Here is a 130,223-nt window from a genome sequence, read left to right as displayed (position 1 = left end):
GTCTAGCGAGACAAAACTTAAAGATTTCTCAAAACAAAATGAAGTGTTGGTTTGATAACAGGGCTTGCGAAAAAAAATACCAGGTGGGAGATAACGTGCTTGTCTTATGTTGACGAATCCACTTCAGGTGAAATTCGTATGACATAGTCTCCCAAATTAATGATGTGAATTATGTTATTAAAACACCCAACTGACTTGAACTAACACAGGTGGTACACATAAATATGATAAAGCCTGCTTTGACAAGCAGGTACCATCTGTGTGTGTTGTTGTCAAAACAAATGAAACTGGCAACCCTGAGAATGAAACAATTGACTCGTCTGAGACTTTTCACAAGCCAAACATGGTCCCAGTTAGGCTAAAGAACTCGGTTGTTCCAGAAAACATTGCTAACAAGTTGTCTCATCTGTAGCCAAAGCAACATCCACAGCTGAAGGAATTAATTCTGAAGTTTAAAGATTTATTTCCCGATGTCCCCAAGCAAACCACGGTCGCAGTACATGATGTAGATGTTGGTGAAGCCAAACTGATTAAGCAACACCCACTTCGCATGAACGTAGAAAAGTGTAAATTGGCTGACCAGGGAATTGAGTATATGCTGGAGAATGGTATTATTTGGCCTTCAAAATGAGATTGGAGTCACCCTGCATTATTGTGCCCAAACCTGATGGTAGTGTTAGATTTTGCACTGAATATAGAAAGGTAAATGCAGTAACAAAAACAGATGCCTATGCTATCCCTAGAGTGGATGATTGCATCGATGAGGCTGGAAAACCCAATTTCTTACAAAGATTGATTTGTTGAAAGGGTATTGGTGTGTTCCATTGACGGACAGAGGTAGAGAAATTTCTGCATTTGTGACACCATCTGGGTTGTATGAATACAATGTTTTGCCTTTTGGAAGGAAAAATGCTCCAGTAACATCCCAGAGAATGATTGATTTTGTAATTCGAGGGTTAGAACACACAGAAACCTATATTGATGACTTAGTTACAGGGAGTGGCACTTGGGAAGAGCATATCTCTGCAGTAGAAAAGCTATTTGACAGGCTTTCCTAAGACAACCTTACAGTTAACTTGGCTAAGAGTGAATTTGGCCATGCCAGTGTGACCTGTCTTGGCTATGTTGTAGGTCAAAGCAAGTTGGCTCCTGTTCAGGCAAAAGCCCAGGCAATTTCTCAAGTTCTTATTCTGACTGCTAAGAAGGCTCTTAGAAGGTTTCTGGGAATGGATGGATGTTACCGTAAGTTCTGTAAGAACTTTGCTGCTATCGCTCTGCCTCTGACTAATCTCCTGAAGAAGGGTGAAAAGTTTATTTGGACTGAGCCTTGTCAGAAGGCATATGATTGATTGTTATCAGCATTTCAGATTAGGCCAATCAATGTAGTGCTGTCAGCAAAATTTAATTAGCAGATTGGAGCTGTGGGTGGCAACACAAGTCATGGGTGCACAGAGAGTAAAGGAGGGGGCCAAAGTGACATCCCTGTGGGTTATGTGTCCTGAGGGTCAGCGAGACAGAGGAGATGGAGCCCACTGTTACCACCTGCCGGTGATCTGACAGGAAGTCCAGGATCCAGCTACACAAGGCAGGGTGAAGGCCGAGGTCTCTGAGCTCCTTGTGGATACTTCATGCCTTTGTATGGCTACTGCTCTGCCCATGACTGCAAGGAACTGCAGAGAACTTTGGAGAGCAGAGAACATCAGAGAAACAAGCCTCCACTCCATGGACTCTTCCTACACTTCCCCTCCCTTGGAAAAGCAGGCCATGTACTCAAAGAACCTCATTACCTGGACATTCTTGCTGCAAACCCGCTCCCCCATCGGGGAAGAGATACAAAAGCCTTAAAGCGCGTAACACCAGGCTAAAGGATGGCTTCCTGTCTGCAGTTACAAGCCAAATGAATGATAAAATGGACTCAACCTCACAATGTAACTCGACGTGACCCTGCACCATATGTCAATCTGCACTGCACTTTCTCTGCAGCCATAATGCTTTGTTACAGTGAGTGTTTTGTCGTATATCAGCTCAATGTACTGTTGTAATGTATCTGTCTGTGTGGATGGTACGTCAGGCAAGATTTTCACTGTAGCTCAGTACATGATGAGAATAAACAAATTCCCCACTTTAATTGTGTGGAAATATTAGACAGACTGAGCTTCTGCTCTGGAACCACAGAAGGAAACTGAACTGTTGTCATTCCTGTGGAAAGCAAATATATGGAAAATGCTTCAATCTCACATTACGATCTGCGGTAACTGGGATCAGGTGACCGGTGGTGGGTCTCCCATATCAATATCAGAATCAGGTTTAATAGCACCGGCATATGTCATGAAATTCGTTGTCCCTGCGGTAGCAGTAGAACCTAATTCATAACAATAGTTTTTAACAATTGTGATTTAAAATAAGAATATACATATATAGTACAAAAATAGAAAAAAAAATTAAAGATATAATAAACTATCTTAATTGCGTGGAACTATTTGACTGACTGGGTTGTTGCTTTGGAAATTCTAAGGTGAAGCTGAATTAAACTTTTCACATTTATGAGAAGCTCAGATAAATAGAAAAGGCTAAATTCTCACATAAATGGGTCAGATACCCAGAAACATTGGCTGCACTTCAGCGCCTCAAAACAGTGGAGTGAAACATGCAGAAAGTATTGCAGAGAAAAAGACATTGTCCACCCACAACGAGAGGACGTGACAGATCCGGATCTCACTGACTTGTCTGAACGGGGAAAGATGAAGCTACACGTACACGTAGAGCAGTGACCCACAGATACTGCAGATCTGCAGAAAAACGAACAGGAAACGGGATCAGGTGACGGGTGGAGGGTCTCCCACCTGAACCGGTGACTCTGCTCCTCGCCCCTCACACGCTGCCCGACCCATCTAATTAGTTTTAATTAGTTTTGCTACAACAAGTGTATGGGACATTGGAAAAAAAGTTGAATTTCCCCATGGGGATGAATAAAGTATCTATCTATCTATCTATCATCCGCCGCATTCCCCACATTATTCCATATTTACACCAGATACATGTCTACTTTTCCACACCATATCTTCCCCGATCCCTTTCCCTCCAACTCCAGGTCACAGAGTCACCGGCTCAATTCCCATCCAGGTCCAAAACATGATTCAGACCCAAACAGGAAATGTTCACGTTTCATTTAAATCAGCTCTGTGTTTATAAACACTAATTTCTGTTCACATTCCTCCAGACTCAGTGGACAGGAACACAGAAACATCAAATGAGAAACAGCAGGAGGCCATTCAGCCCCTCTAACCATCAGCAAGGTGGCGGCTGCTCTCCCATCTCAGCCACATGTTTCTGTCCGATCCTCATTTCCTCGATCCCTTCGGTCTCCACACATCTGCCGGCCTCACTTTTACGTGAGGATGATCACCGAGTCTTCACTGCCCTCTGTGGTGTGAATTTACAGATATTCACCACCCTCGGAATGGAGACATTTCCCCTCATCTCAGTCCCGGACAGTCCACCCCCTTTTTCAGAGACTGGGATCCCTGGTTCAACCGGTGTTTGCCCCCAATGTGGTGAATCCCTCTGCTCGGCACCACTGTGGGCTCAGACATTTCCACAGATGAGCCCCTCCTGTCCCCACCGGGACAAACATCCTGTCCGCCCCCTCTCTCACCATCTTCATCCTTTCAATAAAATCCCCCCTCCCCGGGGAACCGGCATCAAACCGACGGGCCGAGCGGTCTCCTCCTACCTCTCAGCGATACATCAGACTCCGGCCGCGGGAGACGCTTCACAAACGCCCCAACTTCCCTCGGAGGGAAATGGAAATAAATCAGAAAGCGGACATTTACTTTGAGGTTTTCTCCGCTCTGAGGAGGCGGTCGGCGCTCGAGCGGGAGACGAACTGAGCGGGGTAACGCCCACTCGGCTTGTCCGCCTCCGCGACTGGTTGTAACCCGTGATTGACATCGCTTCGCACCAATGAGAATAGCGCAGCCCCTGAATCCTCTGTTGACAGCGGTGGGGGAGGGGCTGGTCATGTGATTATTATCTCAGCTGTTAAACCGATAAAGCTCGAGCACAGCAGCGCGTGGGTGACGTAAGACACCGCGCACGTGAGGGCAGATCCCGGTGGGGGAGCCCGTGTGTGACGTCAGGCGCGTGGAGGGAGGAGCTGTGTGACGTCACCTGTGGGATTGCGCTGGCATTTAAAAGCACCTTAATGGACTTTTCAGTGGGACAACAACATTAATCACGGGTTTCATCACTGAATCCAGTGTTGTGGGATGTAAAGTCCCCTGTTATGTGTCCGGCTGTGCCGTGTTGTTGGTGGAGTGGGCAGCGTGGTGTTTGTCTCGATTCGGGTCACAACACCAGAATTGCCAGCGGGGTCCACACACAGTGTATTAGTCAACAGAAAACCTCTCGTCCCTGCAGTCTTTGTCTCCTGGTAAACTCCTTCCTCTCAGAGTCAGGGGATCATTCAGACAGCTGATCGCTGAGAGGATTATATTTATTAGTCATTAAAGTTCGCCCAGATTCGTTTGGACGGATTTGATGTAGAGTTCGGGGTGTCACAGTGAAAGGGCCGGACGGCCGAACTCTCTCCGTTGTCCAAACATCCTTCCAGGTGAGGCGACGCTTCACCTGTGAATCTTCCAGGGTCGCCCATTGTGTCCGCTGCTCCCGATGCGGCCGCCTCCACACTAGTGACACCGGATCCTAAGCAGTTGTGCGGGGTAGAGTTGTTTTCTTTTTATCGGGGGTCGATGTTATTGTTCCCTTTTGTGCGGGAGGGTTGGGTTTTGGGGGTTGATGATCGGGATGACGTTCTTTTTTATGCGGGGGTGAGGTGGGAGTTTGATTTTTCTGTCTGATAGATGCTGCCCGGCCTGCTGAGTCCCGCCAGCATTTTGTTTGTGTTGCTCTGAATTTCCAGCATCTGCAGACTTTGTCGTGTTTGTGATTTACCTCTCCATGGTCACTCCCGCCTCCGGTCACTGGTCCCTCTGTAGGGACCTCCGGCCACGGCTGGTGCAGCCCAGAACCTCCTGCTAAACGCAGGCGCAGTGCCGACCGTAGCTATTATTCTGTTAATAGTCTGTGAATAGTTAGGCGTCCGTGAAGAAGGGTCTGATCTCGGGTTTGTGGAAATCGGGGGCCGGCTGCCGTGGAAGCACAACTTTGTGGGCCGAAGGGCCTGTATCGTGCTATAGGTTTTCTATGTTTCTATGAAAAGTGTCGGGAACGAGCTCTGCCGGACGGCTGGAGGCTCCGGGCTCTCCGGTCCCGCAGCACCGGTTTTAGCTTTGCGCCCGAGCCCGGGCTGTGGGATCAGTTAGTTGTGGTTCCCAGGCTGGGAGGGGTTTGGGGTGAGGGGGATCTGTCTGTGTGTGTGTGGGTAGAGGTTATGGGTGGACTATGGGTGTGGGGTGAAGGGAAGGAAGGTGTGGAACCGTAGTCGGGGGGGGGGGGGAATGGGGGGGGGGGGTTGCTGTTGTGAGAAAGTGGGATGATCGGACGTTCTGTGACCCGGGTCAAATAAAGTTGTAAACAGGGGAGGATCTGCTCCGTTGTATCGGACGCTCGCGTGTCCTTTCAGGAAACAGCAATTCTCTCTTCAAATGAATTGCTGTTTAATCTTGCTGCTAACATTGTGTTTGTTACAAAGCCCCAGTGTCTGGAAGAGCTGTCAGCGTCATGGGCTGTTGGTGCAGACTGGGATGGCGGTGGGGTGTCAGTGACCTCTGTATCAGAGAACAACACGGGTTTCTACATCCTCCATTGAGATATAAATGTCCTCACAGTGGATTCGGATCAGTTGGCATATCTGGAGTTCGCAAAGGGAAAGGGGATAGGGAAGGGGCTGAGGAGAGAGAGTTTTAATCAGCAAACCATCGTCCGGGGTGGAGGGGTACAGGAGCTGTCTGATAGATCGTTTTACAGTAATTGTGTTTTTATATCATCTCACAGACGGTGACTGAGGAAGGAGCTTGTACCCAGGGAGTGTACCCAGAGGTGAGCAGGTCAGACACGGTATCAGGAGAGTGACAGTGATGTGATTTCCTGTGTCACGGGTACAGACAGTCGTCGCAAGTGAGGAGTTTGTGTGGAGATGCAGCTTCCCTGGAGGTGGAGGAAAGAGGACACACCAACAGGTGGAACCAGCTGTGGGAAGACACGGTTTGTCAGGTCTGACGACGAGCTGAATGTACCATAACCTTCAGAATGAATCAGAAAACCATTCTGAGGGTATTTGAAATGTCAGAAGCAGGGGAGATGTGATCCCATGTCTCCATCAGACCCTCAGTGAGATGGTTCCAGTTATAACGTGCAGGGATGAAAGCACAGTGTTCGGGGTCTGATTTAATCACTGATTCTGACACGGTGAGAGGGTTAGTTTTGCTGTAAGGCAGCAACATTAATGGAAGAAGACACAGGAACTTCATCAATTGCCAATTGTTTAGAAGAAGTGACCAATTTGTATATTACCTTGACAGAAACAGATATTTCCAGTGGTGACAAAGGGGTTCAGTCTGGTTTACTTCAGGTTGGAGAGGGGCGTGGATCACACAGCACGGAAACAGGCCTTTGGCCGGCCATACCTGTTCTGACCATCCACTCACTGTCTACACTGGTCCCATTTATCAGCACTTGGTTCATAGCTGACTGTACCTCGGCAGTTTCAATGCTCATCCTCTTCGTAAATGCTGTGAAGGGACCTGCCTCCACCACCACCTCGGGCAGTGAGTTCCAGATTTCAGCTACCCTCTGAGTGAGAAATCTCCTCCTCAGATCCCTCTAAACCTCTTCATCCTCTGCTTAAATCCATGCCCTCTGATTGGTGACACCTCTGTCCCAGGATCGGGGCCGATATGGGCATCAGTGAGGCCTTTGATAAGGTTGACATGGTAAGTTTCTGTGGAAAGTCAGATCACACGGGATCCAGGGAGAGCTGGCTCACTGGATGCACAGTTGTCTTGATGATAGGAAGCAGAGAGTGATGGTGGGAGGCTGCTTATTGGACTCGAGGCCCGGGTCTAGTGAGGTTTCCCAGAGTTACACCCCATTGCTCTCATTATTCATTGATATTTAATTATATTTGCATTTGCACTGTTTGTTGAATTCTTTGAACATCAACCATTGCTACTTGTCATCTAGATCAATAATTTGGTTAATAATGTGTAGGATATGGAGAGTAGGTTTGCAGCAAGTACAAACAATTAGTTTTCTGAAAGATATTAAGTATTATCTCTCCGCACTGTTTCCCTCTGCGCACTCGACCACCCCCTCCCCTTACTGTCTTCCCTCTCTGCCCCGTCCTCCCTCTCACCCTGACATTGGACATACGTTCAGGGTGAAAGTGAATTATTTTAGGGGAATCTGAAAGGTGTTTCTTCACTCAGAATTTGGTGAGAGTGTGGAATGAGCTGCCAGTGGAAGTAGACACTAAAGAGGAATTTGGGTGAGGACGTGGATGGGAGGTGTATGGAGGCTCTGGTGCAGGTAGCTGGAACTAGGCAGTAACAACAAAAACAGGTCGGCATTGACTGGAAGGGCCGAAGGGCTGCTGCTCTCTGTGACTCTAATAATATAGTAATCTGTAATTTCCACAGTCAGTACTTTGCTGTTTATGACTGAACCCAGACATTTACCCAAACAAGAATTGTAAGACACTTGGCTGGCTACAAAGAGCATTTACAAGCTGTGTTTCTTGCCAAATGGGTTGTTACTAAGTACCGACCATACAGGGAGCCCAAACTTTTGCTTCGGGCCCTTTTCCTTTTTTGTTATTTTGAAACTGTAAAAGATGGAAATTAAAATGTAATCTTGCTTAAAATATTAAAGAAATGTGTCATCTTTAACTTTATGCCTTTTGGAAATCAGGTCATCTTTTACTCGCTGAGCTATTCACAGGAACAGAAATTTTGACCAGGGGTGCCCAAACCTTTGCAAGCCACTGCTGGACTAACGGGACCACGTTGAAAAATAAATGTGCTAGGTTTTCCAAAATTGACTCCTTCCACCTGAGGCCACGAATATATCAATCGCCACTCGTATATATTTTCATCAAAAATGAAGAGGATTCAGCACTCCATGTGCGTATATGCAATCGTGATGAGAAATACAGACCAGAACACATACATGAGAGGCCAACTCAGAAAAATGAATCATCACTCTGGAAGAAAACATGAACCAGTGGAATGACTATGACCCTCCATGGGAGACATCCCAACGATCTGAGCAGACGAGATGGTGACAAATGAGCCCTGAATAAGGACGTTCACTCCCAATGTCATTCTTCCTCAGCCGGAGATTTGAGGGGCGAAGAACATCTCAGACTGAACTGCGGTCAGCTCGACTTCTTCAGTCTGCAGGAAATTCAAGGGAAAACTCTTCTTCCAGAGTGATAACAATTTGGATCCCATCACCACAGGGAGAGTGAGAGGTGAACAACAGGGGAGGATTTGAAAGATCTGTTGTGGAACAGAATCAGGTCCAGCCGGCCTGAGTTTACTCTCTACTGTACACTAGGTGTGTTATAAATTCACTAAGTACCAGAGACAGTGTTTAAAATAGGACTGATTTATTTGTCACAGATCTAGTCCCATTAAAGGAGAATATGCAGCAGAAGAAACTCCGCCCATGCCCAGTGACCAGGGTGCAGAACTGGGTGTGGTGAGCAGCACCAATAATTGCAGAGTTCAGCACCGACAGTCACTCTCAAAATAGCATTCAGCAACGGTGATGGACAAATATCCAGCATGCAGCTTATTGAAACTTTCTCCCCAGTGTGAACCCGGTAGTGTGTCACAAGTGTAACGCACTGTAAGGTTTCACTGCTGATGCAGTGGACTCTCTGCAATGTTTCACTGCTGAGTTAATGGCTTCTCTGCAGCAGCAATGTTTAGGGTAAGACTAGAGATAACAGGGTTTTGGAGTGTGGGACTATCCAATGACAGAAATGTTCTTTCTTGTAAGTCTGGATGAGAGATTTTCATGGTCTTTTGCTGGGGAGAGATGAGAAGAAGAGAGAGTGGGCCCTTTTTCTTTCTTTTTGATTACTTCACTAACCATATAGTCAAGGTAAGAATTATACATCTCAGTCGTTTAATCACATATTGTGTACTGTTTGTTATTTCAGGGTACTGATTTGTAACAAGGGACACATCACGCAGCATCCACCCAAACAAGATTTCTTAAGTTTGGCCGGGCTGGGGGGTTATCACCCCCTATATTAAGCTGCTAGCCGAAGCAAGAGTTGCATATGGTTAGATTACTGAGTGAATCACTTCCGAAATACACAGCAGGTGAACGGTCTCTCCCCAGTGTGAACTCAGTCATGCACATTAGGTTGATTTCACAGAGAGAATCTCTTCCCAAAGTCTGAGCATCAGATCGGCCTCTCCCCAGTGTGAACTCGCTGGTGTCTCTGTAGTTGAGATGTCCGAGTGAATCCCTTCCCACACACTGAAGCCTGAATTATGCTTCACCGTACGGTCCGCATAGCTGCGTATCTGATGTGGCACCCTAGGCCATACCGTACGCCGTAGCCTAAAGAACACCTTACGAAAATGTAACTGTGCGTCACAGACCGTGAGAACTGTGATCGGTCTGCTTGGTAGCAGCACATTTCCTCCGAGGTATTTCCTGTTGCTTCAAAGTTGGAAGATGGACCAAATCGAGGAGAGGTCACGTTAGGAAGTCAGAAAATATCTACATTTGTACGACTCTCCATTGGTATACTATAAAGACTTGCAAATGGCATGAAACTCGTGTAAAGAAATTTCCACAAACATCAGTTTGGACGTCGCGGACTGCACAAAGAAATAGAAAAGCTTCTCTCTTTTCTGCGCTGCAGTAATTTCAATAAAAGTAACTCTTGTTCAACATCAATTAGCTTCAACTCCAACAAGATTAACTCAGCAGTCACCATCGTTCCCAACTCCACGAGTCAATTCAACACAGTGCCATAGAACCCCAACACCAACTGGTGTTTTGCCAGAGCAACGCAGACACACGAACTCACAAGTAAAAATGCACACAACGGTGTAGGCCACTTGCGTGGGCTACTGTGTATGCTACACTGCAGCATCTACGCAGAGGGATAATTCAGGCTTGAGTCTGTGAACGGCCTCTCCCCGGTGTGAACTGACCAGTGTGCTTGCAGGTGGTATGACTGAGTGAATCCCTTCCCACAGTCTGAGCAGGTAAATGGCCTCTCCCCGGTGTGAACTCGCTGATGTACCTTCAGTTTAGATGACAAAGTGAATCCCTTCCCACAATCTAAGCAGGTGAACGGTCATTCACCAGTGTGAACTCTCTGATGTACCTTCACTTGAGATGACTGAGTGAATCTTTTCCCACAGTCTGAACAGCTGAATGGCCTCTCTCCAGTGTGAATTCGCTGATGTACCTTCAGTTGAGATGACCGAGTGAATCCCTTACCACAGTCTGAACAGGTGAATGGCCGCTCCCCTGTGTGAGCTCGCTGATGAACCATTAGGTGAGATGACCAAGTGAATCCCTTCCCACAGTCTGAGCATCTGAACGGCCATTCCCCAGTGTGAACTCTCTGATGTACCTTCAGGTCAGGTGAACAAGTGAATCCCTTCCCACAGATGGAGCAGATGAACGGCCTCTCTCCAGTGTGTACTCTCTGATGTACCTTCAGTTTAGATGAGCAAGTGAATCCCTTCCCACAGTCTGAGCAGGTGAACGGCCTCTCCCCAGTGTGAACTCGCTGATGTACCTTCAGTTCAGATGAACGAGTGAATCCCTTCCCACAGTCTGAGCAAGTGAACGGCCTCTCTCCAGTGTGAATTCTTTGATGTACTTTCAGTTGGTATGAGCAAGTGAATCCTTTTCCACAGTATGAGCAGGGAAACGGTCTCTCCCCAGTGTGAACTCTCTGATGTAGCTTCAGTTTAGATGACTTAGTGAATCCCTTCCCACAGTCCAAACAAGTGAACAGCCACTCCTCAGTGTGGACTTGCTGGTGAATCATTTGGTCAGATGACCGAGTGAAACCTTCCCTACAAATTCAGCAAATGACCAGCCTCTGCCCCAGTGTGAACTAACTGGTGTGTCCACAGGTGGGAAGACCAACTGAATCCCTTCTCACACACAGAACAGGTGGATGGCCTTGTCCCAGTGTGAACTTATTGATGTCCCTTCAGTTGAAATGTCCATCTGAATCCATTCCCACTGTCTGAGCAGATGAATGGGCACCCCCTACCCGTTTAAAATGACAGGTGTGCCAGTCGGTCAGATGATTGAGTGAATCCCTCTCCACAGTCTGAGCAGGAATGCTGATCGAGTGAATCGCTTGCTCCACTTCTTAAATATCTGGACAGAGACAGCAAAACTGGTGTGTTGTGTTTTAGATTTCCGGAGAGAAATTCCTTGTGATTTGTAACCTGTAAAAATATTTACAAAATCCATCAGTGGGTGTAGGACAAAATTTCAGATGATATCACTTGAGTTGTCAAGCTGTGAACTGACATCACACAGTTACAGTGAGGTTCAACACAAGTTGGAGAGAGAAATCATCATCTAACTGGGCACAGTGCTGGTATCTGGAATGACGATCAAACTCTCTGATGCTCTTCCTGTCTCTATAAGAATGGAGCATTTCTGCCATCTCCAATCTGTGACCTGGCTCAGTTTGACTCTCTCCATTGGTATTATTCCCTGTTCCTGCTGAGCTGCATGGGTTCCTGGCCCCACAGTAACTGAAACACTCTCACCGAAAAAGCCAGCAGTGCATTCCACACACCCACCACTCTCTGTGTAAAAAACTTACCCCTGACATCTCCTCGGTATCTATTTCCAAGCACCTTAAAACTCTGCTCCCTCGTGTTAGACATTTCAGCCCTGGGAAAACAAACCTCTGGCTGTGCACACGATCAATGCCCCTCATCATCTTATACACATAAAAAAGGCTCTAAACATAAACAAGGAAATTACACATTGCTTTGAGGATTTGTTGGAAGTATACAAGATGATGAGGGAGAACATTGGGTAAATAAATGCAAGCAGCTTTTTCCGCTGAGGTTGGCTGGGATGACAAGCAGAGGTCAGGGGTAAGTGGGGAAGGTGAATATTTAATGGGAACATGTGGAAAAGCTCTTTACTGAAATGGTTGTGAGAGTGTGGATTGTGATGCCAGCACAAGTGGTGAATATGAGCTCGGTTTCACCATTTAAAAGAAGTTTGGATTGGAGCCTGGATGGTAGGCGTATGGATTTGTGTAAAAATGGCCCAAAGGATATCGGGGACCAAATTCACCACAACCACAAACTGTTCCTGCTGCTACCATCCAGGAAATGGTACCACAGCAAAAGGAACAACAGGCTCCGTGACATCATCTTCCACCAGGCCATCAGACTGAATAATTGATTTCTGTTCTCTTGACTGTCCTATATACAAACTAAATATCATAAGTTAATTTAAATTACACATTGCACATTTAAACAGTAACATAAATATTTCTACTCCTCATCTATATGAAGGATATTTGTAATAAAGTCAATTCAATTCACCCTCTCCACTATCTGTTCTGTCAATCTAGCTCCCATTCCCCCTACAACTTATTTAAACCAGATCAACCCCCCCCCACACTACCTCTAGCAAGCCTTATCACTAGGATATTAGATAGATAGATAGATAGATAGATAGATAGATAGATAGATAGATAGATAGATAGATAGATAGATACTTTATTCATCCCCATGGGGAAATTCAACTTTTTTCCAATGTCCCATACACTTGTTGTAGCAAAACTAATTACATACAATACTTAACTCAGTAAAAAATATGATATACATCTAAATCACTATCTCAAAAAGCATTAATAATAGCTTTTAAAAAGTTCTTAAGTCCTGGCGGTAGAATTGTAAAGCCTAATGGCATTGGGGAGTATTGACCTCTTCATCCTGTCTGAGGAGCATTGCATCGATAGTAACCTGTCGCTGAAACTGCTTCTCTGTCTCTGGATGGTGCTATGTAGAGGATGTTCAGAGTTATCCATAATTGACCGTAGCCTACTCAGCGCCCTTCGCTCAGCTACTGATGATAAACCCTCCAGTACTTTGCCCACGACAGAGCCCGCCTTCCTTACCAGCTTATTAAGACGTGAGGCGTCCCTCTTCTTAATGCTTCCTCCCCAACACGCCACCACAAAGAAGAGGGCGCTCTTCACAACTGACCTATAGAACATCTTCAGCATCTCACTACAGACATTGAATGACGCCAACCTTCTTAGGAAGTACAGTCGACTCTGTGCCTTCCTGCACAAGGCATCTGTGTTGGCAGTCCAGTCTAGCTTCTCGTCTAACTGTACTCCCAGATACTTGTAGGTCTTAACCTGCTCCACACATTCTCCATTAATGATCACTGGCTCCATATGAGGCCTAGATCTCCTAAAGTCCACCACCATCTCCTTGGTCTTGGTGATATTGAGACGCAGGTAGTTTGAGTTGCACCATATCACAAAGTCCTGTATCAGTTTCCTATACTCCTCCTCCTGTCCATTCCTGACACACCCCACTATGGCCGTGTCATCAGCGAACTTCTGCACATGGCAGGACTCCGAGTTATATTGGAAGTCTGATGTGTACAGGGTGAACAGGACCGGAGAGAGTACGGTTCCCTGCGGCGCCCCTGTGCTGCTGACCACAGTGTCAGACCTACAGTCTCCCAACCGCACATACTGAGGTCTATCTGTCAAGTAGTCCACTATCCAATCCTCTTGGATTGCCTCTTGGTCTGTTCCCCTAACTAACAAATCTCCTATCACCCCTTTGACTTCCCTCTGTCAGGCAATTACCCCCAACAGTGTCTAAAGTGGTCCACCTGCTGTTGTGCGGGATAGCAACAAAGTACTCTGCGATGGCTATTTAACCTCATTCACCTGCCTGACTCTCACACAGTTTCCTGTGTCCTGCACCTTGGGTGTAACTCACCTCTCTTCATGTCATATCTATCACCCCCTCCAACTGCAGGATGATCTGCAATTCACCCATTTCAAGATCCAACTCCATAAAGTGCAGGATTACAAGCTGCAGCTGGATGTACATCTTGTAGGTGAGGACATCAGGGACACTTGAGCTCTCCCCTCCTTCCCTCCAATATCCCCTCTAATTTGTAATAACTGATGTGCAGATAAATCTTGTACTGTGCATTTTTTACCCAGTGACAACATGTGCACAGTGAATTTTATACAGAGAGGTATTCATTTTCACAGCTAGCAAATCACTGTCAATAGAAACTTTGATCTCCTCTGGGTTTGATCCAGTTCATCTGCACTCTCACACAACCTATGTAGCAGGCCTGGAACGGGTAATGAAGGATTTTCTCACCAAAGCTTTTGCACATTGTCCATATGTGATTTGCTTGCTAAATTATGCTTTAAACAGTCAGATTTCCAAATAGCACTCCATTTCTTCCCACTTGCAAATTCTCCATCAACTTTAGCATCACCACAATGCACACAGGTAACACCAGTTTCTGTATTGTACATAAATATTTCCCCTGAAGTCTCCCCCAAGTGACAAACGGTGGTGAACTCAGTGATGGCAATGTCAATGAATATGAAGGGAAGGGCAGTAGTCTGTCTCATTGGAGTCTGGCACATTTGTGATGTGAAAGCTACTTGTTCCTCAGGACAAAGGTGTTTGATATCATTATGTACCCAGAGAGAATGGGACAAAACATGTCCTCACCGGTAGAAAAGTCCAGAGCAAGAACACACACAAAATGCTGGAGGAACTCAGCAGGCCAGACAGCATCTATGGAAAACTGTACTAAAGCTGAGTTCATCCAGCAATTTGTGTTGCTTGGATTTCCAGCATCTGCAGATGTTCTCTTGTTTGTGATTGGAAATAGAACAAAGGTGATTTTCTCAAATGGTGATATAAAAGATTTTGTTCCCTTTTTCCGAGTTCCTAATACTTGCATTTAGATAGCTGGACTCAGCTCTGTCTGAGAGATCCATCGGTTCCCATTCCCTCATCGGCCGGAAGCTCCCCGGGACCCATGTACGGATCCTGGGGCTGAGAGAGAAGGGAGAGAGCAGGAGTGTCCCGGGATTGCGGGTCACGGTGTTCGGATTTGATAGGAATAGTCCCTCAGTCGGTGTTTAAGATAAAAACACAGAGAATCGATCTTACCCGCAGACGGTATTTCCAAGGCCTTCTGTGTGCCGTGCGCATGCGTGATACTTGGTGACGTCATCAGCCCTGACGCCTGCGCATCTGTTCGGTGCTTCAGCGCCAGCGAAATTTTAAACGCAACGCCTTATGGGTAATCACGGTGCCATTAAATATTTCTGCAGGCTCTGGTTCAATATTCATACCTCATTTTTTTCGTGTGTGTATAGAAAAATCTGCAGCTGTTTTAACGCAGAAAGCTCCCATAAACAATATACTCAATATCAACGTGTATCCAATGCCAAAGTAAAATGCAGATATAAAACACAGGAGATTCTGCAGTTGCTGGGAATACAGAGACGCACACACACAAAATGCTACATTTTCGAGTGGATTTACAAACCTCTCCTCTCACTCACTTATTCCGTGGATTACTGAACTTTTCCACTTTACCATCTTACGACTTTAAGCATTGTTTCCCAAGCTTGATAGTTTGGGAGCTATATATACGCACAACACTTTGAACTTCTGTTTATTTCGTTTAATCTTTTATATTTGGAGTAGATACAGATAAAGACAGTGGTTTTCACATCGAAACCAGACTCCATTAATGATCTATTGCTGCTGGTACGTAACAATTGCAACAACCCAGCTGTCTGAGGCACAATCCTTTAAAATTGGTGAAAATGACCCAAAACGTTGAAAAGAGCGGGGAAGAAGGAGTTTAACCAACTTCGTCCAGAGCCCTGAAGAACGTCACAACCACAGTGAGCTCATCGTCTTATTCAGCCCGGAGAAAATCATGCAGGGAATTCATGCAGATGTATAAGATGATGAGAGGCATTGGTCGTGTGGATAGCCAGAGGCTTTTTACCAGGGCTGAAACGGCTAACACGAGGGGGAATAGGTTTAAGCTGCTTGGAAGTAGGTACAGAGGAGATGTCAGAGCTAATTTTTTTTAAGCAAAGAGTGGTGTTTGTGTGGAATGCACTGCCAGCGACGGTGGTAGAGGCGGATACAATAGAGTCTTTTAAGAGACTCTTAGATAGGTACATGGAGCTTAGGAAAATAGAGGGCGATGCGGTAGGGTAATTCTAGGCAGTATAGAGACTAAGTTACATGGTCGGCGCAACATTGTAGGCCAAAGCGTCTGTAATGTGTTGTAGATTTCTATGATTCTATGAAATTCAAGGGAAATCTCCTATCCCACGGAGTGGTGACTAGTTGCAACCTGTCATCTCAGGGAGAGTGATAGGGGAATGGCAGGGATAGATTTTGATATTTGATTATGGAACAGAAACATGGGCCAGGACCAGATGGGCCGAGTGGCCTCTCTAGTGTACACAGTGAGTGTGGTAGAGACTGAAAGTACCTGACACACGGGATTTCATACAGACTGCTTTATCTTTCACAGATACACAATATTAAACACCAGTCCAGTTTAAGGCTAACATCAGCAGAACAGACTCCTCCAATGCTCAGTGACCAGGGTTCAGTCCTGGGTGCGATGAGCAGCCGCAAGAACTGCAGAATCTGACAGTAACAGTCCCTCATGAACCTGCAGCTGCCTTCAGTCACCGTGATGGTTAAACATTTAACAGGGAGCTAATTTGAACTTCCTCCCTGATGTGAAGTTGCCGGTGTTGCAGCAGCTGGGATGATTGAGTAAAACTCTCTGCTCACTCCGGACAGAAATGTGGCCTCTATTTTTTGTGAACTCACCGGAGCATCACAAGGTGGGTTAACTGAATGAGTCTCTTCGCACACACGGAGCAGGTGAACGGCCGCTTCCCAGTGCGAAGCTTTTAGTGTATCTGCGATGGCCGACTGAATCCCTTCCAAAATCAGAGCCAGTGAATGACGTCACACTACTATCAACGTCATGGCAGTGTATCCAATCAGATCACGGGCATGGACACATGTTCGTGCTCTCCTTGTCGCAAGAGAGACCGTTGTCTTCTCCGCCATCTCCGCCTCCACATTCAAGGATTGGCGGCATTCAAGCCCTGGAGAACTAACAGATACAGCGGAACTAACGTGCTGTTGTGTTTGTGATTCCCATTGACAAATCCTTTGAATTTTCTAAACTGTTAAAAGTTTACAAACCACGTCAGTGGGTGAAGGACAACATTTCCACTCAGATTACTTAGTTTCCATGGTGCCTTCTGAGAAAAACACTGTCACAACTCAAAACAATTTGGGGGGACAAGACTTCATCTTCTAACTGGCCACAGTTCCGCCATCAGGCACAATATCAAACTCTCTGCTTCCCTCTCTGTATCAAAATGGATCATTCCTCCCCTTCATCAGTCTGTGACTTGGCTCAGTTTGTCTGTCTCCTTCGCATTCTGAGCATGCGCCACACACCTACTGAGATCACATTTTATTTACACAGCTGTGACTAGAGACTTTCTGATTATTATGTCCCTCCTGGCATTAGACGGTGGTAAACTCAGAGTCAGCAATAGTATTGATCCTCAGGAGTAGGTGATTAGGCTTTTTCGTTGTAGGTCGATAAACTGCGGGTAGTGTGTGGCTGGATGAGTGGGTCGTTTTCAGACTGGAAGGAGGTAGCGTTTGGAGTACCCCAGAGATCAGTCCCTGACCACAGTTGTTCACAGTTTAATGTCCTGGCGGAGGCAGCGAGATGTGAGATGCCCCAGTCTGCTGGTGAAGCAGAAAGAGTGGAGTTGGGGGAGGGGAGGCTATTCACATGCAATTTCGTAGCTTTGCAATCAGTACATAGTGCACTGTGGGGCTGCAGTGGCGGGTTCCAATCTGCTAATTAGATTTGCTGACGGCACTACATTGATCCACCGGATCCCAAATAATAACGAGGCAGCGTATAGAGAAGAAGTCATCACCCGAGACAGCGGAGTCAAGAAAACAACCTCTCCCTCATTCCGTCAAAAACAAAGGAGCTGGTTGTGGATTACAGGAGGAATGGAGACAGGGAGCAAATTCAACATTTCCAAGACTGTTATTGACACAAAATGCACATTTTAATATTGATCATGACACAATGTATTTTTCATACCGTTAATGACATAAAACATATTTATGGATTGTTACTGACAGAGAATAGTATAATTTGTGTTCCGTGTGTTATCTGAATGTACTTGCCTGTGATGCTGCCACAAGTCAGTGTTTCTCTGTTCCTGTACCTTCCCGTACTTGTGCACTTGGCAATAAATTCAACAGGACCTGAGAAATCTCAGTGAGATTTGATTAATGATGATCATCTTGGTAGCTCGGTAGGTCGAATGTATGCGACAGTACACTGTTAAATGCAAAACCTTGAACAGTGTTGATGATCAGAGGGATCGTAGACTCCAAGTTCATCGCTCCCTGAAAGAGACTGCACAGATTGATCGGGTGGTTAAGAAGGCAGGTGGCATGGTTGTCTTTATTAGTTGAAGCATTGAGTTCAAAAGTCGGGAAGTTGTGCTGCGGCTGTTACGAGCCTGCGGTCGTACTGTGACTATTTCTTTTAGAGCGCCGGCGTGAGGAGGCGGGGCTATGACGTCAGTCACAGGCTGACCCCGCTGACTGTGGACTGAATCATGAGAGAGAGCCCAAGATCTTAAAGCACAAACTAACGGAGATGGGAGTAGACTCTCACATGGTGGATTGGATAGTGGACTACTTGACAGATAGACCTCAGTATGTGCGGTTGGGAGACTGTAGGTCTGACACGGTGGTCAGCAGCACAGGAGCGCCACAGGGAACCGTACTCTCTCCGGTCCTGTTCACCCTGTACACATCAGACTTCCAATATAACTCGGAGTCCTGCCATGTGCAGAAGTTCGCTGATGACACGGCCATAGTGGGGTGTGTCAGGAATGGACAGGAGGAGGAGTATAGGAAACTGTTACAGGACTTTGTGATATGGTGCAACTAAAACTACCTGCGTCTCAATATCACCAAGACCAAGGAGATGGTGGTGGACTTTAGGAGATCTAGGCCTCATATGGAGCCAGTGATCATTAATGGAGAATGTGTGGAGCAGGTTAAGACCTACAAGTATCTGGGAGTACAGTTAGACGAGAAGCTAGACTGGACTGCCAACACAGATGCCTTGTGCAGGAAGGCACAGAGTCGACTGTACTTCCTTAGAAGGTTGGCGTCATTCAATGTCTGCAGTGAGATGCTGAAGATGTTCTATAGGTCAGTTGTGGAGAGCGCCCTATTCTTTGTGGTGGCGTGTTGGGGAGGAAGCATTAAGAAGAAGGACGCCTCACGTCTTAATAAGCTGGTAAGGAAGGTGGGCTCTGTCGTGGGCAAAGTACTGGAGAGTTTAACATCGGTAGCTGAGCGAAGGGCGCTGAGTAGGCTACGGTCAATTATGGAAAACCCTGAACATCCTCTACATAGCACCATCCAGAGACAGAGAAGCAGTTTCAGCGACAGGTTACTATCGATGCAATGCTCCTCAGACAGGATGAAGAGGTCAATACTCCCCAATGCCATTAGGCTTTACAATTCAACTGCCAGGACTTAAGAACTTTTTTTAAAGCTATTATTAATGCTTTTTGAGTTAGTGATTTAGATGCATATCATATTATTACTGAGTTAAGTATGTATGTAATTAGTTTTTGCTACAACAAGTGTATGGGACATTGGAAAAAATGTTGAATTTCCCCATGGGGATGAATAAAGTATCTATCTATCTATCTATCTATCTATCTATCTGTCTATCTATCTATCTATCTATCTATCTATCTATCTATCTATCTATCTATCTATCTATCTATCTATCTATCTATCTATCTGCAGACAGGCAGTCGGCCAGTTTAAAGAGAGAGAGAGAGTCTGGAAAAGCTGATAGCTTCAGTTAGTCTCAACAAGAGTGGGTTGATCATCGGTACACGGAACCACAACGAATGTGTGTGGCTGTCACTTCGTATAATCCATAGGAGTGGATTTTGGAATATCTTGTGTTAACCCTTGTCTGGTTGTGTTGTGTGGTAACCCCTGGAAGACGGTATTCCTGTGACAGGTCACTTTTGCTGATAACTCGTATGTGGACGGATTCAACGGATAAGAACTTCGTCGACGGTTATTTTGAAGAAACGGCCTTTTCACCCTGTCTAACAAATATCTCTCTCCCATCATTTATTCCGTGTGTTACTGAACTTTCCTACTTTACCATCTCAAGACTCTAAGCTTTGATCCCTCATGCTCGATAGTCTGGGAATTATATTTACAGACATACACACATAACACTGCTAACTTTCATTATTTCGGTAAGTTACTATATTATAAATAGATACTAATAAAGAGAGTGATTTTAACATCAAAATCAGACTCCAGTGCGAACTCTATTGCTGCTGGTTCGTTTCTAAAACGTTTCAGTTCGTAACACAGTTTTATAAAACTAGTTAGACCACATCTGGTGTGTTTCATACAGTTCTGGTCGCCCCCATTCTCGGAAGGATGCCGGGTTTTCGATAGTGTTCAGAAGAGGTTTACCAGGACACTGTCTGGATTAGAGGGCATGAGCTATAACCAGAGGCTGAACAAACTTGTGTTGATTTCTCCAGAGCGGCGCAGGCTGGGTTGAGACTGGATGGACGTTTTACAGATTACGAGAGGAATAGATAGAGTGGACAGACGATATATTTTTCCTGGGGGTTGAAATGTCTAATACATTTAAGGCGAGAGGAGATGTGAGCGGCAATTTTGCTTCTTTCCACAGAGTGGTGGGTAGCCGGTTCTCTGTCTGGGGATGCGAGACCAAAGCGGTCACCTGATCCCGTTTCCTGTTCACGTTTTTCAGCAGATCTGCAGTATCTGCGGGTCACTGCTCTACGTGTCCGTGTAGCTTCATCTTTCCCCGTTCAGACAAGGCAGTGAGATCCGGATCTGTCACGTCCTCTCGTTGTGGGTGGACAATATGCTTTTTTCTGCAATATTTTCAGCATGTTTCATTTCGCTGTTTTTACCTGCTGAAGTACAGCCAATGTTTCTGCTTGTCTGACCCATTTATGTCAGAATTTAGCCTTTTCTATTGATCTGAGCTTCTCATAATTTAACTATTTAATATGTATGTATATTTTTATCTGAAATCACAATTGTTAAAATATTTTGTTAAGAATTAGGTTCTACTGCTACCGCAGAGACAACGAATTTCATGACATATGCCGGTGCTATTAAACCTGATTCTGATATTGATATCGGAGACCCACCACCGGTCACCTGATCCCAGTTACCGCAGATCGTAATGTGAGATTGAAGCCTTTTCTATTTATTTGCATTCCACAGAAATGACAACAGTTCAGTTTCCTTCTGTGGTTCCAGCGCAGAAGCTCAGTCTGTCTAATATCTCCACACAATTAAAATGGGGAATTTGTTTATTCTTATCACGTACTGAGCTACAGTGAAAATCTTGCCTGACGTACCATCCACACAGATCGATATATTACAACAGTACATTGAGCTGATATACGACAGAACAATCACTGTAACAAAGCATTATGGCTGCAGAGAAGGTGCAGTGCAGACAGACATATGGTGCAGGGTCACGGTGAGTTACATTGTGAGGCCGAATCCATTTTATCATTCATTTGGCTTATAACCACAGACAGAAAGCCTTTGAGCTTGTCATTACTAATAACTGCAGCTCTGTAAATAAAGATCTCTGCAAAGCGAATATAGTTCCTTTAATGGACCATGAAACAACAATTTTCTAGATGAAATCCACTTATTTTTTCTTTAATAGGTCGTATTCCTCCTGTGAAAATAATGATAGATAGATAGATAGATAGATAGATAGATAGATAGATAGATAGATAGATAGATAGATAGATAGATAGATAGATAGATAGATAGATAGATAGAGAGATAGATAGATAGATAGATAGAGAGATAGATAGATAGATAGATACTTTATTCATCCCCATGGGGAAATTCAACCTATTTTTTCAATGTCCCATACACTTGTTGTAGCAAAACTTATTACATACAATACTTAACTCAGTAAAAATATGATATGCATCTAAATCACTAACTCAAAAAACATTAATAATAGCTTAAAAAAAAAAAGTTCTTAAGTCCTGGCGGTTGAATTGTAAAGCCTAATGGCATTGGGGAGTATTGACCTCTTCATCCTGTCTGAGGAGCATTGCATCGATAGTAACCTGTCGCTGAAACTGCTTCTCTGTCTCTGGATGGTGCTATGTAGAGGATGATCAGGGTTTTCCATAATTGACCGTAGCCTACTCAGCGCCCTTCGCTCAGCTACCGATGTTAAACTCTCCAGTACTTTGCCCACGACAGAGCCCGCCTTCCTTACCAGCTTATTAAGACGTGAGGCGTCCCTCTTCTTAATGCTTCCTCCCCAACACGCCACCACAAAGAAGAAGGCGCTCTCCACAACTGACCTATAGAACATCTTCAGCATCTCACTACAGACATTGAATGACGCCAACCTTCTAAGGAAGTACAGTCGACTCTGTGCCTTCCTGCACAAGGCATCTGTGTTGGCAGTCCAGTCTAGCTTCTCGTCTAACTGTACTCCCAGATACTTGTAGGTCTTAACCTGCTCCACACATTCTCCATTAATGATCACTGGCTCCATATGAGGCCTAGATCTCCTAAGGCCACCACCATCTCCTTGGTCTTGGTGATATTGAGACGCAGGTAGTTTGAGTTGCACCATATCACAAAGTCCTGTATCAGTTTCCTATACTCCTCCTCCTGTCCATTCCTGACACACCCCACTATGGCCGTGTCATCAGCGAACTTCTGCACATGGCAGGACTCCGAGTTATATTGGAAGTCTGATGTGTACGTAGATTTTAATAGATTTTCCAAAATATACCTCTTTTTAACTAATAAAATTTCGATCAAATTGACTCTGTTATTTCTTCCTTTATTTGGAACAGTAAGAGACCAAGAATTAATGTATTATTTACAGAAATCTAAAAAAGATGGTGGACTTGCACTTCATAATTTAAGACTGTATTATTGGGCTGTGAATATTAGACAATTACGTTTTTGGTTATACTGGCATGAGAAGAACCAAAAAACATTATGAGTTGATTTGGAATTAAAAGCTGTTAAACAATTTTATTTAACTTCAATTTTAGGAGCTCCATTACCCTTACAGCTCTCTAAAATTCCAAATTTAAATTATTACCCGGTTATTAAACAAATCCCTGCGGATTTGGGTTAAGTTTCGTTTATTTTTGCTTTAAACAATTGAAGTTGTCTAGTTTTTTATATCGAAACTTTTCATTTAAACCTTCAACAACTGACCCCATTTTTCTCCTATGGAAAAATAAAGGGATCCATTCTTTTACAGATTTATTTTGTGATGGTCGATGGATGAACTTTGAAGAGTTAATTAACAAATTTTCACTCGCTCATGCACATTTTTTGCAATATGTTCAGGTGAAACATTTTTTACAACAATGTTTACCTAAGTTTCTATATTTACAAGAATCTGATTTGTTGGATTCAATTTTGAAATTGAATCCCTTAGTGAAAGGTTCCATTAGCAGAATTTATAATTTATTTTTGTTACAAAAAGATAACCTATCACTAAAGATTAAACAAGATTTGGAGAGAGAGCTTAAAATGACCCTTGTTAATGAAGATTAGCTTCGACTTTTGAAAAACGTAAATTCTTCTTCTTTATGTGCCAACCATTGTTTAATTCAATTTAAAATTGTTCCCCGTTATTATTTAACAAAGGAGAGGCTATCTAAAATATTTCCTACTATAGACAAATGCAGTGATAGATGTGAAACTGAAGTAGCTACTTTGTCACATATGTTCTGGTTATATTATTCATTAAAATCGATTTGAAAATCTTTATTTTCTACAATTTCTAAAGCTCTGAAAATTAATTTACAACCTAATAGATTGACTGTTCTATTTGGAATAGCTCCACATCATATTCAGGGTATTTCATCTTCAGATCAACATGTAATTGCATTTGTTACGCTACTGACAAGAAGGGCTATTTTATTAAAATGGAAAGATATTTCTTCCCCAACATTAATTGAATGGTTTTCTCATGGAATGTTATGCCTTAGTTTCGAAAAAATAGAAGTAGAACTTTGGATCCTCGATTCGATTTTGAGAAAAGATGGGGTTCTTTTGCCAAATATTATCATTTAAATTGGATTACGCTATATGGTTTCCTTCCAATTTTATTTTTTTATAAATATGAAATGGCGGTTGATGATTCTTATTTTCATATTTAGATGATGGTCAAATGTGTGTTTCTTATGTAGTTAGTGGGTTTTTTTTCCAAGTTAAATGGGTTTTTTCCCTTCTATATATAGATATTTCCAATTTTATATTTTACGATCAGTTTTTTCAGCTTTATTAATTGCATACATATTAATCTATTGAAGTTTTGTATCATTTTGTAGCTGTAGAAGATTCTATACCAATAAAAAAAAATTCTAAAAATGAAAAAAAAATGAAAACGACAAAACAGTAACTGCGACAAAGCATTATGGCTGCAGAGAAAGTGCAGTGCAGATAGACATATGGTGCAGGGTCACGTCGAGTTACATTGCGAGGCCGAGTCCATTTTATCATTCATTTGGTTTATAAACACAGACAGGGAGCCGTCCTTGAGCCGGGTGGTTCGCGCTTTAAGGCTTTTGTATCTCTTCCCCGATGGGGGAGCGGGTTTGCAGCGAGAATGTCCAGGTTGTGAGGGTCTTTGAGTACATGGCCTGCTTTTCCGGGGGAAGGGAAGTGTAGGAAGAGTCCATGGAGGGAAGGCTTGTTTCTCTGATGTTCTCTGCAGTTCCTTGCAGTCATTGACAGAGCAGTGGCCGTACGAAGCCGTGAAGTATCGACAAGAAGCTCAGAGTCCTCGGCCTTCACCCTGCTTTGTGTAGCTGGATCCTGGACTTCCTGTCAGATCGCCGGCAGGTGGTAAGAGTGGGCTCCATCTCCTCTGTCTCTCTGACCCTCAGCACACATACCCCACAGGGGTGTCTCTTTGCCGCCTCCTTTACTCTCTGTATACCCATGTCTTGTGTCGCCACCCACAGCTCCAATCTGTTAGTTAAATTTGCTGACTACACTGCACTGACTGGCCTAATCTCAAATAATAACGAGGCAGCCGACAGAGAAGAAGTCATCACCCCGACACAGTGGTGTCAAGAAAACAACCTCTCCCTCATTGTGACAAAAACAAAGGAGCTGGTTGTGGATTACAGGAGGAATGGAGACAGGGTCCAAATTCAACATTTCCAAGTCTGTTATTGACACAAAATGCACATTTTAATATTGATCATGACACAATGTATTTTATATATCGTTAATGACATAAAACATATTTACAGACTGTTACTGACAGAGAATCGTATATTTTGTGTTCCATGTGTTAACGGAATGTACTTGCCTGTGATGCTGCCACAAGTCAGTGTTTCTCTGTACCTGTACCTTCCCGTACTTGTACACTTGGCAATAAATTCAACAGGACCTGAGAAATCTCACTGAGATTTGATTAGTGATGATCATCTTGGCAGCTCGGTAGGTCGAATGTATGAGACAGTACACTGTTAAATGCAAAACCCTGAACAGTGTTGATGATCAGAGAGATCTTAGACTCCAAGTGCATCGCTCCCTGAAAGAGACTGCACAGATTGATCGGGTGGTTAAGAAGGCAAATGGCATGGTTTTCTTTATTAGTTGAAGCACTGAGTTCAAAAGTCGGGAAGTTGTGTTGCGGCTGTTACGAGCCTGCGGTCGTACTGTGACTGTTTCTTTAAGAGCGCCGGCGTGAGGAGGCGGGACTATGACGTCAGTCACAGGCTGACAGCGCTGACTGTGGACTGAACCATAAGAGAGAGAGAGCGATCTGCAGACAGGCAGGCGGCCAGTCTAAAGAGAGAGAGAGAGAGACTGGAAAAGCTGATCGCTTCAGTTAGTCGCAGCTGAGGCTTGGAACTCTCCTATGCCCACAAGAGTGGGTTGATCATCGGTACACGGAACCACAACGAATGTGTGTGGCTGTCACTTCGTATAATCCATAACAGTGGATTTTGGAATATCTTGTATTAACCCTTGCCTGGGTATGTTGTGTGGTAACCCCTGGAAGACGGTATTCCTGTGACAGGTTACTTTCGCTGATAACTCGTATGTGGACGGATTCAACGGATAAGAAGTTCGTCGGCGGTTATTTTGATGTAACGGCCTTTTCTCTACGTTTCACCTTGGATTACAAATATCTCTCTCCCATCATTTATTCCATGGATTTCTGAACTTTCCTACTTTACCATCTCAAGACTCTGAGCTTTGTTCCCTCACGATCGATAGTCTGGGAGTTATATTTATACATATATACACTTAACTCTGTCAACTTCCCTTTATTTTGTTAAGTTACTATTTTATAAGTATATACTAATAAAGAGAGTGGTTTTAACATCAAAACCAGACTCCAGTGTGAACTCTGTTGCTGCTGGTTCGTTTCTAAAAAGTTACAGTTCGTAACACAGTTTTATAAAACTAGTTAGACCACATCTGGAGTGTTTCATACAGTTCTGGTCGCCCCCATTCTCGGAAGGATGTCGGGGCTTTGGAGAGGGCGCAGAAGAGGTTTACCAGGACACTGTCTGGATTAGAGAGCATGAGCTATAACGAGAGGCTGGGCAAACTTGTGTTGATTTCTCCAGAGCGGCGCAGGCTGGGGCGAGACTGGATGGACGTTTATAAGATTACGAGAGGAATAGATAGAGTGGACAGCCGATATATTTTTCCTGGGGGTTGAAATGTCTAATACATTTAAGGTGAGAGGAGATGTGAGCGGCAAGTTTGCTTCTGTCCACAGACTAATGAGTAGCTGGAGTCTCTGCCTGGGGCGGGGGTGGGGGGTGGGGTGGTGGTCCCCAATCCTGACACGTGATCCCGTTTGCCCCTCCCATATAACCGCAGATGGGCAGCATCTGCGCGTCTGTTTCGGAGGCCCCGCCTCCCGATGATGTAACAATCTCTTCGCGCATGTTCACAGTCTCCGGGTGGACGGTGTAATCCTCTCGCTCAGAGCTGAAGTGGGTCGGCTGTGTGTTCGTGAAAGACTTTCGTCTCTTCCGTCAGGATCACTGTCTGTGGGCCGAAGATATCTCTTTCCCATCGGTGAGTATTGAGACCGATCCCGAGCGGGGAGATCCGATGTTGGCCGTGAGCCCCGAACTGAGGGCCAGGAATTCATTTGTTTCCAAACTATCTGGGCTCGTCAGAAATGTGTTGACTTCACTTAATCTGCATTGAACGATCCAAACCAGGAGCCCAGGCTGTCTGTTTCCGCAGAGTTGAAATGGTAGTCCCGCCGACAGGTCACGTGAGGCTGTGTGCCGCAGATTCGCCCCGCCCTCCGCTTTGTGACGCCAGATCACGTGGTGTGATTTTGGCCGCTGAGTCTCATTAACTTCCCCGAACTCTCCTCGTTTCCTGAGGCTCCTCACATTTGTCCTGGAGCTTTATGGCTGTTGTGTCTTCTCCCGGAGTGGGGTGGGTGAGAAAGGAGAACGTCCCAGGTTTGATTTCACTGCCTGCTTTACCGAGGGACTGGGAAGTCTAGGGGCGAGAGTGGTTTCTGTGATGTGCTGCTCTGTATCCGAAGGTCTGTGCCGTTCCTCACAGTCTCGGGCGGAGCAGTTACCATGCAGAACGTGAAGTGTCCGGATGGGAAACTTTCTATGCTGTGTTGTTAAAAATTTGGTGAGGGTCAAAGTATATATGACAAAGTTCTTTTTGTTTCTTCTAACTTTGTCATTTTTGAATCTTTTATACAGTAGTATGTATCATTAATTCAGTAGCTATGGTGTGTTCTGACGTCTCCGGATCGGCTTTTTCGAGTTTACAACAGTAGGAATAGACCCGTGAGTCTGGTGTTCAAACTGTGTTTGGAAATTCCCCCACCCCTCACTGTCACCAGTCTGTCATTCGGTGGAAATCAAGCAGAATCTCAAGTTGCTGGAGATCTGCACTAAAAACTGTAAATGTTTGAAGTTATTCTGACAAAACGTCATTAACCTGATATGTAAAGTTTGTTCCCCTCCCCGCAGCTCTTCCTTACCTGCTGACCGTTTCTGGTAATTCCAGCTTCCTTTTATTACATTCGCCCTGGACTGGTTTATATTTCCTGAAATGGACCTGATTTAACGTGGAAATGGAAATGACTCATTCTGTGATAGTACATCAGTAAATGAAGCACAACTTTTCCCTGTCAATTATCCTGGTACCAGTTTGTCTGTTATTGCTGGAAATGTGTTCAGTGCAGTTGTTGCTAATGAGGTTCACATGAATAATCTCAGGAATGATCGGCTTTATGTATGAGGAGCATTTGATGGTTCTGGACCTGGAGTTCAAAGGGATGGTGGGGGTGGAGTTCAGAGGGACGGTGGGGGTGGTGGAGGGATGTATGGTTAAGTAAACCTACCGAATGCTGAAAAGCCTGGATACAGTGGACATGGAGAGGATGTTTCCATTAGACTGTGATCTGACAGCACAGTCTCGGAATAAAGAAGCTTCCCTTTAAAACTGAGTGGAGAAAAAAATTTGGCCAGAAGATGTCTGATCTGTGGAATTTGTTGCCACAGAGGTTGGTTGAGGCTGCCATTTGGGTATATTTATGGCAGAGATTAACATATTCCTGATTGCTGAGTAGCTCAGGGTTACAGGAGGAAGGCAGGAATATGGTGTTGGAATGAAAATCAGCTGTGGTTGAGTGGTGGAGCAGATCAGATGGATCAAATCACCTAGTTCTGTTCCTTATGTCTTACCATGACTGAATATTGGCTCCTTCTGATCCCATATCGTCTTGTGTCATGTGAGGGACAATAACCGATTGTTCACTGAGATCATTACTGTATTGCCTTCAATGTTTAAGTTTCAGTGAGATTTGTTCAGAGTAACATTAAGCAGAAATGTTTGGTTCTCCTTTTTATTGTTAATGTGCTCCATTATCTCTCTGGTTAAAGTTAGACCTGCGATGAGAGATTTATTGGAAGAAAAACCCAACTGGAAGCAAACCACGACTGAAGACGAGGGAACAGCAACAAGTGAACCAGCCCGAGGACTGAGAGCTTCAACTGGAGAGAACCCATCTGACTCGGAGATTCCAGTGATTCAGTCAAGAGAAAGTTTGGTGAGTCTCATTCACTCAAACACTGGTCCTTTAGACATTACATACCTGTACAAGGAAAGGTAGGAAACAGCTGGAGTGAGACTGAATGTGCCCAGAAGAACCAGTTATGCCTCTGCCAGACCCAGTTGCAATCAGTCCAGGTCTGATACTGTGCTTCCAGCAGCCCAGCCCTTTAAAACCACTCCCATTCTGTGGAAATCGAATCCGGAGAAAGTCTCTCAGAGACCGTATAAGTACAAACTCTTTATTCCAAGTACCCGGGGCTTACTCAGTTAGTCGCTCAAACAGGAACAGTCAATGACTGTTCCCACCGAATCCAGTAACTGACCAACAATTCCTCTTACACCGCAGATATATCCATCCAGATACTACCCACACAAGACAGGCTGGAGCCAAAGCTACTTACTACAAGACATCCCTAAAGACAAGTTACAAAATAGTCCTAATGGCTTACACACACAGAGCAGACTGACACTGTCCTATCTCTACACATGAGTGCACAAGGAGAGAAGCATCCTGAAACCCTAGCTAGCTACCCACAAGAAGAAATATGGCTCAGCATGGCTTAGCACAGGCATGGGCAAACTACGGCCCGGGGGCCATATGCGGCCCGTTAAGCTTTTTAATCCGGCCCGTAGAACTTGATGAAATTATATTAATAAACCTTGTTAACGTTTTTTCCCCCGCAACTCTGGCGTTTTCACCACAACAAAACTAAATCCAGACTTTGATGCGCTGGCTAAAAAGGGAGACCAACAACACTGTTCCCACTGAAATTAAAAATAAGTTTCTTCGTTGTGTTATGTAAAAAAAATGCATTTGAAAATATTTTTTTCAATAAGCCTTACATGTTACATGTCATTTCTGTTAAGTGATGGACATGAGTAGTGCGCAGGTGCACGTACGTTCTCAAAATAAAAAATGCGCTCCAGATCAAATAACGCGCTCCGCATACTGGGGCACTGTCACTGTTCTGACCTTGTGCTGGTCGTTGTTGAGTTTTGGCACAGGGGACAATTGAATAAGAAGGAGCAGGACAAGTCGACCTGCATCTCCTACCGATTTTGAAATAAAGACAGTCAGGAGGAGAGTGATGATGATAATATCTTGAAGGATAACAGAATTTTCAGTGCTTTAAAATAATAACTGTTACTATTAAAAAAGCTGTACTTTATTCATTTAATTTTCAGTGTTTTAAAAGTCATTTCAATAAATAGCTAAATACCATGGCACTTCAAAGACAGATATTTTGTTGCAATGCATTTGTTCATTTTCAATTGAAATTAAAGCACATGTTTTCTACATATCCCATGATATTTTATTTTCTCTTATGAGGTGTATTACCAAAGCACTCCGTCCATCTGCTCCTGGTCCGGCCCCCCTGTCAAATTTTAGAACACTTTGTGGCCCACAAGTCAAAAAGTTTGCCCACCCCTGGCTTAGTACATTGGTTGATCATCAGCAGTTTCTTTCAGAAAAACAGGCTGCTATTTTTTTAATGAAGTGTTAACCCTTTTACCTTTTTTGATGTTAAAACCACTGTCTTTATTTGTATCTACTTATAATATAACAAATTAAGCAAAATAATCAAAAGTTAAAAGTGTTATGAGTACACATATGTGTAAATATAACTCCCAAACCACTGAGCTCAGGGAATACCAAGCTCAAAGTCTTGAGATGGTGAAGTATGAAAGTTCAGTTCATCGAGAGAGAGATATTTGTAATCCAAGGTGAATGTCGAGAGAAGGCAATTACATTGAATTCCACAAATTCCACAGTGGTAAAACAGGATAACAGTCGCTGTAGGTCTTATCCGTCGTTGTTCTAAATCCACATACGACACAGAGTGTCCTTTCTCACAAGTGGTTACCCAATAACACACATAGACATTACATACCTGTACAAAGGAAGGTAGGAAATAGTTGGAGTGAGACTGAATGTGCCCAGAAGTACCAGTTATGCCTCTGTCAGACCCATATGCAATCAGTCCAGGTCTGGTAATGTGCTTCCAGCAGCCCAGCCCTTTGAAACCACTCCCATTCCCTCGCAGTGGTTACTCTTGCACCTTCTGAAGTAGCTTTTGGTCAGTTCTGAGTGGGGAGAGGGAAAGAGAGGGGAGTGTTCATACTGACTGTCTTTCAAAAAAAGTAATTGTTTGAACTTGCTGCAAACTCTCTACCCATACCCTGTACTTTCTCAACTAAATTATTGACATAGATGGCAAGTAGCAATGGGTGTAACCCCAGGAAACGTCACTAAGCATGGGACTCGAGTCCAAGAGACTCTCAGGGTCGGTGAGTGGCAGGTTCAGCTGTGCGACTCTGTGAGGTTGGGTCCTGGGATATCAGTTTTTGATCCAAGTAAAATTGGTGGAAATCAAGCAGAATTTCAAGTTGCTGGAGATCTGCACTAAAATCTGAAATGTTTGAAGTCATTCGGATGAAACGTTATTAACCTGAATTATAGATCCCAAAGCTGTTCCTTACCTGCTGAGTGTTTCTGGTAATTCCAATTTCTTTTTATTACATTCACCTTGGACTGATTTGTGTTTCCTGAAATGGACCTGATTTAACCTGGAAATGGAAATGACTCGTTCTGTGATAGTACATCAGTAAAGAAAGCACAACTTTTCCCTGTCAATTATCTGGTACCATTTTGTCTGTTATTGCTGGAAATGTGTTCAGTACAGTTGTTGCTAACGAAGTTTACATGAATAATCTCAGGAATGATCGGTTTTATGTTTGAGGAGCATTTGATGGGTCTGGGCCTATGCTCAATGGAGTTCAGAGGGACGGTGGGGGTGGTGGGGGGATGTATGGTTAAGTAAGCCTACCGAATGCTCAAAAGCCTGGATACACTGGAAAGGGAGGGGATGTTTCCATTAGACGGAGAGTCTGTGATCTGACCGCACAGTCTCAGAGTAAAGATACTTCTCTTTAAAACTGAGATGAGAAAAATTTTTTGGCTAAAAGATGTCTGATCTGTGGAATTTGTTGCCGCAGAGGTTGGTTGAGGCTGCCATTTGGGTATATTTATGACAGAGATTAATATATTCCAGATTGCTAAGTAGCTGCAGGGTTACAGGAGGAAGACAGGAATATGGTGTTGGAACAAAAATCAGCCATGGTTGAATGGTGGGGCAGACTAGATGGATCGAATCATCTAATTCTGTTCCTGTGTCTTGTATCATACCATGACTGAATGATGGCTCCTTCTTATCCCATATTGTTTTGTGACATGTGAGGGACAATAAAAGATTGTTCACAGAGATCATTAAATCTGCTTTCAATGTTTAACTGTCAGTGAGTTTTGTTCAGAGTAACATTAAGCAGAAATGTTTGGTTCTCCTTTTTATTGTTAATGTGCTTCATTATCTCTCTGGTTAAAGTTAGACCTGTGGTGAGAAATTTATTGGAAGAAAAACCGCAACTGGAAGCAAACCACAACTGAATACATGGGAACAGCAACAAGTGAACCAGCCCAAGGACTGAGAGCATCAACTGGAGAGAACCCATCTGACTCAGGGTTTCCATTGATTCAGTCAGGAGAAAGTTTGGTGAGTCTCATTTACTCAAACACTGGTCCTTTAGACATTACATACCTGTACAAAGGAAGCTAGGAAATGGTTGGGAGTGAGACTGAATGTGCCCAGAAGAACCAGTTGTAAAGAAGCCCTCCCAATGTTCCCTTTAAACTTTTCGCCCTGCACCCTTAACCCAAATACTCTGGGTTTTCTTCTCCCCTAGCCTCAGTGGATAAAGCCTCCTTGCATTCACTCTATCTGTACCCATCATAATGTTATATACCTCTATCAAGTCTCCACTCATTCTTCTACGCTCCAAGGAATAAAGTCCTAACCTATTCAACCTTTCTCTGTAACTCAGTTTCTCAAGTCCCGGCAACATCCTTGTAAACCTTCTCTGCACTCTTTCAACCTTATTAATATCCTTCCTGTAATTCGGTGACTAAAACTGCACACAGTACTCCAAATTCGGTCTCACCAATGCCTTATACAATCTCACCATAACATTCCAAGTCTTATACTCAATACTTTGATTCATAAAGGCAATGTACTAAAAGCTCTCTTTGCCACCCTATCTACCTGTGACACCACTTTTAGGGAATTTGGAATCAGTATTCCTAGATCCTTCTGTTCTAGTGCACTCCTCAGTGCCCTACCATTTACCCTGTATGTTCTACCTTGTTTTTTCCTTCCAAAGTGAAATACCTCACACATGTCTGTATTAAACTGCATCTGCCGTTTTTCAGCCCATTTTTCTAGCTGGTCCAGATCCCTCTGCAAGCGTTGAAAACCTTCTTCACTGTCCACTATTCCTCCAATCCTTGTATCATCAGCAAATTTGCTGATCCAATTTACCAAATTATCATCCAGATCATTGATATAAATAGTAAATAACAATGGACCCAGCACTGATCCCTGTGGCACACCACTAGTCACAGGCCTCCACTCAGAGAAGCAATCTTCCACTACCACTCTCTGACTTCTTCCATTGAGCCAATGTCTAATCAAATTTACTACCTTACCATGTACCTGAATCTTCCTAAGTAACCTCCGGTGCGGGACTTTGTCAAAGACCTTACTGAAGTCCATACAGACAACATCCACTGTCTTGCTTTCATCCACTTTCCTTGTAACCTCCTCGAAAACCTCTAATAGATTTGTTGAACATGACCTACCACACACAAAGCCATGTTGACTTGCCCTAATAGGTCCCTGTCTATCTAAATGCTTGTAGATCCTATCTCTTGGTACTCCTTCCAATAATTTACCCACTACCAACGTCAAACTTACCGGCCTATAATTTCCTGGATTACTTTTAGAGCCTTTTTTATACAACAGAACAACATCAGCTATCCTCAAATCCTCTGGCACCTCACCCGTAGGTAACGACATTTTAAGTATATCTGCCAGGGCCCCTGCAATTTCAACACTAGTCTTCTTCAAAGTCCGAGGGAACACACTGTCAGGTCCTGGAGATTTATCTACTCTGACTTGCCTCAAGATAGTAAGCTCCTCCTCCTCTTCTATCTGAAAAGGTTCCATGACCTCACGAATTGTTTGCCTTATTTCCATTAACTCCATACCAGTTTCCTTAGTAAATACAGGCGCAAAAAAAACAACATTTAAGATCTCCCCCATTTCTTTTGGTTCCATAAATAGCCGACCACTCTGATCTTCAATAGGACCAATTTATCCCATATCTGTAGAAGCTCTTAGGATTATCCTTCACCCCGACTGCCAAAGCAACCTCATGTCTTCTTTTAGCCCTCCTGATTTCTTTCTTAAGTATTTGTTTGCACTTTTTATACTCCTCAAGTACCTTATTTGCTCCCTGTTTCTTATACATGTCATACATCTCTCTCCTTCTTTATCAGAGTTCCAATATCCGTCGAGAACCAAGGTTCCTTATTCTTATTCACTTTGCCTTTAATCCTGAGACTTTGTTCCCAGCGTGTCCTCGTGGGCCATCCAGAAATGATTTCAGCTGGTGACAACCCTGTTTTCCCCTGTGGGGTAACCCTCATGTGGAATCGGGCTAATGGTCGGACCTTCAACCAAGTGAGTCCAGTCTCCGCTGTTAGTCTGGCCAGTTTACTCTTCAGAGTGCCATTGGCTCTTTCCACTCTGCCAGCGGCCCATGGGTGGTGTACACAGTGGAATTGTTGCTGGATAGCTAGTTCATTATGTACCCCTTTGGCCCACACTTTATGGTGAAAGTAAACATTGTCAGAGCTCAGCATCTCTGTCAGGCCGTACCTGGGAATTATATCCCGTAATAATACCTTCACAACAGTCAGCAGGATTGATGGTAGATGGAATTGCTTCAATCCATCTACTAAGCATATCTATAATAACTAAGCAGTATCTATAGCAATGTACTCTAGGCAATTCAATAAAATCAACTTGTAGACACGAGAAAGGTCCAACTGTCAAGGGAGTCGTACCTGGTGTGCAGGGCCCAGGTGTGTACAATTACGTACATAATCAAACAATATTGGTAAAAACTGTGTAGGAACACAAACCTGTCCCACTGGGTGATCCAAAAACCTATGTTGGGGTCTTTCTGGCACCCCATCTGGGATCGCAGTTTTCACTCCTCCTCAGAAGTGTCCCCCTGAAAATTACGTACCTCCTGCATGTCTGGCAAACCCATTCTGCTTTAGTCACGGAAGGTTGTTTGACGGGAACCCGAGGGGACTACAGCTACTGGGGATTTTGCCACAGTTTTCGCTGTCTAATCTGCTAAAGCATTGCCTTTAGTGACCAGGTTAGTCATGCGGGTGTGGGCTGCACATTTAATAATAGCCAAAACTCGAGGTAGCTGTAGAGCGGTGAGTAAGTTGTTTACAAAGGTGGCATTACTAATGGGGTGGCCAGAGGAAGTCAGGAATCCCCATGTTCCCAGAGAGCCCCGTAGTCATGTGCCATTCCAAATGCAAAACGGAGTCTGTGTAAACATTCCCACTTTTGTCTGATGCTGGGATACAGGCACGAGTCAAACAGCTCAGCCTTCTGGGTGGAAAAAGCTGCTTCTAAAGAGGCCTGCTCAATTAATTCACTGTCCATCACTATCGTATAGTCAGAATATTGTTATCTTGCTGGATCCACAAAAGAGCTTCCATCCTCATAAAATGTTGCCTCGGGATTGAGGGGATATTGCTAAATGGATGGGAGAGTCTGTCCTTCTTTCATGGTGATCCGGACAGGAGGCAGTTGGTGCGGCCGACTTCATGGTCTGCAGTTGCTCAGAGATTGGGTACAACGCCTTGCGTTTGGTCAATATTAAAAGAGAGTTTTACTAGATAATAGACAGTAGGTGCAGGAGTAGGCCATTCGGCCCTTCTAGCCAGCACCGCCATTCACTGTGATCATGGCTGATCATACACAATCAGTATCCCGTTCCTGCCTTCTCCCCATACCCCTTGACCTCGCTATCTGTAAGAGCTCTATCTAACTCTCTCTTGAATGCATCCAGAGACTTGGCCTCCACTGCCTTCTGGGGCAGAGTATTCCACATATCCACCACTCTCTGGGTGAAAAAGTTTTTCCGCATCTCAGTTCTAAATGGCCTACCCCTTATTCTTAAATTGTGGCCTCTAGTTCTGGACTCACCCATCAGCGGGAACATGCTTCTTGCCTCCAGCGTGTCCAATCCTTTAATAATCTTATATGTTTCAATCAGATTCCCTCTCCTCCTTCTAAATGCCAGTGTATACAAGCCCAGTCGCTCCAATCTTTCAACATATGACAGTCCCACCATTCTGGGAATTAACCTTGTGAACATACGCTGCACTCCCTCAATAACAAAAATGTACTTCCTCAAATTTGGAGACCAAAAACTGCGCACAATACTCCAGGTGGGATCTCACCAGGGCCCTGTACAGCTGCAGAAGGACCTCTTTACTCCTATACTCAATTCCTCTTGTTATAAAGGCCAGCATGCCATTAGCTTTCTTCACTGCCTGCTGTACCTGCATGCTTGCTTTCATTGACTGATGTACAAGAACACCTAGATCTCGTTGTACTTCCCTTTTTCCTAACTTGACTCCATTTAGATAGTAATCTGCCTTCCTGTTCTTGCCACCAAAGTGGATAACCTGTGATTTATCCACATTAAACTGCATCTGTCATACATTTGCCCACTCACCCAACCTGTCCAAGTTACCCTGCATTCTCATAACATCCTCCTGACATTTCACACTGCCACCCAGCTTTGTGTCATCAGCAAATTTGCTAATGTTACTTTTAATGCCTTCATCTAAATCATTAATGTATATTTTAAACAGCTGCGGTCCTAGCACCGAACCTTGCAGTACCCCACTGGTCACAGCCAATGTCCTGTCCCGTCTTCACTTCCAACTCCTTCCAGTATCGGGGTTAGCCCACAGGAAATCTTGCCAGTCTCCTTGGTGCTGGAGGCTTGTTTTGTCAGGGTGTAGGCAGGGAACCCAGGGCAAATCCTGTTGCTGGTATGGGGAACCACCAGTCCTGTCTGTCGCCAAAGGAAATCCAGAACTTCGGACAGTAATGAACTGCCCTCTCTTCCTTTAATGTGTCCAATCACCGTGAATGGGAAATTCTGTCCCTCGAGGGGTGCATAATATTGGCTTTCCTCAGTGACGCACCCCGTAAGGTCTGTACCTCAGTCGACTGTACTTCCTTAGAAGGTTGGCGTCATTCAATGTCTGTAGTGAGATGCTGAAGATGTTCTATAGGTCAGTTGTGGAGAGCGCCCTCTTCTTTGTGGTGGCGTGTTGGGGAGGAAGCATTAAGAAGAGGGACGCCTCACGTCTTAATAAGCTGGTAAGGAAGGCGGGCTCTGTCGTGGGCAAAGTACTTGAGAGTTTAACATCGGTAGCTGAGCGAAGGGCGCTGAGTAGGCTACGGTCAATTATGGATAACTCTGAACATCCTCTACATAGCACCATCCAGAGACAGAGAAGCAGTTTCAGCGACAGGTTACTATCGATGCAATGCTCCTCAGACAGGATGAAGAGGTCAATACTCCCCAATGCCATTAGGCTTTACAATTCTACCGCCAGGACTTAAGAACTTTTTAAAAGCTATTATTAATGCTTTTTGAGATAGTGATTTAGATGCATATCATATTTTTTACTGAGTTAAGTATTGTATGTAATTAGTTTTGCTACAACAAGTGTATGGGACATTGGAAAAAAAAAGTTGAATTTCCCCATGGGGATGAATAAAGTATCTATCTATCTATCTATCTATCAAAGCACAGAGTCACACGAGAGTCGGCCGCTGGCAGACGGGGTTCAAACGCAGTGGAGTCCGGATTAAGTGCCCACCACTGGGGGGGTTCAGAAACTAGGGAAGCTGTCGGTTGTTTGCCAGTTGCAGGGTGATAGAGAATCTGTGCAGAGAATCTCAACTTCCAACATACAGAGCAAGTCTCTCCCTGCTAGATTACACCCCCGTCTGGTGGTGACTGTAAATGAAACCTCACACTGGTTCCCCTGGAGTTTCACCTGCAGTGGCTGGGTACGTGAATACGTACGTTCCGTGTCTTCGAACCCAGACAGAGTGATTGTAGTGTCTGAAATCTGGAATCCCTTTTCCGATACTATTTCCAGATCAAGAGTGGTTGTGATTGCCCCCACATCAGTCATAAACAGAAATGAAATTCCAGCAACTTGCAATATTACATTGGGCTCTTCTTCAGGGGTGGAACTCACAGTAGGAAGCATCCTTGCTTTTCAATTTCTAAACGGGTTGTTGTCCCCACCTGTCCCTTGGTAGGTTTTTGTTCCCATTTCTGATCCCCAGATGTAGCCCACTCACATCCTCCTTTCCACTGAACATAGTCACTTTTAATATTAGTTCCCTTCAGGGTTGATCGGGATTCGAAAGTCGGGTCGCAATGATATGTTAAAGCTCATCATATTCGATTTCGGTCATTGTCAGGCCAATCCATATTATTTTTAATTGTTTTGGCTATCTTAATTGGTAAGCATTGGAGCAGTAGGGCATTAAACTGGGGGGACAGATTCCCATCATTAAAGGCTTGGTCTCCTGCGAAGGTGCCGTAGCAGGCCACAAATCACGACCAATAGTCTGGTCCCGATTCCCCAGGCTTAGGTTTGCATTCAAGTACTTTACTGATGTTAACAGGTTGCTAGAGAGCCCTTCCCAAGGCTTGAATAATCTGGTCTGTCTGTTCATTCTCACTATGTTTTCCCACCTGTAACTCCTGATAGCTTTGGTATCTCAAATGTGCCTTCCATTTCCACCCCTCGTCATGCAGAATCTTGTGGAATCGCAGTAAACATTTTTGTACTGCGGACACACTGAGCAAACTGTGCTGGTTTTTCTTTTCTATCTGGGGCCTGATTCATGATCATTATCATTTCTTGAGGCTTCCAGGGAAAATACACAGGAATCACTGAGGGCTGTCCCTCCTCCTGCTCGTGGATTGGGCAGCATTCGGGTGGGAATTGTCTTTGTGGAGCCACTAACTCTGGGGTTTTATTGGATTCTTCCCTCCCTGTCTCGGAATAATCCTCGGTATTCCCATTCGAGATCTTAGAGTAAAGAGAACCTCCCTTCCCTGTCCCGCTGTGTTACCCGAGCAGCCACCATTGGGGTTTGGGGGCACTGGGTGCACTTGGCCCCTCGTAAGGTAGGAGAGGTACAGGTGGTGCCCACTCCTCATCACGGTCACTGTCCTCAAACAGGGTCGGTATGACAGACATGGGTTTGGGATCCCTTGTTTCCCTATCAGTATGTAACAAAACCCAATTTCCTTCGGGATCAATAAAGTATATCTGTCTGTCTGACGTTCCTGCCCTTCTCTCCTATCTAGGCTGGCCTTGGTTTGCTTACTTTGTTTTTCCTGCTCTCATTTTCGGCATCCATGCACCCATTCACACTTCACTTTTAGCGTCTCCCAACCTTTGCAATACATACCTCTATCCCATTGTCACATGCATTCTTACTCCAACTTGCTAATAATATACTGTTCCACTGCACATCTGCTTTTCCTTCCATTCCCTTTACCACAACTTCTACTTCATTCCACAGTTCATTTTCCATATCAAATTTACTGCTTATTCTCATGAGGTAATATCCCAGGTTCCCCCCCAGTGGCCACATATTGTTCCCTGATTTCTTATTCAGCGCTGCACTCAACATTTGAAAATCTTTTTCCTTGTCTGGAAAACTCTCAATCGACTGCAATTGACCCATGTTCTCTTTGTCATTAACTCGGCACAAAGCCTCCTGCTCAATTATCAATCAGGTAAATTTACCCGGTTGGCACCTCCTGCGCAATTGATTAATTTACATGGCACATCTGCCTCCTGCCCACAAGCTAAGCAATCAGCCTTGGGTGAGGGACTGTACCTCCAAAGGAACTAACGGACAGCGACAAAAGTTAAAATACCTATTGGTCACCTGGTCAGTCTCTGCAGTCCCCAGAGTGGTCCAGCCAGTTGCTCAGCCCGTCTGCTTGGCACTCCCTGTATTGGGATCCTGTTCATGATGACAAATGTTGAAAGTTGAATCCAAATAAAACTCGGGAGCCCAGTTTCTTATCATCACCAGAGTTTATTGTGCATTCTCCTGCAGGAGTTTGAAACCCAGTTGTCAAAGGGAAGGCACATAAGCACTGCCACCATCTTAACAACTGGACTGACTTGTTATGGACTCAGGTTACAGCCGTATACTTGTACATATCAAGCTCATACATTACTCTTGCAAGATGTTATTTGAACTGGTACACCCAACACGTCTGTTGGTGCAAAACTTAATTACTTAGAATTGATAGTTTGCTAAATCAAGGTTTTAATTACTGATGGATGTACTGTCCAGTCCTTGTCAGTTATTCCCTTTGCAAGGCCCTGTTTAATTACAAACAGAAGTTCATTCCTGTCCTATCAGTGAGTCCTCCTCCATTTACTCAAACAAGAGTACAATCGTTATCAGCTAATGACGGTATAATGTATAATGTTATCAGCTAATGAGAGTACAATGTATAATGTTATCAGTTCTCAGTGTGTCTCTATGCAAGCTGCAGAGAGCTTGTAATGAGCCTGTCTTAGCTAAATGCTGAAGACTGAGTTCACTTCGGTTCAAAATTCCAATTCAGTCCCAATTATTCTTTTAGCCAGAGATTACATAGGTTCAAAATGATTTTTTTTATATATCCTCAATTCCTCAGGTGGGTTCAGGGGAAATATTTATGTCCAATATAGAAACTGGTGTTACATCTGTGTATTGTGGCGATGCAAAAGTTGCTGGAGAATTTGCAAGTGGGAAGAAGTGGAGTGATATTTGCAAATCTGAATTTTTAAAGCGTAGTTTAGCAAGCAAACCACATAATGGACAATGTACAAAAGCTTTGCTGAGAAAATCCTTCATTACCCGTTACAGGCCTGCTACATTGTTAGTGTGAGCGTGCAAATGAACTCATTCATGTATAATGTGTAATGTCCTTGTTTATGTTAAGAGCCTTTTTTAGGTGTATACGATGATGATTGGCATTGATCGTGTGCATAGCCAGAGGATATTTTCCCAGAGCTGAAATGGCTAACACGAGGGAGCAGAGTTTTACGATGCTTGGAAACAGATGCTGAGGGGATGTCAGGGTAAGTTTTTTTTACACAGTGAGTGGTGGGTGCATGGAATGCACTGCTGGCTTTTTGTGTGAGAGTATTTCAGTTACTGTTGGGCCAGGGACCCATTCATCTCAGTGGGAACAGGGAATAATACTAATGGAGAGAGTCAAACTGAGCCAGGTCACAGATTGGAGATGGCAGAAATGCCCCATTCTTATAGACACAGGAAGGATATCCGAGAGTTTAGTGGTCATTCCAGATACCAGCACTGTGCCCAGTTAGAAGATGTTTTCTCTCTCCAACTTGGGTTGAACTTCACTGTAACAGTGTGTTGCCAGATCACACCTTGACAACTCAAGTGATCTCATCTGAAATGTTGTCCTGCACGCATTGATTGATTCTGTAAATCTTTTTACAGGTTAAAAATGACAAAGAATTAATCTATGGGAATCTTGAACACCACACACCAGTTTTGCTGTCTCTATCCAGATATTTAAGAAGTGGAGCAAAGGATTTCCTCGATCATCCTTCCCGCTCAGACTGTGGGGAGGGACTCACTCTATCATCTGACCGACTGGCACGCCTGTCATTTTAAACAAGGGGGAAAACCCATTCATCTGCTCAGACTGTCGGAATGAATTCAGTTGGAAATTTCAACTGAAGGGACATCACCAAGTTCACACTGGGCAAGGCCATTCACCTGTTCTGTGAGTGAGAAGGGATTCAGTCGGTCTTCTCACCTGTGGACACACCAGTATATCACACTGGGGCAGAGGCTGGTCATCTGCTGAATTTGTGGGGAAGGATTCACTCGGTCATCTGACCTAATGGCTCACCAGAGAGTTCACACCGGGGAGCGGCCATTCACCTGCTCAGACTGTGGGAAGGGATTCACTCGGTCATCCGACCTACTGGGACATAAGTTAGTTCACACTGGGGAGAGGCCATTCCTCTGCTCATTCTGTGGGAAAGGATTCATTTCATCATCTAACCTGAAGGTACATCAGCGAGTTCACACTGGTGAGAAGCCATACACCTGCTTAGACTGTGGGAAGAGATTCACTTGCTCATCGGAACTGAAGGTACATCAGCGCGTTCACACTGGGGAGCGGCCGTTCAGCTGCTCAGACTGTGGGAAGAGATTCACTCGGTCATATCAACTGAAGCTACATCAGAGAATTCACACTGGAGAGAGGCCATTCACCTGCTCAGACTGTGGGAAGAGATTCACTCGGTCAATCGACCTCCTGGGTCACAAGTTGGTTCACACTCAGGAGAGGCCGTTCATCTGCACAGACTGTGGGAAGGGATTCACTGCGTCATCTCAACTACAGAGACACCAGCGAGTTCACACCAGGGAGAGGCCGTTCACCTGCACAGAATGTGGGAAGGGATTCAGTCGATCATGTCAACTACAGACACACCGGCGAGTTCACACTGGCGAGAGGCCATTCATCTGCTCGGAATGTGCAAAGGGATTCAGTCAGGCATCTCACCTACTGAGACACCAGCGAGTTCACACTGGGGAGAGGCCATTCACCTGCTCAGACTGTGGGAAGGGTTTCAATTGCTCATCCCAACTGAAGGGACATCAGCGAGTTCACACTGGAGAGAACCCGTTCACCTGCTCAGACTGTGGGAAGGGATTCACTTGCTTATCCCAACTGAAGGTACATCAGCGAATTCACACTGGAGAGAGGCCATTCACCTGCTCAGACTGTGGGAAGGGATTCACTCGGTCATCCCATCTGAAGGAACATCAGCGAATTCACACTCGGGAGAGGCCGTTCACCTGCTCAGACTGTGGGAAGGGATTCATTCAGTCACACGAATTACTGGTACACAAGTCAGTTCACACTGGGGAGTGGCCATTCACCTGCTCAGACTGTGGGAAAGGATTCACTCTGTCACACGCACTACTGGTACACCAGTCAGTTCACACTGGGGAGTGGCCATTCAACTGTTCAGTCTGTGGGAAGGGATTCACTTGCTCATCCCTAATGAAGGTACATCAGCGAGTTCACACTGGAGAGAGGCCGTTCACCTGCTCAGTCTGTGGGAAGGGATTCACTTGTGCATCCCAACTGAAGGTACATCAGCGAATTCACACTGGGGAGAAGCCGTTTACCTGCTCAGACTGTGGGAAGGGATTCACTTGCTCATCCCAACTGAAGGTACATCAGCGAATTCACACTGGGGAGAAGCCGTATACCTGCTCAGACTGTGGGAAGGGATTCACTTGTTCATCCCAACTGAAGGTACATCAGCGAATTCACACTGGGGAGAAGCCGTTTACCTGCTCAGACTGTGGGAAGGGATTCACTTGTTCATCCCAACTGAAGGTACATCAGCGAATTCACACTGGGGAGAAGCCGTTTACCTGCTCAGACTGTGGGAAGGCATTCACTCAGTCATTTCAACTACAGAGACACCAGCGAATTCACACTGAGTAGAGGCCGATCAACTTGTCAGACTTTGGGAAAAGTTTCTCTCAGCCAAATTGTGCATCATTGAGTTCACACTGGGAAGAGGACATTCACCTGCTGTGAATGTGGGAAGGGATTCATTCACTTATCTATCCTTATGACACTACCAGGTTCACAATGGGGAGAGGCGAATCAGCTACTGTGAACGTGGAAAGGGACTCGCTCAGTCATCTAACCTGATGTAACCCTCGCTTTGGCTAGCAGCTTAATATAAGGGGGTGATAGCCACCCAGCCCGGCCAAACATAAGAAATCTCGTTTGGGTGGATGCTGTGTGGTGTGTCCCCTGAAATAACACAATATGTGATTTAATGATTGATCTTTATAATTCATTCTCTGACTACAGGGTTAGTAAAGAAAACAAAATAAAAGAAAAAGGGCCCACTCTCTCCATTCATGTCTCCTCATCTCTCCCCAGCAAAAAAACACAATAATCTCTCTTCCAGACTCACAAGAAAAAAAACCATTTCTGCCATTGGAAAGCCTCTCATTCCAAAACCCTGTTATCTCTAGTTGTAACCTAAACATTGCTGCTACAGAGAAACCATTACATTGGCAGTGAACCCTTACAGCGTGTTACACTTGTGACAGACTACCGGGTTCACACTGGGGAGAAAGTTTCAATAAGCTTCATGCTGGATATTTGTCCATCACCATTGCTGAATGCAATTTTGAGAGTGACTGTAAGTGCTGAACTCTGCAATTATTGCTGCTGCTCACCACATCCAGTTCTGCACCCTGGTCACTGGGCATGGGAGGAGTTTCTTCTGCTGCATATTCACCTTTAATGGGGCTGGAGTTTAATATTCTGCATCTGAGACAAATAAATCAGTTCCATTTTAAACCCTGTCCTTGGAACTTTGTGAATTTACATCACACTTATTGTACAGTAGAGACTCAGGCTGGCTGGTCTCTGCCAGTAATTCTGTTCCAGGACAGTCCTTTTAAATCCTCCCCTGTTGTTCACCTCTTCCTCTCTCTGTAGTGATGGGTTCCAAACAGTCACCACTCTGTTGGTGAAGAGGTTTCCCTTGAATTCTCTGCAGACTGAAGAAGTTAAGCTGATTGCAGTTCTGTCTGAGATGTTCTTTACCCCTGAAATCTCTGAGCTGAGGAAGAATTAATTTTGGAGTTACCCTCCTTACTCATGGCTCATTTCCACATTGTGGGTCATTTTCTCTGCTTCTAAAGGGTTGTTAGAAAACACCACTGTCCTCTAAAGACTGAAAGCAGAATGGGAAACCATTAGTTGGATGTTCAACGGAGCAGGGTCAGAAACCAGAGGTGGGTCTGGACAAGGCAGAGTTTAGGGATCTGGACGATGGTCGGGGTAAGAACTTATGATGAGGAGAAGGGAACCAGCAGCAGGGCGTGGCAACAAATGACAGAGTAGCAACATTTGGAAGCAGATTTATAGAGAAAATCTTTTGGTCGTTTGACTGATGACACAAACTATACCCGTGTGACATCTGTGTTGGGAATGGTTTCATCTATTGAGGGTGTTGTTCCCGCTTGTTTATCCTGTAATATTGTATCTGGATAGTTATTATGGATTGTCCTATCTGTAACAATGTATTGATTATCATATAATTTGTAAGATTTTGACTCTAAAACTGGATCAGGCTTGAACTTACAGTGTCTGTATGAAGTGATGGAGGGCAATCATGAGTCAGTATTTTAAAGCAAGAATTTGGTGAGTGATATTGTATCTTTATAAGTAATCAGATTGAGTTAAATTCCTGCTGGATCCTGGAATGTGTTGGATTTTGTCTGGTTTCTCTTGGCATTTTCTGCACTTACTGCCTTAAATACAAACAATATTGTATGTATTTTTGATTTTTCCCCCCTTTTTGTTAACCAGCTTGTCCTGTATTCCTTCAAGGAATCCCTCTGTTTCTGGGAAGAGGAGTCCAACTCTTAGTCAGGTGCTCGATGCTTCCTTGTCAACATCTCATCTGCTCAGATTGTTGCGATGCCATACTCATTCCACTTGTCAATGTTTTCTTCCAGAGTGATGATTTATTTTTCTGAGTTGGCCTCTCATTTAATTTTTCTGATCTGTATTCCGTATCACAACTGTATATACACACATGGAGTGCTGAATCCAGTTCATTTTTCTTGAAAATATAGAAGTTTTATCTGACTGTTGTGTGATCTTTCCTCGTGTGTTATTTCTCTTCCTCCTTCTGTCCAAGGTAGTGTTAATCTAAGTGGGTTTCTGTGTAAATACTAATTTCTAAAGCTTTCTAAAGTTTGTATTTACCTTTGTAAATTTTACTGATTGAAATGGGACCAATGTATTTTTCTTATTAATAAGTCAATGCCGGTATTGAAGAAAGTGTTTATTGCCTTTGTTGTATTTATTAACTAGTGAGCTCTGTTTGACAGGACTTTTCGTGCCGTGAACTAAATTTTGTCAAAGGTTTTCCCTATTTCGCACTACTTTCTATTTAATTGCTTGTTGATATTCCAGATACGTGGGTATCAAGAGTCCCGGTGAAGGGTCTTGGCCTGAAATGTTGATTCCCATCCATAGATGCTGCCTGACATGCTGAGCTCCTCCAGCACTTTGTGTGTAGCTCTCTAGATTTCTAGCATCTGCAGTTCCTCTTGTTTCTCAGATACTTATATATTTATTGAAAGAACAAGACAAAAACAAGCTGGTAGTAGGGTTGTGTGGCTCTGTTGGTAAAATATTAGATAAAATCATTAGAAAGAGGTGGCAAAGGGTTGGAAGTTGTAGAATTAAGGAACAGCAAATGTAAAAAAAAAAAATCCCTAATGGGAATTGTACAGAAACCTTCAAACAGTAATAAGTATGAGGTCCTGAAATTACAATGGGAGATAGAAAATGCGTGCCAAAGGGCAATGTTACAATAGTCATAGGGGATTGTCATGCAGGTGATTAGGAAAATCAGGATGGTGTTGGTCTGAAGAGGAGGAATTTCCAAGAATGCCTACACGATGCTTTTTAGAGCAGCTCGTGGTTGAGCCCACTTGGGGATCAGCTATTCAGGATTGGGAGTTGTAATGAACCGGAATTAATTAGGTTACTGAAGTTCAACGAACCCTCAGGGGCAAGTGATCTTAATGTGATCAAATTCACCCCGACATTAGAGAAGGAGAAGTTAAAGTCAAATGTGGAATAAAAAGAATTAGAGAGGCATGAGAAAAAAATAGGTCAAAATTGATTTAAAAAGAACACGGGCAGGGACGAAAACAGTGCAGCAATGGCTGGAATTTTTGGAAGCAATTTGGAAGGCACAGGATATATACAGTGACATGCAAAAGTTTAGGCACCCCTGTTCAAAATTTCTGTTACTGTGAATAGCTAAGCGAGTTAAAGATGACCTGATTACAAAAGGCATAAAGTTAAAGATGACACATTTCTTTAATATTTTAAGCAAGATTACATTTTATTTCCATCTTTTACAGTTTCAAAATAGCAAAAAAAGATAAGGGCCAGAAGCAGAAGTTTGGGCACCCTGCATGGTCAGTGCTTAGTAACACCCCCTTTGGCAAGTATCACAGCTTGTAAACACTTTCTATAGCCAGTCAAGAGTCTTTCAGTTCTTGTTTGAGTAAATTTCTGGGTTCAGACATTAGTAGCAATGTACTAAATGTGGAAATTACAAATCACAATATTATTAGAATCACAGAGCCAAGCAGCACTGAAACTTCCAGCCCTTCCAGTCAATGCTGACCTGTTTTTGTTGTTACTGCCCATTTCCAACGACCTGCACCAGAGCCTCCATACACCTCCCATCCACGTCCTCACCCAAATACCTCTTTAGTGTCTAAATCAAACCCACATCCTCCACTTCCAGTGGCAGCTCATTCCTCACTCCCACCAACCTCTGAGTGAAGAATTCCCCTTCAGATTCCCCGAAAATAATTCACTTTCACACTGAATGTATGTCCAATGTTAGGGTGAGAGGGAGGACGGGGCAGAGAAGGAAGACGGGAGTGGGTGGTCGAGTGTGGAGAGGGAAACAGAGCGGAGAGTTTATACTTAATATCTTTAAGAAAAACCAATTGTTTGAACTTGCTGCAAACCTGCTATCCGTACCCTGTACATTCTTAACCAAATTACTGATCTAGATGACAAGGAGCAATGGTTGATGTTCAAAGTAAATGTTATTATCAGAGTACGTATATGTCACCACATGCAACCCTGAGATTGCTTTTCCTACAGGAACACTTAGCAAATCTATAGAATAGTAACAGGATCAATGTTACTAGCATAGAATTCAACTGTGCAAATGCAAATATAATTAAATATCAATGAATAATGAGAGGAATGGGGTGTAACCCTGGGGAACCTCACTAGGCCCGGGCCTCGAGTCCAATAAACAGCCTCCCACCATCACTCTCTGCTTCCTACCATCAAGACAACTGTGCATCCTGTGAGCCAGCTCTCCCTGGATCCCGTGTGATCTGACTTTCCACAGCAACTTACCATGCTGAACCGTATCAAAGGCCTCACTGATGCCCATATCGGCCATGATCCTGGGACAGAGGTGTCACCGATCAGAGGGCATGGAATTAAGCAGAGGATGAAGAGGTTTAGAGGGAACTGAGGAAGAGATTTCTCACTCAGAGGGCATCTGAAATCTGGAACACACTGCCCGAGGCGGTGGTGGAGGCAGGTCCCTTCACAACATTTACGGAGAGGATGAGCATTGAAACTGCCGAGATACAGTCGGCTATGAACCAAGTGCTGATAAATGGGACCAGTGTAGACAGTGAGTGGATGGTCAGAACAGGTATGGCCGGCCAAAGGCCTGTTTCCGTGCTGTGAGATCCACCACTCCGGACATGCTAAATTAACGATGGTGGCACCGCAAGGCATTGATTTCAAAACTCCACATCCCTCTCCAACCTGAAATAAACCTGACTGAACCCCTTTGTCACCACTGGGAATATCTGTTTCTGTCAAGGTAGCATAGAGATTGGTCACTTCTGCTAAACAACTGACAATTGATGAAGTTCCTGTGTCTTCTTCCATTAATGTTGCTGCCTTACAGCAAAACTAACCCTCTCACTGTGTCAGAATCAGTGATTAAATCCCGCACCAAACACTGCTTTCATCCCTGCACATTGTAACTTGAACCATCTCACTGAGGGTCTGTAGACACAACCCCTGCCCTCTGCACATGTGATCACATCTCCCCTGCTTCTGACATTTTAAATACCCTCTGAATGGTTTTTTGATACAATCTTAAAGTTATGGTACATTCAGCTCGTCCTCAGACCTGACAAACCATGTCTTCCCACAGCTGGTTCCACCTGTTGGTGTGTCCTCTTTCCTCCACCTCCAGGGAAGCTGCATCTCCACACTAACTCCTCACTTGAGACGACTGTCTATACCCGTGACACAGGAAACCACATCTCTGTCACTCTATTAAAGCTGCTACCATCTGGGAAACGGTACCGCAGTATAAAAGCCAGGACCAACAGCTTCTTCCACCAGGCCATCAGACTGATGAACTGACGCTGACTTGAATGTACTCTATATTACATTGGCTGTTTTAATTATTATAAACTATTATAAATTACTATGATTGCACGTTGCACATTTAGTTGGAGACATGACGTAAAGATTTTTACTCCTCATGAATGTATGAAATAAATTCAATTCAATTCAATTCCTGATTCCATGCCTGACCTGCTCGCCTCTGGGTATCCTCCATCAACAAGCTCCTTCCTCAGTCTCCATCTGTGAGGTTACAAAAACAAAACAAAAAAAAAATTAAATGATCTACTAGACAGCTCCTGTACACCTTTACCCCTGAACATGTTCTCCTGTTAAAACTGTTTCCTCAGCCCCTTCCCGATTCCCTTTCCCTTTCAGACTCCCGATATGCCAGCATATCCGAATTCACTGTAAGGACATTTATACCTCACAGGAGGATGTGGAAACCCGTGTACTCTGATGCACTGGTCACTGACACACCCTCCCCCTTCCCAATTTGCACTCGCAGCCCATGACGGTGACAGCTGTCCTTGACTCTGGGACTCTGTAACACACAATCTTATAACTCATAATCTTGTGAACAGCAATCTTAGACAGTCATTAATATGAAGAGAGAATTGTTTCCTGAAAGGACACGCGAGCTAAGCTGTCTGATCCAGTTCACCAGATCGTCCCTTGTTTACAACTTAATTTGTCTCGGGACCATCCTCCCTGTATCACGGAATGTCCAATCATCCCACTTTCTCCCAACAGAACCCATCCCGCCTACAACCCCACACCCACACTCCACTCATAACCTCTACCCACACACACAGACAGAGCCCATTCTCCCCAAACCCCTTGGAGAACCACAAGGAATTGATCCCACAGCCCTGGCTCGGTCGCAAAGTTAAAACCGGGGCTGAGGAGAGCCTGGAGCCCACAGCCACCCGGCAGAGCTCGGGCCAGGCCCTTTCTCACTGCTACCGGCCGCCGATTTACACAAACCCGACATCAGCCCCAGCGGACCGCCGCTCGGACTATCCCAGTGCTGCGACGCATAGTGTCGGCAGCGCGCCTGCGCATCTCGCTATGGTGTAGATACTGGCCGGGGGTCCCCACAGCGCCACCACTGGCAGGAGCCGGAGGGACAGCGCAGAGAGCTCGGCCAATCGGCTCTTTCACTGGGACACGCTGAACTCCCCAACAACTCCATCTAGCTGGAATGTAATGACCAACAAATATAATTCCTGTCAGCGATTAGCTGTCTGAGTGATTCGATGACTTTTAGAGGAAGGGGTATCTATGGTCCACATTGTCAGGGTGTTAGTTTACCAGGAGACAAAGGCGCTGCCTGAGGATCTCAGTGGGTCGGGCAGCATCTGTGGAGGGAAATGGACCGTTAACATTTCGGGCCGAGACCCTCCCTCTGGACTGAGAGTGGACGGGAAATAGTCAGAGAAAAGAGGTGAGGGGTGGGGATGGGGCAAGAGCTGGAGAGTGAGAGGTGGATCCAGGTGAGGGGGGAGGTGGGAAGGTGGAACTAGTGACAAGGGTGGGAGGTGAGTGTTTGGGGCAACACGGGGCTGCAGAAGATCGAAATTAATTCCATAGGGGATGAACAAAGAGGTTAGAGAGTATTTGTTATAAAGCGTGCAATGAAGATTCTGCAGACTGATCCCTGGAGTGGTGGGGTCATCATATGAAGAAAGATCAAATGTGATAACCCTTTCATTTAGAGAATCGAGGACAGAGAGGTGATCACATTGAAATGCACAACATCATTACCGGCTGAACCAGGGATCCCAGTCTCTGAAACAGGGGGTGGACTGTCCAGGACTGAGATGAAGAGAAATGAATCCACCCAGAGGGTGGTGAATGTCTGTAAATCCCCACCACAGAGAGCGGTGAAGACACAGTGATCGTCCTCACATAAAACAGAGAACAGCAGATGTGTGGAGACCGAGGGGAATCGAGGAAATGAGGATCGGGCAGAAGTATGTGGCTGAGAAGGGAGAGCAGCCGCCATCTTGTTGATGGTTAGAAGGGCTGATTGGCCTCCTGCTGCTGTTTCTCACTTAATGTTTCAGTGTTCCTGTTCAGTGAGGCTGGAGGAATATGAATAGAAATTAGTGTTTACAGATATAGACTGATTTAAATGAAACCTGCACATTTCCTGTGTGGGTCTGAATTGTGTGTCGGGATGGGGTGGGAATCGAAACTCTAACTCTGAGAGCTCTGTGACCTGGGGCTGGAGGGAACGGGACCGGGGAAGATATGGTTGGAAAAACTAAATACGCATCTAGTTTAAATTTGGAAATAATATAGGGAAATAATAAAATAATTTGGGAAATGCGGCGGTGGGCAGGGCAGTGTGTGAAGGGCGAGGAACAGTCACCGGGTCACGTGGGAGACCCTCACTCGTCACGTGATCCCGTTTTACCGCAGATTTGAAGCATCTATGGGTTTGTTTCCGAGGCCCCGCCCACCGCCTGGTGACGCAATTAGCACATTGCGCATGCTCACATTCCCGGGCTAGGCAGTGTTTTTTCGTTCTTTGTGAAAGCGGGACGGCGGTGAGATCGGGATGGGGAGGGGTTCTCGCCCCCTTGGACGGGGAGCCGGAGACGGATTATTCTCTGCGGGGCAACACCAACAATTTTCCTTCGGTGAGTATTGAAACCGGTCCCGATCGGGGAGTTCTGACGTTGGGTAGTGAGTTAACTTTCCCGAACTCAAACAAGAGAAAATCTGCAGATGCTGGAAATGCGAGCAACGCGCACAAAATGCTGGAGGAACTCAGCAGTCTGGGCAGAATCCAGGAAAAGAGTACAGTCGACATTAGCGGCCGAAACCCTTCGGCAGCACTGGAGAATAAAAGGTGGGGGTGGGGAAGGGAGAGAGAAACACAAGGTGATCGTTGAAACCTGAAGGGGGAGGGGATGAACTTTCCTGAACTGGCGGCCTCGCCTCGCTGCCTTCACAGAATCTGCCGGGGTCGGTCCGGGTTGTGAGACTTTCACACCGAACCGTCTGAGATGAGCCGCCGCTCAGCCCGTTGTTCTGGTCCTATTAGCAGGATGACGTAAAACATGTTTCTATATTGTTACTGACAGAGAATCGTATATTTTGTGTTCCGTGTGTTATCTGAATGTAATTGCCTGTGATGCTGCTATAAGTCAGTGTTTCTCTGTACCTGTACCTTCCCGTACTTGTGCACTTGGCAATAAATTCAACAGCACCTGCGAAAAGTCAGTGAGATTTGATTAGTGATGATCACCTTGGCAGCTCGGTAGGTGGAATGTATGAGACAGTACACTGTTAAATGCAAAACCCTGAACAGTGTTGATGATCAGAGGGATCTTGGAGTCCGAGATCATCGCTCCCTGAACGAGACCGCACAGATTGATCTGCACAGTTTAAGAAGGCAAATGGTGTGGTTGTCTTTATCATTGAGTTCAAAAGTCGGGAAGTTATGTTGCAGCTTTGTAAGATTAATTAGGCAACATCTGGAGTGTTTCATACGGTTGTGGTCGCTCTCATTCTCCGAAGGATATCGGGGCTTTGGAGAGGGTGCAGAAGAGGTTTACCAGGATATTGCCTGGAATAGAGGGCCTGAGATATAACGGGAGGTTGGCCAATCTTATGTTGTTTTCTCTGGAGCCGTGCCGGCTGGGGTGAGACTGAATAGACGTTTATAAGATTACCAAAGGATTAGAAGCAGTGTTTCAGAAAGGCAGCGTCCATTTTTAAGGAACTCCAGCACCCAGGGCATGCCCTTTTCTCAATGTTACCATCAGAGAGGGAGGTAAAGAAGCTTGAAGGCACACCCTCAGTGATACAGGAACAGTTTCTTCCCCTCTGCCATCTGATAGCCAGATGGACATTGAGCCCTTGAACACGACCTCACTTTTAAAATATATAGTATTTCTGCTTTTTGCACAATTTTTAATTTATTCATAGAATAATAGGAAACCTACAGCACAGTACAGGCCCTTCGGCCCACAAAGTCGTGCTGACATGTCACTACCTTAGAAATTACTATGGTTACCCATAGCCCTCTATTTTTCTAAGTTAGTTTTTCTCCTGTGCCGCCAGGTTCCTAACCAAAAATCTTTGAAAAGACCCTATCATGCCCACTTCCATAAATATTGCCGGCAGCCCATTACACCACTCTCCACCAGTCTCTGACTAAAAAAACTCACCCCTGATATCTCCCCTCTACGTATTCCCCAGCACCTTAAACCTGTGCCCTCTTGTGGTAACCAATTCAGCCCTGGGAAAAAGCCTCTGACTATCCACATGATCAATGCCTCTCATAAACTTGTATACCTCTATCAGGTCACTTCTCATCCTCCGTCACTCCAAGAGAAATGGCCGAGTTCACTCAACCTATTGTCATAAGGTATGCTCCCCAATCCAGGCAACATCCTTGTAACTCTCCTCTGCACCCTTTCTAAGGTTTCTACATTCTTCCTGTAGTGAGGTGACCAGAATTGAGCACAGTGGAGTGTGACCAGTGTCCTATATAGCTGCAACAAAACCTCTCGGCTCCTAAACTCAATCCCACGATTAATAAAGGTCAATGCACTGTATGTCTTCTTAACCACAGAGTCAACCTGCATAGCAGATTTGAATGTCCTATGGACTCAGATCCCAAGATCCCTCTGATCCTCCACACTGTGAAGAGTCTTACCATTAATGCTATATTCTGCCATCATGTTTGACCTAATAAATTGAACAACTTCAAACTTATCCGGGTTGAACTCCATTTGTGACTTCTCAGCCCAGTTTTGCATCCTTTCGGTGTCCCGCTGTAACCTTTGACATCCCTCCACGCTATCCACAACACCCCCAACCTTTGTGTCATCAGCAAATTTACTAACACATCCTTTCACTTCCTCATCCAAGTCATTTATAACAATTACAATGAGCAATGGTCCCAGATATACATATACTGTAATTGTTATTATTTTATTTTCTTCTATATTATGTATTGCATTGAAATGCTGCTGCAAAGTTAACAAAGTTTACACCACACGCCAGTGATAATAAACCTGATTATGAATCTATGTGGACAGATGATATATTTTTCTGGGGGTTGAAATGTCTAATACACTTAAGGTGAGACGAGATGTAAGCAGCAAGTTTGTCTCTTTCCACAGAGTGGTTGGTAGCTGGGCTCTCTGCCTGGGGTGGGAGACCCCACCAGTCACGTGATTCTGTTTGCCCCTCCCATTTATCCACAGATGTAACAATCTCTTCGCACATGCTCACTGTCTCCGGGTGGGTGGTGTTTTCCTTTCTGTTCAGTACTGAAGCAGATCGTCTGCAGGATTGGGAAAGGGTCCTCCCCTCCTGGGTCAGGAAGCCGTGGTCAGATCGGGAAAGGGTCCTCCCCTCCTGGGTCAGGAAGCCAGGGGTCAGATCGGGAAAGAGTCCTCCCCTCCTGGGTCAGGAAGACAGGGGTCAGATCACAGTCTGCAGGCCAAAGATATCATTTTCCCATCAGTGAGTATTGAGACCGATCCCGAGTGGGGAGATCCAATGTTAGCCGTGAGCGCCGAACTGAGGGCCAATTACTCATTTATTTTCCAATTATCTGGGCTCTTCAAAAAAATGTGGATTTCACTTATTCTGAATTGAACGATCCAAACCAGGAGCCCAGGCTGTTTATTTCCACAGAGTTGAAATTAGAGACCCACCAACAGGTCACGTGAGGCTGTTTAATGCAGATCTACCCCGCCCTCTGGTTTGTGAATCATGATCATGCGGTGTGTGGTCAGAGTCCCCGGATGTGAGGTTATGCTTCCTTCGTGTTGTGTTGGGAAATCTGATGTTGGCCCCTGAGTCACTTTAACTTCCCTCACTTCCTGAGGCTCCTTGCATTTGTCCTGGAGCTTTATGGCTGCTGTCTTCTCCCGGATTGGGGTGGGTGGGAAAGAACGACCCAGGTCGTGGGGATCTTTGCTTTCACTATCTGCTTTCCTGAGGGTCGGGAAGTCTAGGGTGAGAATGGTTTCTGTGATCTGCCGATCTGGATCCAAAGGTCTCTGCCGTTCCTCGCAGTCATGGGCGGAGCAGTTACCATGCAAAGCGTGAAGTGTCCGAATGGGAAACTTTCTATGGGGTGTTGATAAAAATTTGGTGAGGGTCAGAGTTTAAATGCCAAAGTTCTTGTTTGTTCTAACTTTGTCATTTTAAGATCCTTTATGCAGTAGTGTGTACTATTAATTCAGTATCTGTGTATTGCTGGAGAACCATAATTGATCGTCCTTGCTTTCTTCTCTACCTGGTTCCATCTGCTCATTCCGTGCCCATCTTGTTCAATCTCTGTTGAGTCTCTCTCCCACCAACTTCAGTGACATGCATCAACTATCTGGGTCAACCTTGGTCCACCCTGTATCACACCTCTGCAATGATATATATCGGCAATCTTTCTTGTCTTCATTGGGAAGTATTCTTTCATCCTCACTGAGTTATTTCCTGAATCATTTTTTGTCAGCTGGAAAGTTAGAGGGTCATCAGGTACCAGTTCTGTTGTGGATTGGTGTGGGAGTGCTAGTTTTTGAACTGTGACTGGCTGACACACTGCATCATTTTACAATCAGCAAAGAGCACTGGGAGAGTTGCCGCTTGGACTCTAGTCCTGTGTTGGCTTTGACTTTGGTTAGTGCTTCTACAGATGGGGCTGAATGGTCGTCCTTCTGCAATGAAGCAGAAATTTCGAGCAGCTGGACATTGGTTGTGGGGAAATCCCCGATTGCACTACCCAGTGTGAGATGGGAGGACAATGTGTGAGACTCTCAGGGTCGGTGAGTGGCAGATTAAGCTGTGTGATTCTGTGAGGTTGGGTCCTGGGATATCATAGTTTTTGATCCAGGTAAAATGGATGCGAGGATCGAGCTGCTTGTGCTTATGAGGTGTTGAGCAAGTATTTCTGGTCTGGGAGCAGATATTTGTTTTTGGAGTTCCTTTGGAAGCAATGACTGCCAGTCTGAGGAGAGGATGAGTTCCCATTCCATTCTCACAGGGACAGGTTATGAGTAAATGGGCAGTTCCATTTTTACAACAGTAGAAATAGACCCGTGAGTTTGGTGTTCAAACTGTGTTTGGAAATCTCCCCTCACTGTCACCTGTCTGTCACTCGGTGCAAATCAGGCAGAATCTCAAGTTGCAGGAGATCTGCAGTAAAAACTGAAAATGTTTGAAGTCATTCTGATGAAACATTATTAACCTGAATTGTAAAGTTTGTTCCTCTCCCAAAGCTGTTCCTTACTTGCTGAGCATTTCTGATAATACTAGTTTCTTTTTATTACATTTACCTTGGAATGGTTTATATTTCCTGAAATTAACCTGGAAATGGAAATGGCTCATTCTGTGCTAGTAGAACAGTACAGAAACCACAACTTACCCTGCATATTATCCTGGTACCAATTTATCTCTTATTCCTGGAAATGTGTTCAGTACAGTTGCTGCTAACATGGTTTACTAGAATAATCTCAGGAATAATCGATGTTATGTATGAGGAGCATTTGATGGTTCTGGACCTGTGCTTAATGGAGTTCAGAGGGATGGTGGGGGGTGGTGGAGGGATGTATGGATAAGTAAACCTACCGAATGCTAAAAAGCCTGGATACAGTGGACATGGAGAGGATGTTTCCATTAGACAGGGAGTCTGTGATCTGACAGCACTGTCTCAGAATAAAGATGCTTCCCTTTAAAACTGAGATGAGAAGAATTTTTTGGCTAAAAGATGTCTGATCTGTGGAATTTGTTTCTGCAGAGGTTGGTTGAGACTGCCATTTGGGTATATTTATGACAGAAATTAATATATTCATGATTGGTGAGTAGCTCAGGATTACAGGAGGAAGGCAGGAACATGGTGTTGGAATAAAAGTCAGCCATGGTTAAATGGTGGGGTGGACTAGATGGATCGAATCACATAATTCTGTTCCTGACTGAATGATGGCTCCTTCTTATCCCATATCATTTAGTGATGTGTGAGGGACAATAAAAGATTGTTCACTGAGATTATTATATCTGCCTTCAATGTTTAAATTTCAGTGAGTTTTGTTCTTAGTAACATTAAGCAGAAATGTTTGGTTCTCCTTTTTAATGTTAACGTGCTTCATTATCTCTCTGGTTAAAGTTAGACCTGCGGTGAGAAGTTTATTGAAAGAAATACCCCAACTGGAAGCAAACCACAGCTGAAGACGAGGGAACAGCAACAAGTGAACTGGCCTGAGGACTGAGAACAGCAACTGGAGAGAACAGCTCTGCATCAAGAGACTCGGATTTCCCAGTGATTCAGTCATGAGAAAGTTTGGTGAGTCTCATTTACTCAAACAGAGGTCCTTTGGACATTACATACCTGTAAAATGTAAGCTTGGAAATAGTTAGAGGGAGACTGAATGTGCCCAGAATAACCAGTTATGCTTCTGTCAGACACAGTTGCAATCAGTCCCGGTCTGGTAATGTGCTTCTAGCAGCCCAGCCCTTTAAGACCACTCCCATTCTGTCGAAGTCGAATCCGAATTAAGTCACTCAGAGACCGTATAGTACAAACTCTTTATTCCAAGCACCTGGGGCTTACTCAGTTAGTCACTCAGTTGGGAACAGACTGTGACTGTTCCCACCCAATCCACGAATTCCCCTCACACCACAGATATATCTGTCCAGATACTCCCCACACAGGACAGGCTGGAGCCAAAAGTTGTTTACTATGACAGCCCCTAAAGACGTTACAAAATAGTCATAATGACTTGCACACACAGAACAGACTGAAGCTGTCCTATCTCTACACATGAGTGCACAAGGAGAGAAGCATCCTGAAACCCTAGCTAGCTACCCTGAAGAAGAAATATGGCTCAGCACGGCTTAGCACATTGGTTGATCATCAGAAGTTTCTTTCAGAAAAACAGGCTGCTATTGTTTAACAAAGTGTTAACCCTTTTACATACTTTATCGTTCCCTCCTTTAGATCATTACATGATCAACAAAGCAGTAACTTTTTACAGAGAAAGCAACCGAGTAGATCTTTGACTTCTCAGTGGGTAAAAATGGCATACATCAGTAATTATAACAATGATATGTACAACCATTTGGACATAATGCAATATCATGCCCCACATATTACCAACAGGTCTTCGAAGATCACCATTTCGACCCTTCGGTGAACCCGTGTACATCCTGCCCTACTCTCTTGATGCTGTCAGTCTCCTTGGCAGTGTGCTTGGAGAGGGATGTAGACTCATCAGGGACATAGGCGCAGCATTCTGTGTCAGTAATAGCACAGGTTCCCCTTTCTCAGCTGGGATAAAATCTAAAGCTGTACAATTCTGTACGACTGTTTGCCGGATTGCAATCATTTCAGTGGATATTTCTGTTACTTGGGCCTGTGTTTCTGTCAGGGCCCCTGCAGTGTTGTGGCCAGCTCCTCAAGTACTTGTAGCCAAATTGATTATCTCTCGTGAATTCCTGGCTACTCCATAGGAGAGAAAAGCGATCATCCAAAATCACTCAGTCTCAGTTATTCCTCTCCGCTGCTGGGCTCCTGCAGGAATGGCCAAGATGCATGTTTCCCGGCGTAGGAAGTTCCATTTGGTGGGGGCCTGAGATACCATCCCTCAAAACATTGACAGCCACAGTCATCACAGACTGGACCACAGTTCCTCACTCTCTTCCCCAGGTGTTATTTGAAAAAGCCCAGGCTGAGAGTTCCTCACTCTAGTTGAGCAGGATTACTGACTTTTGAATCATACTTTTACCATACTGAGGAATTTTGGCACAAACCCAGCAGGCCCCTGGTTCTACCTGCTTGGCCCAGTTGTGACAGAGAGACAGAAAGGTATTAACATAGGGGCCCCTGGGTGCTGGGGTGAGTCCTCTTAAAGACATAAACACAAACACCACTGTTACGCACCCATAACAGTTTAAATGAACCAGCAGCTATAGACCACACCTGGACTCTGGTTTTGATGTTAAAAGCACTGTCTTTATTCGTATCTACTTATAATATAACAAATTAAGCAAAATAATTAAAAGTTTAAAAGTGTTATGAGTGCACATAAGTGTAAATATAACTCCAAAACCACTGAGCTCAGGGAATACCAAGCTGAAAGTCTTGAGATGGTAAAGTATGAAAGTTCAGTTCATCCACGGAATCAATAACGAGAGAGAGATATTTGTAATCCAAGGTGAATGTCGAGAGAAGGCATTTACGTTGAATTCCACAAATTCCACAGTGGTAAAACAGGATAACAGTCGCCGTAGGTCTTATCCGTCGTTGTTCTAAATCCACATACGAATTATCATCAGAAGTAGCTTATCACAGGAGTACTGTCTTCAGAAGGAACTACCACCCAGGCAAGGATTAACACACAGGTAGATTCCGCAAGGTACTCCCAATCCAGATCCAACACACAACGTATTACTGACAGTGATTTCCACAGAATATCCCTTCTCACAAGTGGTTACCACATAACACACCTGAATCCAGCTAAGGGTTAACAAAAGTGGTAGCCACGAGATACTCCAACAAAATCCCCGGATGGATTATACGAATTATCACCAACAGTGATTGGTCACAGGGGTACCTCTTCAAGTGAATTACCACACCCAGGCAAGGGTTAGCACAAGTGGTCCTCACAGGATACTCCCAAACCAACAGATCCACTCCAATGGATCAAACAAAGTGACAATCACACATTCGGTATACACTGAATCAATAATCAACCCACCCTTGTGGGCATAGGTGACCTTTGGCCACTAGGTCCTTTGTTTCGAACCTTCCATCTTCTTTCTTTCTCTCTGGCTGACTGTGTTTGTGACTGTCCTTGCTTAAATAAAACAAACTGTGAGCTATGTAAACACAAGCTGCAAGCAAGTGTAAACACGCTGCATAGTCAAATAGTTCCGACCCTCTCTCTCTCTTAGTAAGAATCAAACAGGAGAGTATTAGTTCCGGGGTTGATCAGGATTTGAAAGTCAGGTCCCAATAATATGTCAAAGCTCGTCACATTCGATTTTGGTCATTGTCAGGCCAATCCATATTATTTGTATTAATAATGTTGGCTAACTTTGTAAGCATTGGAGCAGTAAATCATTATTAATGGGTATTTGTCCCCCCAGTTTAAAGGCTTGGTCTCCTGTGAAAGTGCCATAGCAGGCCACAAATCATATCCAGGGTCAATATGCCAGACATGGGTTCAGAATCCCATGTTTCCCTATCAGTTCAAACTTTAGACTGATGTCCCTACCCTTCCCTCCTATCTGGGCCGGCCTTGGTTTGCTTACGTTGTTTTTCCTGCTCTCATTTTCGCCGCCCATCCACCCATTCACGCTCCGCTTTTAGCGTCTCCCAACCTTTGGCATTCCTTCTGCAGTACATACCTCTATCCCTTTCTCACATGCATTATTCCTCCAACTTGCTGATAATATACTGTTCCACTTTAAAGGTATGTCACATCCGGAATATTTTCCAGTTAGCCGAGGATTTCCTTCCACGCCGCTGTGTGGTGTTGGGAAATCATGTACAAGGCAAGTTACAGCAGTAACTTCTGCTGGGTGAGTTGTTTTGTTCACCAGCTCTAACCCAGCACAGATGAATGTGTGCAAGGGAGTCGGCTGGATTCGAACTCGGGACCTCTCGCCTCGAAGTCCAACGCTGAAGCCACTAGGCCATCAGTGGCATAGCTGGCAAAGTTCCATTTTACATCTGCCTTTTCCTTCCATTCCCTTTTCAACAGTTTCCACTTCTTTCCTCAGTTCTTTTTCCATATCTGATTTACTGCTTGTTCTCATGAGGTAATAACCCAGGCTCCCCCACCCCCCTCCACCCGTGGCCACATTTTGTTCCCCAATTTCTTACTCAGTTCTGCACTCATCATTTGCAAATTTTTTTCCTTGTCTGGAAAACTCTCATACAAAATTGTGTAGGGCTGCTCCTGGCACACTCGTATCAATCAACTGCAATTAACCGATTATCTCCAAGTAATTTATCGGGCACAAAGCCTCCTGCTCAATTAACAATCAGATAAATTTACCCGGCAGGCACCTCCTGCTCAATTGATGAATTTACCTGACTTGTCTGCTTCCTGCCCACTTAGTAAAGTTTACCCAGTAACGCCTCCTGGCCACTTAATAAACTTTATCCAATACTGCCTCCTGCCCACTTAGTAAAATTTTGCCTACCTTATATGAGTCTCCTGACAGATTTTTTTCCCGATCCTGTCAAGGTATGTGATCAGCCTTGGGCAAGGCACCGTATGTCCAAAGGAACTGACAGTGAGTGACAAATGTAAAATACCTATTGGGCACCCTGTCAGTCTCCACAGTCCCCAGAGTGGTTCAGCTGCTTACTCAGCCCGTCTGCTCGGTGCTCTGTATATTGAGATCCTGTTCGTGATGCCATATGTTAAAGCTGAATCTGAATAAAACTCGAGAGAACAGCTTCTTATTGACACCACAGTTTATTGCACATTCTCCTGCAGGAGTTTGAGCCCCTGTTGTCAAAGGGAAGGCACGTAAGCACTGCCACTATCTGACAAGTCGACTGACTTGGGTTACAGCCGTATATTTATTCATAGTACACCCCATGCTTACAATTGCAAGATGTTATTTGAACTGGTACGCCCACCAAGTGTGTTGGTGCAAATCTTAATTATAAATCTTAATTGCAAATCTTAACAGAGTTTGCTATATCGAGGTTTAATTATGGATGGATGTACTGTCCAGTCCTTATCAGTTATTCCCTTTGCAAGGCCCTGACTTAATTACAAACAGATGTTCATTCCTGCCCTTATCAGCAAGTCCTCCTCCCCTTACTCAAATGAGGGTACAATGTATAATGGTATCAACTAACAACGGTACAGTATACAATTTTATTATCTCTCAGTGTGTCTCTCTGCAAGCCACAGAGAACTGGTAATGAGCCTGTCCTGGCTAACCACTGAAGACAGTGTTTACTTCGGTTCAAATATTCCTATTCAGTCCCAATTATTCTTCTAGCCAGAGGTTACATATGTTCAAAATGAATTTTTTTATATATCTTCAATTCCTCAAGAGGGTTCAGGGGAAATATTTATGTCCAATATAGAAACTGGTGTTACCTGTATGTATTGTGGCAATGCAGGAGGTGCTGGAGAATTTGCAAGTGGAAAGACTTGGAGTAATATTTGCAAATCTGACTTTTTAAAGCATAATTTAGCAAGCAAACCACATATGGACATGTGCAAAAGCTCTGGTGAGAAAATCCTTCATTACCCATTACAGGCCTGCTACATAGGTTGTGAGAGAGTGCAGATGAATTTGATCGAACTCGGGAGATCAAAGTACTTATCAACAGTGATTTGTGAGCTGTGAAAATAATTACCTCTCTGTATAAAATTCACTATGCACATGTCACTGGGTAAAAAAAATGCACAGTACATGATTTATGTGCACACTGGTCATTACAAATTAGAGGGGCATTGGTGGGAAGGTGGGGAGACCTCCAGTGTCCCTGATGCCCTCACCAACAAGATGTGCATCCAGCTGCAGCTTGTAACCCGGCACTTTAAGGAGTTGGAACTGGAAGTGTATGAATTCCGGATCATCCAGGAGTTGGAGGGGGTGATCGATATGACATGAAGAGAGGTGAGTTACACCCAAGATGCAGGACACAGGAAACTGGGAATGAGGTTAAATAGCCATCGCAGAGTACTCTTGTTGCTATCCCACACAACAATAGGTGGAACACTTCAGAAACTGTTGGGGGGGGGGGGGGGGGTGGGAGGGTAAATTACCTGACAGAGAAAAGTCAAAGAGGTGATAGTGAATTCATTAGTTAGGGGAACAGTACAGGAGGGGACTAATATCCTAGTGGTAAGGCTTGCTAGTGCTAGTGTGGGTGGAGAGGGTGATGTGGTTAAAATAAGTTGCAGGGGAAATGGGAGCTAGAATGACAGAACAGATAGTGGAGAGGGTGAATTGAATTGAAGTGACTTTATTCGATACATCCTTCCTACACATGAGGAGTAGAAATCTTTACATTACATTTTCACCAAAATGTGCAATGTGTAATTAATAGTAATATATAATAGATAGTTTGTAGATAGGACAGTCAATATAACATTGAAATGCAATTGTATCAGCATGAATTAATCAGTTTGATGGCCTGGTAGAAGATAATGTCCCAGAGCCTGTTGGTACTTTTGCTGTGGTACCGTTTCCTGGATGGTAGCAGCAGGAACAGTTTGTAGTTGTGGTGAATTTGGTCCCTGATATCCTTTGGGCCTTTTGACACACTTGTCCCTGTAAATGTCCTGAATAGTGGAAAGTTCACATCTACAGATGTGCTGGGCTGTCTGCACCACTCTCTGCCATTTCCTGCAATTAAGGGAAGCACAGTTCCCATACCAGGCAGTGATGCAGCCAGTCAGGATGCTCTCAATTGTGTCCCTGTAGAATGTCCTCAAGAGTTTGGGTCCCCGTCCCCAACTTGTTCAACCATCTGAGGTGAAAGAGGTGCTGCTGTGCTCTTTTCACAACACAGCCAATATGTACACACAATGTGAGATCCTTGGTAATATTTATGCTGAGGAATTTAAAGCTGTTCACCTTCTTAAACCCAGATACATTGATGTCAACAGGGGTTAGCCTGTCTCCATTCCTCCTGTAATCCACAATCAGCTTTGTTTTTGTGACAATGAGGGAGAGTTTGTTTTCTTGACACCAGTCAGATGTTGTTCAGACCTCAAATAGAGTCAGCAATCAAATGGTTGAGCATAGTGTGATGAATGTGCTGAGCTGTGTATATCACAATGCAAGAAGCATCTTAGGAAAGCCCGATGAGCTCAGGACAGGGAATTATGATATTGTAGCTATTATTGGAATTTGGTTGCACCCAACAGTCTGAGGGATTTAGAGGAACAACTTTGTAGAGAGATTGCGGACCATGCCAATAAACAAAGGTTGATTCAGTAAGTGATTTTAACTTTCCATATATTGAATGGGACTCCCATACTGTAAAAGGACTAGATGGGGTAGAGTTTGTCAAATGTGCCCTTAATCAGTATGTAGAATCTCTGATATAGAAGTGAACAATAAGCTGTTAGGAAATGATCCAGGGCTGGTGACAGAATTTGTGATCATATTGCTATGAGATTCAAAGTAAAGATGGAAAAAGAGAGGTCTGGATTACGGGTTGAGATTCTAAATTGGAGAAAGGTCAATTTTGATGGTATCAGAAACATCTGACAAGTGTGGTTTGGAACAGGCTCATTCCTGGCAACAGAGTTCTTGTAAGTGGGAGGCCTTCAGAAGTGAAATTTTGAGGATGTGGAGATTGTATGTGCCTGTCAAAATAAAAGTTGAAAAGTTACAGGTGCAGGGAACCTTGCTTTTCAAGAGATATTGAGGCCCCGGATATTTTTGTTCCTCCAAATGCCTCAGACTGTTGGGTGCTACCAAGATCCATTAATGACTACAATATCAGGATTCCACGCCCTGAGCTCATCTGGCTTTTTTTTAAAAGTTGTCTGCTGTTGGTTTCTAAAAGATTCCCAATAGTCTTTGCTCTTTTGTTTGCCCTCTCTTTGGCTTTTATGTTGGCTTTGGTTTCTCATTTCAGTCACGGATATGTCCTCCTGCCTTTCCTATGCTTCCACTTCTTTGGGATGTATCGATCACTGAGCTCCCGAGTTGCTCCCAGAAACTCCAGCCATTGCTGCTCCGTTGTCACTCCTACCTTTTCCCATCGAAACAAGTTTGGCCAGCTTCTTTATCACAGAAACATGGAGAAGTTCAGTCCAGAAACAGGATATTTGGCCCATCTAGTCAATGCCAAAAAACATTTAAGCTGTCTAATGCAAATACCTGCACCGGGACCATCACCCTCCATACCCCTACCATCCAGGCTCCCATCCAAACTTCCTTTAAATGGTGAAACTGAGCTCATTTTCACTACTTATATTCATCTCATTCCACACTGTCATGACCGGTGAAGAGCTTTTCCACATGTTCCCATTAAATTTTCACCTTCCCCACTTACCTATGACCTCTGGTTGTCATCCCACACAACTTCAGTGGAAAAAGCTGCTTGCATTTATCCTATCTATACCCTCATAATGTTGCATACTTCTAAGAAATCCTCAAAGCAGTGTACATTTTCCTTGTTTATGTTTCGAGCCGTTTTTAGGTGTATAAGATGATGAGGGGCATTGATCGTGTGGATAGCCAGTTTTTTTTTCCCTAGGTCTGAAATGGCTAACACGAGAGGACATAGTTTTAAGGTGCTTGGAAGTAGATACCGAGGGGATGTCAGGGGTAAGTATTTTACACAGAGAGTGGTGGGTGCGTGGAATACACTGCCGGCTATTTGTGTGAGAGTGTTTCAGTTACTGTGGGGTCAGGCACCCATGCAGCTCAGTGGGAACAGGGAATAATACCAATGGAGAGAGTCAAACTGAGCCAAGTCACAGATTGGAGATGGCAGAAATGCCCCATTCTTAGAGAGACAGGAAGAGCATCAGAGCGTTCAATGCTCATTCCAGATACCAGCACTGTGCCCAGTTAGAAGATGATTTCTCCATCCAAATTGTGTTGAACTTCACTGTAACAGTGTGATGTCAGTTCACACCTTGACAACTCACGTGATCTGAAATGTTGTCCTGCACCCATTGATGGATTTTTAAAATCTTTTTACAGGTTACAAATGACAAGAAATTTGTCTACGGAAATCTCGAATATAGTTTTGCTGTCTCTGTCCAGATATTTAAGAAATGGAGCAAGGGATTCACTCGATCATCCTTCCTGTTCAGACTGTGGGGAGGGATTCACTCGGTCATCCAACCTACAGAGACACCAGCAAGTTCACACTGGGGAGAAGCTGTTCACCTGCTCAGACTGTGGGAAAGGATTCACTCGATTATTCAACCTACAGAGTCACCAGCGAGTTCACACTGGGGAGAGGCTGTTCACCTGCTTAGACTGTGGGAAGGGATTCACTCAGGCATCTCACCTACGGAGACACCAGTCAGTTCACACTGGGGAGAAGCCATTCACCTGCTCAGTCTGTGGAAAGACATTCACTCAGTCATCCAACCTACAGACTCACCAGCGAGTTCACACTGGGGAGAGGCCGTTCACCTGCTCAGACTGCGGAAAGGGATTCACACAGTTAGGTAGCCTACAAGCACACCAGTTAGTTCACACTGGGGAGCGGCCATTCACCTGCTCAGACTGTGGGAAAGGATTCACCACATCATCTCACCTAGTGACTCACCAGTCAGTTCACACTGCAGAGAGGGATTTCACCCGCTCAGATTGTGAGAAGGGATTCACTCAGTCATCTGATCTGCTAGCACACCAGTGAGTTCCACTGGGGAGAGGCCGTCGACCTGCGAATGTGGGAAGGCATTCACACGATCATCTCATCTATTAAAGCACCAGCGAGTTCACACCACAGATCATCTGCTCAGGCTTTGGGAAGAGATCATCTCAACCGTCTCCACCAAAGCTGCATCATTGTGTTCCACTTGGGAGAGGCCGTTCACTTGCTGTGAATATGGGAAGGGATTCACTCAGTAATCTAACCTTGTAACACACGACCGGGTTCACATTGGGGAGAAAGTTTCAATAAGCTGTAGGCTGGATATTTTTCTATCCCCATTGCTGAATGCAATTTCGAGAGTGACTGGGGAATCTAGTACAAGAGGGCATGACGTAAGGTTTGCAGGGCGCCCATTCAGAACAGAGATGCGGAGAATTTTTTTTTGTCAGAGGGTGGTGAATCTATGGAATTTGTTGCCACGGGCAGCAGTGGAGGCCAAGTCATTGGGTGTGTTTAAGGCAGAGATTGATAGTTATCTGAGTAGTCAGGGCATCAAAGGTTACGGTGAGAAGGTGGGGAAATGGGACTAAAGGGCAGATTGGATCCACTCATGATGAAATTGTGGAGCAGACTCGATGGGCCGAATGGCCGAATCTGCTCCTTTGTGTTATGGTCTTATGTGATTTTTTTCTCATGTGTGTTATTCCTCTTCCTCCTTCTGTCCAAGGTCGTGTTAATCTCAGTGGGTTTGAGTGTAAGTAGTTTTTTCTAAACTTGTCATTTCAGTTCTTACTTATCTTTGTAAATTTTACTGATTGAAATGGGACTAAGATATTTTCATTAAAAAAAGTCAATGTCGGTATTGATGGAAGTGTTTATTGCCTTTGTTGTAATTGTTAACTATTGAGCTCTGTTCGGCAGTTTTTTAAAGCCTTGAAATAAATTTTGTCAAAGGTTTTCCCAATATTGCACTACTTTCTGTTGCTTTTGCTTGTTGATTTTTCAGATACGTGGTTATCACGAGTCCCGGTGAAGTGTCACGGCTGGAAATGTTAATTCCCATCCATAGATGCTGCCTGACCTGCTGAGCTTCTCCAACACTTTGTGTGAATTTCTCTCGATTTCTTGCATCTGCAGGTCTTCCTGTTTCCCAGATATTTATATGTTTAGTGAAATAACAAGCCGGCCGTGGGGTTGTGTGGCTCTGTTGGTAAAATATTAAATAAAATCATTAGATAACAGGTGGCATAGGGTTGGGCAGTGTGGAATCTGTGGGTAGAATTAAGGAACAGCAAATGTACAAAAAAATCCTTGATGGTAATTGTATAGTGACCCCAAAACAGTATTTGGTGCACAAATTACAATGAGAGATAGAAAATGAGTGCCACAAGGGCAATGTTACAATAGACATGGGGGATTGTCATGCAGGAGATTAGGAAAATCAGGATGGTGTTGGTCTCAAGAGGAGGAATTCCTAGAATGCCTACAAGATGCATTTTTTTTAGAGCAGCTCGTGGTTGAGCCCACTTGGGGATCAGCTATTCTGGATTGGGTGCTGTAATGAACCGGAATTAATTAGGTCACTTGAGTTCAAAGAACCCTTCGGGACAAGTGATCTTAATATGATCAAATTCACCCCGACATTAGAGAAGGAGAAAGTAAAGTCAGATATGAATAAAAAGAGAATTATAGAGGCCTGAGAGAAAAATTGGTCAAAATTGATTTGGAAAGAACACGGGCAGGGATGAAAACAGAGCAGCAATGGCTGGAATTTCTGGAAGCAATCTGGAAGTGACGGGATATACACATCACAAAGAGGAAGTAGTATTCTAAAGGTAAGGTGACAAAACCGTAGCTGCTAAGAGAAACCAAAGACAACATAAAGACCAAAGAGGGCACAGAACAAAAATTACTAGGCAGTTAGAGAATTGGGAAGTTTTAAAAATGAACAGAATGCAACCAAAACCATTAAGAAGGAAAAGATGGAATACACAGATGAGCTAGCCAGTAATATTAAAGAGGATACCATTTTTAATTTCAGGTACATATTGAGTAAAAGAGAGACAGAAATGGATATCAAACCACTGGAGAATGATGCTGGAGAGGGAATAATGGGGTGAGGGTGAAAGGTGATGGCTGATGAACTGAATAAGTATTGTACTCACTCTTATCTGTGGAAGGCACTGGCAGGAATATGGAAGTCCCAAATGTCAGTGGTCAGAATGTGTAAAGTTACGTTATTCGGGAGTAAGTAGAAGGAAAGGCAATGGGCTGTGATTTTTTTTACTGGAAGGAGAAATCGATATTCATGCCTTCAGGTTGGAGCTACGCAGGTGGAATATGATGTGTTTCTCTTCAACCCTGAGGCTGTCAAGTGGAGCAACTCCAGCCATTGCTATTCTGCCATCATCCCTGCTAGTGTCCCTTTCCAATCAACTTTGGTAAGATCTTCTCCAGTGCCTCCATAGTTCCCCTCACTCCACCAATAATAATGCATCTTGTTTTACCTTTCCCCTCTCAAAGTGAAGGGTGAATTCAGTCATGTTATTATCACTGTATCCACATGCTCCCTTTACCAAAAGCTCCCCAATCAAATTTGGTTCATTCCAGAATTAACTTTTCCCTAGTGGGCACAATTGCAAAGGGAAGGTAGGTCACATCCGGAATTTTCAACTTAGCAGGCGATTTCCTCTGACGTATTGGGAAATTGTGTGCTAGGCTAGTTACAGCAATGGCTTGCCATTGTTGTATTTGCCTTCTGCCGGGTGAGATTTTTTTTTAAGAGATCACCAGCTCTTAACCCAGCACAGATGGGTGCCGGCTGGATTCAAACTCAGGACCTCCCGCCACTGATGCCACTACGCCACCAGCCGGCTACACAATTCCAAGCTGATCTAAAAGGCATCTCATTGGTATTTTCCAAATTCCCTCTCTTGAGATCAAGCACCAACCTAATTTTCACAATCTACCTTCACCCATCACACTCATGGACTATTTGTCTCACTCCCATCGGGGGTAGATACGCAGCGTCCTCACCAGGACTACCAGCCTCTGGGACAGCTCCTTTTCCCAAGCAGTAAAGCTGATAAATATCTCTGCCCACTAACCCATACTTCCTCAACACCAAACACCTCTACTTTATCATTTCCTGTCTGTCATCTTATATGCAGGCATCCTATGCCGAGCGTCACTTTATGAACATGCAATCAATCCATGCACAGTATATAAGCTGTGGATATATGTTGTTACTATTGTGTTTTTGTGCTGTATTGGAGCCGGAGTAATAATTATTTCGACCTCATTTACACGTGTCTGCTGGAAATGGAATTAAACAACCCTGAATCTTGAAGAAACATTTCAGCAGGCTGCAGCGTCACATTTCTGTCTCTCAGCGTTATTGCGTCAGAGCGCCACCTGGTGACAATGGAGTCCACAAATCAGGGGGTCCTGTTATTGTGGTAAATCACCATCATGTGGCAGTGTTGTCCACAAAAGGGAGAGGTTTACAGCGATAAGCAAGGGTGTAGGGGCTGGACGCTAACTGCAAGTGGATGAAGTGCCAGAGATGCCCCTAACCTCTCTCCTCACCACTAGTCAGGGTCCTAAACAGTCCTTCCATATGAGGCAACTTTTCAACATCGTGCTTGTTGGGGTCATCTACTGTTTCCAGTTTTCCAGGTGTGGGCTCCTCGACATTAGTGAGACCCGATGTTGTCTCTGCATTCTGCTCTCTGTCCCAATGAGATTCTGCAGATGTTGGAGATGCAGAGTAACAGACACAAAATGTTGGAGGAAGTCAGGAGGTCAGGTAGCTTCTATAGAGGGGATAAAGCAAAACAGAGATTTCCTGCCGAGACCCTTCATCAGGACTGGAAGTGGGGAGAAGCCGGAATAAGTTGGTGCGGGGTGTGGAAAGAGTCCAAGCTGGTAGGTGATAGGTGAAGCCAGATAAGAGTGAAGGTGAGTGGGTGGGGGAGGTGGGAGATGAAGTGAGACGCTGTGAGGTGGTAGGTGAAAATGCAAAGGACTGAAAAGAAGGAATCTGATACGATAAGAGAGCGGGCCATGGGACAAAAGGAACCAGAGGGAGACGATCCGCAGTGGAGAAGAGAGAAGTGTGGAGACAGAATGGAGGAGACGGGCCTGTGGGTTGATGAAAAAAAAGGTAGAGGTAGAAGTTAACGATGTCGATGTTCATGTCATCAGGTTGTAAACTACCCGGATGTAATATGAGTTGTTGCTCCTCCAACCTGACAGTGCACTCATCATGTTAGTTAAACAATGAACCGGAAGTGAGAGTGGATTAATAATTGTCCCCCGGGATCACTAGTAAATCAATCCTCTCTCACCTTAAACCGGTGCCCTCTGGTTGTTGATTCCACAAAAATGGGGTAAAAGAAAAGTAAACATAGAAAACGTACAGCACAATACAGGTCCTTCAGCCCACAAAGTTGTGAGGAACATGTTCCGACCTTAGAAATTACTGGGCTTACCCATAGCCCTCTATTTTTCTAAGCTCCATGTACCTATCCAGTAGTTTCTTAAAAGACCCTATTGTAGCCGCCTCCACCATCGTTGCCAGCAGCCCATTCCACGCACTCACCACTTTCTGTGTAAATAACTTACCCTTGACATCTCCTTTGTACCTACTCCCCAGCAACTTAAACCTGTGTCCTCTTGTGGCAACCATCTCAGCCCTGGGAAAAAGCCTCTGACTATCCACACGATCAATGTCTCTCATCATCTTATACACGTCTATCAGGTCACCTCTCATCCTCAGTCGCTCCAAGGAGAAAAGGCCGAGATCACTCAACTGCGCACATTCCCCATTTCTGTACACTCATAGTTTGGAACACCTGCATAAGGTCACCTCAATCTCCTGCACTTCAAGGTGTGAAGTCCCAACCTGCCCAACCTCTCTCCAGAACTCAGTGCCTCGAGTATCAGCAGCATTCTCGTAAATCTTTTCTGCACTTATTCCAGCTTAGCGTCCTCTTTCCTATAACTGAATACAATAATCCAGACGTGGATACCCTAACAATATCCTAACCCTAATGCAACCTCACCGGCCTCTTCTTCAGACCATGAGCCATGAGATATCAGACAGAGGCTGGTCAGTCAATCGAGTCTCCTCCGCCATTCGTTCCTGTCCAATTGATTATCTCTCAACCCCATTCTCCTGCCTTCTCCCCATAATCTTTCAACATCCATTTAAAATACACTCAATGACTTGGCCTCTACTCCGTCCGTGGCAATAAATTCTAAAGATTTACCACTCCCTGATTAAAGAAAATCCTCCTCATCTCTGCTCTCAGTGGATGTCCGATACATTGAGGTTGTGACCTGTGGTTCCAGACTCACACAGTACAAGGTGCATCTTCTTCAGAGCCACGCTGTCGAGGCCTTTCAATATTTAATAGGTTTCAATGAGATCCCCTCTCTTTCTTCTATACCAGCGAGTGCAGGGTCAAAGCTATCTAACGCTCCTCATTCGTTAGCCCTTTCGTTGCTGGAATCATTCCCATAAACGTTCTCCGGACCCGCTCCAATATGAGCACATCTGTTTTTGCAAGTTGTAAACTGTTCACAATACACGAAGAGCAATCTGACCAATGCGTTTTAAAGCCACAGATTCACATCCTTGTTCTTATATGCTAACATTACAGTTGTAATCCTTCATCAACACAATCTGCAAGCAAACCTTTAGGGACTTCTGCTCAAGGATTCCCAAGTACCTCTGCACCTCTGATTTTTGAATTTTCTCCCATTTATTTATTTTTCTCTACGCCCTTATTCCTTCCACAATTGTACATGACCGTACATTTGCATACACTGTTCATTTCCGTACATTTCATCCACGACTTCGTTGTCCGTTCTCCAAACCTATCGAAGTCATTTTGCTGACTGCAGCTTGACTCCAAACTATCTGTCTCTTATCTGTATCAACTGCAACGTTCTGTGGATGCTGGAAATCCAAGCAACACAAACACAAAATGCTGGAGGAACCTAGGAGTCCAGGCCGCATATATGGGAAATAGTAAACAGCCGACGTTTCGGGCCGAGACCCTTCGTCAGGACTGGGGAGAAAAAAAGATGAGACGTCAGAGGAAGAAGTGTGGGGGTGAAAAGGGTAGAAGAAGTGGTCAGTGATGGGTGAAACCGCGAGAGGGGGAGTAGTGAAGGGAAAAATAACTTAGGATTTTATTTCCTTAATGGTTCTCGAAAAATCATTGCTAACGCCTCCATATCTCTTCAGCCACCTCTTTCAGATCTCTGGGGTGTACACCATCTGATCCAGGGAACCTATTTACCTTCAGACCATCTCTGTTTCCCAAGAACCTTCTCCTGAGTAACGTAACTTCACACATTCAGTCCACTGACATCTGGAACTTCCATATTCCTGCCGGGATCTTCGAGAGATAAGAGTGATGTACAATACTTATTCAGTTCATCTGCCATCACCTTGCACCCCCAGCCCATTACTACCTCTCCAGCATCATTTTTCAGTGCTCCGATATCCATTTCCGCCTTTCTTTTACACTATAATTACCTGAAGAAACATTTGGTATCCTCTTTAATATAACCGGCTAGCTCACTTAAGTGTTCCATCTTGTCCTTCTTAATTATTTTAGTTGCATTCTGTTGGTTTTTAAAATCTTCCCAATCCTCCAACATACTAGTGATTTTTGCTCTATGCCCTCTCTTTGGTTTTTATGTTTTCTTTGGTTTCTCTTATCAGCCACGGTTTTGTCACCTGAGCTTTAGAATACTACTTCCTCTTTGTGATGCATAGAGATTTGAGGGACGAAGAACATCTCAGACAGAACTGCAGTCAGCTCGACTTCTTCGGTCTGCAGAGAATTCAAGGGAAACCTCTTCACCCACAGAGTGGTGACTATTTGGAACTCATTCACAGGGACAGTGAGAGGTGAACAACAGGGGAGGATTTGAAAGATCTGCTGTGGAACAGAATCACTGGCAGGGTCCAGCCGGCCTGAGTTGACTCTCTGCTGTACACTAGGTGTGTTATAAATTCACTAAGTACCGGAGACAGTGTTCAATATAGAACTGATTTATTTGTCACAGATCTAGTCCCATTAAAGGTGAATATGCAGCAGAAGAAACCCTTCTCATGCCTAGTGACCCGGGTGTGGTGAGCAGCACCAATAATTGCAGAGTTCAGCACCGACAGTCACTCTCGAAATTGCATTCAGCAACGGTGATGGACAAATATCCAGCATGCAGCTTATTGAAACTTTCTCCCCTGTGTGAACCCGGTAGTGTGTGGTAAGTGTAACGCGCTGTAAGGTTTCACTGCTGAAGTAACGGCCTCTCTGTAATGTTTCACTGCTGAGGTAATGGTTTCTCTGTAGCAGCAATGTTTAGGTTACGACTAGAGGAAGTTGGGTTTTCCAGTGTGGGGCTGTGCAATGACAGAAATATTCTTTTTTGTGAGTCTGGAAGAGAGATTTTCACGGTTTTTTGCTGGCGAGAGATGAGAAGACGTGAATGGAGAGAGCGGGCCCTTTTTCTTTTTCTTCCAGTTTCTTTACTAACCCTATAGTCAAAGTAAGAATTATAGAGCTCAATCGTTTAATTGCATATTGTGTATCGTCGGTAATTTCAGGGTACTGATCTGTAACATGGGACACATCACACAGCATTCACCCAAATGAGATTTCTTAAGTTTGGTCGGGCTGGAGGTGTGGGGTGGGGGTGGCTATCACCCCGTATATTAAACTGCTCTACCCAGTGTGAAGTCGCTGGTGTCTCAGTAGTTGAGATGACCAAGTGAATCCCTTCCCACACATTGAAGCCTGAGTTATTCTTCTCCGTCGAGGCTACGCCGTAGGCTCTACGTAGCCGCGTACCCGACGCTGCAACCTGGGCTGTACCGTATGCCGTAGCCTAACGCGCACATTCCTAAAAATGCAACTACGTTTCGCAGCGACGCAGACTGCAAGAACTGTGATTGGTCCACTTGGTAGCAGCCAGTTTCCTTTTCTTTTTCAATCTTTTTATTAAGTTTCAAATTTAATAAGCATAGCAATAATATAATGATACAAAGAGATCGGGATTACATTAATGTCGGTTAACATATAAAAGCACAGATTCCAAATGACAAATATAGTTTAACCTCCCAATCTCATAGCAAGTAACCATGAAAGAGATATCATATAAGGAGAAAAAAATCGTAAACTAGAAAAAAACACTAAACTAAAAAAAAACAGACAAAATTGGGCTGTCATATTACAACGGCTGAAATTATCTGGCGTTAACTCCGCTCCTCTGAACATGAACAAAAACTTAATACACAAGATTCGGAAAGGGTCAACTTACATCATATGAAAAAATTGAATAAATGGCCTCAAAGTCTCTTCAGATTCAACCGAAGGAACCACAGTACCACTCCTAATTTTTTCCAAGTTTAGACATGCTATGGTTTGGGAAAACCATTCAAATGTAGTAGGGAGATTGGAATCTTTCCATTTAAGTAAAGTAGATCTGATGGTTATTAATGTAACAAATGCAATTAGACGACAAGCTGACGAGGATAAATGACTATAGTCTATCACCGGTCCTCCAAAAATTGCGGTAATAGGATGTGGTTGTAAATCAATACACAGAACTATGAGATAATATCTCAAAATACCATTCCAATATTTTTTTTAGAAGAGGACAAGACCAGAACATATGTGTGAAGGAAGCTACCTCGGAATTACATCTATCACAGACAGGATTTATATGGCAGTAAAAATGTGCTAACTTATCCTTGGACATACGAGCCCGATGAACCACCTTAAATTGCATGAAGGCATGTCTGACACACACTGAAGAGGTATTTTCTAGTTCAAGAACTTTCTCCCATTTCTGTATAGGTAAAGGTATCCCAAGTTCTCTTTCCCACTCATTCTTAATTTTATCAGAAGTATCTAAGCGTATTTTCATAATTAAATCATAAATAAATGATATTAAACTCTTCTGATATGGATTTAAACTTAATTTTTTCCCGTAACTTCAATTTGATGTGATATCGGAAAGGAAGGTAAAATAACATTCAAAGGTTTCTAATCTGTAAATATCTGAAAAAGTGTGATCCAGGCAAATTATATTTATTAGAAAACTGTTCAAAAGCCATAAAAGATCATCCATAAATAAATCACGAAAACATGATATTCCCTTTGTTTTCCATAAAAGAAAAGCTTGATCAATTCTAAATGGTTGAAAGAAAAAAATAAATGTCATAGAACTTGACAGTATATATTTATTTGGTCCAAAAAATTGCCAACATTGAAACCATATTCCTATTGTATGCTTAATTATTGGAATTACCATTTGCTTATTAAATTTAGTAAGTGCAAAGGGAAGCACAGCCCGTAAAATAAAAGCCAATGAAAACTCCTGTCGAGACTCACGCTCAAGGTTCATCCAACTCTTGTGTGCAAAACGTTAAATATCGAATATTAATTCCCAATAATAAAATCTAGGATCCGGCAAAACCAAGCCGCCTTCCTTTGTTTGATTTCTGTAAATATTTCTAATATAACCTGGGATTTCTATTCTGCCATATATATGCAGAAATTTTAGAATCAATAATATATAAAAAAGTTAGAGATAAAAATTGATACCGCCTGAAATAGGTACTGATATTTAGGTAAAATAATCCTCTTAATAGCATTAATGGAACCAATCAAGGATAAGGATAATGGGGACCATTTAGTAAACAATTGTTTAGCATGATCAATTAAGGGTAAACATTAACTTTAAATAAATCGTTGTGCCTCTTAGTAATTTTAATAACCAAATAAATAAAATAATCAGCAAGCAATCTAAATGGTAACTGTCTATAAATTGAGACTTGCATATTTAATGGAGAAAGCACACTTTTATTAAGATTCAGTTTATAAGCAGAAAAACTACTAAACTGAGCAAGTTGTGTTATTACTGCAGGAATGCATTTCTCTGGATTAGAAATATATAGCGAAAGGTCATCTGAATATAGTGATACTTTACACGTCCCATTCCCATGAGTAACACCAAATATACTGGGTGAATCACGAATAGCAATTGCCAAGGTCTCCAGGCTAATATCTGATAGTAAGGGTTTCAAAGGACAGCCTTGTCTGGTACCTTGGAAAAGCCTAAAGAAAGGGGATCTCTGATCATTAGTGAAACAGAAGCCAAAGGTATATGTTATATCAATTGGATCCAAGATATAAATTTTGGACTAAAATTAAGCTTCTCAAGAATTTTAAACAAATATTCCCATTCAAATGTATCAAACGCCTTCTCGGCATCGAGCGAGAAAACACGTTCTGGAGTCTTAGATAAAGTAGTCTATACAATGTTCATTAACCTCCAAACATTAAAATGTGTATAATGATTTTTAATAAATCCTGTCTGATGCTCGGAGACAATTTGTGGCAATATCTTCACCTATCTAATTGCTAATATTTGAGAAAGGAGTTTAGATTCAACATTCACAAAGATATCACAAATCTGATGCACATTCAGTGAGATTTTTATCATTTTTAGGAATTAAATAAATAGATGCTTCATAAAACGTTTGTGGTAACTTACATACAAATAGATAGATAGATAGATACTTTATTCATCCCCATGGGGAAATTCAACATTTTTTCCAATGTCCCATACACTTATTGTAGCAAAGCTAATTACATATAATACAACTATTTAAATAAATTGAATGGTAACTTAAGCTCAGTCCTAACCCCAGCACTTTAATATATCCTACCCCTGGCGGTTGAATTGTAAAGCCGAATGGCATTGGGGAGTACTGATCTCTTCATCCTGTCTGAGGAGCATTGCATCGATAGCAACCTGTCACTGAAACTGCTTCTCTGTCTCTGGATGGTGCTATGCAGAGAATGTTCAGGGTTTTCCATGATTGACCGTAGCCTACTCAGCGCCCTTCGCTCTGCTACCGATGTTATACTCTCCAGTTCTGTGCCCAGGACAGAGCCCGCCTTCCTTACCAGCTTATTAAGACGTGAGACATCCCTCTTCTTAATGCTGCCTCCCCAACACGCCACCACAAAGAAGAGGGCGCTCTCCACAACTGACCTATAGAACATCTTCAGCATCTCACTACAAACATTGAATGACGCCAACCTTCTAAGGAAGTACAGTCGACTCTGTGCCTTCCTGCACAAGGCATCTGTGTTGGTAACCAGGGAGAAAGTAAATCGGAAAAAGATTTTTAAAATTCAGCTGTATACTCATCCCGACCACGTGCTTTACCAGAATTCAATGAATAAATTGCATTCTTTATTTCCTCTTCAGTAATGGGTGTGTCTAATACTAAACGTTCATCAACTGATAATTTCAGAATATTTAATTTCCTTAAAAATTCATGCATTATGGTAGAATCATCAGGAAATTCTGATTGGTATAAATTGGTATAAAATTCTTGAAAAAAATTGTTAATTTCATCATGGCCAACCGTCAAAGTACCATCAGTTTACGAACCCTATTAATCTGAAGTTTTGCCAAAGCAGCTTTTAATTGGTTAGCCAATAATTTCCCCAATTTATCACCAAATATATAAAATGACCCTTAGTTTTAAGTAACTGATTTTCAATCGGGGATGTTAATAACAAATGATGTTGCATCTGAAGTTCAACTCTCTCTTTATAAAGCTTCAAATTGGGAGCAATAGAATATTTTCTATCAATTTCTTTAATCCTATCAACCAATGTACGTATTTCATTATTAATTTGATTCTTCAATCCAGCAGAGTGTGAAATAATTTACCCTCGGATATATGTTTTAAAGGCATCACGTGATATCCCACTGAAAATTTCTTCCGTTGAGTTAGTTGAAAAGAAAAAGGTAATCTGTCCTTTAATGAAATTAATAAAATTTAAGCCCTGAAGTAAAATAGAGTTGAACCGCCATTGTTTAGTACCAAAGGTTACATCAGTTAACTTAACTGATAATTTCAAAGGTGCATGATCGGAAATGGCAATTGTATCATATTCACAGGCAGTGACAAATGAAACTAACTGATAATCAATAAAGATGTAAAGGAATCTAGAGTAATTATGATATACATGAGAAAAAAGAGAACTCTTTTTCATTAGGATGTAAAAACCTCCTAATATCTAAAATTCCAGAGTCAACTAAGGAGGAATTAATAAAAATAGCAGATTGGTTTGTAAGTACCTGATTAGGCACAGACTTATCCATCATATGTTTCAGCCAACAATTAAAATCTCCACCCATTATTACCATATATTCATTTAAATTGGGAAGAAATGCAAAAAAGTGCTTAAAGAGTTCAGGATAGTCAGTATTTAGTGCATAAATATTAACCAAAACTAATTTATTGTTATAAAGTTAACCAGTGTTTAATAGAAGTCTATCATATTGGTCTGAAATTGTATCATAGTGAACAAATGAAATCTAGGAGTCTATAAAAAAAAGAAACACCTTTCACCTTAGTCAATGAGTTAGAGTGAAACTGTTGGCTTTTCCAAAAACTAAAGAAGCACTGATTATCCTCCTTACTCATATGTCTTCTGCGCAAAAATAATCTGAGCATTCAGTCTATGAAAAACTCTAAAAATCTTCTTCTATTTAATTGGATGATTCAAACCATTCGTATTCCATGAAACAAAATTAATAATGACAAAATTAATTAATAATATCCATTTTCCTTAAATAAACAATGTAGTATGTAAAGGGTTAACCACATTGCATAGGAAACTCATGAATCAGGAGGAGGGAAAATAGTTTAAAGAGGAAACGGAAGTTACGACAATACAGACATTTTTGTAGTTTCAATTCAGCCCAAAAGAAAAATACTAGACTAAAAATAGCTCTACCACCCCACCCACAAAGACCGAACACCTGGCCAATAGACAGCCAGACAACTATCTAAGAACCTCCCTACCCCCATCTCCCTTGAGGCAAATCTCCAAATTTAAAAAAATAAAAAACAAACCACCCATAGTCAAAACATTACGAGAGGAATGTCAAGCAGATGTTAGAGAAAAACAGCCAATTGCAGACCATTTTAAAAGAAAAGGTCTTTAAAAATGACACAAAATACAATCTTAATAATATTTCAAGAAAAAGGAAATAATCAGCAGATCAAATTCTTAATGATTTTCAAAAGCAAACAATTAAAAATAAAAAAGTAAAACAATGAAGGAAAAAGAAAGAAACTTTAACATGGAAACATAATAAACATCCGAATGTCAAAACACAGTACGACTGTAATCAACCCAAGGGCAAAGTTCTAAAGTGTCCAAATCTATAAGCTGGCTGTTAACTAATAAACCAGATACACACAGACATAAAGGAATGGTAAATTTCAGAGACATCCAAGCTCAAATGTTGATCTTCAAAACATTAGACATCTGCGTTCAAGCTTAGCTCTTTGAGAAATTGTTTTGCTTCATTCACGGATTTAAAGCACTTGAATGATTTATTGGGCAGAGCAACCCTTAGGTGAAAGGGATATAACAAAGCTGGACAAAGATTCCTCTGATATAATTCTGACATCACCATTTTAAAATGCAATCTTTCTTGCATAACCTCAGGACAAAAATCTTCAACAAAATGAAACTTAAGATTCTCATGCTCAGTAACTCCTTTCTGATGAGCAATCCGAATGAAGTTCTTCTTAGTATTCACATTGTGACATGACGTGGTTTTAACCCTTTCGATGGTTTTGGTTTCAGCGCCCGATGTGTGCAGTCGAGTGCAGGAAGGGAAGAAAATACGTCCGAGCCAAAGACCTCCATTAAGAATTTTTAAGATAGTACACAGGGCCCATATGTCCAAAGATAAATTGGCACATATTTTTTCCTAATATAAGCCCTATTTGTGACAGATGTAACGCAGAAGTGGCTACTCTGACTCAAATGTTTTGTTCTTGTGTTAAGTTTAAATAATTTTTGGTGGGATGTGTTTGGAATATTATCTAAAGTTATAGATGCGGATGTTCAACAATACAGCAATTTTTGGGATTATTCCAGAGGAAGCATTTTATCTATTTGATTTTGACATTATATGCTGTTTATATGTTTTTTTTTATATTATCTACTTGTTAAACTCCTCTTCCGATTTGTATATTCTTTATTTGGAAACCAATAAAAAAGATTGAAAAATGAGATGAAGAATTGAGAAAAAAACTGAGTAAGATCCCTGCTCTCAACGTCCTCACTGAGTCTACTATTCACAAATTCAGTCTGTGGCTTCGACTCTCCAAATCAGTAATCTTGATTTTGTTCTGCTCCAGGGTTTGAGTAGTTGAACTTCATTTCATATCCAAAGAATTCAATTTGCGATCTCTCTGTTTCCCAGCTTTAATAAACTCTGAAATTTGCCGCTACTGTTTTTCGTTCTTCTTTTCAAGTGTTGCCAATGTACCTTCGCTCTCCTTTAACCATAATTCCAAGGTAATAAATCTTTCATCAAGTTCTTCATCCAAAAGATTCTAGATAGCCAGTAAAGTAAGTTGAAACTTTTTAGGCTGTTCAAAGACATCGTCTTTCTTTCCATTTTCACTGCCGGTTCCCTTGCCTTCGGTTAATGACTTTCTTCCTCTGTAAGCCATTTCAGTCGATTAAAATTCAAATATATAAAAGTGTTATAAACACTTTGATAAAGATATTAAAGGGGTGGTAAGTAAATTTCAAATGAACGGAGCAAAGCCAGAATGCAACCTACTCCATGTAGCGCCTCCATGAGAGTCCTTCGCCTAATGTAGCCTAACGCGCACATTCCCAAAAATGTAGCTACACGTCGCGGCAACACAGACTGCAAGAACTGTGATTGGTCCACTTGGCAGCAGCCAGTTTCCTCCTATGCATTTCCTGTCGCTTCGAAGTTGGAAGGTGGACCACATCAAGGAGAGGTTAGGTGAGGTAGTCAGAAAATATGTACATGTGCACGACTCTTCATTGGCAGACAATAAAAACTTGAAAATGGCATCAAAATCGTGCAAAGAAATTTCCACCAACATTGCTTTGGACATCGCGGACTGCACAAAGTAATGGGAAAACTTGTCATTTTTCTGCGTTGCAGTAATTTCAAAAGAAGTAACACTTCTGCAACATTGATTAGCTCCAACTCCAACAAGACGTAGTCAGCAGTCGCCATTGTTCCCAACTCAACACGAGTCAAATCAACACAGTAGCACAGAACCCCAACACCAACTAGCGTTTTGGCAGAGCGACGCAGACACACGAACTCACAAGTAGAAATGCTCACAACAGCATAGCGTCTACGCAGAGGTATAATTCAGGCTTCAGCAGGTGAACGGCTTCTCCCCAGTATGAACTGACAGGTGTGCTTGTAGGTGGGAGGACTGAGTGAATCCCTTCCCACAGTCTGAGCAGGTGAACGGTCTTTCCCCAGTGTGAACTCGCTGATGTACCTTCAGAGTGCATGATTGAATGAATCCCTTCCCACATTCTGAGCAGATGAACGGCCGCTCCCCAGTGTGAACTCTCCAATGTACCTTCAGTTCAGATGACCGAGTGAATCCCTTCCCACAGTCTGAGCAGGTGAACGGTCGTTCCCCAGTGTGAACTCGCTGATGTACCTTCAGATTGCATGATTGAATGAATCCCTTCCCACATTCTGAGCAGATGAAAGGCCGCTCCCCAGTGTGAACTCTCCAATGTACCTTCAGTTCAGATGAGCAAGTGAATCCCTTCCCACAGTCTGAGCAGGTGAATGGCCTCTCTCCAGTGTGAACTCTCTGATGTAACTTCAGTTTAGATGACTGAGTGAATCCCTTCCCACAGTCCGAACAGGTGAACGGCCGCTCCCCGGTGTGAAGGCGCTGGTGAACCAGTAGGGTGTATGACTGAGTGAATCCCTTCCCACAGTCTGAGCAGGTGAATGGCCTCTCCCCAGTGTGAACTGACTGGTGGCTCAGTAGCTGAGATGACAAAATGAATCCCTCCCCACAGTATGAACAGGTAAATGGCCTCTCCCCAGTGTGAACTGACCTGTGTGCTCGTAGGTGGGCTAACTGTGTGAATCTCTTCCCACAATCTGAGCAGGTGAATGGTCGCTCTCCAGTGTGAACTCGCTGATGTATTTTCAGTTTAAATGACTGAGTGAATCCTTTCCCACAGTCTGAGCAGGTGAACGGCCTCTCTCCAGTGTGAACTCGCTGATGTACCTTCAGTTCAGATGACAGAATGAATCCCTTCCCACAGTCTGAGCAGGTGAATGGCCGCTCCCCAGTGTGAACTTTCTGATGTACCTTCAGAAAAGATGACCGAGTGAATCCCTTCCCACAGTCTGAGCAGGTGAATGGCCTCTCCCCAGTGTGAACTCGCTGATGTTTCTTCAGATCAGATGAGCAAGTGAATCCCTTCCCACAGTCTGAGCAGGTGAATGGCCTCTCCCCAGTGTGAACTCGCTGATGACTCTGTAGGTGGGATGACTGAGTGAATCCCTTCCCACAGTCTGAGCAGGTGAACGGCCTCTCCCCAGTGTGAACTCGCTGATGTACCTTCAGATGAGATGACTGATTGAACCCCTTCCCACATTCTGAGCAGGTGAACGGCCGCTCCCCGGTGTGAACTCGCTGATGAGCCATTAGGTCATATGACCGAGTGAATCCTTCCCCACAAATTCAGCAGATGACCAGCCTCTGCCCAGTGTGAACTGACTGGTGTGTCCACAGGTGGAAAGACCGACTGAATCCCTTCCCACACACAGGATAGGTGAATGGCCTTGCCCCAGTGTCAACTTGGTGATGTCCCTTCAGATGAAATGTCCAACTGTATCCATTCCCACTTTCTGAGCAGATGAATGGGTTCCCCACCTGTTTGAAATGATGGGCGTGCCAGTCGGTCAGATGATCGAGTGAATCCCTCTCCGCAGTCTGAGCAGGAAGGATGATTGTGTGAATCGCTTGCTCCTCTTCTTAAGTATCTGGACAGAGACAGCAAAACTGGTGTGTTGTGTTCGGGATTCCCGTAGACAAATTCGTTGTCATTTTTAACCTGTAAAAAGATTTACAAAATCCATCAATGGGTTTAGGACAACATTTCAGATGAGATCACTTGAGTTGTCAAGGTGTGATCTGACATTACACTGTTACAGTGAGGTTGAACCCAAGTTGGTGAGAGAAATCATCTCCTGACTGGGCACAGTGCTGGTATCTGGAATGATCATCAAACTGTCTGATGTTCTTCCTGTCTCTATAAGAATGGGGCATTTCTGCCATCGCCAATCTGTGACTTGGCTCAGTTTGACTCTCTCCATTGGTATTATTCCCTGTTCCCACTGAGCTGCCTGGCCCCACAGTAACTGAAACACGCTCACTGAAAAAGCCGGCAGTGCATTCCATGCACCCACCAGTCTCTGTGTAGAAAACTTACCCCTGACATCCCCTTGGTATCTATTTCCAAGCACCTGAAAACTCTGCTCCCTTGTGTTAGACATTTCAGCCCTGGGAAAAATCCTCTGGCTATCCACACGATCAATACCCCTCATCATCTTATACACCTAAAAAAGTTCTAAACATAAATACGGAAATTATACATCGCTTTGAGAATTTGTCAGACGTATACAAAATGATGAGGGAGAAGATTGGGTAAATAAATGCAAGCAGCTTTTTCCACTGAGGTTGGGTGGGATGACAAGCAGAGGTCAGGGGTAAGCGGGGAAGGTGAAAATTTAATGGGAACATGTGGAAAAGCTCTTTACTGAAATGGTTGTGAGAGTGTGGAATGAGATGCCAGCACAAGTGGTGAATATGAGCTCCGTTTCACCGTTTAAAAGAAGTTTGGATGGGAGCCTGGATGGTAGGGGTATGGATTTTTTATAAAAAGGGCCCAAAGGATATCGGGAACCAAATTCACCACAACCACAAACTGTTCCTGCCACTACAATCCAGGAACCGGTACCACAGCAAAAGGACCAACAGGTTCCGGGACATCATCTTCCACCAGGCCATCAGACTGATTAATTGATCTCTATGCTTTCTTGACTGTCCTATATACAAACTAATTATTATAAATCAATTTCAATTACACATTGCACATTTAGACAGTAATGTAACGTAAATATTTCTACTCCTCATCCATATGAAGGGTGTGCATAATAAAGTCAATTCAATTCACCATCTCCACTATCTGTTCTGTCTTTCTGGCTCCCGTTCCCCCTACAACTTACTTAAACCATATCAGCACCCCCCCCCACTACCTCTAGTAAGCCTTACCACTAAGATATTAGTTGCCTGTTGTTCTGTTCCCCTAACTAACAAATCCACTTATCAGCCCTTTGACTTTCCTCCCCCCAACAGTTTCTAAAGTGTTCCACTTGTTGTTGTGCGGGCATGGCCATTGGAGTACTCTACTCTATCTAATGCCAAAGTAAAATGCAGATATAAAACACAGGAGATTCTGCAGTTGCTGGAAATACAGAGACGCACTCACACACAATGCTGGAGGAACTCTGCAGTTCAGGCAGCAACTAAGCAGCGGAGTACACAGGCTAGGCATGCTGAAGGGGCTCTGCCTAAACGTTTTCTATTTATTCCTCTCCACAATTGTTGCCTGACTGTTGATTTCCATCAGTATTTTGCAGAAATGAACCACCTTTTTTTTGATCAACCAGTTTCCAAATACTTCTAATCTTTCACTTTTAACCACATCGTGCTGGTCTTATTCGTCCTCCTCCTCTGGACCCCATCTCTCTCTGGAGCCCCTGACTCAGGCTGGCAACACTTCGGTTTCTGACTCTGCACCATCGAAGATTCACTCGCGAGTCTGCTGTCAGACTTTAGAGGTGCATTGAATTGCGAGACCGCAGGTTCTTTTACTGAGAGAGATCGAGAGAGAGAGGACGTCAAAACCACAGAGAGCTCATCGTCTTATTCACCCTGGAGAAAATCATGTAGGTGTATGAATTTCAGCCCAGGGCTGAAACGGCTAACACAAGGGGGAATAGGTTTAAGCTGCTTGGAAGTAGGTACAGGGGAGGTGTCATTCATAAATTTTTATAAGCAAAGAGTGGTGTGTGTGTGGAATGCACTGACAGCAACAGTGACAGAGCCGGATACAATAGGGTCTTTTAAGAGACTCTCAGATAGGTTCATGGAGCTTAGGAAAATAGAGGGCTACGCGGTAGGGTAATTCTAAGCAGTTTCTAGAGTAAGTTACATGGTTGGCACAGCAATGTCGGCCAAAGCATCTGTAATGTGTTGTAGATTTCTATGTTTCTATGAAATTCACGGGAAATCTCCTATCCCACGGAGTGGTGACTAGTTGCAACCTGTCATCTCAGGGAGAGTGAGAAGGGAACGGCAGGGGTAGATTTTCATATACTGATATGGAACAGAAACATGGGCAGGGACTAGATGGGCCGAGTGGCGTTTCTTGTGTACATTGTGAGTGTGGTAGAAACAGTAAGTACCTGAGACATGGGATTTGACACAGAACTGATTTAACTTTCACAGATACACAATATTAAACACCAGTCTAGTTTAAGGCTAACATCAGTAGAACAGACTCCTCCAATGCTCAGTGACCAGGGTTCAGTCCTGGGTGCGATGAGCAGCCGCAAGAACTGCAGAATCTGACAGTAACAGTCCCTCATGAACCTGCAGCTGCCTTCAGTCACCGTGATGGTTAAACATTTAACACAGAGAAGATTAGACCTTCCTCCCTGATGTAGGAGCGCTCAGACCGAAGATGTGGGGGAGAAGGAAAAAAAAAAGATAATAAAGTTGTTTGCACAGTTAGGGATAAACAGAGAGGAAGAGGTGGAGAGTTTCTTAAATGCATCTATTTTAATGCTAGGAGCATTGTAAGAAAGGTAGATCAGCTTAGAGCATGGATTGATAACTGGAAATATGATGTTGTATGTATTAGAGAAACATGGTTGCAGGAGGGGTGTGATTGGCAACTAAATATTCCTGGATTTCGTTGCTTCAGGTGTGATAGAATTGGAGGGGCAGGAGGGGGAGGTGTTGCATTGCTTGTCTGAGAAAATATTACAGCATAGACATTGACAGGATAGATTACAGGGCTCGTCTAGGGAGCCATTTTTGGTGGAATTGAGGAATGGGAAAGGTGTAGTGACACTTATAGGGTGGTATCATAGACCACCTAATCGGGAGCGAGAATTGGAGCAGCAAATTTGTAAGGAGATAGCAGATACTTGTAGTAAGCACAAGGTTGTAATTGTGGGAGATTTTAATATTCCACAGATAGAAACATAAAAAATAGATGCAGGAGTAGGCCAAAGTGAATAACGTCACATTTATCCACATTAAATTGCATCTGCCTTGAATTTGCCCACTCACCTAACCGAGCCAAGTCACCCTGCATTCTCCTCACAGCTAACACTGCCGCCCAGCTTCGTGTCATCCGCAATCTTGGAGATGCTGCATTTAATTGCCTCGTCTAAATCATTAATATATATTGTAAACAACTGGGGTCCCAGCACTGAGCCTTGCAGTACCCCACTGCTGACTGCCTGCCAATCTGAAAAGGTCCCATTTATTCCCACCCTTTGCTTCCTGTTTGCCAACCAATTCTCTATCCACATCAATACCATACCCCCAATACCATGTGCTTAAGTTTGCACACTAATCTCCTGTGTGGGACCTTGTCAAAAGCCCTTTGAAAATCCAAATATACCACATCCACTGGTTCTCCCCTATCCACTCTACAAGTTACATCTTCAAAAAATTCTATAAGATTTATCAGACATGATTTTCCTTTCACAAATCCACGCTGACTTTGTTGGATGAATTCACCTCTTTCCAAATGTGCTATGATCACATCTTTGATAACCGACTCTAGCACTTTCCCCACAACCGATGTCAGGCTAACCCGTCTATAATTCCCCGGTTTTTATCTCACTCCTTTTTTAAAAAGTGGGGTCACATTAGCCACCTTCCAATCCTCAGGAACTAATCCAGAATCTAAGGAGTTTTGAAAAATTATCAATAATGCATCCACTATTTCTTGGGCTACTTCCTTAAGCACTCTGGGAGGCAGACCATCTTGCCCTGGGGATTTATCTGCCTTTAATCCCTTCAATTTACCTAACACCACTTCCCTACTAACATGTATTTCCCTCAGTTCCTCCATCTCGGTCCCCTACTATTTCCAGAAGATTATTTATGTCCTCCTTAGTGAAGACAGAACCAAAGTAGTTATTCACTTGGTCCGCCATATCCTTGTTCCCCATGATCAATTCACCTGTTTCTGACTGTAAGGGACCTACGTTTGTCTTAACCAATCTTTTTCTTTTCACATATCAATAAAAGATTTACAGTCAGTTTTTATGTTCTCTGCCAGCTTTCTTTTATAATCTTTTTTCCCTTTCCTAATTAGGCCCTTTGACCTCCTCTGCTGGACTCTGAATTTCTCCCAGTTCTCAGGTATGTCACTTTTTCTGGCTAATTTACTATCCCTGATTTCCCTTGTCAGCCACGGGTGCACTACCTTCCCTGGTTTATTCTTTTGCCAAATTGGGATGAACACTTGTTGTAGTTCATCCATGCAATCTTCAAATGCTTGTCATTGCATATCCACCATTAACCCTTTAAGTATCATTTGCCAGTCTAGCTTAGCTAATTCACATCTCATACCTTCAAAGTTACCCTTCTTTAAGTTCAGAACCTTTGTTTCTGAATTAACTATGTCACTCTCCATCTTAATGAAGAATTCCACCATATTATGGTCACTCTTACACAAGGGGCCTCGCATGACAAGATTGCTAATTAACCCTTCCTCATTGCTCAATACCCAGTCTAGAATGGCCTGCTCTCTAGTTGGTTCCTCGACATGTTGGTTCAGAAAACCATCCCGCACACATTCTAAGAAATCCTCTTCCTCAGCACCCTTACCAATTTGGTTCACCCAATCTATATGTAGATTGAAATCACCCATTATAACTGCTGTTCTTTTTTTTGCACGCATTTCTAATTTCCTGTTTAATGCCATCCCCAACTTCACTACTACTGTTAAGTGGCCTGTACACAAATCCCACCAGCGTTTTCTGCCGCTTAGTGTTACGCAGCTCTACCCATATCGATTGCTCATCCTCCAGGCTAATGTCCTTCCTTTCTATTGCGTTAATCTCTTCTCTAACCAGCAATGCTACCCCACCTCCTTTTCTTTCCTGTCTATCCCTCCTGAATATTGAATAGCCCTGGATGTTGAGCTCCTATCCTTGGTCACCCTGGAGCCATGTCTCTGTGATTCCAACTATATCATATTCATTAATAACTATCTGCACATTCAATTCATCCACCTTATTACGAATGCTCCTTGCATTGACACACAAAGCCTTCAAGCTTGTTTTTACAACACTCTTAGCCCTTATACAATTATGTTGAAAAGTGGCTCTTTTTGATTTTTGCCCTGGATTTGACTGCCTGCCACTTTTACTTTTCACCTTACGACTTTTTGCTTCTACTCTCATTTTGCACCCCTCTGTCTCTCTGCACTTGTTCCTATCCCCCTGCCACATTAGTTTAAATCCTCCTGAACAGCAGTAGCAAATGCTCACCCTAGGACTAGCAGGAGGGACAGCCCTCAGTGATTCCTGTGTATGCACCCTGGAAGCCTCAAGAAATGATAATGATCATGAATCAGGCCCCAGATAGAAAAGAAAAACCAGCACAGTTTGCTCAGTGTGTCCACAGTACTACACAAATGTTTAATGCGACTCCGCAAGATTTATTCAGTCTCTGCTGCATGATTCTCTCAGCTGCTGAGGGGCGGAAATGGAAGGCAGAATTGAGATACCAAACCTATCAGGAGTTACAGGTGGGAAACCATAACGAGAATGAACAGACAGACCAGATTATTCAAGCCTTGGAAAGGGCTCTCCAACAACCTGTAAACATCACTAAAGTACCTGAATGCAAACCTAAGCCTGGGGAATCAGGACCAGACTATTGAGAGCGATTTGTGGCCTGCTACGGCACCTTCGCAGGAGACCAAGCCTTTAATGCAGGAGACAGCCCAGATATAAATCAATTGTGATGAGGCATCCCACTACCACACGCTCTTTTAGAAAGTGGACTCCTGAAGCTGAACAGGCCCTGAGAGACTGCTTCGGTACTACTAACTCGGATGTACTGCAAGGGGGGCTCTGTGGGGGCATTGAGGAGGTCACTGAATGCACAACGGACTATATTAATTTTTGTGTGGATGCCGTTGTTCCTGTTAGAACTGTTCGCTGCTATCCCAATAATAAGCCCTGGATCACTAGTCACATCAAAGGCCTCCTAAACCAGAAGAAGAGGGCCTTTAAAGATGGTGATCGGTTGGAGCTTAAAAGAGTTCAGAAGGAACTCAGAGTACAGATAAGGGGGGCAAAGGAGCAGTATAGGAGGAAGCTAGAACAAAAGCTGCAGAAAAAAAGCATGAAGGAGGTGTGGGATGGGATGAAGATCATCACCGGATGTGGTGCAAAGCGGGGGGCAAACATAAGTGGAGATGTGGAGAAAGCGAACCAGCTGAACAACTTCTTCAATAGGTTCGACAGCACAATCTCACCCTCACCGCAGAACTCCACACCAGGCTTACTTCCCTCACAGGAAAATAGCCACTCACAGGAGACCTGGCCCACGCCCAGGATTACGGCTGCACAGGTGGAAGGTCAACTGAGGAAGATCTGTACCAGCAAGGCGGCTGGACCGGATGGAGTTTCCCCACGATTACTGAGGGCCTGTGCGACTGAACTGGGAGAACCACTACAGCGCATCTTCAACATGAGTCTAGATCAGAGAAGAGTACCCAGACAGTGGAAAACTTCCTGTATTGTCCCGGTACCGAAGAAACCACAACCAAAGGAGTTGAATGACTTCAGACCTGTTGCCTTGACGTCGCACGTGTTGAAGACCATGGAGCGGCTGATAATACAGAATCTGAGGCCACAAACCAGGCACGCCCGGGATCCGCTTCAGTTTGCGTATAAGGAGAAGGTGGGAGTGGAGGATGCTATCACGTATTTGCTGCACAAATCACTCTCTCACCTAGATGGGGTCAGTTGTGCTGTGAGGATTACATTCCTTGACTTCTCTAGTGCCTTTAACACCATCCAGCCCAAGATCTTAAAGCACAAACTAACGGAGATGGGAGTAGACTCTCACATGGTGGATTGTATAGTGGACTACTTGACAGATAGACCTCAGTATGTGCGGTTGGGAGACTGTAGGTCTGACACGGTGGTCAGCAGCACAGGAGCGCCACAGGGAACTGTACTCTCTCCAGTCCTGTTCACCCTGTACACATCAGACTTCCAATATAACTCGGAGTCCTGCCATGTGCAGAAGTTCGCTGATGACACGGCCATAGTGGGGTGTGTCAGGAATGGACAGGAGGAGGAGTATAGGAAACTGATACAGGACTTTGTGATATGGTGGAACTCAAACTACCTGCGTCTCAATCTCACCAAGACCAAGGAGATGGTGGTGGACTTTAGGAGATCTAGGCCTCATATGGAGCCAGTGATCATTAATGGAGAATGTGTGGAGCAGGTTAAGACCTACAAGTATCTGGGAGTACAGTTAGACGAGAAGCTAGACTGGACTGCCAACACAGATGCCTTGTGCAGGAAGGCACAGAGTCGACTGTACTTCCTTAGAAGGTTGGCATCATTCAATGTCTGCAGTGAGATGCTGAAGATGTTCAATAGGTCAGTTGTTGAGAGCGCCCTCTTCTTTGTGGTGGCGTGTTGGGGAGGAAGCATTAAGAAGAAGGACGCCTCACGTCTTAATAAGCTGGTAAGGAAGGCGGGCTCTGTCGTGGGCAAAGTACTGGAGAGTTTAACATCGGTAGCTGAGCGAAGGGCGCTGAGTAGGCTACGGTCAATTATGGAAAACCCTGAACATCCTCTACATAGCACCATCCAGAGACAGAGAAGCAGTTTCAGCGACAGGTTACTATCGATGCAATGCTCCTCAGACAGGCTGAAGAGGTCAATACTCCCCAATGCCATTAGGCTTTACAATTCAACTGCCAGGACTTAAGAACTTTTTTTTTAAAGCTATTATTAATGCTTTTTGAGTTAGTGATTTAGATGCATATCATATTATTACTGAGTTAAGTATTGTATGTAATTAGTTTTTGCTACAACAAGTGTATGGGACATTGGAAAAAATGTTGAATTTCCCCATGGGGATGAATAAAGTATCTATCTATCTATCTATCTATCTAATGATGGGAATCTGTCCCCCCAGTTCAATGCCCTACTGCTCCAATGCTTACCAACTAAGTTAGCCAACATGATTAAAACAAATAATATGGATTGGCCTGACAATGACCGAAATCGAATGCGACGAGCTTTGACATATCATTAGGACCCAAATTTCGAATCCCCATCAACCCCGAAGGGAACTAATATTAAAGGTGAATATGCTCAGCGGGAAGAAGGACGCGAGCGGGCTATATCTGAGGAACAGAAATGGGAACAAAAACCTACCAAGGGACAGGTGGGGACAACAACCCGTTTAGAAACTGACGAGAAGATGCTTCCAACCATGAGTGCCAGCCCTCAGGAAGAGCCCAATGTAATATTGCAAGTTGCTGGAAATCCGGTTCCATTTATGATTGATATGAGGGCAACCACAACCACTCTCGATCAGGAAATAGTATCGGAAAAGGAATTCCAGCTATCAGATGCCACAATCACTCTGTCTGGTTTCGAAGGCACGGAACGTATGTATTCACGTACCCAGCCACTGCAGGTGGAATTCCAGGGGAACCAGTGTGAGGTTTCATTTACAGTCACCACCAGACGGGGGTGTAATCTCGTAGGGAGAGACTTGCTCTGTCCGTTGGAAGTCGAGATTCTATGCACGGACAAGGCTATCATGCTGGAACTGCGAACAACTGATAGCTTCCTCAGTTTCTGACCACCCAGTGGTGGGCACTTTATCTGGACTCCAGTACATTTGAACCCCGTCTGCCAGCGGCCAGCTCTCATGTGACTCTGTGTTATGACCCTACATGGCGCTCAACTGAGGAAAGCTAATATTATGCACCCCTCGAGTGACAGAAATTCCCAGTCACGGTGATTGGACAGGTTAATGTAAGAGACGGCATTGCATTTCTTGCTGAAGGTCCAGATTTCTTTTGGCGACAGACAGGATTGGTGGTTCCCCATACCACCTTCAAGGTTTGCCCTGGGTTCAAGACAAAGAGCCTAGGGCTCCTTGCCAACACCCTGTCAAAACAGGCCTCCAGCACAGAGGGAGACTGGCAAAACTTTGCCGTGGGCCAACCGATACTGGAAGGAGTCTGAGGTGAAAACAGGACATCTGGCAAGACATTCTTTTAATAGTGACCAAACCCAAGATGTGATACCCCATCTTTGGGCAATTTCAGTCCATGAAGTCAGCCCTCCTGTCCGGATCACAGTGAAGGAAGGACAGACTCTCCCATCCATTCCGCAATACCCCCTCTAGCCTGTCCGGATCACTGTGAAAGAAGGACAGACTCTCCCATCCATTCTGCAATACCCCCTCTAGCCCGTCTGGATCACAGTGAAAGAAGGACAGACTCTCCCATCCATTCTGCAATACCCCCTCTAGCCTGAGGCAACGTTTTATGAGGATGGAAACTCTTTTGTGGATCGAGCAGGTAAACGACATTCTGACTATGCGATAGTGATGGACAGTGAAGTAATTGAACAGGCCTCTTTTGAAGCAGCTGTCTCCGCCCAGAAGGCTGAGCTGTTTGCTCTGACTCGTGCCTGTATCCCAGCAACAGACTAAAGTGCGAACCTTTACACAGACTCCCGTTATGCATTTGGAATTGTACATGACTACGGGGCTCTCTGGGAACATGGGGATTCCTGACTTCCTCTGGCCACCCCATTAGTAATGCCACCATTGTAAACAACTTACTCACCACTCTACAGCTACCTCGAGTTTTGTTCTTCTCAGGGGGACGCCTCTGAGGAGGAGTGAAAACTGTGGTCCCAGATGGGGTGCCAGAAAGACCCCGACCTAGGATTTTGGATCACCCAGCAGGACAGGTTTGTGTTCCTACACAGTTTTTACCAATATTGGCCGATTATATACATAATTGTACACACCTGGGAAAGGAGGGAATGGTTGGTATCCTGTACCCTGCACATCGGGTATGACTCCCTTGCCAGGTGGATCTTTTTCGTGTCTACAAGTTGATTTTATTGAATTGCCTAGAGTATATTGCTATAGATACTGCTTAGTTATTATAGATGTGTTTAGTAGATGGGTTGAAGCTATTCCAACTACCATTAATACTGCTGTGACTGTTGTGAAGGTATTATTAAGGGAAATAATTCCCAGGTACAAGCCAGAGATGCTGAGTTCAACAATGGCTCACACTTTATGGTGAAAGTAAATGAAAGAGTATGTAACAAACTAGCTATCAAGCAACAATTACACTGTGTACACCACCCACGGGCCGCTGGCAGAGTGGAAAGAGCCAATGGCACTCTGAAGAGTAAACTGGCCAGGCTAACAGCGGAGACTGGACTCACTTGCTTGAAGGTCTGACCATTAGCCCGATTCCACATGAGGGTTACCCCACAGGGGAAAACAGGGCTGTCACCAGCTGAAATCATTTCTGGACGGCCCATGAGGACACCCTGGTAACAAAGTCTCAGGATTAAAGACAAAGTGAATAAGAATAAGGAACCTTGGTTCTCGATGGATATTTGAACTCTGATAAAGAAGAGAGAGATGTAGATAGATAGAATTGTAAAGCCTAATGGCATTGGGGAGTATTGACCTCTTCATCCTGTCTGAGGAGCATTGCATGTATAAGAAACAGGGAGCAAAGAAGGTACTTGAGTAGTATAAAAAGTGCAAACAAATACTTAGATAGATAGATAGATACTTTATTCATCCCCATGGGGAAATTCAACCTTTTTTCCAATGTCCCATACAGTTGTTGTAGCAAAAACTAATTACATACAATACTTAACTCAGTAAGAATATGATATGCATCTAAATCACTAACTCAAAAAGCATTAATAATAGCTTAAAAAAGTTCTTAAGTCCTGGCAGTTGAATTGTAAAGCCTAATGGCATTGGGGAGTATTGACCTCTTCTGAGGAGCAATGCATCGATAGTAACCTGTCGCTGAAACTGCTTCTCTGTCTCTGGATGGTGCTATGTAGAGGATGTTCAGGGTTTTCCATAATTGACCGTAGCCTGCTCAGCGCCCTTCGCTCAGCCACCGATGTTAAACTCTCCAGTACTTTGCCCACGACAGAGCCCGCCTTCCTTATCAGCTTATTAAGACGTGAGGCGTCCCTCTTCTTAATGCTTCCTCCCCAACACGCCACCACAAAGAAGAGGGCGCTCTCCACAACTGACCTATAGAACATCTTCAGCATCTCACTGCAGACATTGAATGACGCCAACCTTCTAAGGAAGTACAGTCGACTCTGTGCCTTCCTGCACAAGGCATCTGTGTTGGCAGTCCAGTCTAGCTTCTCATCTAACTGTACTCCCAGATACTTGTAGGTCTTAACCTGCTCCACACATTCTCCATTAATGATCACTGGCTCCATATGAGGTCTAGATCTCCTAAAGTCCACCACTATCTGCTTGGTCTTGGTGATATTGAGACGCAGGTAGTTTGAGTTGCACCATATCACAAAGTCCTGTATCAGTTTCCTATACTCCTCCTCCTGTCCATTCCTTACACACCCCACTATGGCCGTGTCATCAGCGAACTTCTGCACATGGCAGGACTCCGAGTTATATTGGAAGTCTGATGTGTACAGGGTGAACAGGGTATACAGGGTGTAAGGAAGAAATCAGGAGGGCTGAAAGAAGACATGAGGTAGCGTTGGCAGTCAAGGTGAAGGTGAAGAGCTTCCACAGGTATATTAATAGCAAAAGGATAGTTATGGGATAAAATTGGTCCTCTTGACGATCAGAGCGGTTGGCTATGTATGGAACCAAAATTAATTGGGGAGATGTTAAATGGTTTTTTTGTGTCTGAATTTACTAAGGAAACTGGCATGGAATCAATGGAAATAAGGCAAACAAGTATTGAGGTCATGGAATCTATACAGATAGAAGAGAAGGAGGTGCTTGCTATCTTGAGGCGAGTAGATAAATCTCCAGGACCTGACAGGGTATTCCCTCGGACCTTGAAGGAGACTAGTGTTGAAATTGCAGGGGCCCTGGCAGATATATTTAAATGTCGTTATCTATGGGTGAGGTGCCAGAGGATGGGAGGATAGCTCATGTTGTTCCGTTGTTTAAAGCAGGCTCTAAAAGTAATCCGGGAAATTATAGGCTGGCAAGTTTGATGTCGGTCATGGGTAAATTATTGGAAGGAGTACTAAGAGATAGGATCGACAATTATTTAGATAGACAGGGACTTATTAGGGAGAGTCAACATGGCTTTGTGCCATGTTTAACAAATATATTAGAGATTTTCGAGGCGGTTACAAGGAAAGTGGATGAAGGCAAGGCAGTGGATGTAGTGGCCTTCAGTAAAGCCTTTGACAAAGTCCCGCATGGGAGGTTAGTTAGGAAGATTCAGTCACTAGGTATACATGGTGAGGTAGTAAATTTGACTGGGAATTGAGAATGGGAGAAGTCACAGAGTGGTAGTGGAGGATTGCTACTCTGAGTGGAGGCCTGTGACTAGTGGTGTACCACAGGGATCAATGCTGGGTCCATTGTTATTTGTCATCTATATCAATGATCTGGATAATAATTTGGTAAATTGGATCAGCAAATTTGTTGATGATACAAAGATTGGAGGTGTAGTGCACAGTGAAGAAGGTTTTCAAAGCTTGCAGAGGGATCTGAACCACCTGGAAAAATGGCAGATGTAGTTTAATACAGACAAGTGTGAGGTATTGCACTTTGGAAAGTCAAACCAAGGAAGAACGTACAAGGTAAATGGCAGGGTACTGAGGAGGGCACTAGAACAGAGGGATCTAGGAATACTGATACAAAATTCCCTAAAACTACCTGTGTCTCAATATCACCAAAACCAAGGAGATGGTGGTGGACTTTAGGAGATCTAGGCCTCATATGGAGCCAGTGATCATTAATGGAGAATGTGTGGAGCAGGTTAAGACCTACAAGTATCTGGGAGTACAGTTAGACGAGAAGCTAGACTGGACTGCCAACACAGATGCCTTGTGCAGGAAGGCACAGAGTCGACTGTACTTCCTTAGAAGGTTGGCGTCATTCAATGTCTGCAGTGAGATGCTGAAGATGTTCTATAGGTCAGTTGTGGAGAGCGCCCTCTTCTTTGTGGTGGCGTGTTGGGGAGGAAGCATTAAGAAGAGGGACGCCTCACGTCTTAATAAGCTGGTAAGGAAGGCGGGCTCTGTCGTGGGCAAAGTACTGGAGAGTTTAACATCGGTAGCTGAGCGAAGGGCGCTGAGTAGGCTATGGTCAATTATGGAAAACCCTGAACATCCTCTACATAGCACCATCCAGAGACAGAGAAGCAGTTTCAGCGACAGGTTACTATCGATGCAATGCTCCTCAGACAGGATGAAGAGGTCAATACTCCCCAATGCCATTAGGCTTTACAATTCAACTGCCAGGACTTAAGAACTTTTTTTAAAGCTATTATTAATGCTTTTTGAGTTAGTGATTTAGATGCATATCATATTATTACTGAGTTAAGTATTGTATGTAATTAGTTTTTGCTACAACAAGTGTATGGGACATTGGAAAAAAGGTTGAATTTCCCCATGGGGATGAATAAAGTATCTATCTATCTATCTATCTAAAAGTGGCATCACAAGTAGATAGGGTCGTAAAGAGAGCTTTTGGTACATTGGCCTTTATAAATCAAAGTACTGAATATAAGAGTTGGAATGTAATGGTGAGGTTGTATATTGCATTAGTGAGGGGGAATTTGGAGTACTGTGTGCAGTTTTGGTCACCGAATTACAGGAAGAATATTAATAAGGTTGAAAGAGTGCAGAGAAGGTTTACAAGGATGTTGCCGGGACTTGAGAAACTGAGTTACAGAGAAAGGTTGAATAGGTTAGGACTTTATTCCCTGCAGCGTAGGAGAATGAGGGGCGATTTGATAGAGATATATCAAATTATGATGTGTATAGATAGAGTGAATGCAAGCAGGCATTATCCACTGAGGCTAGGGGAGAAAAAAAAACAGAGGACATGGGTTAAGGGTGAAAAGTTTAAAGGGAATATTGGGGGGGGGGGGGAGCTTCTTCACAACTGTGTCTGACTGGTACTGGCATAACTGGTTCTTCTGGGCACATTCAGTCTCACTCCCAACTATTTCCTACCTTCCTTTGTGCAGCTATGTAATGTCTAAAGGACCAGTGTTTGAGTAAATGAGACTCACCAAACTTTCTCCCGACTGAATCACTGGAATCTCCAAGTCAGATGGGTTCTCTCCAGTTGATGCTCTCAATCCTCGGGCTGGTTCACTTGTTGCTGTTCCCTTGTCTTCAGTCGTGGTTTTTCTTCCAATAAATCTCTCACTGCAGGTCTAACGTTAACATGAAAGATAATGAAGCACGTTAACAATGAAAAGGAGGACCAAACATTTCTGCTTAATGGTACTAGGAACAAAACTCACTGAAATTTAAACGTTGAAGGCAAATATAATGATCTCAGTGAACAATCTTTAATTGTCCCTCACACATCACAAAACAATACGGGATAAGAAGGAGCCATCATTCAGTCATGGTAAGACACAAGACACAGGAACAGAATCAGGTGATTCAATCCATCTGGTCTGCTCCACCACTCAACCATTCAATCATAGCTGATTTTTAATCCAACACCATATTCCTGCCTTCCTCCTGTAACCCTGAAGCTACTCAGCAATCATCAGTATATTAATCTTCACAAATAGACCCAAATGGCAGCCTCAAACAAATTCTGCAGCAACAAATTCCACATATCAGACATCTTTTGGCCAAATTTTTTTTCTCATCTCAGTTTTAAAGGGAAGCAAGTTTATTTTGAGACCGTGCTGTCAGATCACAGACTCTCCGTCTAATGAAAACATCCTCTCCATGTCCACTGTATCCAGGCTTTTCAGCATTCGGTAGGTTTACTTAACCATACATCCCCACACCACCCCCACTGTCCCTCTGAACTCCATTGAGCACAGGTCCAGAGCCATCAAATGCTCCTCATATATAAATCCGATCATTCCTGAGATTATTCATGTGAACCTCATTAGCAACAACTGCACCGGACACATTTCCAGGAATAACAGACAAATTGGTTCCAGGATAATTTACTGGGAAAAGTTGTGCTTCCTTTACTGTTATACTATCACTCCATTTCCAGGTGAAAACAGGACCATTTCAGAAAATTTGTATTACAGATCCTAGGATACAGATCTTGTCTTGTCTATACTGGACCGACCGCCGTCACTGGGCAATGAACGTGCAGGAGTAATGTGTGGCTCAGCTCTACTGCGGGGAGCTGAGGCTCGAACCATTCTCCCCCTGGACTTCCCAGTCCGTCGGTAAAGCAGGCAGTGAAATCAAAGATCCCCACAACCTGGGACGTTCTCCTTTCTCACCCACCCCACTCTGGAAGAAGACACAACAGCCATAAAGCTCCAGAACAAATGCGAGAAGCCTCAGGAAACGAGGCGAGTTCAGGGAAGTTAATGGGACTCAGCGGCCAAAATCACACCACGTGATCTGGCGTCACAAAGCGGAGGGCGGGGCGAATCTGCGGCACACAGCCTCACGTGACCTGACGGCGGGATTTCTATTTCAATTCTGCGGAAACAGACAGCCTGGGCTCCTGGTTTCGATCGTTCAATGCAGATTAAGTGAAGTCGACACATTTCTGACGAGCCCAGATAGTTGGGAAACAAATGAATTCCTGGCCCTCAGTTCGGGGCTCACGGCCAACGTCGGATCTCCCCGCTCGGGATCGGTCTCAATACTCACCGATGGGAAAGTGATATCTTCGGCCCGCAGTCAGTGATCCCGACGGAAGAGACGAAAGTCTTTCCTGAACACACAGCCGACCCACTTCAGCTCTGAACGGAGAGGAAAACACCGTCCACCCGGAGACAGTGAGCATGCGCGAAGAGATTGTTACATCATCGGGAGGCGGGGCCTCGGAAACAGACGCGCAGATGCTGCCCATCTGCGGTTAAATGGGAGGGGCAAACGGGATCACGTGTCAGGATTGATTGACCTCCCTCCCCCCCCCCCCCCCCCCCCCCCCCCAGGCAGAGACTCCGGCTACTCATTAGTCTGAGGAAAGAAGCAAACTTGCCGCTCACATCTCCTCTCACCTTAAATGTATTAGACATTTCAACCCCCAGGAAAAATATATCGTCTGTCCACTCTCATCTATTCCTCTCCTCATCTTATAAACGTCCATCCAGTCTCACCCCAGCCTGCGCCGCTCTGGAGAAAACAACACAAGTTTGTCCAGCCTCTCGTTATAGCTCATGCCCTCTAATCCAGGCAGTATCCTGATAAACCACTTCCCCGCCCTGTCCAAAGTCCCGACATCCTTCCGAGAATGTAGGCGACCAGAACTGTATGAAACACTCCAGATGTGGTCTAACTAGTTTTATAAAACTGTGTTACGAACTGTAACGTTTTCGAAACGAACCAGCAGCAATAGAGTTCACAGTGGAGTCTGGTTTTCTTGTTAAAACCATTCTCTTTATTAGTATCTACTTATAGTAACTTAATGAAATAAAGGAAAGTTGACAGTGTTAGGTGTATATATGTGTAAATATAATTCCCAAACTATCGAGCATGAGGAAACAAAGCTTAGAGTCTTGAGATGGTAAAGTAGGAAAGTTCAGTAATCCACGGAATAAATGATGGGAGAGAGATATTTGTGATCCAGGGTGAAACGTAGAGAAAAGGCAGTTACAACAAAATAACCGCCGAGGAAGTTCTTATCTGTTGAATCCGTCCACATACAAGTTATCAGCGAAAGTAACCTGTCACAGGAATACCGTCTTCCGGGGGTTGCCACACAACATACCCAGGCAAGGGTTAATACAAGATATTCCAAAACGCACTCCTATGGATTATACGAAGTGTCAGCCACACACGTTCGTTGTGGGTCCGTGTACCGATGATCAACCCACTCTTGTTGGCATAGGAGAGTTCCAAGCCTCAGCTGCGACTAACTGAAGCTATCAGCTTTTCCAGTCTCTCTCTCTCTTATGGTTCAGTCCACAGTGAGCGCTGTCAGCCTGTGACTGACGTCATAGTCCCGCCTCCTTGGAGTCTAAATTCTAATAAAGACAACCATGTAATTTGCCTTCTTAACCACCCGATCAATCTGTGCAGTCTCTCTCAGGGAGTCTAAGATCCCTCTGATCATCGACACTGTTCAGGGTTTTGCATTTAACAGTGTACTGTCTCATACATTCCACCTACCGAGCTGCCAAGATGATCATCACTAATCAAATCTCACTGAGATTTCTCAGGTCCTGTTGAATTTATTGCCAAGTGCACAAGTACGGGAAGGTACAGGGACAGAGAAACACTGACTTGTGGCAGCATCACAGGCAAGTACATTCAGATAACACACGGAAAACAAATTATACGATTCTCTGTCAGTCACAATCTGTAAATATGTTTTAAGTCATTAACGATATATAAAATACATTGTGTCATGACAAATATTAAAATGTGCATTTTGTGTCAATAACAGACTTGGAAATGTTGAATTTGGTCCCTGTCTCCATTCCTCCTGTAATCCACAACCAGCTCCTTTGTTTTTGTCACAATGAGGGAGAGGTTGTTTTCTTGACACCACTGTGTCGGGGTGATGACTTCTTCTCTGTCGGCTGCCGCGTTATTATTTGAGATTAGGCCAGTCAGTGTAGTGTCGTCAGCAAATTTGCTTAACAGATTGGAACTGTGGGTGGCGACACAAGTCATGGGTGCTTCGAGAGTAAAGGCAGGGGCCAAGGAGACAACCCTGTGAGGTATGTGTGCTGAGGGTCAGAAAGACAGAGGTGAGGGAGCCCACTCTTACCACCTGCCGGCGATCGGACAGGAAGTCCAGGATCCAGCTGCACAAGGCAGGGTGAAGGCCGAGGTCTCTGAGCTTCTTGTCGATACTTCACTCCTTCGTATGGCTACTGCTCTGCCCATGACTGCAAGGAACTGCAGAGAACTTTGGAGAGCAGAGAACATCAGAGAAACAAGCCTCCCCTCCATGGACTCTTCCTACACTTCCCCTGCCTCGGAAAAGCAGTCCCTCAAAGACCCTCACAGCCTGGACATTCTTGCTGCAAACCCGCTCCCCCATCGGGGAAGAGATACAAAAGCCTTAAAGCGCGTAACACCAGGCTCAAGGACGGTTTCCTGTCTGTGGTTATAAGTCAAATGAATGATAAAATGGACTCGGCCTCACAATGTAACTCGACGTGACCCTGCACCATATGTCTAGTGATTGTTTTGCCAGTTTCATTTTTCATTTTTAGATTTTTTTTATTGACACATAATCTTCTACAGCTATAAAATGATACAAAGCGTCAATAGATTAGTATGTATTCAATTAATAAAGCTAAAAGAACTGATCGTAAAATATAAAAACGGAAAATATATATATCGAAAAATAAGGATAAAAAGTACCCCATCTCCCTCGGGAAAAAAACCCAGTAACCACAAAAAAAGGGGGAAAAATCCATTAGGAATGAACCCTCCGGAGCAATACGTTTGAACATCATCTAAATTTTTAAAAAAAGAATCATCAACCGTCATTTCATATTTATAAAAAAATAAAATTGGACGGAAACCATATAGCATAATTCAAATTAAATGATAATATTTGGCAAAAGAACCCCATCTTCTCTCACAATCGAATCGAGTATCAAAAGTTCTACTTCTATTTTTTCCAAACTAAGACATAACATTCCTTGAGAAAACCATTCAATTAATGTAGGGGAAGAAATATCTTTCCATTTTAATAAAATAGCCCTTCTTGTCAGTAGTGTAACAAATGCAATTACATGTTGATCTGAAGATGAAATACCCTGAATATGATGTGGAGCTATTCCAAATAGAACAGTCAATCTATTAGGTTGTAAATTAATTTTCAGAGCTTTAGAAATTGTAGAAAATAAAGATTGTCAAAATAATTTTAATGAAGAATATGACCAGAACATATGTGACAAAGTAGCTACTTCAGTTTCACATTATCACAGCATTTGTCTGTAGTAGGAACTATTTTAGATAGTCTCCCCTTTGTTAAATAATAACGGTGAACAGTTTTAAATTGAATTAAACAATGGTTGGCACATACAAAAGAAGAATTTACGTTTTTCAAAACTCGAAGCTAATCTTCATTAACAAGGTTCATATTAAGTTCTCTCTCCCAATCTTGTTTAATCTTTAGTGATAGGTTCCCTTTTTGTAACAAAAATAAATTATAAATTCTGCTAACGGAACCTTTCACTAAGGGATTCAATTTCAAAATGGTATCCAACAAATCAGATTCTTGTAAATATGGAAACTTAGGTAAACATTGTTGTAAAAAATGTTTCACCTGAACATATTGCAAAAAATGTGTGCGAGCGAGAGGAAATTTGTTAATTAACTCTTCAAAGGTCATCAATCGACCATTACAAAATAAATCTGTAAAAGAATGGATCCCTTTATTTTTCCATAGGGGAAAAATGGGGTCAGTTCTTGAAGGCTTAAATGGAAAGTTTCGATATAAAAACTATACAACGTAAATTGTTTAAAATTTTAAAAATAATTACGAAACTGAACCCAAATCCGTAGGGATAGTTTAATAACCGGGTAAAGATTTAAATTTGGAATTTTAGAGAGCTGTAAAGGTAATGGAGCTCCTAAAACTAAAGTTAAATAAAATTGTTTAACAGCTTTTAATTCCAAATCAATCCATAATGATTTTTGGTTCTTATCAAGCCAATATAACCAAATATATAATTGTCTAATATTCACAGCCCAATAATACAGTCTTAAATTAGGAAGTTCAAGTCCACCATCTTTTTTTAGAATTTTGTAAATGATACTTATTAATTCTTGGTCTCTTATTGTTCCAAATAAAGGAAGAAATAAGAGAGTCAATTTGATCGAAATTTGTTTTAGTTAAAAAGATAGGTATATTTTGGAAAATATATAAAAATCTAGGTAAAATCATTTTCACAGCATGAATACGACCTATTAAAGAAAAAGTAAGTGGATTCCATCTAGAAAATTGTTGTTTCATGGAGTCCATTAAAGGAACTATATTCGCTTTATAAAGATCTTTTTTTTTTAGTAATAATAATACCTAAATATCTAAATATATTAACTATTCTAAAAGGAATATCATTATATATACTAACAGGGACATTTAATGGAAACAATTCACTGTTATTCAAGTTAAGTTTATATCCTGAAAATTTACCGAAATCTTTAAGTGTTTCCAAAAGAGAAGGAATTGATTCCTCAAGATTTGAAATAAAAACCAAAAGATAATCTGCTTAAAGAGAAATCTTATGTATGGTTCCATTCATAGAGATGCCATGAATATTTTTTAGCTTCACTTAGTGTTATAGCAAAAGTCTCCAATACAGGATTAAATAATAAAGGGCTTAATGGACATCCCTGTCTAGTGCCACGAGAAAGTGAGAAAAAAGACCTGCAGTTATTCGTAATGACAAGCTCAAGGACGGCTTCCCGTCTGTGGTTAGAAGCCAAATGAATGATAGAATGGACTCGGTCTCACAATGTAACTCGACGTGAACCTGCACCATATGTCTATCTGCACTGCACTTTCTCTGCAGCCATAATGCTTTGTTACAGTGATTGTTCTGTCGTATATCAGCTCAATGTACTGTTGTAATGTATCGATCTGTGTGGATGGTACGTCAGGCAAGATTTTCATTGGAAGTTCAGTACGTGATGATAGTAAACAAATTCCCCATTTCAATTGTGCGGAAATATTAGACAGGCTGAGCTTCTGCTCTGGAGCCACAGAAGGAAACTGAACTGTTGTCATTTCTGAAATGAACTGAACTGTTGTCCAGCCTTTCGTTATAGCTCGTGCTCTCTAATCCAGGCAGTATCCTGGTAAACCTCTTCTGCGCCCTCTCCAAAGCCCCGGCATCCTTCCCAGAATGGGGTCGACCAGAACTGTATGAAATACTCCAGATGTGGTCTAACTAGTTTTATAAAACTGTTGTTACGAACTGAAGCGTTTTAGAAACGAACCAGCAGCAATAGAGTTCACACTGGAGTCTGGTTTTGATGGTAAAAACACTGTTTATCAGTATCTACTTATAATTTAGTAACTTAACGAAATAAAGTTAACAGTGTTAAGTGTATATATGTGTAAATGTAATTCCCAGACTATCGAGCTTGAGGGAACAAAGTTTAGAGTCTGGAGATGGTAAAGTAGGAAAGTTTAGTAATCCACGGAATAAATGACGGGACAGAGATATTTGTAATCCAGGGTGAAATGTAGAGAAAAGGCTGTTACTTCAAAATAACCGTCGACGAAGTTTTTATCCGTTGAATCTATCCACATACGAGTTATCAGCGAAAGTGACCTGTCACAGGAATACCGTCTTCCAGGGGTTACCACACAACATACCCAGGCAAGGGTTAATACAAGATATTCCAAAATCCACTCCTATGGATTATACGAAGTGACAGCCACACACATTCGTTGTGGTTCCGTGTACCGATGATCAACCCACTCTTGTGGGCATAGGAGAGTTCCAAGCCTCAGCTGTGACTAACTGAAGCTATCAGCTTTTCCAGTCTCTCTCTCTCTCGCTTTAGATTGGCCGACTGCCTATCTGCAGATCGCTCTCTCTCTCTCTTATGGTTCAGTCCACAGTCAGCGCTGTCAGCCTGTGACTTACGTCATAGTCCCGCCTCCTCACGCCGGCGCTCTTAAAGAAACAGTCACAGTACGACCGCAGACTCGTAACAGCCGCAACACAACTTCCCGACTTTTGAACTCAATGCTTCAACCAATAAAGACAAGCATGCCATTTGCCTTCTTAACCACCCAATCAATCTGTGCAGTCTTTCTCAGGGAGCGATGAACTTGGAGTCTAAGATCCCTCTGATCATCAACACTGTTCAGGGTTTTGCATTTAACAGTGTACTGTCGCATACATTCGACCTACCGAGCTGCCAAGATGATCATCACTAATCAAATCTCACTGAGATTTCTCAGGGCCTGTTGAATTTATTGCCAAGTGCACAAGTACGGGAAGGTACAGGTACAGAGAAACACTGACTTGTGGCAGCATCACAGGCAAATACATTCAGATAACACACGGAACACAAGTTATACAAAATATCGGTCAGTAACAATCTATAAATATGCTTTATGTCATTAACAATATATAAAATACATTGTGTCATGATCACTATTAATAAGTGCATTTTGTGTCAATAACAGACTTGGAAATGTTGAATTTGGTCCCTGTCTCCATTCCTCCTGTAATCCACAACCAGCTCCTTTGTTTTCGCTACAATGAGGGAGAGGTTGTTTTCTTGACACCACTGTGTCGGGTGATGACTCTTCTCTATACGTTGCCTCGTTATTATTTGGGATTCGGCCGATCAATGTCGTGTAGTCAACAAATTTAATTAGTAGATTGGAACCCGCCACTGCAGCCCCACAGTGCACTATGTACTGATTGCAAAGCTACGAAATTGCATGTGAATAGCCTCCCCTCCCCCAACTCCACTCTTTCTTCGTCACCAGTAGACTGGGACATCTCACATCTCGCTGCCTCCGCCTGGATATTAAACTGTGAACAACTGTGGTCAGGGACTGATCTCTGGGGTACTCCAAACGCTACCTCCTTCCAGTCTGAAAACGGCCCACTCATCCAGCCACACACTACCGGCAGTTTATCATCTCCAACGAAAAAGCCTAATCACCTACTCCTGAGGTTCAATACCATTGCTGACTCTGAGTTTACCACCGTCAAATGCCAGGAGGGACATAATAATCAGAAAGTCTCTAGTCACAGCCGTGTAAATAAAATGTGATCTCAGTAGGTGTGTGACGCATGCTCAGAATGCGAAGGAGACAGACAAACTGAGCCAAGTCAGACTGATGAAGGGGAGGAATGATCCATTTTGATACAGAGAGGGAAGCAGAGAGTTTGATATTGTGCCTGATGCCGGAACTGTGACCAGTTAGAAGATGAAGTCTCGTCCCCCCAAATTGTTTTGAGTTGTGACAGTGTTTTTCTCAGAAGGCACCATGACGAATAAAATTATCTGAACTGAAATGTTGTCCTTCACCCACTGACGTGGTTTGTAAACTTTTAACAGTTTAGAAAAGTCAAAAGATTTGAGTATGGCAATCACAAACACGTTAGTTGCTTTGTGATTGCTCGTTAGTTCCGCTGTATCTGTCAGTTCACCAGCGCTTGAATGCCGCCGATCCTTGAATGTGGAGGCGGAGATGTTGGAGAAGACAGCGTCCCACTCGCTCCAAGGAGAGCCCGAACACGTGCCCATGTCCGTGATCTGATTGGATACATCGCCATGCCGTTGATAGCAGTGAGATGTCATTCACTGGCTCTCATTTTGGAAGGGATTCAGTCAGCCATCGCAGATACACCAACAGCTTCGCACTGGGAAGCGGCCGTTCATCTGCTCCGTGTGTGCGAAGAGACTCATTCAGTTAACCCACCTTGTGATGCTCCGGTGAGTTCACAATAAATAGAGGCCACATTTCTGTCCGGAGTGAGCAAAGAGTTTTACTCAATCATCCCAGCTGCTGCAACACCAGCAACTTCACATCAGGGAGGAAGTTCAAATCAGCTCTGTGTTAAATGTTTAACCATCACGGTGACTGAACGCAGCTGCAGGTTCATGAGGGACTGTTACTGTCAGATTCTGCAGTTCTTGCGGCTGCTCATCGCACCCAGGACTGAACTCTAGTCAGTGAGCATTGGAGGAGTCTGTTCTGCTGATGTTAGCCTTAAACTAGACTGGTGTTTAATATTGTGTATCTGTGAAAGGTAAATCAGTTATGTATCAAATCCCGTGTCTCAGGTACTTACAGTCTCTATCACACTCACTATGTACACTAGAGAGGCCACTCGGCCCATCTGGTTTCTGCCCATGTTTCTGTTCCGTATCAGTTTATGAAAATCTATCCCTGCCGTTCCCCTCTCACTCTCCCTGAGATGACAGGTTGCAAATAGTCACCACTCCGTGGGACGGGAGATTTACCTTGAATTCCATAGAATCACAGAAATCTTCAACACATTACAGACCCTTTTGCCCACAATGTTGTGCCGACCATGTAACCTACTCTAGAAACTGTCTAGAATTACCCTACCGCATCGCCCTCTATTTTCCTAAGCTCCATGTACCTATCTAAGAGTCTCTTAAAAGACCGTATTTTATCCGCCTCTACCACCGTCGCTGGCAGTGCGTTCCACACACACACCACTCTTTGTGTAAAAAAACTTAGCTCTGACATCTCCTCTGTACCTACTTCCAAGCAGCTTAAACCTATTCCCCCTCGTGTTAGCCGTTTCTGCCCTGGGAAAAAGCCTCTGGCTATCCACACGACCAATGCCTCTCATCATCTTATACACCTGCATGAATTTCCTGCATGATTTTCTCCAGGCTGAATAAGACGATGAGCTCCCTGTGTTTGTGACGTTCTTCAGGGCTCCGGACGAAGATGGTTAAACTCCTTCTTCTCCGCTCTTTTCAATGTTTTAGGTCATTCTCACTAATTTCAAAGGTCTTCGCTTCGAACTGCTGGGTTGTTACAATGCACCTCTGAAGTCTGACAGCAGACTAGCGAGTGAATCTTCGATGGAGCAGAGTCAGAAACCAAGTTGCCAGTCAGGGGTTTGGGGTTCCAGAAAGAGATGGGGCCTGGTGTTTACAAGGAGGAGGAAGAAGAGGAATCGAACCTGCAGGATGTGGCTACGAATGAAAGATCAGACACATTTGGAAACTGCTTGATTGGAAAAAAAAGGGTGTTTAATTTCTGCAAAATACTGGAGGAAATCAACAGATCAGGCAGCAAATGTGTTGAGGGATAAATAGACAACGTTTAGGCCGAGCCCCTTCAGCATGCCCAGCCTGTGTACTCCTCTGCTTAGTTGCTACCTGAACTGCACAGTTCCTCCAGCATTGTCTGTGTGTGTGTGTCTGTGTGTGTGTGTGTGTGTGTGTGTGTGTGTGTGTGTGTGTGTGTGTGTGTGTGTGTGTGTCTGTGTGTTTGTATTCCTAGCAACTGCAGAATCTCTTGTGTTTTATATCTGCCTCTGCCAGAGGGTTGTACGAGAAGCATTAGATAAATAGAATGCCTGTTGATATTGAGTATGTTGTTTTTGGGAGCCGCTTTCTACGTTAAAACAGCTGCTGAGTTCTCTACACAGAAAAAAACCCCGAGGTGTGGACATGAAACCGGTGCTAGCAGGAATGTTTAAAGGCACCGCGATTGCTCATAAAGCCCTGGGTTTAAAATTTCGCTGCTTCTGAAGCAACGATCAAATGCGCAGGCATCAAGGTCGATGACGTCACCGAATAGCACGCATGCGCGCCGTACACAAAGGAGCTCCGGAGGATCGGTAAAGGTAGGGATGATTTTCCGGGCTGCTGTCTTAAACACCCACTGAGGGACATTTGCTGTGAACTCTGGACATCATAGTCCGCAGTCCCGGGACAGTCCTGCTCTCCTCCCTATCTCTCAGCCCCACGATCCGTACACGGGCCCCGGGGAGCTTCCGGCTGATGAGGGAAGGGGAACCGATGGATCTCTCAGACAGAGCTGAGCTCCAGCTATCTAAATGCAAGGATTAGGAACTCGGAGAAAGGGAAAAAAACATCTTTTACATCTCCATTTGAGAAAATCACCTTTGTTCTTTCTCCAATCGTAAACAAGAGAAAATCTGCAGATGTTTGAAATCCAAGCAACACACACAAAATGCCGGTGGAACTCAGTATGAGTACTCTTTTCAATAGATGCTGCCTGGCCTGCTGAGCTCCTCCAGCATTTTGTGTGTGTTGCTTGAGCTACCTCCTCTCGTTCTGCACTTTTCTACCGGTGAGAACATGTTTTGTCCCATTCTCTCTGGGTACGTAATGATATCAAACACCTTTGCCCTGGGCAACAAGTAGCTTTCACATCACAAATGTGCCAGACTCCAGTGAGACAGACTACTGCCCTTCCCTTCATATTCATTGACATTGCCATCACTGAGTTCACCACCATCTGTCACTTGGGGGAGGGTTCAGGGGAAATAGTTATGTACAATACAGAAACTGGTGTTACAGTATTGTGGTGATGCAAAATTTGCTGGAGAATTTGCAAGTGGGGAGTGATATTTGGAAATCGGACATTTGAAAGTATCATTTAGCAAGCAAATCACATATGGACGGTTTGCAAAAGTTCTAGTGAGAAAATCCTTCATAACCCACAACAGGCCTGTTACATAGTTTGTGTGAGAGTGCAGATGAACTCGATCAAACCCAGAGGAGATCAAAGTTCTTAAATACAGTGATTTGCTAGCTGTTAAAAGAAATACCTCCCTATTTAAAATTCAGTGTGGACGTCTTGTTGTCAGTGGGTAATAATTGCACAGCACAAGGCGTTTCGGCACACCGGTCATTACAAATTAGATGGGACACTGGTGGGAAGGTGGGGTGACCTCCAGTGCCCCTGATACCCTCACATGCAAGATGTGCATCCAGCTGCAGCTTGTAACCCTGCACTTTAAGGAGCTGAAGCTGGAAATGGATGAATTCTGGATCATCTAGGAGTTGGAGGGGGTAATAGTTATAACATCAAGAGAGGTGAGTTACACCCAAGGTGCAGGACACATTAAACTGGGTGAGAGTAAGGAAGGGGAATGAGATTAAATAGCCATCACAGAGTACTCTTGGGGCCATCTCATACAACAACTGGTAGACCACTTTATAAACTGTTGGGGGAGTTTACCTGGCAGAGCAAAGTCAAATGTTCGGAAATTAAAACTAGCAGAGATCTAATATTCTAGTGGTAAGGCTAGCTGTTGCTAGTGCGTGGTGGGGAGGGTGTGTGGTGAAACTAAATTTGCAGGGGGGAATTGGAGTCAGAATGTCAAAACAGATGGTGAAGTGGGTGAAATGAATTGACTTATATCATTCATATACATGAGGAGTGGAAATCTTTATATTACTTCTCCATCTAAATGTGCAATGTGTAATTTATGATAAATGGTTTGTACATAGGGCAGTGGTTATAACAGAAACACAATGTATCAACATAAATTAATCAGTCTGTTGGCCTGGTGGAAGGAGCCGTCCAAGAGCCTGTTGGGCCTGGTGTTTATGCTGCGGTACCGTTTCCTGGTTGGTAGAAGCTGGAACAGTTTGTGGTTGGGGTCACTTGGGTCCACAATGATCCTTTGGGACATTTTACGCACCTGTCTTTGCAAATGTACTGAATGGTGGGAAGTTCACATCTACAGATGTATGGGGCTGTCTGCACCACTCTCTACAGAGTCCTGTGATTGAGGGAAGTACAGTTCCCATACCAGGCAGTGATGCAGCCAGTCAGGATGCTCTCAATTGTGCCCCTGTAGAAAGTTCCTAGGATTTGGGGCCCCATCCCTAACTTCTTCAACCATCTGAGGTGACAGAGGTGCACGGCCACATACTACACAGCCAGTATGTATAGACCACATGAGATCCTCGGTGATGTTTATGCCGAGGAACTTAAAGCTGTTCACCCTCTCAACCCCAGATCCATTGATATCAATAGGGGTTAGCCTGTCTCCATTCCTTTTGTAGTCCACAACCAGTTCCCTTGCTTTTGTGACATTGAGGAAGAGGTTGCTTTCTGGACACCAGACAGACATTGTTCAGAACTCAGATAGAGTCAGCAGACAAAAGGTTCAGCAGGGTGCAATGACTGTGCTGAGCTGTGTCTTTCACAATGCAAGAAGCATCGTAGGAAAGCCCGATGAACTCAGGACAGGGAATTGTAGCCATTATTGGGACTTGGTTGCACCCAACACTCTGAGAGATTTAGAGGAACAAACTTTGCAGAGATTGCAGGCTATGCTAAGAAACAAAGGTTGATATAGTAAGCGATTTTAACTTTTTATATATATAAGGACTAAATGGGGTAGAGTTTGTCAAATGTGCCCTTAATCAGGACATAGAATTCCCGACGTAGAAGTGTGCAATAAGCTGTTAGGAAATTATCCATTGTTAGTGACTGAAATTAGTGTATGGAAACACTTCGTATCTAGCGATCGTAACAACATAAGATTCCAAGTAAATATGGGGAAAAAAAGCGGGCTGGATGATGGGTTGAGATTCTAAATTGGAGAAAGGTCAATTCTGATGGTATCAGAAAGATCTAACAAGTGTGGATTGGGACAGGCTGTTTTTCTAGAAAAGGAGTACTTGTAAGTGGGAGTTCTTCAGAAGTGAGGGTGTAGAGTTTGTATGTGCCTGCCAGAATACAAGTTGTAAGGTAACCGGTGCAGGGAACCGTGGTTTTCAGGAGATATTGAGGCCTCAGATATTGTTCCTCTAAATGTCTCAGACTGCTGGGTGCTACCAAGACTCATTAATGACTACAGTATCATAATGCCATGCCCTGAGCTCATCTGACTTTTTGTTTAGGCAGCTTCTGATGGTTTCTAAAAGCTTCCTAATAGTTTTTGCTCTTTTGTTTGCCCTGTCTTTGGTGTTTCTGTTGGCTTTGTCTTCTTATCCAGCCACAGTTGTGTCCTCCTGCCTCTTCAATGCTTCCACTTGTTTGGAATGTATTGATCACTGAGCTCCCGAATTGCTCCCAGAAACTCCAGCCATTGCTGCTCCACTGTCACTCCTACCTTTTCCCTTCCAAACAAGTTTGGCCAGCTTCTCTGTCATAGAAATGGGGAGACGTTCAGTACAGGAACAGGCTATTTGGCCTATTTTGTCAATGCCAAAAAAACATTTAAGCTGTCTAATGCAACTATCTGCACTGGAACCATCGCCCTCCATACCCCAACCATCCAGGCTCCCATCCAAACTTCTCTTAAGTGGTGAAATTGAGCTCATGTTCACCACTTGTGCTGGCACCTCATTCCACACTCTCACGGCCAATTCAGTGAAGAGGTTTTCCACATGTTCCCCATAAATTTCACCTCCCCACTTAACCCATCACTTCTGGTTGTCATCACACTTAACATCAGTTGAAAAAGCCTGCTTGAATTTACCCGTTCTATGCCCTTATATTTTTTCTACACAGGAACATAGAAAACCTACAGCACAATACAGGCCTTTTGGCCCACAAAGCTGTGCCAAACATATCCTTACCTTGCCCATAGCCCTCTACTTTTCTAAGCTCCAGGTATCCGTCCAGGAGTCTCTTAAAAGACCCTTTCGCTTCCGCGTCCACCAGGGCTGCTGGCAGCCTGTTCCACGCACTGACCAATCTCTGTGTAAAAAAAAATAACTTCTATACTTCTAACAATTCCTCAATGCAATGTATAATTTCCTTGTCTCTGTTTAGTGCATTTTTTAGGTGTATAAGTTGATGAGGGGCATTGATTGTGTGAATAGTCAGAAGTTTTTTCTCAGGGTTGAAATGGCTAACTTGAGGGGGCATAGGTTTAAGGTGCTTGAAAATAGATACCGAAGGTGATGTCAGGGTTAATTTTTTTTTGCACAGAGAGTGGTGGGTGTGTGTAATGCACTGCCAGCAGCGGTGGTCAATGCAGATACAATAGGGTCTTTTAACAGCCTCTTAGATAGGAATATGGAGCTTAGAAAAATAGAGGTCTATGCACTACGGAAATTCTACGCAGCTTCTAGAGTAAGTTACATGGTTGGCACAACATTGTGGGCTGAATGGCCTGGAACAATAGCCAATAGACAGTACCTGCTGGAGTAGGCCATTCGGCCCTTCTAGCCAGCACCGCCATTCACTGTGATCATGGCTGATCATACACAATCAGTACCCCGTTCCTACCCTCTCCCCATATCCCTTGAATCCACTATAAAAGCTCTATCTAACTCTCTCTTGAATGCATCCCGAGACTTGACCTCCACTGCCTTCTGGGGCAGAGCATTCCACATATCCACCACTCTCTGGGTGAAAAGGTTTTTCGGCATCTCTGTTCTAAATGGCCTACCCCTTCTTCTTAAACTGTGGCCTCAAGTTCTGGACTCACCCATCAGTGGGAACATGCTTCCTGCCTCCAGCATGTCCAATCCCTTAATAATCTTATAAGTTTCAATCAGATCCCCTCTCATCCTTCTAAATTCCAGTGTATACAAGCCCAGTCGCTCCAATCTTTCAACATATAACAGTCCCGCCATTCCAGGCATTAACCTTGTGAACCTGCGCTGCACTCCCTCAATAGCAAGAATGTCCTTCCTCAAATTTGGAGACCAAAACTGCACACAATACTCCAGAACATGCTGTAGATTTCTATGTTCTACGTTGAACAGCGAAATAACTTTTTTTCTTTAATCTGTGCAGGGTCCATGATTTTATTGACACTTTTCCACACTCCCATAGAGCCTTTGTCCATCTCCTGAGTAAACAGAGATGAAAAAAATATTTAAGATCTCCCCCATCTGCTTTCGCTCCACACGTGGATTGCCATTCCAGTCTTCCAGAGGACCAACTTTGTGCCTTGCAATCCTTTTGCTCTTGATCTATCTCGAGAATCCCTGTGGATTATCATTTCTGCAGGACAACCTCATGCCTTCTTTTAGCCATCTGGATTTATTTCTTATGTGTTCTCTTGCATTTCTTATACTCCATAAGAAACTGCCTGCCTATCCCTGTTATGCAATTCCATTTTGTGCTTTACCAGGGTCTCAATTTCTCTTGAAATCCAAGGTTCCCTACGGTTTCTATCTTCACTTTGTATTCTGAGAAGCAAATACCCGCTTTGTACTTTAAAAATTTGGCTTTGAAGGACTCCCATTTACCAAGCACACCTTTGCCATAAAGCAGCCTGTCCCAGTCCACAGTTGCCAGATCCTAGTATCTTAATTCCAGATGTTGATCCATGCCCTGAACACATCTACCTTTCCTACGCTGCTCCTTGTATTGAAATATACAGGGCTCAGCATATTCACTGCACCATGCTCAACGTTTTCATTCCTGACTTTGTCTGAGGACTGAACAACATCTGTCTCCACAACCTCTCCACTCTCTGTTCTGTTATTCAGGCTCCCATTCCCCCTGCAACTTTAGTTTAACCCCCCTTACCCCCACCTCCCAGCATGCAGATCTATCACCCCTTTGGCTTTCCTCTCCCAGATCAATAAAAAGGAGGTGTTTACCAGGTACAGGCAGATAGGAACAAATGGGGTACTTATGAAATACAGGAAATTCAAGCGAACACATATGAAAGAAATCAAAGAAGGCATGAGCTTGCCTGGGCAGGGAAGGTGAAGGAGAATCCTCAGGGATTCTGCAAATATGTTAAGAGCAAAAAGATTGCAAGGGATAAAATTAATCCTCTGCAAGATCAGAATGGTAATCCATATGAGGAGACAAAGTAGATGGGCAGATTATTTTTGCATCCGTATTTACAGAGGAGATGGACACAGAGTCTATAGAAGTGAGGCAAAGCAGCATCAACTTCATGGACCTTGTGCAGGTTACAGAGGTGGAGCTGTTGGCTGTCTTATGGCAAATTAGCGTGGATAAATCTCCAAGGCCTGACAGGTTGTTCCCTGGGATCCTGCGGAGGGCAAGTGCAGAAACTGTCCGGGCACAAGCACAGATATTTAAATCATCCTCCGCGACAGGTGAGGTACTGGAGGATTGGAGGACAGCCAATGTTGTTCCACTGTTTGAGAAAGGCTCTAAAAATAAACTAGGAAATTGTACATTGGTGAGCTTGACATCAGTAGTGACGTTATGTGCAGGAACCGGACATATAAGTATTTGGATCGATGTGGACTGATTAAGGATAGACAGCATAGCTTTGTGCATGGTAGGTCATGTCCAACCAATCTTATAGAGTCTTTCGAGGAAGTTATCAGGAAAGTGTTAGCAAGACACTTGACAAAGTCTCATAAGGGAAGCTGGTCAAGAAGGTTCAGTCACTCAGCATTCAAGATGAGATAGTAAATTGAACAAGACTCCATCTTTGGGAGAAGTCAGAGTGTGGTAGCAGATGGTTGCCTCTCTGACTGGAGGCCTGTGTCTAGTGGTGTGCCACAGGGATCAGTGCTGGATCTGTTGTTGTTTGTCATCTATATCAGTATTCTATATGATAGTGTGTTTAACTGGATTAGCAGATCTGTAGATGAAACGAAGATTGGTGGTGTAGTGGTCAGCAAGGAGGACTATCATGGCTTGCAGTGTGGTCTGGACCCGCTGGGAAAATGGTTTGAGAAATGGAAAATGGAATTTAATGCAGACAAGTCTGAGTTGTTGAACTTCGGTCTGACCTACCAAGGGAGGTCTTTCACGGTGACTGGTCAGGCACAGAGGAGTGTTATAGAAGAAAGGGACCTGGGAATACAAGTCCTTAATTCACTGAAAGTGGTATCATGGTTAGATAGAGGCAGAAAAAAAGATTTCAGCCCATTGGCTCTGATGAACCAAATACTGACGATAGATGGATGTTATGTTGACTTATAGAAGACATTGGTGAGGCCTAATTTGGAATATTGTGTGCAGTTTTGGTCACCTACCTACAGGAAAGATGTAAAAGAGTTTCAGAGAGTTCAGAGAAAATTCACAAGGATGTTGCCAGGTCTGGAGGACTTGGATTATAAGGAAAGATTGAACAGGTCAGGACTTTATTCCCTAGAATGTAGAAGATTGAGGGGAGATTTGATTACGATAGAGGGGCATAGATAACGTAAATGCAAGCTGGCTTTCTCCACTGAGATTGGGTGGGACGACAACAAGAGACCATGGGTTAAGGGTGAAAGGTGAACTGTTAAGGGGAGCATGAGGGGAACTTCTTCACACAGACGGTCATCCGGGTGTGGAATGAGCAGCTAGCACAAGTGGTGCATGCGAGCTCAAGTTCAACATTTAAGAGGTTTGTGTAGGTACCTGGATGGTAGGGGTATGGGAGTGGGCAGTTTATATAGTTTAGCACAAACCAGTTGGCCCAAAGGGCCTGTTTCTGTGTTGTAATTTTCTATGACTGTGACAAGAACCTGAAATAATAAAAAAATTTACTCTACGTCATCTCAGCAGAAATTTTGTATATGGCATTAAAAATGTGGCACTTTAAGTTAATAATACATACAAGAAAATCCCAGATGCACGTCAAGAAAGATTATTTGCATGAGACTGTTTCTATTACTGTGGGGCCAGACAACCATGCAGCTCAGCAGGAACAGGGAATAATACTAATGGAGAGAGTCAAACTGAGCCAGGGTACAAATTGGAGATGGCAAAAGTGCCCCATTCTTATAGAGACAGGAAGAACATCAGAGAATTGATGGTCATTCCAGATACCAGCACTCTGCCCAGTCAGGAGATGATTTCAGATGGATAGACATACTTTATTGATCCCGAGGGAATTTGGATTTTATTACAGTTGCACCAACCAAGAATAGAGTAGAAATACAGCAAAATAAAACCAAAAATAATTAAATGTTAATAAGTTATGCGAAGTGGAAATAAGTCCAGGACCAGCCTATTGACTCAGAGTGTCTGACACTCTGAAGGAGGAGTTGTAAAGTTTGACGGCCACAGGCTGGAATGACTTCCTATGACACTCAGTGTTGCATCTCAGTGGAATGAGTCTCTGGCTGAATGTACTCCTGTGCCTAACCAGTACATTATAGAATGGATGGGAGACATTGTCCAAGATGGCATGCAACTTGGACAGCATCATCATTTCAGACACCACCGTCAGAGAGTCCAGTTCCACCCCCACAACATCACTGGCCTTACGAATGAGTTTGTTGATTCTGTTGCTGTCTGCTACCCTCAGTCTGCTGCCCCAGCACACAACAGCAAACATGATAGCACTGGCCACCATAGACTTATAGAACATCCTCAGCATCATCTGGCAGATGTTAAAGGACCTCAGTCTCCTCAGGAAATAGAGACGGCTTTGACCCTTCTTGTAGACAGCCTCTGTGTTCTTTGACCAGTCCAGTTTATTGTCAATTCGTATCCCCAGGTACTTGTAATCATCCAACATGTTCACTCTGACCCTTTGGATGGAAACAGGAGTCACCGGTGCCTTAGCCCTCCTCAGGTCCACCACCAGCTCCTCAGTCTTTTTCCCATTAAGCTACAGATGATTCTGCTCACACCATATGACAAGTTTCCCACCGTAGCCCTGTACTCAGCCTCATCTCCCTTGCTGATGCATCCAACTCTGGTAGAGTCATCAGAAAACTTCTGAAGATGGCAAGACTCTGTGGTGTAGTTGAAGTCCGAGGTGTAGATGATGAAGACAAAGGGAGACAGGACAGTCCCCTGTGGAGCCCCAGTGCTGCTGACCACTCTGTCTGACACACAGTGTTGCAAGCGCACATACTGTGGTCTGCCAGTATTTATCTGTCCAACTTGGGATTAACCTCACTGTAACAGTGTGATACCAGATCAAAGCTTGGCAACTCAAGTAATCTCATCTGAAATGTTGTCCTAAACCGATTGATGGATTTTGTAAATCTTTTTACAGGTTAAAAATGAGATGGAATTTGTCTCCAGGAAGCTCAAACACGGCACAGCAGTTTTGTTGTCTCTGTCTAGATATTTAAGAAGTGGAGCGAGGGATTCAATCGACCATCCTTCCTGCTCAGACTGTGGGGAGGGATTTACTCGGTCATTTGACCAACTGGCACGCCCGTCATTTTACACAGGAGAAAGGCCGTTCACTTGCTCAGACACTGGGAGTGGATTCACTCGGTAATCTCAATTGAAGGTACATCAGCAAGTTCACACTGGGCAAGGCCATTCATCTGTTCTGTGTGTGAGAAAGGATTCAGTTGGTCTTCCCACCTGTGGACGCACCAGTCAGTTCACACCACACTGGGCAGAGGCCGGTCATCTGCTGAATTTCTGGGAAAGGATTCACTCAGTCATTTGACCTAATGGCTCACCAGCGAGCTCACACCGGGGAGCGGCCATTCACCTGCTCAGTCTGTGAGAAGAGATTCACTCATTCTTCCACCCTATGGAAACACCAGCGACTTCACACTGGGGAGAAGCCATACACTTGCTCAGTCTGTGGGAAGAGATTCACTGAGTCATCCACCCTACTGGTACATCGGCGAGTTCACACTGGGGAGAAGCCGTTCACCTGCTCTGTCTGTGGGAAGGGATTTACTCGGTTATCCCACCTACAGAGTCACCAGCGAGTTCACACTGGGGAGAGGCCTTTCACCTGCTCAGTCTGTGGGAAGGGATTTACTCGGTTATCCCAGCTACAGAGTCACCAGCGAGTTCACACTGGGGAGAGGCCTTTCACCTGCTCAGAATGTGGAAAAAAATTCACTGATCCATCCAACCTAAAGAGACATCAGCGAGTTCACACTGGGGAGAAGCCGTTCACCTGCTCAGAATGTGGGAAAGGGTTCACTGAGTTATCCAACCTACAGAGTCACCAGCGTGTTCACACTGGGGAGAAGCCGTTCACCTGCTCAGAATGTGGGAAACGATTCACTGATTCATCCACCCTACAGAGTCATCAGCGAGTTCACACTGGAGAGAAGCCATTCACCTGCTCAGAATGTGGGAAAGGATTCACTCATTTATCCAACCTACGGAGACATCAGCGAGTTCACACTGGGGAGAAACCATTTACCTGCTCAGAATGTGGGAAAGGATTCACTGAGTCATCCACCCTACTGGTACATCAGCGAGTTCACACTGGGGAGAAGCCGTTCACCTGCTCAGAATGTGGGAAAGGATTTACTGACTCATCCACCCTGCATAGTCACCAGCGAGTTCACACTGGGCAGAAGCCTTTCAGCTGCTCAGTGTGTGGGAAAGGATTCACTCGGTCATCCAACCTACAGAGTCATCAGCAAGTTCACACTGGAGAGAGGCCATTCACCTGCTCAGTCTGTGGGAAGAGATTCTCTCATTCATCCACCCTACAGAATCACCAGCGAGTTCACACTGGGGAGAAGCCGTTCACCTGCTCAGTCTGTGGGAAGAGATTCACTCAGTCATCCCAAGTACAGAGTCATCTGCGAGTTCACACTGGGGAAAAGCCGTTCACCTGCTCAGAATGTGGGAAGGGATTTACTCAGTTATCCCAACTACTGAGTCATCAGTGAGTACACACTGGGGAGAAGCCATTCACCTGCTCAGTCTGTGGGAAGGGATTCACTGATCCATCCAACCTACAGAGTCATCAGCGAGTTCACACTGGGGAGAAGCCATTCACCTGTTCAGAATGTGGGAAGGGATTTACACAGTCATCCCAACTACTGAGTCATCAGCGAGTTCATACTGATGAGAGACCGTTCCCCTGCTCAGTCTGTGGGAAGAGATTCACACATTTATCCACCCTACAGAGACACCAGCGAGTGCACACTGGGGAGAAGCCATTCACCTGCTCAGACTGTGGGAAGAGATTCACTCGGTCATCCGACCTACAGAGTCATCAACGAATTCACACTGGGAAGAAGCCGTTCACTTGTTCAGAATGTGGGAAGAGATTCACTCATTCATCCACCCTACAGAATCATCAGCGAGTTCACACTGGGGAGAGGCCATTCCCCTGCTCAGAATGTGGGAAGAGATTCACTCGATCTTCCACCCTGCAGAGACATCAGCAGGTTCACAATGGGGAGTGGCCATTGTTATGAATCCCTAGGTTTCATTTGCTGTGGACTGTCATTTTAAGAGAGAGACAGAGATTAAGAAGGTGAATCAGTCTGACTTGCAGCTTATTTACATCGCTCGCAGCTTGTTTAGTTTTAACGAAGGACACAGACACTCAGAGTCAGACGGAGACGAAGGAGGAGAAACGGAAGGATCGAAACCGGGGAACTGGTGGCCAAGGGTCTGATGCACCATCAATAACTCTTGGAGACGTGAGGTGAGATATGGGCTTTTATTAGCTGAAAGATAGAGCACTTATCAGCAGCAGAGCAGCAAGAGATCAACACACACATCCCGGAGACTGAGGGATGAGCTGTGCCTCCAATCGCCTTTATACACGGGTCTGTCAGAGGAGCCACAGGAGCAGTCAGCAAGGGGGGGGGGGGGGGGTGTCCAGACAGGTATATGTAGTTCACCACATGTCACTGTTTAGAACTTTCCTATGCCCACAATGGTAGGTTAATTATCAATTCACCATACTTCAAATGTGTGGTTGTGACCTTGTCTGATCCATTGGAGTGAATCTGTTTTGGGGTATCCTGTGAAGACCACTGATGTGTTAACCCTTGCCTGGGTGTGGCGTGGTCATTCATTTGAAGACGATACCCCTTGTGACAAGTCACTTTCGGTGATAATTCATATGTGGATTTGGAATGATGACAGATAAAATCTACAGTGACTGTTCTCTCATTTTACCACCATAGAACCTGTGGAATTCGACATAATTGCCTTCACTTGACATTTATCCTGGATTACAAATATCTCTCATCATCTATTCTGTGGATGAACTGAACTTTCACACTTTACCATCTCAAGACTCCAAGCCTTGTTTCCCCTGAGCTCAATAGTTTGGGAGTTATATTTACACACATATATATATATATATATATATATACACATAACACTGTTAACTTCCGTTTATCTTGTTTAAGTTGAAATTTTATAAGTAGATTATATTAAAGATAGTGGTTTTAACATCAAAACCAGACTCCAGGTGTAGTCTATTGCTGCTGGCTTGTTTCTAAAGCATTATGGTTCATAACAAATTTGGGGGCTATTGATCGATTAATTATCGATTTGACTGGGGAAATCCCTTTTGATTTATTTGTGTGTGGAAATCAGCAGCAATGGATACTGATAAATTTCTGGAAGCGCCAACCCCTGAGGCATTAGGAAAAGCCAAAAAGAATGAATTGCTGACTGTTGCAACTGGGCTGAACTTTAAGGAGTAAGGGGGTGTGAAGGACCAGGGTAAGCATAAAACTGGGAGAGCAGGTAAAGTTAAAAAATATATGGGTTTTATTATATAATCTAGGCGTCCAACCCCTTTTTCAGAGACTGGGATCCCTGGTTCAATCGGTAATGATGTTGTGCATTTCAATGTGTTCACCTCACAGTCCTCGATTCTCTAAATGAAAGGGTTATCACATTTGATCTTTCTTCATATGATGACCCCACAACTCCAGGGATCAGTCTGGTGAATCTTCATTGCACTCTCTATAACAAACATTCTCTCACCTCTTTGTTAATCCTCTGTGGAATTAATTTCCATTTTCTGCAGCCCCGTGTTGCCCCAACCACTCACCTCCCACCCCTGTCAGTATTTCCACCTTCCCAATTCCTCCCTCACATGGATCCACCTCTCACTCCACATCTCTTGCCCCATCCGCACCCCTCACCTCTTTTTTCTGACTATTTCTGTCCACTCTCAGTCCGGAGGGAGGGTCTCAGCCTGAAATGTTGACGGTCCATTTCCCTCCACAGATGCTGCCCGACCCAGTGAGTTCCTCGGACAGTTTGTTCTTTGGTCTATAAAACCTGAGTTAGTATGGGGAGTGGGATTCCAAGTACAATCTCAACACAACACACATAATTGTCACGTTTCCCGGACCATTGGCCCCACTTGGAGGTCAACAGTCTGCCGGTGTTTGCCCCGCAATGTGGTGAATCCCTCTGCTCGCCACCACCGTTGTCTCAGACGGTTCCACAGATTTCCACCGGGACAAACATCCTGTCCGCCCCCTCTCTCACCATTTTCATCCTTTCAATAAAATCCCCCCCTCTCCCTCCCTCCCCGGGGAACCGGCATCAAACTGACGGGCCGAACGGTCTCCTACCTCGCGGCGATACATCAGACTCCGGCCGCAGGAGACTCTTCAGAAACGCCCCAACTTCCCTTGGAGGGAAATGGAAATAAATCAGAAAGTGGACATTTACTCCGCTCTGATTGGGAGTTCGAGGTCGGAGCAGGGGTTACGCCCTCTCGGCTTGTTCGCCTCTGCGACGGGTGGTAATGAGTGACTGACATCGCTTTGCACTAATGGGAATAGCGCAGCTCCTGAATTCTGTGCTGTCAGCGGTGAGGGAGGGAGTCGTTATGTGATAATTAGCCCAGCTGTTAAACTGATAATGCTCGAGCTCACTAGCACGTGGATGACACCGCGCACGTGACGGCAGATCCCGGTGTCAGGAGCGGGAGGGGGGGGGGGGGGTCGTCGTGACGTCACCTGTGGTGGTGCGCTCGCATTTAAAAGCACCTTAATGGGCGTTCCTTGTGATTTCGGTAGGACAACAACATTAATCACGGGTTTCATCACTGAATCCAGTGTTGTGGGATGTAAACTCCCTTGTTATGTGTCCGGCTGTGCCGTGTTGTTGGTGGAATGGGCAGCGTGGTGGTTGTCTTGATTCGGGTCACAACACCAGAATTGCCAGCGGGGTCCACACACAGTGGACAGAAAACCTCGTCCCTGCAGTCTTTGTCTCCTGGTAAACTCAACACCCTGACAGTGTGGACCATAGGTATCCTTCCTCACCTACCCCGTTTATATTCACTTTATGAACATACAATCAAACCGTGCATGGTATATAATCTGTGGATATAGGTTGTTACTATTGTGTTGTTGTGTTGCATTGGACCCGGAGTAATAATTATTTCGACCTCATTTACACTTGACTGCTGGAAATGGAATTAAACAACCCTGAATCTTGAATAAACATTTCAGCAGGCTCAGCGTCACATTTCTGTCTCTCAGCGTTATTACGGCAGAGCGCCACCTGGTGACAATGGAGTCCACAAATCAGGGGGTCCTGTTTTTGTGGCAAATCACCACCAAGTGGCAGTGTTGTCCACAAAAGGGAGAGGTTTACAGCGCTAAGGAGGGGTGTCGGGGGCTGGAAGCCAACTGCAAGTGAATGAAGTGCCAGACCTGCCCATAGCCTCTCTCCTCGTCACTAGTCAGGGTCCCAAACAGTCCTTCCATATGAGGCAAATTATCAACATCATGCCTGTTGGGGTCATCTACTGTTTCCAGCTTTCCAGGTGTGGCCTCCTCGACATTAGTGAGACCCGATGTAGTCTCTGCATTCTGCACTCTGTCCCGATGAGATTCTGCAGATGTTGGAGATGCAGAGTAACATACACAAAATGTTGGAGGAAGTCAGGAAGTCAGGTAGCTTCTATAGAGGGGGATAAAGCAAAACAGATTTCCTGCCGAGACCCTTCATCGGGACTGGAAGTGGGGAGAAGCCGGAATAAGATGGTGCGGGGAGTGGAAAGAGTCCAAGCTGGTAGGTGATAGGTGAAGCCAGATAAGAGTGAAGGTGAGTGGGTGGGGGATTTGGGAGATGAAGTGAGACGCTGAGATGGTAGGTGGAAAATGCAAAGGACTGAAAAAAAAAAGGAATCTGATAGGATAGGAGAGTGGATAATGGGGAAAAAAAAGTAAAAGCAGAACCAGAGGGAGACAATCCGCAGTGGGGAAGAGAGAAGTGTGGAGACAGAGTGGAGGAGACGGGCGTGTGGGTTGATGAAAAAAAAGGTAGAGGTAGAAGTTAAAGATATCGATGTTCATGTCATTGAGGTGTAAACTACCCGGATGTAATATGAGTTGTTGCTCCTCCAACCTGACAGTGCACTCATCATGTTAGTTAAACAATGAACCGGAAGGGAGAGTGGATTAATAATTTCCCTCTGGGATCCCTATTAAATCAATCCTCTCTCACCTTAAACCGGTGCCCTCTGGTTGTTGATTCCACAAAAGTGGGGAAAAGGACTGCACACATTCCCCATTTCTGTACACTCATGGTTTGGAACACCTGCATAAGGTCACCTCAATCTCCTGCACTTCAAGGTGTGAAATCCCAATCTGCCCAACCTTTCTCCAGAACTCAGTCCCTCGAGTATCGGCACCATTCCTGGAAATCTCCAATGCACTCATTCCAGCTTGACGTCCTCTCTCCTGTAGTAGAATGACCAAACACGAGGAAATCTGCAGATGCTTGAAATTCAAACAATACACACAAAATGCTGGTGGAACAGAGCAGGCCAGGCAGCATCTACAGGGAGAAGCACTGTCAGTGACGAAGGGTCTCGGCCCGAAAAGTCGACAGTGCTTCTCCCTATAGATGCTGCCTGGCCTGCTGTGTTCCACCAGCATTTTGTGCAGAATGACCAAAACTGAATAAAATAATCCAGACACTAATACCCTAATCCTAATGAAACCTCTCTGGCCTCTTCTTCAGACCATGAGCCATGAGATATCGGACAGAGGCTGCTCAGCCAATCGATTCTGCTCCGCCATTCCTTCGTGTCCAATTGATTATCTCTCGCAACCCAATTCTCCTGCCTTCTCCACATAATCTTTGAACATCCATTTAAAATACACTCAATGACTTGGCCGCTACTCCGTTCATGGGAATGAATTCTAAAGATTAAAATTCCTCTTCATCTCTGCTCTCAGTGGATGCCCTATACATTGAGGGCTGTCCTCTGGTCCCAGACTCACACAGTACAGGGTGCATCTTCTTCACAGCCACTCTGTCGAGTCCTTTCAATATTTAATAGGTTTCAATGAAATCCCCTCTCTTTCTTCCAGACCAGCGAGTACAGGGTCAAAGTCGTCTAATGCTCCTCATACTTAACCATTTCATTCCGGGAATCATTCCCATGAACGTTCTCCGGACCAGCTCCAATATGAGAGTATCATTTTCTCAGATAACCGGTCGGAAACTGCTCACAGTACACCAAGAGCGATCTGACCAATGCGTTTTAAAGCTACAGTGTCACATCCTTGCTCTTATATGCTAACATTACTGTTGTCATCCTTCATCAACACAATCTGCAAGCAAACCTTTAGGGACTCCTGCTCAAGGACTCCCAAGTACCTATGCATCTCTGATTTTTGAATTTTCTCCCTTTTTTTTTCAACGCCCCTATTCCTTCTACAAATTGTACCTGACCGTTCCCTTGCATACACTGTGTTACATCCGCTACTTCGATGCCTGATCGCCAGACCTATCGACGTCCTTCTGCAGGCTCCCACTTCTCTCTAAACTACCTGCCTCGTACGTATCCTTGAATCAACTGCCACGTTCGTCACCAAGGTATCAATTCCGTTATCCATATCATTCAGATTTAAAATGAAAAGATGCGGTCTCAATACCAGGCCCTACGGAACATCATTAGATACCGACAGCAAAACAGAATTGCGCACATTATTCTGACCCTGTCTCCGTTGTCAGTCAGACAATCTTCGATCCATAAAAAGTATCTTTCCTGTAATTCCGTGAGCTGTGATCTTATTAAGCAGCCTCACATGCAGCACCTTAAAAACATAGAGAACCTGCAACAAAATACAGGCCCTTCGGCCCACAAAGCTGTGCCGAACATTTCCTTACATTTCCTTTTGGACAGGAAAGGAGTGGAGGGTTATGGGCTGAGTGCGGGTAGGTGGAACTATGTGAGCCTAAGGGTTTGGCACGGACTAGGAGGGCCGGAATGGCCTGTTTCCGTGCTGTGATTGTTATATGGTTACCCTAGAACTACTTAGACTCTCCTATAGTCCTCTATTTTTCTAAGCTTCGTGTACCTATCCGGAGACTCTTAAAAGACCCTATCGTATCCGCCTCCACCACCGCCGCTGCCAGCCCATTCTATGTACTCACTACTCTCTGCGTTAAAAAAAACTTACCCCTGATATCTCGTCTGTACCTATTTCCAAGCACCTTTAAACTGTGCCCTCTTCTGTTTGCCATTTCAGCCCTGGGAAAAAGCCTCCGACTATCCACACGATCAATGCCTCTCATCATCTTGTACACCTCTATCAGGTCACTCCAAGGAGAAAAGGCCGAGTTCACTCAACCTATTCTCATTAGGCATGCTCCTCAATCCTGGCAACATCCTGGTAAATCTCCTCTGCACCCTTTCTATGGTTTCCACATCCTTTCTGTAGTGAGGCGACCAGAATAAAGCAAATTACTCCAAGTGGGGTCTGACCAGGGTCCGATACAGCTGCAACATTACCCCTCGGCTCTGAAACTCAATCCCATGGAAGTGCAATGCACCGCATGCCTTCTTAACCACAGAGTCAACCTGTGTAGCAGCTTTGAGTGTCCTATGGACTCGGAACCCAAGATCCCTCTGTTCGTCCACACTGTCAAGAGTCTTACCATTCATACGATATTCTGCCATCATATTTGACCTAACAAAATGTACCACCTCACACTTATTTGGGTTGAACTCCATCTGCCAATTAACAGCCCAGTTTTGCATCCTATCAATGTCCCGCTGTAACCTCTGACAGCCCTTCACACTGTCCACAACACTCCCAACCTTTGTGTCATCAGGAAATTTACTAACCCATCCCTCCACTTCCTCATCCAGGTCATTTGTAAAAATCAGGAAGAGTAGGGGTCGCAGACAAGGCCCCTGAGGCACACCACTGGTCACGGACCTCCATGCAGAATATGACCCATCTACAACCACTCATTGCTATCTGTGGCAAGCCACTTCTGGATCCACAAAGCAATGTCCTCTTGGATCCCATGCTTCATTACTTTCTCAATCAGCCTTGCATTGGGTAGCTTGTTAAAGATCATCTGAAAATCCAAGCAAACAACTTCCTCTGCCTCTGTTTTAACAATCTTGCCTATTATTTCCTCAAAGAATTCCATGAGATTTATCCGACACAATTTCCTCTAAAGGAATCCTGCTGACTTTTGCCTACTTCATCATGCGTATCCAATTACAGTACCCAAAAACACTCACCCTTAATACACTCGAACATATTCCTGACCACTGAGATCAGACTAACTGTCCGATAATTTTCGTTCTTCTGCCTCCCTGTCTTCTTAAAGAGTGGAGTGACATTTACAACTTCCTAGTCCGCCAGAACTGTTCCAAAATCTACTGACTCGTGATAGACCATTACTCATTACTTTAAGAGAACACTAAGGGGGAACTTATTCGTTCAGAGGCGGGGAGAGTGTGCACCGAGCTACCAGAGCAAGTGGCAGGGACGATGTCAATCTTTAGGAGAAGCTATGAAGCTCATGTCCATGGATGAGAAGGATATGGAGGGCTATGGTCCAGGTGGAAGTTGTTGGAACTCGGCAGATTAATGCTTTAGCACGGACTAGATTGGCCGAATGGCGTTTGCCTGTGTTGTAATGTTCTATGACTCTAATGCTTTCACAGTCTCTTCAGCTACCTCCTTCTGAACCTGGGGTGTACACCTTCTGGTCCAGGAGTCTTATCGACCTTCAGGCCTTTCAGTTTCCAAAACACCTTCTCTCCTTGGTAAAAACATTTATCCTCACTTCTGCCCCAGATACTGCTGAATGTTTAGCATTTATGTAATAAATTTAATGACACAATTGTAGTGGGTGACTTCAGTCTGCAGGAGGATTTGTAAAGTCAGATTGGTGTCAGATCGCAAGAACATGCCTAGGAAATGGCTTTTTAAGCAGCTGATGGTTGAGCCTACTCGGAGAACTGCGATCTTAGATTGGGTGTCGTGCAATAACCCAAATCTGATCAGGGAGGTTAATGTAAAGGAACCATTAGAAGGCAGTGATCATAATATGATTGAATTCCTACTGCAATTTGTGAGGGAGAAGCATAGATCACAAGCGTAGTATCGCAATGGAATAAAGGGAATTACAGAGGCATGAGAGAGGTGATTCCCCAGGTGGATTGGAGAAGGATATTGGTGGGGATGACGCCAGAGTAGAAATGGCTGACGTTTCTGGGAATAGTTCATAATGTACAGGATAGATATGTCTCGCAGTAGTTCTCAAACAACGGGGCTGGCCTGCCGTGGCTGACAAAGGAAGCTAAGGACTGTATAGAAGCGAAGGAAAGTACATATAAGGTAGCAAAAGTGAGGAGTGAATTAGATAATTGGGTATCTTTTAAAATCCAACAACAGGCAACTAAAAAAAAGCTATTTGATGGGGAAAGGTAGGAAGGCAAAAGAGAGCAAATTATAGTCCAGTAAGCCTAATCTCAGTGGCTGGGAAAGTGTCGGAGTCTATTATAACAGATGAAGTTTTGGGGTACTAGGAGACTAATGATAAGTCAAAGCCTGCATAGCTTCTGTACAGGGAAATCTTGCCTGACAAGTCTGTTAGAGATCTTCGAGGAAGTCATAAGCAGGATGGACAAACGAGAGGCGGTGGATATCATTTACTTGGATTTTCAGAAAGCATCTGATAAGGTGTCACACATGAGATTGCTTAACAGGATAAAAATCAGAAGAAATACAAGCATGGATAGAGGAATAGCTGACAGCCAAGAGGCAGCGAGTGGGATTAAAAGGAGCCTTGTGTGGTTCGCTAGCAGTGACTGCTGGTCTTCAATGGTCAGTATTCAGTCCACTACTTTTCAGATCATCTGTCAATGATTTGGATAATGGAACTGATGGCTTTGTGGCAAGGTTTGCGGATGATACAAAGATAGGTGGAGTCGTGGGTAGTGCTGAGGAAGCAATGCGATTGCGGCAGGACACAGGCAAATTTGAAGAATGGGCAAGAAAGTGGCAGATGGAATAGAATATTGGGAAATGTACGATAATGCACTTTGGCAAAAGGAACAATAGTGAACTATTATCTGATTGGGGAGAAGGTTCAAACCACAGAAGTACAGAAGGAAATATCAGTCCTCGGGCAAGACTCACAGAAGGTTAATTTACAGGTTGAGACTATGGTAAAGAAGGCAAATGCAATGCTGGCATTTATTTAAAGTGAAGTAGAATATAAGCAAGGAGTTAATGCGAGTACTTTATACGTAGGCTGCAGTTAGAGTATTTGGGACCCATATCTCAGAAAAGGTGTGTTGTCGTTGGAGAGAGTCCAGAGGATGATTCCGGGAATTAAGGGGTTAATTATGAGAAGCGTTTCCCAGCCTTGGGCCTGTACTCCTGCAGTGACCTATGTTTAATAAATGTAGGGGGGTGGGGGTGTAAAATCTCACTGAATCCCACCGAATGTGGAAAGCTCTAGATCGGGTGGATGAGGAGAGGACTTTCAGCATGGTGGGGGTAGCCATGACAGAGGGCACAGACTCAAACCTGAGGAGCGACCTTAAGGGGGATTTCATTTTGTCAGAGAGCAGTGAACCTGTGGAAGTCCCGGACACAGACGGTGGTGGGGGACAAGTCTGTGGGTACATTTAAGGCAGAAGCTAATAGTTTACAGATCAGTCAGGGCATTACAGGATATGCCGAGCAGGCAGGTGTATGGGGTTGAGTGAGAACCGGGATTAGCCATGATAGAACGGCAGTGCAGACTTGATGGGCTGAATGGCCTAATTCTGTTCCTATGTCTTATGGTATAATACTGCTAGTGTCTTACACAGTGAATATTGACACAAAAAATTTGTTACGTTCAGCCGTTTGTTTTTGCTCTATTACTAACTCGCCAGCATCATCGTCCAGTGGTACAATATCAACTCTTGCCTCTCTTTTACTCTTTCTATATCTGAAAGACTTCTGATACTTGATATTATTGGCTCACTTGCCTTAATTTTTCATCTTGTCTCTCTTGTGTGTGTTTTTTGTTGTCTCCTGTTGGTTATGTAAAAGCTTTCCAATTCTCTAACTTCCCACTGTTTTCTTGCTGTATTATATGGCGCCGC

The 130,223-nt window shown here is 44.0% G+C and overlaps 2 protein-coding genes and 1 pseudogene across 2 annotated transcripts; 1 reads left to right on the top strand and 2 right to left on the bottom strand.

The window, feature by feature from the left end:
* Window positions 1–10,028: 10,028 nt before the first annotated feature.
* On the bottom strand, window positions 10,029–15,214 carry LOC140722868 (uncharacterized; annotated as a pseudogene).
* Window positions 15,215–27,101: 11,887 nt separating this feature from the next.
* On the top strand, window positions 27,102–120,677 carry LOC140722903 (uncharacterized). The gene is given in 7 exon segments (XM_073037544.1): window positions 27,102–27,239; window positions 29,087–29,253; window positions 32,642–32,809; window positions 41,244–41,382; window positions 41,771–43,751; window positions 66,358–66,517; window positions 118,700–120,677. Coding segments are annotated over 3 exon segments (3,324 nt in total). The 5' UTR covers window positions 27,102–27,239; window positions 29,087–29,253; window positions 32,642–32,809; window positions 41,244–41,382; window positions 41,771–42,179; the 3' UTR covers window positions 120,292–120,677.
* LOC140722895 (uncharacterized) lies at window positions 80,654–83,603 on the bottom strand. Its single transcript, XM_073037528.1, has one exon. It carries the CDS (start codon window positions 83,192–83,194, stop codon window positions 81,887–81,889), a length of 1,308 nt encoding a protein of 435 aa, XP_072893629.1. The 5' UTR covers window positions 83,195–83,603; the 3' UTR covers window positions 80,654–81,886.
* Window positions 120,678–130,223: the final 9,546 nt, after the last annotated feature.

Source organism: Hemitrygon akajei, unplaced genomic scaffold (assembly GCF_048418815.1).
Source record: "Hemitrygon akajei unplaced genomic scaffold, sHemAka1.3 Scf000092, whole genome shotgun sequence".
Taxonomy (NCBI): Eukaryota; Metazoa; Chordata; class Chondrichthyes; order Myliobatiformes; family Dasyatidae; genus Hemitrygon; species Hemitrygon akajei.
The sequence above is the reverse complement of the archived record's forward strand: the minus strand, read 5'-3'. Positions and strand labels throughout refer to the sequence as shown.

What these genes read in the sequence shown, in the direction of transcription:
- LOC140722895 (XM_073037528.1), bottom strand. Translation starts at nt 83,194, where the DNA reads ATGGCTCATCAGCGAGTTCACACCGGGGAGCGGCCGTTCACCTGCTCA.